The following is a 137,801-nucleotide window of genomic DNA, read 5'->3' on the forward strand; positions in this document are numbered from 1 at the left end:
TGTGGCAGAACTTGAGTGTCTGCTGCAGTTTACCCGTCACCCATGCTGGCTGGCCTCCACCAGCAGGGGTGGCAGGGAAGGCCAGTCCCTGTGGCCCTTCTGAGAGGTGGGTTTTTGTTTTTGTTTTTCCCAGTCCTGGGCTTGAGCTCAGGGCCTGAGCACTGTCCTTGGGCTTTCTCAAGGCTAGTGCTCTACCCTTGAGCCACAGCACCACTTCTGGCATTCTGTGTATATGGTACCAAGGAATTGAACCTGGGTCTTTCTAGGCAAGCACTCTACCACTAGGCCACACTCCCAGGCCCTTCGGGAGAATTTTTTTTATTTTGCTTTGGTTTTAGAGTATAAATCTTTCTCCCATTAGATAGGATTCAGGTTCTTGGTCTTGCCACGCCACCCATGAAAGGACCCTTGTGTGTCTCCACCACCCTCTTCTCTACAGCCCTGAAAGCCACTGCGTGCTGCCAGCCTGCGGTTTGCAGTAGCTGAATGTGAGGGCTTTGCAGTGTGTGTGTCTCTCTCGCTGCTGGCTGCAGTCTGTTCTTGGTGAAGATGTTTCTGTTCTAAATGTGCAAAAACTGATTAAAAGTAATGTCTTCATATGCTGATTTCATGACAGCCCTGTTTGTTCAAAACAAGGTATGCCGGGCGTGGTGGTTCACACCTGTAATCCTAGCTATTCAGGAGACCAAGATCTGAGGATCAAGGTCCAAAGCCAGCCTGGGCACAAAAGGACCTAAGACTCCAATTAACCTCTAGAAAACAGGAAGTGGGGCTTGGATCAAGGGTAGAGTGGTAGCCTTCAGCTGAAGAGCTCAGGGATAGCGCCTAGGCCGAGTTCACGGCCCGTAACCCCCCCACACACACACACACACAAGGTATTATGAATAACTTTATGAATAACTGAATAACTTTAGAATTTAATTTTTTAACTCACTGAAAGCCATTTCCAGATGTAGGCATGCATACCTGCAATCCCAGTACTCGGGAGACTAAGGAAAGAGGATTCAAAATTCAAGGCCAAAAGTTATTCCTATTTTTGCTTTTATTTTATTTTTTGCCAGTCCTGGGGCTTGAACTCGGGACCTGGGCACTGGCCCTGAGCTTCTTTTGCTCAAGGCTAGCACTGTATCCCTTGAGCCAGTCCCACTTCTGGCTCTTTCTGTGTGGTACTGAGGAGTGAAATCCAGGGTTTCATGCATGCTAGGTAAGCACTCTACCACTAAGCCACATTCCCACCCCTTCCAGTTTGTTTTTAATTTCTGGCAGAATAAGCGTTCAACTATTCTCTACAGTAGAACAGGAGCCTCGGCTCACATCTCTGAGCCCTTGCTTGGGGATTGTCAGGAAGGGGCCCCCAATTTAGAGTCATGAAAAGGAACAGAGCTTCCCAACACCAGCCTCTCCTCCCTACTGCTCACCGCAGGGCACTTATTTTTCTGGACTAGGCCACTCATTTGGGGTAGGAAATACTGTCGGGGCCTGTGTCCTGGCTGGAGGTGCATCGCCACGCTGCAGGCCACTTCTGCAATAGCAGTTGAAGGTAGAAACAGAGGCGTGTGATCTAAGCCCATCTGCCTGCCCAGAGTTAGGCTATCCTGAGCTAGCGGAGATGCCTGAGGGCCCAGGGGTACCTGATGGGTGTCCCAAACTGCGGCAGTTGGGGCAGGAAGATGGGAACAAAGCCTGCCTCCAAGCTCTGGTCAGGGAGATTTCCACTGTCCAGATGACGGAGGGGTGAATGTCGATAATTCTGGCAGCGGGAGTGAACTGTACAGGAATTCCACGCAACACGGGAAGTGGGCAGTGTCACTGTGAATATGCTGAACCTCATAGCTGCTTAACTCCTAATATAGACCTGTAGTTGGAGTTTAGTCCAATTATTGCACAACTAACCCAGTGGGAAGCTGGTCTTGTTGGCCCAGGCCTGGGCAGGTCCTGGTGGGCCCGGGCGGGTCCTGGCAGGACAGGAGCACACCTTGCAGACCCAGGTGGCTTCTGGTGCCGGCGTCTCCCAGCTCTGTGCACTGTCCTGTGTGGTATCCGTACTCGGGCGCTGTGAGCCTGTGTAGATCTGTCTGTTTTGTGATAGTCTTGTTGACTTTCGTGATTATCCACAAATAAATATTTTCATGGCAGTTGTGCTGGCATGGTGGTTTCTTGTTCTCTTAAAACTCCAAGCCAGCCACCATCTCTGTTCCCTGTTCACTGCTGTGGAGTGAAGGCCACTGACGGGTGCCTCCCCAGGAGCGGGGAGCTGTTCTGCAGCCGTAGCACTGGGGCATGCCCGGGGGGCGGGGGGCACACCACAGACCGGGCCCCCTGGTATCCCTGCCAGGCTGATGCATCTTGGTCTGGCCTGGCCAGTGCTTCACCTAGTTACGTGGGCATATCTGCTGCCCACAAGGCGGGAAGTATCTGAGCCGGAGTGACAATAGCATGTCAACATCGGGAGTCAGAGGATTGGGTCCCGGGTGGGGAAGGAAAAAGCTCTGGCTCCAGGGATGGAAGCCCTCTGGACATCTGGCTGGGCACTATGGGAACAGAGGAAGCGAAGAACTGAGGAGTCCGTTGTCCTGAGCACTGCCTTGCCAGGGACAGCAGAGGCTGGCTGGGCTGCGTCCGGCTCCCAGCTGTGCCGGCTGGCAGTGTCTGTACGTCCCCAGGCAAGGCCTTACACTGCTCTGTCTCCAATTGGCCCATCACCCAGCCTGTCCTGCGCAGTCTCCCCCTCCCCCACAATCACCAGCCTCCCATGACAGCAGGTAAACAGTGCAGGAGGGAGGGGTGGGGGTGGCTGATCAGGACACAGCCTTCCTGGCTGCCTAACCAAGGTGGCCCAGCTGTGGCCACCTCGAGTGGCCAGAAGGGGAATGGACCCACCGTGGAAGGAAGCTGTGCCAGGTGGGGAGGAGGATGACAGGCTGGAGGCCAGCGCCTGCCTCTCAGCTGTGCCAGTCAGCGGCACCAGAGTGCAGTCCTGGGGCTTGGAGTGGGCAGGCCTGGCTACCACCTGCCTGGTGAGTGGAGGCAGGCAGCCTCCGGGCAGTCTGGGCTGTGTGAAGGGTTGCATTCGTGTGGACTCACAGGGCTGATGAGATGGGAGGCGCAGACCAGGCCACCCTCCCGCCCTGCCACGCCTACCTTTCCTACTGGGATGTGAACTGGGGAAACGCTTAGTGCCGGCAGAGGGGACCCAAGCACGCCTGGGCAGCAGGAAGGGCGGCCAGCAGGCGTGCGGGGTGCCCTAGGGTGTGGAAGCGGCCACCCTGACTTCAGATGAAGGGAAGAAATGCCAAGATAAGACAGGCCAGGCAGGGTGGCTCACGCCTGTAATCCAAGCTACTTGAGAGGCTGAGAGCTGAAGATGATGGTTCAAAACCAGCCCAGGCAGAAACATGTACAAGACTCTTACCTCCAATAACCACCAAAAATCCAGATATGGAGCTGTGGCTCAAAGTGGTGGAGCACTAGCTTTGAGCAGAAAAGCTCAGGGACAGCACCCAGGCCCTGAGTTCAAGGCCTGAGCAGACCCCCTCCCCCAACACACACATATAAAAGGCGATTCGTATTGACTTACAAAAATTTTATAGATAGCTCATTGAAAATAGCAAAAATCAAGGGTGAGGAAAGGACGTTAACAGGGATGGAAGTCAGAAATCGTGACAGACGACGAGCCAGGGCCCGGCCCGGCCCCTGCACCATGGGAACCCAAGGCGGGCTCTTCCCTCGGGTCTCCAGCCAAGAGCGGTCAGGGCATAGCATGGGGCCCTAGAAGTAGCCCAGCTCGTCCTGCTGGCTCTTGTTGCTCTGGTAGGCAGACAAGGCCGGAGGCTTGTTTTCGTGAGGGAGACTGTGGAACACCTTCAGGTGCAGAAACTCTTCATTCCCCACGTCCACCTGGCAGGAGAGGCGCCGAGTCTCAGTCCCAGCGGGGCTCTGCTCATGTGCAACTGCACCCCAGCCCAGCTCACCCAGGACCCAGCCCCCCAGGTAGGACTGCCTGTGGGCCCCATGCCTGGAGCACCCACCGCGCCGGGGCCCACGGGAGCTCAGAACCCACCTTGATGAAGTAGTTGGTCCCAGCCACCACCTGGCTCTTGAAAGACACAGCTTTGAAAACGGAGAACTTTCGGTTTGCTTGCTCTTCCAGCTGTGATTTCACCTGGGGGTGCCAAGGGACAAGAATGCCAAGGACTCAGCGAGCTCTGCAGCCCTGGAGGGGACAAAACAGGTCCCTCCCTCCCAGGTCTATCCCAGCGGGCACTGGCCCTCAGCTTTTCCTCTGGAGGCTAGCACTGTGCCACTTGAGCCACAGCTCCACTTCTGTGGTGGTTAAGTGGAGAGGGTCTCATGGTCTTTCTTGCCCTGGCTGCTTCCAAAGATAATCCTCAATCTCCATGTCCTGAGTAGCCGGGATTACAGGTGTGAGCCAGGGACACCTGCTCCACCCACCTCAGTGCACTAGCTCGTTGCCCTTTCTCTTCCAACATTAGACACAAGTTTATGACGGTTGTTTTTCACTTACCATGTAGTTTATTTGGAACTGTGCATCTTTTTTTTTTTTTTCCATTCCTGGGGCTTGAACTCAGAGCTTAGACAGTGTCCCTGAGCTTCGTTTTGCTAGGATTCTACCACTTGAGCCACAGCTCCCATCCCAGCCTTTCCTATATTGGTGGTACTGAGGAATTGAACCCAGGGCTTCATGCATGGTAGGCAAGCACTCTGCTACTGAGCCACATTCCCAGCCTCTTGCATTATCTTTTTTTGTTTTTTTTTTTTGGCCAGTCCTGGGGCTTGAACTCGGGGCCTCAGAGTGCTGAGGCTTTTTCCTCAAGGCTAGGGCTGTACCACTTAAGCCAAAGCACCACTTCTGGCTTTTCTATGTATGTGGTACCTGGATCGTCACGCATGCTAGGCAAGCACTCTACCACTAGGCCAAACTCCCAGTCCCCCTTGCGTATCATTTTTAATTCATCTTTTGTGCCAGTCGTGAGGCTTGAATTCAGGGCCTAGGTGCCATCCCTGGGCTTCCTTTTGTTTAAGGACAGTGCCCTACCACTTGAGCCACTGTCTCACCCCCATGTGTTCTGGAAGTCTGGTGGAGAGTCTCACAGGCTTTCCTCCGAGACTGGCCTTGAACCGCCATTCTCAGATCTCAGCCTCCTAGGATGACAGGCGCGAGCCACTGGTGCCCAGCTTAGGTTTTTTGTGTATCTGGGATCGAATTCAAGGCCTTGTGTATTGGAAGCACGTGTTCTACAGGAGGGCTTCCTTTAAAACTACATCTCAATACAGGCACTCATCCCTGTAACCCCAGCTACTCAGGTTGAGATCTAAGGATCTTGGTTCAAAGCCAGCCTGGGCAGGAAAGCCTATGAGACTCATCTCCAATAATGGACCTTTCTGACTCATTCTGAATCAACAGTAAACATGTTTGACCCAGTTCTGTTTTCTAGTCTTTATCTTTTAGGAGAAGATCAACTTCAAACCAAGGTCCTCAGATCTCAGCCTCTGAGTAGCCAGGATTATAAGTGTGAGCCATGGATGGGCGTGGCTTCTAATTTTTTTTTTTTTTGATGTGACCTTAGGGCCTGGGCACTGCCTCTGAGCTTCTTTTGCTTAAGGCTAGCACTTTACCACTTGAGCCACAGCGCCATCCAGCTTTTTCTGTGTATGTGGTACTGAGGAACTGAATCCAGGGATTCATAGCTTGCTGGACAAGGGCTCTACCACTAGGCCACATTCCCAGCCATCATTTTTTTTTCTCTTTTCCCATCCTCCCGTTCCGTCCCTGGGGAATGGGATGGGGGGTGACACACAGCCTTCCCGCTCAATTTTTTTTTCTTTTGAAGACTAACATGCTTTTGTGTTATGAAGCTGAGCCCAAACAAGCTGTAGGAGGCATGCGAGTTAGATAATAAAGACAATCAACTCTTTCACAGGCAGAGCCACCCAGGGAGGGTCCAGCCTGTGAAACACAGGAACTCTGATGGGTGTCTTACCCACTTCTAGCCTTTTACTTTCACAGAAAAAAAAGGTGTTTTCTACTGCCTGTCTTAAGACTACTCCCCACTAAGCCCTCATCTGCTTGCCCATTCCCCCTTGGCCAAATATTCTGCCCTGTCAGGGAAGAACTATGACTAAGCCTGATGCCAGGGTCTCGCTCCTGCCCAGCTACTCAGGTGGCTGAGATCCCAAAGTCTGTGAAATTGCAGCATGAAAACAAGGCAATACACAAAACTATGACCAAAGGCTTAAGTCCCTGAGTTCAACTCCAGGGCCACCTTAGGGACAGGAAGGAGGATAAGGAGGGGGTCCCTGATGCCAGGCAGTGGGGAGCGAGAGGGAGGGGGAGCACAGAGGAATCAGGCCTTCTGAACCAGTTTCTCCTTTGCTCAATCTCATGGAGCTGACTCACCATGTCAGCTGCAGTCAGACACCAACCCGCCTAGGCTGTGGCCTGTCACATGCCCCACAGGGCTTAGAGAAGGGGTGGGGGAGCTTCCAGAGAGAAGCATGTGTGACTCTCTTCATACAAAACCCAGAACCTTTTTCTGCTTGCAATAAATCTCAACCTTGGGGCTGGGAGTTTGGCCTAGTGGTTAAAGTGCTTGCCTAGCATGCATGAAGACCCGGGTTCAATTCCTCGGTACCACATACATAGAAAAAAGCCGGAAGTGGTGCTGAGGCTCAAGTGGTAGAGCTCTAGCCTTGAGAAAGTCCAAGGACAGTGCTCAGGCCCTGAGCTCAAGCCCAGGACTGGCAAAAAAAAAGAAAAATCTCAACGTTACTAACCCACAGTACCAGAGTGTGGGATACTGATTCAGGCAACTCCCCCCAGCCCTTCCACCCGCCCAACCTGGAAGGGCACCAAGCTGCAGACGGGGAAACTGAGGCCCATCTCAGCTCTGCAGTGGGACCTGGGTAACGTTTAATTATTCTTTCCTCTTGTACAGCCGTGTGCCCGGCTCTCAGGGCTGGATGACGGGCGTGTGCCCCGAGGCTGGCTCTCTTGAGGTGGAGCCCAGGCGCCGCGGTAGCCCGGACCCCCGCGCCCCCGGCCGGCAGGCGCCCCGACTCCCGGCGCCGCTCCGCTGCCCCAGGCCCGCCGGGACGGAGGCCGGGGTCGAGTGGGCCCGGAGCCGCGGCGCCCGGCAGCGTCCCGGGGCGGACGCGGAGGCCCCGCTCCGCTCCGGTGCTCCGGCTCCCAGGCAGGACCCCGGGCCTCGCTCACCTGGTCGGCGATCTCCTGGGTCTCGGCTGTGGCCGGCCGGGTGGCGGAGGGTGCTCCGCACATCATGGTGGCGGCGGGCGGCGAAGTGGACTCAGATCCCGACGGAGAAGAACCCGTGACGGCGCGGAAGGGCCGGATCTGAAGAGCCCGCGCTGGCCACGCCCCTGGGCGGGGCGTCCTGGGCTCGGGGCGTGGTCTCTCCCGCCGTCCAGGAAGGGGCGGGGCACGGGGCGGGGCCTCGCTCTAGTCCGGTCTGTGGTGGGGCGTGGCGTCCGTAGGCTCGGGGCGTGGTCTCCCCGCCGCCCGGGAAGGGGCGGGGCCCCGCCCCGCTGTAGTCGGTCGGGTGTGGCTCTGGTGGTAGCCTGGAGCTGAAGAGCTCAGGGACAACGCCCAGGCCCAGAGTTCAAGCCCACACCAAGAAAAGAAACGCGAGACCCTATTTGAAAAACAAGTAAAGGGCGGAGGGAGTGGCTCAAAGGGTTAGGAGTTGTCTAGGAAGCCGTGAGTTCCACACCAGAGGCCCCGCCTCGGGCACTGACGCCCCGGGCGCCAACAGCTTCTGTGACCAGTGAGTGGTGGGCCTCCGCTGAACCGGGGCGCAGCTGGCCCACTGGGCCCTGCTCTGCAAGACAGTGGACGCAGCCTCCCCGCTGTCCCAGGGACCTCCGAACCCCGCTGTCCTCGGGGGTGCACTGTTCACCCCAGCCCAAGGAAGGACACCATTCCCAGCCTGTGCGTGCGCGCTCTGCATTCCACAGACCTGGCACCTCTCCCACACCTCACGGCAATCCCACAGCACAGGCCACAGGTTACCAGAACAATAACTTTCAGTTTAGCAACCTGTCAGGGCAGTGAGCGTCATGGACAGATGAGCTGCTGCAAGTCCCTGTCACCTGACAGCGTGGTGGGGAGTGATCCGCCAGGACAGCTTCCCAAGGCCTCCCTGGATAAGCGCCTGGGCCCAGGCTCTGAAGGACCCACGTGCAGAGGGACAGCCTGCCATCACCATCCTAAGATTCTCTTTCCCCAATGGGGGCCTTTAGGTGCGTGGCAGGCCCTGGCGGGGAGGCCCCTCCTGGACGGGCTGCTTCTGGGCCCCAGCCTCTGACTCCACACTTTTCCCAGCTGCTAAAGGTGGAGGTTGGGAGTTCGAACTTGGACCTCCGCATACCCGTAGCCGGCAACGCTAAGAGGTCCTGAACAAAGGTTTTATACTGCTTTTATACAAACAAGTTTTAGGGGACTTCCATAATTACAATCACCTGATTGGCTAATTGGTAACTTCAAACCACTGGTTGCTTCAGGATTGGTCAGAGCTCAGGTGTCTAACCACTGGGTGTTGGGCTGTTACCACCTGGGGTTCAAGTCCAGGCTAGTTCCCAGAACATGTGTTTTTGATGCCTAGAACATGGGCCCTAGGCAAGGGGGGGTGTCATTCCCAGAGCATGGGACAATCTTGGCACATCACATTGACCATCTGATTTTTTTTTTTTTTGCCAGTTCTAGGGCTTGAACTCAGGGCCTGGGCACTGTCCTTGAGCATTTTTCTTTTTCTTTTCTCCTTAAGGCTAACACTCTACCACGTAAGCCACAACACCACTTCCAGCTTTTTCTGTGTGTGGTACCAAGGACTAGAAACCAGGGCTAGAACTTCATGCATACCAGGCAAGCAGTCTACCACTTGGCCACTCATCTTATTTTTGAGGTCTTGTTTCTGATTTACCAAAATGGGCAAGGAATTGTGCTTTGGACAGCCTCTCTGTACCAGGCATGGGGGAGGAGAGCTGGTGAGCAGCTTCCATGTCCCTCCCTGCCTCGGCTTCTGCCCACACAGCAAACCCACCCTAAACAGCCTTGCCATTCTCACTGGGGTGACCTTTGTCTGCTTTTACAGGTGTTCCCCTCCTACTTGTAACATGTGGATACCTGCCACTCAGCTCCAATGAAGAGCAATCTGTCTTCCAGGGCGTTAGAAGACATTGCCACACAACCTGAGTCAGGATTTCATGTAGCAGGTGTGCCCAGAACACTCCACACACTGTCCTAGTGTGTCTTCCAGTTCTTATGCTTCTAAGCTTAAAAAACAAACAACAGGGGCCAGGAGTTTGGCCTAGTGGTAGAGTGCTTGCCTGGCATGCACGAAGACCTGGGTTCCATTCCTCAGTACCACATACAGAGAAAACGCCGGAAGTGGTGCTGAGGCTCAAGTGGCAGAGCTCTAGCCTTGAGAAAGTCCAAGGACAGTGCTCAGGCCCTGAGCTCAAGCCCAGGACTGGCAAAAAAGAAAAAGAACAGAAAAGATCTCAGTGCAATTCCTCTTATAAGTAATGTATGCTAATTAAGAACTGCCCAGTACTCACTGGACACTATGTGGAGAACACATGTATGCAACTTGTACGTGGGGATGGGGAGAAAGACTGGGAGAAAGCGAGGGCAGGGATGACACTGTCCAAACAGGAGCTGCACGTCACCTTCATTCATTTATCCATGTTCTTGGCCCGTCCTGGGGTTTGAGCTCAGGGCCTTGGGCTCTCCTCCGAGCTGGCGCTTTACGGCTGGAGCCGCAGCACCACTTCCAGCAGGGGTCGGGAGCGGCGCGGTCCCCGTCCACAGGGCCGGGCCGGGCGCGCTTCCAGCGAGTCAGGAGGCCTGGGGGGGGCGCGGCCTGCGGCGGAGGGCGGTGTCCCCTCCCCGGCCCCGCCCCGGCCCCGCCCAGGCCCCGCCCCCGGACGCGCCCCGCCCGCGCGCCGCCCGCGCAGGCTGCAGTGGCCCGGCCCGGCCGCGGGGCGGCAGTGGCGCGCACAGCGGCTCGTCGCGGGCCGCTGACGTCACGCGCGCGTGACGCCACGCGCGCGCCGCCGGCGGAGCGTGGACGCCGAGCCTCGGGTCCTGGGAGCTCCGCGGGGACGCCATGGTGTCGCGAGTGCAGCTCCCGCCCGAGATCCAGTTTGCGCAGCGCCTGGCGGGGAACGAGCAGGTGACCCGGGACCGGGCGGTGCGCAAGCTTCGGAAGTACATCGTCGCCCGGACCCAGCGGGCCGCGGGTAGGTCGGGGCGGCGCGGGGCGGGGAGGACCGGGGCCGGAGCGGGGCCGCGAGCGCCGGGGCGGGGCGGGGAGGAGCGGGGCCGGAGCGGGGCCGCGAGCGCCGGGGCGGGGCGGGGAGGAGCGGGGCCGGAGCGGGGCCGCGAGCGCCGGGGCGGGGCGGGGAGGAGCGGGGCCGGGGCGGCGCGGGCCGGGGCGGGCTGGGGCCTCCGCCGGCCTCCGCGGCGCCTGCAGACCGGTCCCGCCGCGCGCATCTGGGCCCCGCTCCGCTTGGACTCGGGTGACACGTGCTCCCCGCGCGCCCGGCGCCCGCTCCCGCCCCTGCTGTGCCTCGGCGGCCCCGCCGTGGGTAGATTGGTGCTCGTGAGGTTCCCAGATGACCCTCGAATTCACCCACGGGAGCGGGATCGCCTTTGCTTTCCAGAAAGACCTTCGCTCTTCCGCGTAGCATTTGGTATCCCGGAAGTCACCATCCCGCCGGGGGTCTTTCTTACTCTGTGAAGTCCCGGGGAAGAACCTCAGGCCCGGGGAGAAGGGGGGAGGCTCTGAGCCGGGGACCCCCTAGCTCCGCCTAGCAGTGTCCCCAGCCGCCTGTGAGGCCCCTGGTTCCCTTGGGCACGCTGTGGATTTCTCTAACGCTGGTGTTGCATGCAGGTGGCTTCACACATGAGGAGTTGCTGAAGATATGGAAAGGGCTGTTCTACTGCATGTGGATGCAGGACAAGCCGCTCTTGCAGGTAAGCCTCGGGGAAGAGCGGAGGGAGCACACAGTTAACCCCACTATACCAGGCCCAGAGGCTCAGAAGGGGCTGGGCAGCTGCCAGGGTCCTGGTCTTTGGTCACAGTGATGTTGGAGCTGAGGAGCAGCATGTCTCCTTGCCATGGTGACACTGGCAGTAGACAGTGCCCGTCAGGGCATGGGGGAGCAGGGGTCACCTGTGTCCTGACTTGGTTGAGAACCAGTCTGCTATGTGTGCACTTACACTGGGACTTGAACTCAGGAGTCCTCTCTTATTGGCATTTTCCACATAACGCTTTCACTGTACTTCATAAGCCATACCTTTTCTTCTGGCTGTTAACTAGAGATAGAGTTTCATGAATTTGACTGTGTGGGCAAGCTTCAAACTGTGGTCTTCAGATCTCAGCTCCCCGACTGAGTAGCTGGGATTACAGGCATGGAAATAACAATCTTGAAATAATGGAGTTCAAGGGACAGAATAAAGGGCTCCTAGGGGAACTTGTATGCAGAGGGAGGCCCCTGTTCTCTGTGCCTGCTAACGAGTGTCTCAAGAGGAGGCTCTAGGGGCCGGGAGTTTGGCCTAGTGGTAGAGTGCTTGCCTAGCATGCACGCAGACCCAGGTTCAATTCCTCGGTACCACATACATGGAAAAAAGCCGGAAGTGGTGCTGAGGCTCAAGTGGTAGAGCTCTAGCCTTGAGGAAGTCCAAGGACAGGGTTCATGCCCTGAGCTCAAGCCCAGGACAGGCAAAAAAAAAAAAAAAAAAGAGGAGGCTCTGGAACCTTCTAGCTTAGCAAGTATTTCCAGTGGTGCTTAGCACCATCACACAGGCAGGTAGAAGTCGACCCCTGGATCTGGCTGGCCTGTGTCCTGCTGGCAGGGTGGCTGTGCACCATGGCACATCTGTCATACCCGTACTGTCCTGCTGTTCCTGTGACATGACACAACCTAGGTGTCACAGGATGGTGGGACTGCCATTTTTTCTGGGGTGGTCCATGGCCCTGGCTTCAGAGGAGAACCAGAAAACTCTCCCCCCTCCCCATGGGGCCGGGGAGTGTGGCCTAGTGGTAGAGTGTTTGCCTAGCATGCACAAAGACCCAGGTTTGATTCCTCCATACCACATACATCGAAAAGCCAGAAGTGATGCTGTGGCTCAAGTGGTAGAACTCTAGCCTTGAAGAAAGTCGAAGGACAGTCTTCAGGCCCTGAGTTCAGTCCCCAGGACTAGCATTAAAAAGAATAAGAAAAGAAAGGTGCCCCCTTGGCTGAACTCCCAGAGACCAGTTCTCTTTGCTGAGTGGGTGTGGACCCACTGTGTGCACTGTGCTTCAGGACCTGAGAGGATTTTTGTTCTTTCTCGCACAGGAAGAACTGGGGAGGATCATTGCCCAGCTCATTCATGCGTTTCAGACCACCGAGGCCCGTGAGTACATGCAGCTGGAGTTGAGAAAGCTCAGACTGAGGTTCTAAGAACTGGAGTTGCACGTCCCGGGTGACATGTACTCCCGGTGCTCTGTCTGAGCCAGCTTACACATAGACTCAGCTTCCGAGTGATAGGGCGGGGCCTACGATCTGCAGTGGAAATGAAAAGCTATGTGGTAACATGGAATCAGACGGCATTCTAGACCTGGTAGCCGGGAAATTCCTATCGAGTATTTGTCTAACTCCTTAGTTTTTTACTGACCAAGATGAGCAGTTCTCACCCATTCTGTTCATTGAGTCCTCCAGGCAGCCTTAAAATTAAAGCCCTGACGTCCTGGCCCAGAGAAGCCCAGTTCTAGGGGTGCGGCCTGGGTGGCGGCATCTTAGGCCGACATGAGACCCAGGGCCTGTCGTTGGTGGCTTCCAGATGCATTATGGTCAGCCACACAACAGTTTGTTTGTGTCTCTTTGTGGGGATGTTGAGATGTGCGGATAAAACCTCGGGCCTTGCACATGTTGAACAGCACCTACCTCTAAGTGACACTGTCCAGCCTGCATGCCTACATGCACGCATGCCAGCATTGTGGGTCGAACTCCCAGGCTTGAACCCTGATTGAGTAATTGACAGGCCTGCCTGTGACAGCCTCTGACTAGCCTTGGGTAGGACTTGGGTAGAAGTTGCCTTCTTCGTGGCCTATTGCTTCCTTATATCTCATCTTGGCTTCGGTGGCATCAGCGCCCATGTCCTCAAGTGGTTGTCCTCTTGTGTGCTCTCAGCTTTTTATCTGTGTCAATTCCTCCTTCCCTCCCTCCCTCTCTCTCTTCTTCCTTCCCTTCCTCTCTCCTTCCTTCGTTCTCTCTCCCTTTCTCTCTGAGGTACTGGTACTAGGGTTTGAACTCAGTCTGCTCAAAACTAGTGCTCTTCCATTTAAGTCATATGTCTGGGTTTTTTTGTTGTTCTTGGTTAGTTGGAGATAAAGTCTCTTGGGTTTGTTTGTCTGGGTTGTCTTTGAACCAAGATTCCTTCTTCTCAGCCTCCTGAATAGCAGGGATTACAAGTGTGAGCCACCCGTACCTGGCCAACTTCTTGAAGAACAAAGCCAGGCACAGTAGCCCAGGCCTGTAATCCTAGCTATTCAGGAGGCTGAGATCTGAGGGTTGAGGTTCAAAGCCAGCTCTTGAACTAAAGAACTTAACCACTAGAAAATGGTAAATGGGGCTGTGGCTCAAGAGTAGGGCAGTAGCCTTGAGTTGAAGAGCTCAGGGACAGCACCCATGCCCAGAGTTCAAGCCCCATAATCATCAAAAGAAAAAAGAATACCAGACAGACTGGATTGGGGCCCGCCCTAATGACCCTGTTTTACTTTTATATATATATATATATATTTTTTTTTTTTTAATTTTTTTGGTTTGTTTTTGCCAGTCCTGGCCTTGAACTCAGGGCCTGCGCACTGTCCTTGTGCTTTCTCAAGTCTAGAGCTCTACTCTTTGAGCCTGAGCACTGTCCTTGTGCTTTCTCAAGTCTAGAGCTCTGCTCTTTGAGCCTGAGCACTGTCCTTGTGCTTTCTCAAGTCTAGAGCTCTGCTCTTTGAGCCTGAGCACTGTCCTTGTGCTTTCTCAAGTCTAGAGCTCTGCTCTTTGAGCCACAGTACCACTTCCGCCTTTGATGTCCTGTTGCAGCCCCACATTCTTAGTGTCATGGCTTAGCTCACTGCACGGGCTGGGAAAGCCAGGCTGCCGCGTGGGCTTTCTGACGACCTGGACTACCTGGAAGGTTGCTCTCTGTGCCCCTCATGTCACTTCCCCTCCCTGCCCTCCCTCCCCCTGCTCTGTGTTAACCAGGCTCTCTCCCTCTAGGGCACCTGTTCCTACAGGCCTTTTGGCAGACCATGAACCGCGAGTGGGCTGGCCTTGACCGACTGCGGCTGGACAAGTTCTACCTGGTGAGGTGCATGGCCAGCCCTTGAGCCCAGGGTCTGGGCTTGAGTGGAGGCTGCTGTGGCCTGCCTCTGCCCCCGCCCCGGTCCAGCAGGCTTTGAGGAGGCGTGTCAGCGCCCTCACGCCCCCTCAGCGCCTTCCAGTGGAGTTGGTGGTGACCCTTGGGGTGTCCCCGGGCTGAGGCAGCGCAGGGAGGTGCTGCAGCTCTGTGACCCTCCCTCCTGGGTCAGCCTCGGAGAGACGGGCGTTGTCGGGTCCGGTTTCTCCATGCTGGGAACTTCACTTGGCTTGTGCGTGTTCTGCAGAACTCCTGCTGCTTGAGCCCCAGTCCCCCCACCCTGGCGGCGGGGGTGTTGCTCTGCAGCCCTCATCCCCTCATTCATTCCTCTGTAGAGGGCTGGCGCAGGGCCAGGCCTTCCCTGGACCAGGCCTGGGTGGCCAGGGCCTCCCTGGACCAGGCCTGGGTGGCCAGGGCTGGTGTAGTGGGTGAAGGATGTGGATCTTCAAAGCTGTACTGACCCTCTGAGGGAGGGGTGGGCCCCCTACAGGTCACAGCGTGCCCAGGCGCAGTGCTCCGGCTGCGGGCGAGGTCTTGACGCACAGGCTGTGAAGGTCCACGGCCCTGTGGTCCCTTCTTCCTGTGACCTGGCCCCGGTGGGCGTGTGGTGTTGGTATCTGGAGGAAGGAAGGCAGGTGGAGCACTGAGCACTGCAGGCGGGTGCTGGCAACACCGTGTCTGTGTCGCTCTGCTGGGGGGCTTGGGAAGGGCTGCCAGCTCCACGCCTGCCTTCCAGGGAGCTCTAGCACCTGTCCTGTGCCTCCACGTAGGCAGTCTAGGCCCGGGGCCTCTACCCCAACATCATCATGAGCTTTGGGGCAGGAGCTGGCCTCCCCTCCCCTCCCCTCCCCTCCCCTCCCCAGGGGCTGGGCTGAACTCCTCCACTAACTGAGCCTTGCTGTGCCCCAGCTCATGCGGATGGTCCTGAATGAGTCCTTCCAGGCTGTGAAAAGTGGAGGATGGGAATCACGGTGAGTCAGTCCTCCAGCGAGCCTGGGACTTGAGGAGGGGTAGGCGAGGGAGGACGACCTTTCTGTTGGAGAAGTTGGCCATTCCGTTAAGAAGTGTCCCTACAGGTGCTGCAAGTGAAAGCATGTTTTCTTTTTGGGTTGGTCCTGGGGCTTGAACTCGGGGCCTCCTGTTCTCACTTGGTTTTCTACTGGAAACCTCCATTTCCAGATTTTTGCTGGTTAATGGGAAATAAGAGTCTCATGGGCATTTCTATCCCAGGTGGCTTTGAACTGCTATCCTCCGATTTCAGCCTCCTGAGTAGCTACAATTATAGACCCAGACCCAGGCAGTAGTGGCTTTTTTTTTTTTTCCCAGTCATGCTCCCTGCCTAGTGACATTTTTTGTTTGTTTGTTTGGTTTTATTTTTTCCAGTCCTGGGCTTGAGCTCAGGGCCTGAGCACTGTCCTTGGATTTTTCTCAAGGCTAGAGCTCTACCACTTGAGCCTCAGCACCACTTCTGGCTTTTTCTAAGTATGTGGTACCAAGGAATCGAACCCACGTCTTCATGCATGCTAGGCAAGCACTCTACCACCAGGCCAAACTCCCGCCCCCTAGTGACAATTTTTAACAGCCTGATAACTAGTGACTACTGTATTGTCCTGGGGAGACCCGAGTCCCTCCCGCCCCTCCTCCAGCGGATCCATGTGTAGCCCCTGGCTCTGCTTGCTGGTCCCAGTCTGCTGGGCACCAGGGGCTAATGTGTTGTGGTTGTGGTGATGTCTTTACCGGAGCCCGCGCGTTTACTGCCTGCCTTTGGGCCTTTTTCTCTTGGATTTGTACCAGATTTGGCCGGTAGAGTCTTGTTTTGTTTTGTTTGACTGCAGCCAGTGTATTCTTGGTGTTGTTTCTATGTGTTGCTGAGGGGTTTCTGGAGAAGCCTCCTCACAGTCCTGGGTGGGGAGAATCTGCACGGTCAGCATTCCAGGTTGGGTACCGCTGGATTGCTCACTGCCCAGTGCTCACTGGGCTCTGACACAGTCCTGGATCCCAGAGGAGCAGTGGCTTACCTATACCGGCCACATGGAGCAGAGCCCGTCCCTGGCCTCATAAACCTGTGGCTGTGTGCTTGTTGGTGCTGCTGCAACTCACAGGCATTCGCCTGCGGTGTGGAAGGGGTGGGGCGTGGATGGTGGGGAGCAGGGCCCGGCTGGCCTGGGTCCCCGCGCCTGCCGCTGTACTTGGGCTCTCCTTTCCTCAGGCTGGTTACGCAGCTGCTGGATCTGCTGACCACTGAGATCTTGCACCCGGACAGCGAGGCCCCCAACGGGGTGAAGAGCCACTTCCTCGACATCTTCCTGGAGGAGCTGAGCGCAGTGGGCGCTGCAGAGGTGAGGGGCCAGCTCTAGGCGGTGGGCACGGCGCTCGTGACCAGGCCTGACCCCCCCTTGTGTGCCCTTCCCCGCAGCTCACCGCAGACCAGAACCTGCAGCTCATCGACCCCTTCTGCAGGATCGCTGCCTGCACCCACGAGTGAGTGTTGCTCCAGGGCCGCTGACCCCCTGTGGGGTACGGTGGGGTGCTGCGTGTCTGAGAGCCCGCTGCTCTGCCCCTCAGCTCCCTGGTTTTGCATCACATCACCCGGGCCATCTTGGAGGCCATTGTGGAGCAGGCCCCTCTGGCCATCGAGGACCTGATGAGCGAGGTGGACGTGCAGAACGCGGAGGCCAACGACGACGACGACAGTAATGACGACGATGGGAGTGGGAGTGGACAGGACAGGCCATCCGGGAGCCTGGCTGCAGGTAAGGCCCCGCCTGCACGCCCCGCCCTGCCTCCTCAGTGTCTGTCTGTCCTGGGTCTTCCTGGCAGGTCCCTGTCTCTGCTTTCACCCACAGTCCACTGGAGCATCGTTGGAGAGCCTGTGTGTGTCTGTGTGCTAATCTTAATAAAGCTTGAACTCAGGGCCTGGTCCCTAGCTCTGCTCCACCACTTAGCCGCACTTCAGTGTCTCGTTTTGGCTGGTTGATGGGAGAGTTAATCTTGAGCACTGTTCTGCGCAGGCTAGCTTCAGGCAGTGAGCACGTGGCAGCACACGTCTCATCTGCTCCCCTAACTCTGTCTCCGCCCTGGTGCTCCGCATGCTGCGGCCTCACGGTGCCCACTGTGCCTCTGCAGCTCCTGGACAGGCTTGTGGCCCGGCTGCTCTAGTGCCCATGGCTGCCTGGTACCCTGCCCTCCCGGTCTGTGTCCTCGTCCCATTCGCTGAGCACCTCCACAGAGTGTCTGCCCTGGGCCTGGGGCTGGAGCCTGGGGCAGTGCGCCTGCGAGCTCTGCTCTGCACAGCCTGCCTTCCACCACGCGGTCCTCTATAAATCACTGCTGGGCTTTGTTCCTGGCCCCTGCCTCCAGGATGGACGCTCTGTGTTGATGGCAGCTATGCTTTGGGCCGAGGGCAGTGCCCGACTCAGCTAACGGGGAGGGGTGAAGGGACAAATGGGGCGTGCTGCTTCTAGATGGTTCTCAGAGGCCTGCAGCGGTGGCCCCTGGCCCGACTCGGGTCTTCTGTGAACTGCTGGGTCTGGGCCTTCTAAGACCACCTCTGCTGCTTTCCTGAAGGCCCCTGGACGGCGTAGTGCCCTCTCTGAGGCGTCCTGGCTCGGTCCCGCCACGCTCCCAGGCCTGCCTGGAGCCTAGACACTCGAAGCCCGGGGTTGGCTGTGGCGTGCACACAGTGGACACGGGGCTCTGAGGCCAGTTTTCTGTTCTAGGCTCCTGTAGGGTTGACCCTGGAGAGGATGAGGAGAAGGCTGGTCCCGTACTCCAGGTAGGCCACGGCACAGCAGGCCATGGGGTGTGGACGCTGGCCAGGGAGGGGTGGTCCCTGGGCTTGTTGGCTGCGCAAGACAGGTGTCAAGGCTGCATGAAGGCCGGGTCTGACTTCACGTGGTGGCAGCCTTAGTGTTTCTTCCCCCAGCACTGGGCTCCCGTGTTGGCAGGAGTGGCCAGCTGGCATGTGATCAGTGTCACGTGGCCGATTGGAAGTGTCACGTTCGGCCTTGGAGTCCGGGAAGGTTGCAGTACCTTGGATTAGATTACCTTCACCCTCATCCTGCCAGTTGTGGTCACTGGGGATGGAAGGTCCAGCGACTGCCCTGGTGCTGCCATTTCTGAGAAGTCCTGTGTGTGGAGCGGCCATGGGCATTGCTGGCTGCCAGCAGTGGGGTACCTCCAGGCCACCAGCTGCCGCTTATCCAGAAGGACTGGGGCAGCATGCAGTGTGACAGTTGAGTGGGGGGCCAATGCTGGACCCAGCGCCTTCCCACTGGCAGGCCTGGCCAGTATGGGGAGGGGACGGGCCTCATCCCCGCCCCCGCCAATGTCTCTGTTGGACCTAGTTCGACTATGAGGCGGTTGCTAACAGACTGTTCGAGCTGGCCAGTCAGGAGAACATCCCTTCCCAGAACAGGAAGCGGCTCTACAGAGTGATCCGGAAGTGAGTGAGGCTGGCTGGCTTGGCACTCTTCCCTGGGCCCTGTGCTGGAGCGGCACAGCGGGTGGCCTCTGCGGGGCGGGCCTGCCCGGGCCCGCGGTGTGTCGCTGCGGCTCGCGCCTTCCAGCAGAGCCAGCCTAGCAGTGACATTGTCTGTCTTCTCTTGCAGGTTTCAGGAGCTGGCTGGAGGTGAGGGTCGGGCTGAATGCTGAGTGGCCACCCACTTGAGGAGGGGGGAGGCATGCCGCAGTCCTTCCCCGTTTGCACAGAGGTCTCACACATGCATCTGTCCCATCCCCAGGGTGAGGTGTCTGGGCTATGGTAGGACGTGGACTTGTCCTCACAAACTCTCTGGAGGCTCGAGCAGGTCTGGGGATGTACAGCCCAGCTGAAGGGCTTTTACCTGGCAGTTAGCTGCACATGCCATTTCAGACGCTTTGTTTGACACGTGCTAGCCTAGGGAACTGTCCCGTCCCCACAGCACACCGATTCTGATGCTTCAGGTACATGCATGAAGCCACCTCTCAGCTACTCAGGAGGCTGAGATCTGAGGATCCCAGTTTAGATGGGCACACACAGCCATAGCTCAAGTGGTAGAGAAGCTCAGGGGCAAAGGCCAGGCTCTTGAGTTCAGTTGAGCCCCAGGACCAGCACACACAAAAACACCAACATCCTTGTCCACAGGGACAGGTGACGGGCACATATGCATGCTGGCCTGGCTTCTTAGTGTGAGTGTGCAGACCCGTCAGCGTGCAGGCCGCCACCACTGTCCTGCTTGTGCCCTGGCCCTGCCCAGCACAGGCCTATGGTAGACCTTGACTTGTACAGCTCCAAGCACTGGCTTTTGTGCTCGCTTCGGCAGCTCATATGTTAAAGCAGCAACGATGCAGAGATTAGCATGGTCCTGTGCAAACCTGTGAAGCGCTCCCTGGTTTTAGACCAGTGGAAACTCCACCACCTGAGGAATCCTGGCCTACAGCAAATGGGTTGAGTTATATAACAAAAGAATTGGCGTTGGAGGTGGCACGGGTGTGAGGCTTGTCACTGAAGACGTGGGCTCTGGCCTGAGCGTCGCCCTTGAGTAGGGCTGGGGCGCCATACACATGCACCCAGCCCACCCTCGGCTTCCCAGGCAGCTTCCCCGAGGATGACATCCCGGAAAGAGCCTACACGAAGCTGCTAGAAGGAAGGCGCCAGCGGAAGCAGAAGAAGAAAAAGAGGAAGAGTTTGCCCACCCCACCGCTGCAGCAGGAAAGAGGTAGGGCTGCAGGCTGAGGGGTGTGGCACCTGCTCTTCTGGCGTGAGTGGTGGGTGGCCTCCCTGCGGGCACCAGCACCTGGTGACATGGTTTGAAGAGCTGCCATCTGCTGGAACTGCCCAGGAGACTGGCCTGTGCGCTCTCACCTGTCTGCATCCTCACTCTCCTCTGTCCCCTCCTGCACGGAGGCCTCAAGAATGTGACTGCTGTGTGGCACCACTGGGCTTGCCAGTGGGTGGTGGGCTGGGTGGGGTGCTGGCCCCAGCTGTGGTTGAATGCCGTCCCTGCAACTCGTGTGTGCAAATTCCCCCTCCCCCCCCCGCCACAAGAGAGAGCCTGGGAGCTGCGAGCCTGGGCTCTGGCCAGAGTTACCTCTGCAGTTCTCTGGGCCGCACCGCTTTCGTTTGGCCTGCTGCCATTCCTGAGCCTCAGCCCTCCCTGGGTCCTGGGCCCCGGGCATGGCTGTGCACACTGATGTAGGCACCGCCTTACCCGGCTGCTGGGGCTGTCTCTGTGGGCTGGCATGTGGTCACATTTGGGCCGTCCCAGCAGGAGGAGAGGAGGAGGTCTTGAGTCCAGACACAGGCGTGGAGATGAAGAGGAAGAGGAGCAGGAAGAGGGCCAGGCCTGAAGAACAGGCAGCGCCTGGTAGCCGGAGAGGGGCTCACCAGAAAAGGAGGAAGAAGCTTAGGCAGCTGCCTGGTGCCAGAGCCAAGAAGGCTGGTGTCCAACAGCCAGACAGGAAGAGGAAGCGGGCGAGTGACCAGGCCAGTCCCAGAGAGGCTGGGGCCGAGCTGGACTGCTCATCTGCCTTGGGTTGAGTGAACACAGGCACAGAACACCCCACGTGCTCCTGCGCTTCTGAGCACCGCGGCTCCTAAGCGCTCTGCACGGGAGAGGCGGACACAGGGCCGAGCAGGGCCTCACTGAGTGGTTCGAGAAAGTTGGCCTTCCCTGAGCACGGCTGTGTATAATGACTGTTGAACCAGAGATGGAAACTCCTGAGATTCCAGTTCTACCCACATTGGGTGTGGTGTTGCATGCCTGTGATCTAGCCACGTGGGAAGCTGAGGCAGACGGGATCAGGAGTTCCAAGGTCAGCCTCGACTGCAGTGAGACCTGTCTCAGAGAAAACTACCCTTTGTGGTCACCTATCATGAGCTACCTGTGAAATAAACGTCTTAGGAGAGTGGCATTGCTTCAGCTGTGGGTGGCGTGCATGACGGCAGGCGCTCCGGAGCGGACCTGCATTTGATGTCTGGTTCTGTGCACGCCCGGCATGCTGCAGGGTGAACGGGGCTGGGGTGATGTCTGCAGGACAGCCTGGCAGCTGCTGATCTGTTCCTTGGCCGTGGTCCCTGCAGGGCCGTGGGTGAGGTTGAGGAGCCCGGTGGGCCCCTGTGCTTGGGCTCTGCTGTCACTCTGCAGAGGCGGCTGTGAGGCCGGGCCCTGCCGCTGTCCACTCTCCTGAGGCTGTGGACCAGAGGCTGCGGGAAGGAAGGGCAGTGTGGTGTCCCAAGTCATAGAGGAGCAGCTTTAGATGAGCACTTTAGAACTTGTTCCATCCTGACTGCTGGAGGGAGCACAGGTGATAGTGGCCGGGCTGTGCCGCCCTGCCCTGAGAGCCCTGGAGGGAGGGCACTCACATGGCACGTGGGAGTGGTCTGTGCCTCTGGTTCCTCCAGTGAGAAGGTGAGAAGGGATGGGGCTGGGAAGGTAGCTTGGTATAGTGCTACATACACAGAATAGCCAGAAGTGGTGCTGTGGCTCAAGTGGCAGAGTGCTAGCCTTGAGCAAAAAGGGTCCAAGGACAGTGCCTAGGCCCTGAGTTCAAGCCCAAGGACTGGCAAAAAAAAGGAGGTGGCAGTGTATGTGTGCCAGTGAGCCTGCCACTAGATGGAGACGAAGACGACAAGTTGCCAGGCGATTTGAGCCTCGCCTGTCATCCCAGCTTCTCAGGAGGCTGAGATCTGAGGACCTATAGTCACAGCCTGTGAGACAAATCTCTAGTTAGCCACCTGAAAACCAGAAGTGGCACTGTGGCTCAAAGTGGTTCAGTACTAGCTTGGAGCACAAAAGGTGAGGGACGGGGCTGGGAGTTTGGCGTGGTGTTAAGAGTGCTCGCCTCATGCACAAAGTCCTGGGTTCAATTCCTCGGTACCACATACATAGAAAAATCTGGAAGTGGTGCAGTGGCTCAAGTGGTAGAGCGCTAGCCTTGAGCAAAAAGTGTCTGAGGACAGTGCCTAGGCTCAGAGTTCAAGTCCCACGGCTGGCCAAAAAAAAGCTGAGGGATGGCTTCCCAGCCCTGAGTTTAAGCCTTGTGATCTAGCCAAAAAGAAAAAATCAAAGGAACGATGCCTGATTCTAGGCCAGCCTGGGGCAGCTCCAAAGCAAAATGCAAAGAAAGGGTTGGGACCCTGCTTGAGTGGCAGGGCACCTGCGTTCTGTCTCAGGAACCCAAAGAATGAAGTACATGCAGTACATGTGAAGTAAGAGGAGTAAAATACACTAGCAACATGTGAAAGTAGGGTGCCAGCCATGCCTGGCTGCAGTTCTCTGCTCAGGCACCTGATTAACCGCGGAGTTGTGTCTGTGCCAGGCACTCGGTGCCCTCTGCTGACTCCTGCCTGAGCCATGACAAGTGCTTCCTGTCTGCAGAGCCCCCTTGAGCAACTGCTGTGCTCAGGAGACAAGTCACTGGTCCCCTTGCTGGACTGCAGCCTGGTGACGAGTCCACCGAGAGGAGCAGCTGCCCCCAGGTGCGCGGGGGCCAGAGGCTGGGTCACCAGCCACATCCAGTGAGTGGCAGTGCAACCCCTGCCACAGTCAATTCTGGGACATTTCACCCCGGAAGAAGCCTTGCCAGCTCCCCTGCCATACCTCCTGCCCACAGCCCGCAGCTCTCCACTGCGCGTGACAGAGGCGGGGCCATCAGGACACGGTTCCGCCTGAACTTCCCGGCTTGGTAGCTCGTCCCTGGGCCACGTGTCCAGCTTCCCGCCTGGCGTGAGTGGCGTTTCTCTACTCTGCCCGTCCATGCACAGGTAAGGTGTGTCCACGTCTGTCTCGGGAGTCTGAGTGCCATGTTGGTTTCTGAGGAGTGGACCTGCTGGCTCTCGGGAGCTGTTTCATGGAGATGCCTGATGGTGGCTGCACTGTGACAGGTTCCCACATTCCAGCGGTGTGCAGCTGTGACCAGGCACAGACACAGCTGAAAGCTCAGCGGTTCCTTGGTCAGCTGGTGATTCCGCCACCTCCCACAGCCCTGAGGTGGCAGGAATAAACAAACCACAGTGCGGGGGGGGGGGGGGGACAGGGGGAGGGGAACCTCGCCAGCCTCCAGAATAGGAACGGCCCCCTCCGCCCCCATTCACTCCTCCAGCCAGGCTGCTTGGGGCAGGGAGGCCCCGTCTAAGACCTCAGGCAGGAGGCTACAATACCGGATTCCCGCGTGCTCAAGTCTCTTCTGTGAAGTGGCAGAACCCCCATCCTTCTACTGTTTCTAGGGGTTACCAGACCCTGCTGACATGGCTGGCCTAAGGCCAAGGTGTCATTCACGATGATGTCCTCACATCTTGGCTTCAGGTGGCATCAGCTCCCATGTCCTCAAGTGGTTGTCCTTGTGTGTGATCTCGTGCTGTCTGCTCCCCTCCCTCTCCCGGCTTCCTTCCTCCCCTCTGCTGACGGAGGGCCTGCCTCTCCCAGCACAGGCCCCCTGGCTCCTGGCTCTACCGCCTGCAGGGACCACCCTCTTGGAAGGCCCTCCTCACCAGCTGTTGCCCTCCCCCCCCCATGAACACCGCTGGCCCTGTCTGAGCTTCCCATGTCTCCAGGGCGCCCAGTCTCTCTCACACCTCTTGTGTGCAAGGAGCCCTGGCCTGCACTCCTGGGGCTGGGCAGACGTGGAGGAAGCTGGCGGGCACTGGTGTGGGTGGTGAGGTAGGGGCAGCTGAGCCCTCTCCGGCCTGTTCTGCCACCCTTCCCCGGGTGTCACCTCCCACCTGGAGTGAGCTCCCAGCAGGACTCTGCGCAGGTGCAGTACCAGCGGCGGCCTCTGGGGGCACCCTCAGCCGCAGAAAGGACCTCAGTCCCCGCTGCAGGGGCATCTGCTGTCCTCTGCACTGCAGCCTGTTTCCAGGGCATGGGAGCTCCCCCGTGCCCCGCTTGGCACCAGTCATGCTGCCTGGCTCAGCGCTCTGCTGGCTCTGCTAGCAGCGCTGATCTCTTTTCAGGCCTCCTTTCCCAGCAAGAAGATGGGGTGGGGACTCATGCCTGGTGCCTTGCCACTTTGCTCCCCACTGTTTCCGGGAGTCAGGCTGGCGGCCCCACACCTCTTCCAGACGACTGGCAGGACGTGGTCATCTGCCTGGATGAGAATAGATGTGCCAAGATTTGGACGGCAGGGTCACTGTGGTTTGGAAAACAGAGCCCGGGGAGGGGAGAGGGAGTTTGCAGCTCTGATGGGGACAGGTGAGCTCCCAGAACTGCTCATGGCATCTCTCTCCCGAGCCGCAGCTCTGGGCTCCCCACCGAGGCACCCCTGACGAAAGTCAAGGCCTCTGGCTGGTGCCCCTGGCCTGGCCTGGCTAACCCAAGCAGTCGCAGGTGGAGGTCAGCCCGGAGACGCAGTGGGGAGGTGGCTGTGGCCTGTCTCCTCAGTGCCACCAGGTGGGGTGTGGGCAGGAAGGCTGCAGGGTGAAAGTATGGCAGGACGGTGAGATGCTGGCAGTCGGCCCCTACCCAACCTGGAATGCTTTCTCTCTGTCCCACAGTTGTTAGATTCAGTGGCCCTCGAGTCCAGCAGCCTCTCCTGCAGACCCGCGTCTTTTTCTGCCTCCATGTGAGGACAGAGGCGGAGTTGAGGTCAGTGAGCCTTGGTGGGTGCACAGCCGCTGGGACCTGCTGGGGTTCTGCCATTGTTGTCGTCCCTGTTGAAGTAAGTCCTCTGGGAAGGTTCTGAGAGCTCACACTTGTGTAACACCTCACACCCTCAGGTCTCAGCCTCCGGTGTAGCTAGAATGACAGCTGTGAACCACCCGCACAGGCAACAGTGATGTCTCTCTGGGGGCAGGGGAGGTACTGTCCTGGGCCTTGAACTCGGGCCTGGATGCTGTCCTGAGCTTTTTTTTGCCCAAGGTTGGTGTTATACCATTTGAGCCATAGCTCCACTTTTGGCTTGTTGGTAGTTAATTGGAGAGAAGCATCTCAGGAAGCCAGGCACTGGTGACTGACTCCTGGAAGCCTAGCTACGCAGCGGGCTGAGACCTGAGGATCACAGTTTGAAGCCAAGCCCGTGAGATCTTTATCTTCAGTAACCTACAGAAAAAGCTGAGAAGTTACGGCTTAAGTGGTAGAGAGCTAAACATGGGGGGAGGGGGAGAGCCAGGCGCACAGTGGCTGTAATCCTAGCTACTCCAGAGGCTGAGATCTGAGGATCAAGGTTCAAGCCAGCCCGGGCACAAAAGGACCTGAGACTCTTATCTCCAGTTAATCTCTAGAAAATGGGAAGTGGGGCTTGGCTGAAGGATAGGGCGGTAGCCTTGAGCTGAAGAGCTCGGGCCCAGGGGTAGAGTTCAAGCCCCATGGGCCACACACACAAAAAATCTGAGGGATTTTTCTGTCTGGGCTGGCTCTGAAACTCAATCCCCAGATCTCACCCTCCTTAGTAAGTAGGACTGCAGCATTGATACCTTGTAGAAAACAAACAAAAAACAACTTTTTTTTTTTTTTTTTTAAACTCTGGCTCCAAGCTAAGGGCTGTCAGGAGGTCAACAGGAAAGAGGACGTAGAGCCTTGAGGAAGTCCTGGACCAGTGTGGAGAGACAGCCTTTCTTCCCCTGTTGACAGGTGGATTAGAGGAGAAGAAAAATGTGCCTCTTGTTGGGGAAGCACAGTTGAGTTTATGTGAAGGGGTTGTATTGTGCAGCTGCCCTGCAGTGTGACAGGACCCTCGGCGCCTCAGAGCAGGAGCAGTGATTGCTCCTCCGGAAGTGCTCAGCCAACTGTCTTCTTCAGTGTTCTCTTGAAATCTAAAAGCTGCATTACAATAGTAATTTGTGTCTCTTAAATAGCTATAAATAGTGGGGCAAACCAGGCTTCCAGTGCAGAGGCAGGAGCCTCTCAGAATAGCCGTCACCCCGCAGTCACCCTGAAGGCCGGGTGAGCTGGCCTCCAGTGCTGGCTGCTCGGACGAGAGGCTTCCCAGGCCCAGCCTGGGGTCCCAGCAGCCAAACCAGCCCGGCCACTGCAGAGCACCTTGGCGGGAAGCCTCTGCCCTGCCCTGGAGCCCACAGCTCTCCCAGGCCCTGGTCACCATGTGGCCTTCTGGAGTCTGCCAGAGACGGTGGTGGACGCTGACACAGTGGGGGCCAAGGTCGTGCAGCTCTTTCCGCCCCACAGCAGCAGAGGTGGCTGGAGGGGCACCGTGGGGTCTACACGCTTGCTGTGCGCAGGTGTTGGTGCTAAACAGGCTCTAGACAGACCCCCTATAACCCTTGGCAGTGCCCTCCCTCTCCCTGCCACGATGAACGGGCTGGGATCTCAGTATGTCATGGAGGGGGGTGGCGAGGCTGGTACTGGGAGGTCGTGGGCCCAGCTGGCACCTATGCAGGACACTCGGCCACCTTGATCCCACTGTTGGCAGAGAGAAGGTGCTGGGTTAAGCACCGTGGTCAGGCTGCCCCCGTGTGTGCCCAGTAACATGGCTTCTGTAAGCGGGTCAGTCTGGGGCCTTGTCCTGGGGAGGGCCTGGCGTCAGGCTCGCTTAGCCCGGGAAATTGGATCCGCTGGGCATTTGCTGCTGGGGCAATTGCAGGTCCAGGAGTGGCGCCTGGCACCTTCCTCCATGCCCAGGCACCAGAGTGACTGGCCCAGGCCGCAGGACTTGGGCAGGCTCCAGGGCCCCAGGGCAGGGTCAGTTGTCACAGCAGTGACCAGGGAACAGCCTGGCGCTGGTCCACACAGGTCCACGTGCTGGCTTGCACACCTCCAGCTGGGCTCGCTCCTCTACCCCAGGTTGCAGTGACAGGGTGACGTGGCTTCTTGCACACCTCCAGCTGGGCTCCCTCCTCTACCCCAGGTTGTGGTGACAGGGTGACGTGGCTTCTTGTGGCTGCCCCCTGTGCCCAGGTGGAGCCGCTTTGGCTCAGGGACGGCATCTGCTGGCTTCAGTTCCGCAGGTCCAGGAAAGCCATCTATCTGGTAAGCTTTGTGCTCCGAGATGCCCGCCTATGTGCTGCCCCTGCAGTGGAGGCGCTGGGACCCTCGACCCCGCAGAAGGCGGGCTCCTCCTGGCCCTCCCTCCTGCTCTGTGTGGAACCCCCAAGAGCAGTGGAAGCCGCAGCTTCGGCTCCTGCCAGGGTAGCGAGCACCTGAAGAGGTCAGCGCCGCCAGGCCAGGTCTGCTTTGCTCCCCTTTCTCCTGCCTGAGGCTCAGCATGGCCCACAGCCATGCGCTGGTGTGGCGTCAGAGCGGGAAGGTCGTGGGTGCTGTGTGTGGACCTCTGTCTGGCGGGTGTGTGTCAGTGAGTCTGCCTGTAGGTGTCTGCGTGTGTGCATCTGAGGGAACAGATCCCAGCTGCAGGGAGTCTTTCCAGTGACCTCTGGAGGGAGGCAGGCTGGGCTCGTGGTCTCTGCCATGATAGCAGCTCTGGAGGTGGTCAGCGGGCCTTCTGAGGCCACACCCTCCTGGTGCCCACCTGAGCAAGGTGTCACAGGAAGGACACTGCATACCCGCCCAGCTCTGCTACCAGAAAAATACCAAAAGCCAGGCGTAGTGGCTCAGGCCTGGAATCTTGGCTACTCAGGAGGCTGAGATCTGAGGATCGAGGTTCAAAGCCAGCCCAGACACTAACGTCCTGAGACTCTTATCTCCAACGAACCCCAAGAAAATAGGACGTGGAACTTGGCTCAAGGGTAGGATGGTAGCCTTGAGCTGAAGAGCTTAGGGACAGCGCCCAGGCCAAGTTCAAGACCCATGACCCCACGATAGGAAAAATTAAAAAAAAAAAAGAAAGGAAAATACCAAACAAAATGCCAAGCACTGGTGGTTCACACCCATAATCTCAGCTACTCAGGAGGCTGAGATCTGAGGATCACAGTTGGAAGCCAGCCTAGGTAGAAAGTCCATGAGACTCATCTCTAATTTACCTCCAAAAGCCAGACATGAGTTATGGCTTAAGTGGTAGAGTATTAGCAGAGTATTAGCCTTGAGCAAGAAGCTAAGGAATAGCACCCAGGCTGTGAGATCAAGCCTCAAAACCAGTACAAAAAAGAAAAAGCAAAGCAAAGCAAAATAACAAGAATAAGGGAGTGTTTGGCCTGCTGGTAGAGTGCTCACCTAGCATGCTGAAGGCCCAGGTACACAGAAAAAGCCAGAAGTGGTGCTGTGGCTCAAGTGGTAGAGCTCTAGCCTTAAGGAAGCCCAAGGACAGTGCTCAGGCCCTGAGTTCAAGGCCAGGACTGGCAAACAACAACAACAACAAAGAAAGCATCAGTACACCGTGGAGCACCTGGTGGCAGGACAGGGCTGTGGCCTGGAGTTTCCTGTGTCCAGCCCTTCCTCCTCACCCCCCCCCGCCCCGCCCCTCGCTCCTGCTCTTCTGTTCCAGAGATGTCTCTGCTGGCTCACATCTGGCTCACAACTTTACCATGACTACACTCCTTGGTGAACCACGAGCTAGACTTGTGCTGGGAAGTGAGGGCCACCTGTCCTACAGTGGGGAGGAGGGGAAGAGGTGGGGGGCTTGGGCGTCTGCCCAGCTGCCTGTCCAGCTCTGTGGGTCCGGGATTCCTGGTCATGCTTGTCCTTGTCCCCAGCCTGGGTCCCCAGACCTGACTGGTCTTGTGGCAAGGGCAGCAGTGGGTGGGTGTTGGGAGCCAGAATGTAGAGCCAGGCTGTCCCTTGAATCTACACATCAGAGAAAGATAACCACAGGAAGAAGCAAGCTGGTGCCCTGCCTAGGAACTTCTGAAGCTACATTGTCTGTATTGAGAACTCTCTGATCTCTTTGCTTTATTGATTTATTGCTTTATTGTTTTATGGCCTTGTCCTGCTTAACTGATCTGAGATTTACCATCTGAATGTAACACCTGGCAGTTCCTGGTTTCAAGGCAGGTACATAAGCCTTGATTTGGAAATAAACGGGGCTGCAGTCTTGAGCTCACAGCCTTCTTGTGCTGCTGTCTTGGGCTGTAGTCCTCCCGAACCCCATCTGTTTGTCTCTCTTCTATTTTTTCCTAGTCCCTGCCCCCTATTTCAGGAATCCAGGTTCGCTGCCCGCTGGCCCCCTGTGTGTGGGTTCCCGCCTGTGGGTCCCCGCCGGCTGACACGTCAAGCTGCGGGACCGTGGCCAGGCCTGGCATCCCAGCTACTCCAGAGGCTGAGATGTGAGGATGGCAACTCGAAGGCAGACCGGGCAGGAAAGCCTGTGAGACTTTACCTCCAATTCACCACCAAAATGCCACAAGTGGAGCTGTGGTTCAGGTGGTGAAGTGCTAGGCTTGAGTGGAAAGGCTCAGGCACGGAGATCAAGCCTCAGTGTTGGCACAAAACTAACAACAAAACCCCCAGATGCACTGGCTGGAAAGGGGCTGGGGGGTTGACGGGTCTGTGCTTGTTGAGAGTCACCCCAGAAGAGCTCCCTGCTGTGGCCGGGCTCCTCAAGGCCCCCTTGCGCCCTGACAAGGCCACCTGACCTGACCTGAACCCCCAGTGCAAGCCCGTGTGTCACCACCCCTCACAGCCCTCCTGCCAAGATGCCACCCCAGTGTACCTCCCTGCCGACACAGCCAGAGGTTCCTCAGACAGCCAGCGACACCGCAGGCCCAGTTGTGCATACTGCACCTGGGAGAATCTCCAGAACCGTCTGTGGAGTGGGAAAGACCTGTGCCTGCAAGGCCTGTGGTCCCTTTCCTGTCACTCACAAACTGTGCCGGCAGAGGGCGGGCGGCTGCCGCTGGGGGAAGAGGCCCTGCTGCCGCCTCTCCTCGCCATCTGGCTATGCACAGCACACTGTGGGCAAGAAGTGGCGCGTCTTCCACGCCTCTGTGCTCCACCACAGCGAAGCCCGGAGCTCAGGACAAGCAGAACATAGAGGGTGCCTGCAGGAGTCCTCTGCTTCCTCCCGTGGCTTCTGTCTGGATCTGTTCCGGTTTATTCTCCCAGTCTCCCTGTGCTGGTGTTGGGCCATGAATTAGCGAGTTGATGAATTTTCTCCAAGGATGGAACCCAGGCCTTCTGAGGCCAGGCAAGCGCTGTGCACAGGAGGACAGGAGTCTCTCCAGCCTCCTGCAGTCCAAGACACTCACGTCACTCTAGATTTGTCCCCAAGAGACACATGTGCCCTGCGCCGGGTGTGGCCTTGCAGACCCCACTGCAATGCAGGTAGCACTGGGTCCATGGAGGTGGAGACAGCAGGCACGTCCCCGTCTGGCGGCCTCAGCCTCCTACTCCAAGGCCACTCCCTCCTGGGTGCCAGGATAAGGAGAAACGATGAGGAGAAAGCCCAGGGGTGCCGCTTTTGCATTTCTAAGAAGTGACAGCTCCAGAGGAGGCGCCTGGGCCTTTGGTCTCCAGCCCTCCCCTCCCTTCTCTTTCCCTCCCTTCCCCTCCCTTCCTCTTCTGTCCTTCCTCTCCCCCCTGCAGGTAGCCTTGACAAGTGTCATCGAGGACCAACACCACAGATGCCCTGGCATCTCCTGCGGGAGTGTGGTGGCCCCCAGTGTCACGGGGCTCCACTCAGGTTTCCCTCACGGACACTACAGTGCTGGGTGCTGCCACAAGACACGGGAGGTGGAGGGCGGGTAGGCGGAGGGGAGGGGAGAGGAGCCCTGGGCCTCCTGTAGCCCGGCCAGGCCCTGGGAGTTGCAATCAGACTTGGCACAGTGGGAGAGAAACCAGCAAAGCCAGTTCCTCCCCTGCTCTCCCGGCTCCTGGCTGGAGCCGCAGCTTTCCCTGCTTGATTTTTTCTGTGCTGAAGTTGCTGGGGTTGTGTAATTTTACCTGGTTGCAGGCCCCAAGAAGAATCAAGACTGAGGAGTGGCGTGGCTGGTCAGCAGAACGGACCTGCGGTGGCCTCAGCTCCCTGGGCTCCATTCCAGACTCCCGAGGGTGCTTTCTTGAAGGAAAGCTATCTCTAATCTCCATGACAAGAAAAGTCTCCCTCACTCTCTCACTCTCTCTTTTGGCCAGGAGAAGGGTATGGACAGGGTGAATTTTGCAGTTTTAGAATTAAAGTCCGATGTCTGGCTAGAGAACTTACATGCTTCTTAAACATGGGTTCCCTAAACTCCAGTTCAGCCCACATGACAACATGACTGCCGGAGCACCAGCTCTCACGGCCGTATTTCAGGCAGGGAGGAGGAGGCATTCCTTAGCGCAGCCCTCCCGGAGCTCTCGGCCCACCCCTCGTTACCCAGCCTCCCTCTACCCCGAAGCTCAGACCTGCCAAAGCTGCTCATCCTGAGTTGTGCAAGAGAATGGGGTGCGTGGGTGCTGTGTGGGACTGCAGCCTCCCTGGGGGCTCCACTGACCTGTGTGCTCCACCCACACGCCCAGCAGACGCTGCCCAGGGGCCCAGCGCCCGCCCCTTCCCCTCCCCGGCGCTCATGCGCAGAGCTCGGGTTGGGACTCCTGCAGACAGGGATGGGGACGGGGCTGGAAGGGTCTCTGGTGGATTCGGGGTGGCGCAGGTTCAAGAACAGCAGGGCTCTGTCCCCAGCGCCAGGCACTGGTGTGTGACACCAGGCCCATGGCAGCCACTCAGGTTGCTGAGCCCCGGGACAGCGCTCTCATCCTCCGTGGGTTTTCTGGTGCCGGGTTTGAATTCAGGGCTCTGCTCTGCTTGGCAGGAGCTGGAGCGCTGGGGCCCCGCGTCCCGCCCGGATGCTCCTGTCATTCTCCTAGCAGGGCCTCGGAGGACACGACCTCCCACCCGCAGCCAGGCGCCCTCACGCCCGGCCTGCCGCGGTGGCCGTCCAGCTCTGCTGTTGTGGAAGGGCTGCCCAGAGGGGTCGCCATGTCACAGTCTAGGTAATGTGGACATGTATCTCATGGACAGTGTCACCCCTTCCTTTGTTTCCCCTGGTTTCGTCCTACCGTCCCTACCCACGAGCTGCATGGTTCATCTTCTACATAGTGTACACACACACACACACACACACACACACACACACACCGCACACACCACCACATACCACCACATACACACCACATATGCACCCCACACGCCACACCCCACACACTGCACACACCGCACACACACCACACACCACATATACACCACACACACACACACACCACACACCACACACACCCCACCACAAGTTGTTCTGGACACATGAAATCTTTTGTACATTATAGGAATGTTTGAAAAGACGTATTTTAAACCATGAAAGAAGGAAGGGAGGAGGAGGAAGAGAGGGAAGAAGAAGAAGGAAGGGGCTGCAGCCTTCCGGCTTGCCTCCTTCTCCACCCTCCTCTTCCACGCACTCAGGCCTCGGAGCCCCGGCACAGAGGGCAGATCCCTCCAGGAGTCACACCTGCTCTCAGGGCCTGGCTGGAGCCGAGCCAGCCCCGCCTGCCCGCAGGAACCGGGCAGCCCTGGGGCCACTGCAGGGCGGAGGGCAGGCTACTGCTCAGGGGGCCACCAGGCTGAGAGGAAGCACTTCTAAAACTGCCCAGGGCCCCTCAGAGAGTCCTCCTCCTGCATCCCAGCCCCAGCCGGCCTCCTCTCTCTGCAGTCACAGCCTCTGGAGCAGCCGGAGAGGCCTTAGATGAGAATAGCGCCCTCACCTCCCTTTGGCAGGGGGAGAGGGGGTGTCACGAGGAGCCTGCTGAATTACTGATGCTTTCCCCAGTCATTTGGGGAGCAGCTCTCAGGCACCCCATGTCCCTGACACCTGATTTTCCAAGCCCACTGTACCAAAAGAGACAGGAGGAAGTGCGAGGCTCCGCTGAAGCCTCCCCAGCACTCTGGCCATTTCAATGTGACGCCCGTCAGGGAAGGGCCTCAGACGCGTCCTCTCCCTGGCGGGTGTCCTGGGTGTCCTGGGCTCTCAAGGGTGGAGAGTGGTGCAGCAATGTCCTGCGTCACTCCTGGGAAAAGACCGCACTGAGAGTGGCCCCAGGCCAGGCCCTGGGGCCAGGGAGACGGGGATGGCGGGTAGGTCAGGGCCTGGACTTCAGCCAGCCTGCTTCATTCACCCAGCCACCAGCCACTGGCTGCCCTCAGTGACCCATGAAGGTGTGTGCCAGGCCCTTGGCCAGTTCCAGGATGTCCTCACACTGCAGACAGAGCCGCCTGCTGACCACCACCGCACACCTCAGGGCACGTCTGGCTGGAGGAGGTGCCCTCAGGTGGGCAGGGTCTTTAGGGTCAGGACCTCCGGCCAGCATCATGGGAGGATGCCGTGGACTTCCGTGCCCTGGAGGAGGCCTGAGGGACGTGGGAGAGCAGGACTGAGTCAGCCGTGTCACCTCTGGACCCGGAAGCACAGGAACAGCAGCCCACAGCCTCGGACGTCCGCAGCAGGACTGGGCACACGGCCTGGCACACGCTTCAAGCCCAGCGATTGCTTCCCTGCTGTCTGTTTTGCTTTTTTCTTCATAAAGGATCTCTTGCAAAATGCTAGCTCTGTGGAACAGAGCATGGCAGTTCTTTCAAAAGTTAATTGGAATTACTACGTGGCCCTACAAAGCTGAAGCAGGCCAGGTCCCGGCACGCGCCCCGTACAGGAGACAGACAAGAGTGGGAAAGGACAGGATGAGGTTTACTGCTCAGGTTCAATTCCTCGGTACCACGTAAGAGCAAAAAAGCCGGAAGTGGTAGAGCTCTAGCCCTGAGAAAGTCCAAGGACAGTGCTCAGGCCCTGGACTGGCAAAAAAAAAAAAAAAAAGAATGTCACTGTCAGGGCTGGTGGCTCCTGCCCACAATCCCAGCTACTCAGGAGGCTGAGATCTAAGGATCCAGATTCAAAGCCAGCCGGGGCACTACCGTCTAATTATCTCCATCTCTAATTAACCACTAGAAAACCAGAAGTGGTGCTGTGGCTCAAGTGGTAGAGTGCCAGCCTTGAGCTGAAGAGCTCAGGGACGAAGCCCAGGCCCAGAGTTCAAGTCCCACAACCAAAGAACAAAACACAAACAAAAGAACCAAAACCAAAACAAAACAAAAGCAAAAACCAACTCAGGAACTTTCCTGTCTGGGCTAGATGGGAGCCCTCTTGCCTCAGATCTCAGTCTGAACAGTTAAGATAGAATTCTAGGTGTGAGCCCCCAGTGTCCAGCTAGCTAACATTTGGCTCTCTTCTTGCATCATGATGGAAGCGTCAACCTCGAAGCCTGTGTGAGTGAACGCAGACTCCGTGACCAGGTTCTTTGTTGACAGGAATGGAGGGGTCCCAGGAGAGCTGTCCCTTCATGGCAGGTTCCTGTTTGCCGGCTGCCCTGGCTGTGCTGTGAAATCACATCCTCAGACGACCCTGGCAGAGCTGCTCCAGAACAACAGCCTCAACAACGCCTACTGCCAGGCAGGTGCAGCCCAGGGGGGCGGCTGGCCCCAGCCACACGCCCGTCCGTGCCCGGCCCAGGAGATGTGTGTCACAGCTGCAAGGGCTGTCTGTGTCTGCTGGCATCAGGTGTCACCCAAACACAAATCCAAGCACCCAAACACAGCTCCAAACTCAAAGCACAGCGCAGAGCACCCAAACACGGACACAGAGCAAGTAGGGGGGCCCAGATGCCGTATCTGTTGCGCAGGGCTTTGAACTACCTGCAGAGGCCAAGGCTGCAGAAGGCTCCAGAGGAGCAGAGGCAAGATGGCAAAACGTCCTGGCAGGTGAGGGCAACCCCTGTGAAGAGGCTGGACCTGTGTGGACCCTGGGCTGCTCGGGAATACAATTAAACCCGTAACATCCAGACTGTCACATCCATGATGAGTCTTTCTTTTCCTTTTCCTTTTCTTTTTGCCAGTCCTGTAGCTTGAACTCTAAGCCGAGGCATTGTCCTCACACTTCTTTTCCTCAAGGCTAGCACTCCACCGCTTGAGCCACAGCTCCACTTCTGGCTTTTGCTGTAATTGACGGGCAATAAGACTTTCCTGCGCTGGCTGGCTCTGCCCCTCGGTCCTCTGACCTCTGCCTCCTGGGTCTCTAGGGTGACGAGCCTGAGCCATCAGCACCGGGCCTGCTTGAATTTTCAGCATTTAAATCATCTTTGAGTAGCTGCAGAAGGAGGTGCCAAATAACAAAGCCCTCGTCCACCCCTTCCCTTCCTCTTCTTAACTTTGTGGTCTAGACAAGGAATTCTTGACGGTCTTCCGGCCCCTTCACCTGTCCACCTCCCGCTTAGCTCCCCTCTCCCTCTCGGATGTACCCATTTCCTGGGGTTGGTTTTGTTGGGCCTTGACTTAGTCTTTCTAAAACATCGTGATCCTTGAGCTCCCCACAGAGTCTGTGATACTCCAGCCAATTCATTTACCACTCACAAGTGACAAACAGTCCTAGGTCCCTGGTGAGGCCCAGCTTTGTCCCTGGAGGAATTCTGGGATGTTATCCCTTTATTCCCAGGCCAGAACAGGAGCAAGGCGATCTGCAGAGTTTAAGCTATTTCCTTTAAGACGAGAAGCAGAGGCAGTGCCTGTCTGAGGGGCAGTGTGTGTCTCACACCACAAGTCTTCTGTTTCCCAGACAGATCCCACCGGGACTGTGAAGGGACTGCAGCGGAGACCAGCTCACACCAAAAGGCGGAGCTGGGGGACTGTAAGTGAACCCAGCTTCTTCTTTTTGTCCATCATGAAGCTTGGACTCCGGTGACTCGGCCTGGGCGCTGTCCCCAAGCTCTTTTGCTCAAGGCCTGCACTTTGAGTCACAGCTCTACTTCCGGGTTTTGTGGGGTTGACTGGGAGACAGAGTCTCCTGGGGTCTTTCCTGCCCTGCCTGGCTGGCTTCCAACCACGACCCTCAGATCTCAGCCTTCTGAACAACTAGGATTACAGGTGTGAGCCACTGGTGTCTGGCATAAATAATAATAAGTTTATCATTATTTATTACTGACTTTTTTGTTGTTACTTTTTTTTTTTTTCCAGTCCTGAGGCTTGAGCTCAGGGCCTGAGCACTGTCCTTGGACTTTCTCAAGGCTAGAGCTCTACCACTTGAGCCTCAGCACCACTTTCAGCTTTTTTTTTTTCCCTCTAGATATGTGGTACTGAGGAATTGAACCCAGGTCTTCATGCATGCTAGGCAAGCTCTCTACGACTAGGCCAAACTCCCAGCCAGTACTGGGGTTTTTTTTAACGTAAGGCCTTATGCTTGCTAGGCCGCTTGGGCCAAACCCTTGCCCCAGCCTAAGTTGCCTCTTACACAACCACACTCTGTGGATCTCTGCCTCCCAGCAACTGGGACTGAGCACTGCTCCCAGCAGTTTTCACCACTTTTAACAACGCCTTTGCCACAGTCCCATGGGCCAAAATTAATCCGATCGTAAGAGCAGTGGGTGTAGTGGTGGAGAGAGATCCCGTTTCAGCAGGTAATGAAACTTCTGGGGGTGTTGGTGGCGCTGGCTGCAGCCTGGCTGTGCCAGGATGGGTTGGGGTACTTGTGCTTGAGGGGTGCTAGAGCTACATACTTGTAGGGTTCACCGAAAGGAAATTGCCACATGGTTCAGGCAGAAAAAAGTTTATTAGCGGGGAGAGCACAAGATGGAGAAGGCCAGGGGCCGGGAGTTTGGCCTAGTGGTTAAAGTGCTTGCCTAGCATGCATGAAGACCCAGGTTCGATTCCTCGGTACCACATACATAGAAAAAAGCCAGAAGTGGTGCTGAGGCTCAAGTGGTAGAGCTCTAGCCTTGAGAAAGTCCAAGGACAGTGCTCAGGCCCTGAGCTCAAGCCCAGGACTGGCAAAAAAAAAAAAAAAGATGGAGAGGGCAGAGAGTAGGAGGAGAAGGGGACCTGTGGGTGGGTGGGTTACACAGGGAAAGGCAGGGAGGATGCGTGACCACAGTGGATGTGAGGGTGATCTCTCAGAGGCCAGGGCGCCTCTCGTTGCCCAAAGGGGACATGACTGGGACAGTTCAGGAAGTGACCTCAGAGTCTAGGGTTCTTTGCAAACTCAAAGTCAGGGGATTACCGGTGTAGACAGGTGATTTCTGGTAAGGGAAGGGGCTGTTCTCCTGGGCAGACTTAACAGTACTGACAAGGTCACTTCCGAGCAAGTTACACTGGTGCCTTTCACACATGCAGTGGCTGGGGACAGAGGGGCCCCTGCCACAGCGCCCCTGGTGTGGCAGACACACTGGTGGGCCTTGGCTGGAGAGGTCTCGGGGCCTAGGCAGGGTCCTAGGGAGGAGGTGTGGCTGTGGCTGCAGCCTGGGAAGGCAGGGTGTCTGAATGGGACGCCCCTGACAGAGTGGGCGTTTCCGAGACACACAGGAAACAGCACCTCGAGCCCAACCTTGAATGGTGTCCGTGGAAGGCCAGCAAGTATTCAGGTGCCCATGCTGAGGAGAAGGGGCTGGCTGGACAGGGCCAGTGGGACCCCTGACAGGAGCTGGTGTCACCAGAGGGTGGGCAAGGGCTTGTCTCAATATCCTAGTTTCAACATGGCAGCTCCTCTTTGTAACTTCAATTCGGTGTTGTTATTATTATTGTCGTTGTTGTTGTTGTAGGTACCAGAGTTTGAACTCAGGGCTAGGGCTCTCCCTAGCTGCTTTTGCTCAAGGCTATTATGGAGCCTCGGTTCCACCCCCCAGCTCTTTGCTAGTTCACCGTCTTTGCTGGTAACAGCCTGTGAAGATGTTTCTGTCGGCTCAGGCTTTGAACCTCACTCCTCAGAGCGCGGCCTCCTGAGTGAGCCACAGGGGAGCCCAGGGACTCATCTCCTTTTTGAGCTGGGGGGGGGTAGGCACTGTCAAGGTACTCTTGCGACATTAGCTCTTTGACAGTGGCTGGGGTGGCTACGCTGGGGGAGGCTTGTCTAACACCCAGCTTTGTTCTGGACATGCCGTTTATTCTGTCTCTACAAATTCCGAGTTTCCAAATTTTTACCATTTCAAAGGAGAAGGCAGATTTAGACCAACTCTTCTGCATCTCCCAATCTTGAACTGGAACAGTAGGGAGGAGACGTGGTGTGTGGGGAGCTGAGCTGCTCCGTCAGTTTCCTGCCTAGGTTTGCCCCTTTGGTTGGCTGCTGCAGAGCAGATTCCTCTCCCTGTCTGCCATCTGCCTCCTGCCTCAGCGGGAGGGAGCTGTGGTCGTCCTCTGCCCCCGGGGAATCTGGAACTTCAAACTCACTTTCCTTGGAGCCACGACCTCTCTAATCTGAGATGAAGGACGGTGGGCGTGGCTGGGAAGTGACAGGCTCTCGGTGGGCCACCTGTGAAGCCACTAAGAGCTCAATTGAAGATCCACTGGAAGCTGTGGGCTCCCGCTGGCTTGGTGCTCCGACGTGCTTGCCTCCAGTCCTTCTGGACACTAGAGTGGGGCTTCCTGTGCCACCATGAGGCCACAGCCCCACGAGACCCCCGGCTCTGGCAGTGGGGAGATAGTGTCTGATCTGGCCCTTTGGCGGGGACAAAGGTCTACTCTCCTTTGCTCTCAACTCTTCAAGGCTGGATTTCGGACCCTGTTTCTTCCTTCAAGGTCCAACAACAAGCTAGAGTCTCAAGTCTGGGCATCTGCCCCCAAGAGAAGAGGCCGCACACAGAGCGGCAGTGCGTGGTCCCTGAGGGAGAAGTAAGGGAGAGGGAAGGAAAACCAGGCGCCGGGGCTCACGCCTGTCGTCCTAGCTATTCAGAAGACTGATCTGAGAATCACAGTTCAAAGCCAGCCAGGGTAGCAAAAGCTGTGAGAGAGTCTTATCTCCAATTAGCCAGCAAAAAGCTGAAGTAGAGGCATAGCTCAAGGGTTTGAGTGTTAGCTTTGAGTGAAAAAGCTATGAGACAGGGTGTGGGATGTGGCACAGTGGTAGAGTGCTTGCCTAGTATACACAAAGACCCGGGTTCGATTCCTCGGTACCACAGATGTGGAAAAAGCTGGAAACGGGGCTGTTGCTCAAGTGGTAGAGCTCTGGCCGTGAGAAAACCTGAGGACAGTGCTCAAGCCCTGAGTTCAGACCCCAGGACTGGCAAAAAAAAAAGAGATCCAGACCTAGGCACATAGGAGGACAGCTGGGATGACTGAGAGAAGCCATGTCTGCAACCTCGGGCTGTCCTGAGGCTCTGTGGCCTCTCCTAGCCTCTAAGACTGTGTGGGAGTCTGTCTTGTTGAAGTCCTGCCTCTGCACTTTGTTTTGGCCACAAACTGCACAACACATAAACAAGGTAAAGCCAGGCAGTGTTAGGAAAGTGCAGGAGAAAGGAAAAGCCAGGCTCCATCTTCCATAGGCCCGGGACTGAGCACTGAGGCACAGCCAGGGGCACAAGGCACAGCCAGGGGCACAAGTCTCCCCCTTGTGACGCTTGTGGGTTCAGGCCCGGCTGGTGAGGGTCTTCACGAGGAAACAAAGGAGGGAAAATCAGGCTACAGTTACCCAGGGCTGGGCATGAATCTGGGCTTAGTCCAGAATGGAAGGTCCCGCCAGGGTGATGGGAACTTGGGTCAGGCCAAGGTTGCAGTGACCCGCCTGGGTCAGGCCTGTGCTTTGCTTGACCTGGGGAAATAAGGTGAGGGTCTGCCTTTCAGGCAGGACAGGCGTCGTGGTGTATGGCGGCCCGCAGAGCCTGGCAGCAGCAGGCGGGCAGCGAGAGTGCTTGGAGGACTGGGAGGACTGGCCAAGAGGGCGGAGTGACGCCCCCTGGGGAGAAGGGGTGGGCAGGGCCCCTAGCTGAGAAGGTCTTTCCAGAGGCCTGCGACACATGGGCAGTAGCCACTGCCCTAGTTTTGACCAAACAAGAGACAGAGCCCAGGCTGGCGGTGGGAGCTGTGGAAGCAGGCAGCTTCCCTGGGCACCCCCTGCCCCCCAGCAACTTGGCAGAGGCAGAGAGGCTTTGTGTGACAAAGGCACAGAGGCAGTGCCAGCCTTCCACTCCCTGGGCAGTGCTGGCGTGGGGGTGGGGCTCTGCCCTGGGGGGGTGTGGGGGGGAGAAGGGGGGGACAGGAGCATGAAGAGATTAATTTTACAATCAGCCAAGGTGGAGGACAGCGGAGGAGGGGTTTGTGGAACTGTCACGGCCGTGTGAGGAAGCCATGGAGGTGTTGCTGAAGTGGGAAGGCTCCCAGGGCCTCTCCAGCCGTGGGACTTGGCCCCCAGGGTCTGTTCTGTGCCCTGGCTCCCCTGCGGTGTGTGCTCAGCGAGAGAGGCTGCCAGCCCCATCTGTACACACAGCCGCCAGGCCGAGCAGGGCCCCCCCCCGTCCACACTGTCCACACGGGCTGGAGCCTGGACCAGACCCAGCACTCCGACAGCTGCAGCGTGGTTCCCTTCCGGCTGGGCGTTTGCCTGGGTCTACTCAAGGCTGGCGTCTGGCTTCCCATGCTCTTGGGTGAGTGTGACCTCTGTGCACACACTGAGACTTCCTCGGTCCCCACAAAGTCATCTTTGTGGGCCTAGCGGACAGTCCCGTCCTGCTAACAATCCCGTCTTAGGCAAGGCTGGGTTTTCACACTGCACCTGTCATTCTCGAGCATATGTGTACGGTGCTTCAGGGCTCACACCTAGAATCCTAACCACTCGGGAGGCTGAGATCTAGGGTTGAGGAGGAAGGCCAGCCAGGACAGGAAAATCTGGAGAATTATCTCCAACTCCCTACCTGAGAAAATGTCACTGGTTATTACCGTTTTAACTGAAAACCTCCAACACCTTTCCACTGGCAGTTTGTGTATTTCCAGAACAGTTGTCTTTAGTTTTGTACATTTTTACATCTGACAAGAGCTTGCTTAAGGCCTTCAGGAATGTCTGGGTTTCCCACAGGGCCCAGGACTCTGGTTTCTTTCAGGAGTGGGAATGCCCTCAGCTTTTCAGACAAAGGAACTAGCAAACACCCGCACAAGTCATGCTCTTGTCCAGGGCTGTGCCTGGGCCATCTGTGCCCCTGTGTGTGGGGGAGCAGGGTCTGCAGTGGATTCGGGGTTACTTCTCAGGCTGTTGACTTACATGGGGACAGGATATGAGAATCCGGGCACGAGCAGGGCCTTTCCGGGCCTCACTTCTGCAGACGCCCTTGCCGTGTCCGTGCCTTTCATACTTTACGCCCTATTTTTTTTAACCTAGGAGCCTGGGACTCCAAGCTTCTCTCCTAACAAGAAAACAGGAGCATTACTGGGCCATGGGCAGGAACAGCCTGTCGGCCAAGTGGATTCAGGCCAGGCCAGCTGGCCTTGCTGCCAGCCTCAGTACAGGGCTGGGTGCCTCAGTTTCCTCTACTGTGTGTCACTGGTTTCCATTTCACTGGCCTGCTTTGCTGCATGGAGGAAGGGAGGCCCACAGCGAGAGCTGGGTGAAGGCCAATGGCGCCGCTTCCTGTGGGGAGCCCGGCACCCAGCCAGCTCTTTCCTTCCAGTGTGAACTCAGACGCTGGTGTGGTCAGTGCAGCTCTCTGGACGTGAATGAGCACAGGTTCTAAACAGATGGAAATGAGATCGACCTGTATTGATAAAGTTACCAGTATCGATGATAGGGCCTGCAAATGTGAAAATAACAGAGCCATTATAAAAAATGTGCATTTATGATAAATCTAAGCATCGCTCTTCTGCGTATGCTGCCTACAGTTTTGGTTATTCTGCCTAGGCACAGTTGCATAGGTACATATTTTTTCACACAGGAAGTAGATCATTCTATGCCAATTGGCCTGTCTTTATTTTTAATTTAGCAGATCTCAGAGCTATGTTGTACCAATGTGCATAGAATCATCACATTAAAAGGTTTTTCATATTAGAAATATCATTAAGGCTGGGTGCTGATGGCTCACACCTAGTAACTCAGGAGGCAGAGACCTGAGACTCATAGTTCAAAGCCAGCCTAGGCAGATAAATTTGCACGACTGGAAGTGGAGGTATGGTTCAAGTGATAGAGCCAGCCTTGAGAGAAAAAGCTGAGAGACAATGTTCAGGCCTGGAGTTCAAGCCTCAACATAACATATACACATACACATAGAAATACTAAACATGGGCCTGGGAGTGTGGCCTAGTGGTAGAGTGCTTGCCTAGCATGCATGAAGACTCAGGTTCCATTCCTCCGTACCACATACACAGAAAAAAGCCAGCAGTGGTGCTGTGGCTCAAGTGGTAGAGCTCTAGTCTTGAGAAAACCCAAGGACAGTGTGCAGGCCCTGGCCAAAAGACTCCCCCTCCCCCCCAAAAAAACAAAAAAAATGAACATTCTAGAATGTAACCAGTTATCTTTGGGCATGTTCAGGGTGTGTAACTGTGGATAACAGTCAATCCAGTCTTAAGTGCCCATCTGCAGGTCCCAGTGGGAATTTACCTTTGAGCTGGATTTTTGTTTCTTTTCTTCTTCTTTTTTTTTTTTGGCCAGACCTGGGGCTTGAACTCAGGGCCTGAGCACTGTCCTTGACTTTCTCCAGGCTAGAGCTCTACCACTTGAGCCACAGCACCACTTCTGCCTTTTTCTGTATATGTGGCACCAAGGAATGGAACCCAGGTCTTCGTGCATGCTAGGCAAGCACTCTACCATGAGGCCCTGCTCCTGACCCCTTTGAGCTGGATTTCTAAAAGTGCCAATGCAGGGCTGAAGGTTTTAGCAGACCTGCAGACCACTTCTTCTTCCAGAGCTGGGCAGTTCTGAGCAGGACAGCTGTGTGGACTTCCATGTTCTTTTACTCTATGTATTTTTTTCCCCTGTGAAGTAAGTTGAGGAGGCGGAAGGGAGCAGGCCAGGCTGCTCTGAGCTCTTCCCTCCAGGCTGTGCCTTGCCTAGACTGACTGCATTTTTTTATAAAGAAGCACTATGATCTGAGTTACTCCAGTTTGAGTATAAATGCCAAGCCAGAATGACTCTACATCTTCTTTGTACAAATAAACAACCAGTCCACCAGCACACCGGAGGCACGTACTGGTAATTTATACCAAGAAGCAATTACACCAGTGAGTATATCAAATAATATCTGAAACATGAGACACTCGGGCTCTTATCAGCTGCACCAGACACAATGACCTTATCACCTGGTCTACAGAGGGACGCTCCAACGCTGAGCTGAAGCCGGCACTACCGGCTCATGCTAGGCCCATGCCTGGATACCCAGAGGGCTGAGATCTGGGGGTTCTGGTTAGAGGTTAGTCCATGAGACTCTAATCTCCCAAACCACCAAAACCACTGGAAGAGGAGCTGTGGCTCCAGTGGTAGAGTACAAATGCTCGGGGACAAGGCCCAGGCCCCGAGTTCAAGCCCTAGGACTCTGTCTGTCTGTCTGTCTCACTCACACACTCACACAGGCTGGCACGTCTGTTCGCTGGGACGCGGCGGGTGCGCTGACCCCGGTCACCTCTCAGGGCCATCTTCTAGGAAAAGTGCCGTAGCCAAGAGCTCTGCCTCCCGCGCTCGGGCTCCACTTTACAGCGCCTGCCGCTGGAGCGCGGAGTGACGGTTCTGTTCTCCAGGCCTCCCAGCACCTGTCCCGGTCCCCCGGCGCGGCCCCAGGGTGCGTTTCCACGCCCAGTGCGCCATGTGCGCTTCTCAGCCTGGGAGCCTGGCGCGGAGCGGGTCGGGCGGCCGGGGACCCGACGGGCTTCACTCAGCCAGCCCGAGCCTGGAGAGGAGCGCGGAGGGGGGCCGGGCGAGCCGGGCGCCCGTCAGGTGGGAGCCCGGGAAGCGGCTCGGAAAGCCGGGGCCGGGCCGGGGGTCGGCGGGGCCGCGCGCGGTGGGGAGGGGGCACCGGGCCCGGCTCCGTCCCGGGCGGCGGCGGCGGGGCGGACGGGGGGCGCGGGGCGCCGGGGCGGCTCGGTTCCCCCCCCCCCCGCCCGCCCCGCCGCCGCCCCGGCGCCCCGCTCGCCCGGCCCCGCGCGGCCCGTCCGCCCCGCCGGCCCCGTCCCGGCCCCGACCGTTGGCGCGGCCCGCGGCCCCGCCGCCCCGCCCGCGGCCCCGGCCCGGCCCCCCCGCGTGTCCCCGCGTCCCCGCCGCCCCGCGCGCCGGCGGAACTGTGGGATCGCCGCGCACAGGAAGTAGCGGCGGCGGCGCGGCCGAGGGCGGCGGGCGGCGGGCGGCGGGCGGGGCCGGGATGGGGGCCGCGGGCGGCGGGCGCCGCTGTCGCTGAGCCCCGACGCAGGGCCGGGCCGGGCCCAGGCCGGCGGCGCGGCGGCCGGGCGGGGCCGCGGACGAGCAGGTGGCGGCGGCGGCTGCAGGTGAGCGGGGAGCCGGGCGCCCTCCCTCCGGGCCCGCGGCGCCGGGTCCTCCCGCCGGGGCCCGCGCCCGCCGCCCGGCCTGCGCCGCGGCCGGCCCTGCGCCCTGCGGACCGGGGCCCGGCGTCCGGGCGGTGCGCGGCCCGGGCCCTCCCCGGGGTCCCCCGGCCCTCCCCGGCCCTCCCCGGGTTTACCCCGCCGCCCCATCCCCGGGGTCCCCCATCGCTCCCCGGTTTTCCCCCCATCGCTCCCCGGTTTTCCCCCCATCGCTCCCCGGTTTTCCCCCCATCCCTCCTCGGTTCCCCCCCCCGGCCCTCCCCGGGGTCCCCCCGCCCCCTCCCCGGCCCCCCCACCCCGGCCCCTCCCCGGGGTCCCCCGCTCCGCTCCGCTCGCCCAGCCCGGGGAGGGAGGCGGCAGGTGCGGCGCCGCCGCGGGGACGCGCGCCCGGCTCGGCTGTGACTTTGAGACCAAAGGCCGCGGCGAATGTCCACGTTTCAGTCAGGTGACGGGGTCAGCGGGTGAGCGGGGCCCGGGCGGAAACCACCTCCGCCCGCCCGCCCGCCGGGGTCGCCGCAGCCGAGGTAGGGGACGCGGGGCGGCTCCCGGAACTCCCCAAGACCCCCTGCCTCCCTCCCCCTGCCCCTGCCTCCCTCCCTCCCCCTGCCCTCCCCCTCCCTCCCCCTCCTCCCTCCCTTCTTTGTAGACTATCAGGACTTGTCTAAGAGAGTTCCTGGGCAATGGGCTCCCTAGGGAGCACCGTGGTCCTGGGCGCCGGCCGTGGGACCGGCGGGAGCGGGGAGTGGAGCCGGTGCAGACTGTGGTGCCAGGCGCCTGAGCCCGCGGGCGGCCTGGGGAGGGGCGGGGGCCTGGCGCTCCTGGTCCCATCTGCCCTGTAACTGGCCCCTGCCCTCCAGGGGGTCTTTCTGATTACATTGTTTCAGAAAGCAGCTACATGTGATGACCTCCAGGCCTTGTACATCCCGTCCTCAGCTGTGGGGCCTGAACTCAAGGCCTGGCGGATGACTCTACCCGTCTTTGTGCTCAAGGCGAGCGCTTTATGACTTGAGCCACAGGGCCATTTCCAAGTGTGTGTGTGCGTGTGCTTGTGTGTGTGTGTGTGTGAGAGAGAGAGAGAGAGGGGACTTGAACTCTGGGCCTGGGCACTGTCTCTGAGTGCTTCAGCTCAAGGCTATGAGCCACAGCACCACTTCTGGTTTTCTTTCTTTCTTCCTTGTTCTTTTCTTTTCTTGGACTTTCTCAAGGCTAGAGCTCTACCACTGGAGCCACAGCTCCATTTCCAGCTTTTTCTATGTACGTGGTACCAAAGAATTGAACCTATGTCTTTGTGCATGCTAGGCAAGCTCTCTACCACGAGGCCAAACTCCTAACCCCACTGCCAGTTTTCTGGTGGTTAATTGGAGCTAAGAGTCTCCGGTCCTTTTGTGCCCAGGCTGGCTTTTAACGTTGATCCTCAGATCTCAGCCTCCTGAGTAGTTAGGCTGACACCAGGAGTGAGCCACCAGCGCCCAGCTGTCCTGGCATGTTTTCAAGCAAGCTTCATAGGCCTGTGGTCCGCCTACTGTGGGAAGCCCCGCTGGGTTTCTCGGCACCCTGTACATGTGTGTCTCCTGGTAATAGCCAAGATAACCTGTGGGAATGGGCCGAAGGCAAACTTAGTCTGGGGAAGAAAGCTGAAGAGGGTTGGAGCTGCCAGATGCTCTCCAAGTCCCAGCGTCAACAAAGGACGTGGCCTGTGCCACACACATAGCTGTGTGCCAAGGTTGGGAAACAACCAGATCGTAACGGATTGATTTTGGAAGTTAGAAATGAGGAGCCACCAGACACGAGCCTCTCGCTTCCGCGTCTGGGCTCAGTAGTCAGTAGTGATCCCGGGCCGGACTGCTCGCCCTGGCGGTCTCCGTGTGTTGTCTCTGATGGCTTCAGCGTGGGTCCTGGGAAAATGGAGTCTGAGGAAACAGGATTAGTTACTCGCCCAAGATTAGGTTGCAAATTGGCCAAAATGTAAACTCAGAGGCTGGCCGCTGCGATTGTGCTGCTGAGAAGGAGGGTGGCGCAGGCATGAAGGCCCCACTGGCCCCTGGAAGGCCACTGTGTGGCTTCCCCAGTGCCAGGTGCGTGGGCAGACCAGTGCTCTGCTGCCACTCCAGGCCCGTCTCCCCCTTCTTCTCACCCATGGTCCTGCTGACCCAGGGCCTCGGCGGGGTCCCTGGCCCCCTCTCCTCCTCTCCGACAAGTGGCTGGGATCGAGAGCATGCTCTGGGCCTGACTGGCTAAACCTGGGCATTTCCCTCTTGCTGATGTGTGCCGGGGAGAATGTCAGGGCCTTCTCACAGAATTTCTCATTACTTCAAGGTTGTGCAGAATTGTTATGGGGTTTTACTTTTGAGGAGTTCCCAGATGTAAAACAAAGCGACTGTGGCAGTCATTCCAAAAGTTTTGTCATGTGAACTCCGAGGTGAATTGTAACGTAGTCATTTCAGATGCTGCCTTTTAACCAGAGGCATCCGTGGTGCTGTAGGACAGCGCTTGGTTGTTGAGAGGTTGCTAGGTCACTATTACCTCTGCCAGGTGTGGGACACATATTCCTGAGCTGGCTGCTCTGAGCTTAGTTTGGGCAAGCGAATCCATGGTGAGGAAGGGGGTGGTCTCTGCAGACTGGCCAGGAGCGCCCAGGTCTCCAGCCTGTGGATGGGAGCGCTGTGGACAGTGGAGGGCGTCGGAGCCACACGTGTCCTTCTGGCTGTGACAGGCAGAGGTCGCCCCCCAGCTGGAGCTTGGTGTCATTAGGACTGAATGCTGAAGCCAGCCTGGCACCTTGGGCTGGTGCCAGCAGTGCAGAGGCCTGGCCCCAGTGCCCTGGAGCCATGAATCATTAGTGGAGATGTCTCTAATCCCTTTCAAAAGTGTGTGGAGTGAGAGTCATAATAAACGCAATAGTGGGAGCTACAAACCCAGCAGTAGTGGAAAGTTCCCAGGATGCCACCTGCACGGACCCTGTGGCTCATGGCTGCCCACTCCCCTGCGCGCCTAGCCTGGCGGGCGCTGTGTGGCTGCCTTCCACTCAGCCAGGGTAGCTCTGCACTCTCCTTGTTTGCTGACTTTAAGGGTTTGTGCGTTTATGCTGCGATGGCCTCTGCACTTGCCTTAGAGCTTATACTGATTGCACTTCATTTTTGCTATGGGCACTGGGACTAAAGCTCAGGCCCCCGCGAGCTCTCTTGGTATCATAAGGCTGGTGCTTTACCATTTGAGCCACATCTTGGCTTCAGGCCAGGATTATAGGTGTGAGCCACTGGCGCCTGGCTCAGTGATTGCCTTTCTGTGCTGGGTCTGTGCTCACTGACCAGCAGAACCCTCCCGACCCCCTCCTGAGCGTGGGCTCCACACCTCGATGACGAGGAGACCCCACGTGAGCCGTGGGCTGGGTTGCTGTGCTCCAGAATCTAGCTTTACATCGGTCTGGACCCAAAGCTATTGACGAGTCTTTCTACACAACCAGCTGATGCTCATAAAACAAATATGCTCATTTCGCGTGTGGAGAGCCACTCCAGCCAGGACGAGGGCTCGGAGGCCCCTGCTGAGGGAGAGGAGCCGGATGGCCTGGACATGGGGGGAGAGAGCGCTTCCTCAGGCCTGGGGTGGAGGCTGGGTTAGCTCAGCCCAGAGCTCCAGGTAGATTCTGGTTCCCGCTGTCGTCCTGTTTAATTGCTATGATTAGGGAGGGAGATGCGCCCACGTGGCTCACACAGAGAAGAGCCGTCGGCCTGTACTGCGCATGCACCGTGACTCTTGCCGGGTTGAAGATTGTGTGGGCTGGGGTTGTGCAGGAAGCAGGTGCCAGCACAAGAGTTCAAAGCGCAGGAGAGGCAGGAAGGAGGCATCCTGGGGAGGCAAAGTCTGAAACCTGGCTTAGAAGAGAGCTCAGTCAGGCCCTGACAGAGCCCCCTCAGAGCTTGGTCAGGATCACAGGGGGAGCCCCGGTGCCCAGCTGGCAGCGGCATTTTTAACATTTGCAACGTGGTGAGAGCAAATGAACTGTCAGGTGCCAGTGGCTCACGCCTGTCATCCTGGCTATGCAGGAGGCTGAGATCTGAGGATTATGGTTCAAAGCCAGCCCAGGCATTCAAGTCCAGGAGACTCTTATCTCCAGGTAACTGCCAGAAAGCCGGAAGTAGGGCTTTGGCTCAAGGGACAGAGTGGTAGTCTTGAGCTGAAGATCTCAGGGACAATGCCCAGGCCCAGAGTTCAAGCCCCATGACCCACAGGGAAAAAAAAGTTACTAGCTGGGCACAGGTGGCTCAAGCCTGTAATCCTAGCCACTCTCAGCATTCAAGTTTGTACGTCAAGCTTCACTGGATGTTGGGCTTTCATAGAGAAGTGGACTGTCTTAACTTCAAGTTGGGACACTTGCACGGTTTGGCAGTAGCGGACTCATTTCTTCTCCCCAAACTCTGGTGTGTGAGTGTGTGTGTATGTGTGTAATAATACTTGAACTGAGGGCCTCAAACTCTTGCTTGGCCTTTTCTGCTCAAAGCTTGTACTCTACTGCCTGAGCTATACCTCCTCCACTTCTGGCTTTTTTTTTTTTTTTTTTTTTTAAGTTAACTGGAGATAAAGAGTTTCCCAGACTTTCCTACCCAGGCTGGCTTTGAACTGTGATCTTCAGATGTTAGTTTTCTGAGTAGCTGAGACTACAAGCATGGCATGAGTCATCAGGCTCTGACTTTTTGTAGGATTTTTATTTACCTTTTTATTTATTTATTTATTTTTGCCAGTCCTGGGCTTGAGCTCAGGGCCTGAGCACTGTCCTTGGACTTTCTCAAGGCTAGAGCTCTACCACTTGAGCCTCAGCACCACTTCCGGCTTTTTTCTATGTATGTGGTACTGAGCAATTGAACCCAGGTCTTCGTGCATGCTAGGCAAGCACTCCACCACTAGGCCATACTCCCATCCCATTTGTAGGAGTTTTAAAGTCCACTCTGCAGCACCTCGATCTGTGCTGTTTTCCACTGAGTGCTCTGGTATCCACAGCTATCTGACTCTGTGCACCGTCTTCTTAGGTCTCCTTACTATTTTTGTTGCTTTCGTCATTGTTTTTCTAAGTTTACTTGAAACAAATCACTCGTGGGTCTTAAACTCAGGACCTGTGGGCACTGCTCCTGAGCTCTGTTGTTCAGGGCTAGCACTTTGCCACTTTGAGCCACAGCTCTGCTTCTGGTTTTCTGGTGGTTGATTAGAGATGAGTCTTCCGGACCTTCCTGTCCACGCTGGCTCTAAACTTCGATCCTCAGATCTCAGCCTCCTGAGTAGCTAGGACTGCAGGTGTGAGCCACCGGTGCGTGACTTCAGTTAAAGTGTTAGGAGTACAGTTGACCTGAGAATTGATGAGGCAGGCAAGCATCTTCTCTCTCCTTGTCATCGGTAGGTTTGGGATTGTCTGTGCTGTCGTCTGTTCATCGTGCACAGTGAGGGCTTTCTTTTGCCTGCTGAGGTTAGTTTCCCTCCTGCTGCGCTGGCCAGGGCCAGGGGCCAGGTGGATGGACACTTGGTGGTAAGGATGCCCTTGCCCAGTTCCTGTTTTGAGCAAATGTCTTTCCACCTTTCTTCTGGTGTGGCACAATGACTGTGAAGATTAGTTCTCAGTCTTCCATTGTTCCTTTCCAGAGAACAAAGGTGGTTTTAGTGGAAATGGTAGTATACAAGATTAAGGAGATAAGAGAGGCAAATAAAACCTGAGCTGCAAAGTAAGCCCTGGAGATGCTGACCTCTCCCACTGGACAGCGGAGCTGCAGAAAGACAGCCGCCCTGTGCTGTGTTCCACAAGGCCGCTGGAGGCCGGCAGGCCAGGGCCAGGGGCTGCCCTGCCTCGGCTGCCCGCTCAGGAGCCCCGGGGGGGCCTGATGCCAGCCCAGACCCCACATCCTCACAGTCCTCACTCACTCCACACGTGAGGGCTTCAGTTACCTACAGGCATCTTAAGGTCTTAGATGTTAGGTGGAAAAGTCTGGAAGTATACGAATCGTAAGTTGGAAATTGCGTGCCATTCTGAGTAGCATGATGGAATCTTATGCGGTCCTCCCTGACCCACCCGGGACGGGGCCTTTGCCGTCCACGCTCTACGCACTGCTCCACGGCCGACAAGTGACACACACAGCTTGCCTGCCTCGCCTGTGCTGTGCTCTGCCTGTCGGCTGCTGGCTGACTGTGGTTGTCTGTGTGGCGCCCTGTTGTCCCATGAGGTGATGGGGAGTGAGGTTTGCCGAGGATAGCTCCCCAAGGGACTTGGATGGCATTTGGGGGAGATTTCTGGAAGGGTCCCCAGGAGGGGTCAGTGCGCCATGGAGCAACATGAAGTTACAAGCACAAGGCAGATGCCACCGCCCTGTCCCCTGCCCCAATTCCCTGCAGCTCTCTCCTGCATCCTGGGAGAACCGCATGAGTCTTGGTTGCCTGGCTGGGTTGGGTGGAGGGCGTGGGCAGGGCTGTCCGGCTCCCCCCCTTCTCATTTTTGCCTCCAGCATCGTCTGGGGTGATTGGGTTGCCTTTTTTTTTTTTTTTTTTTGATAAGTTTGACATCAACTCAGTGACAGTGGAGAGGGCAGTGTTGTTCTCTGCCCAGTGGAGCATGTCACTTGTTGTCAGTTTGTAGTTGTGGGCGGCTGGCACACTGCGCCTTCCCCAGGGCCTGCTTCACTTGGCGAACAGCTTGGGAGCCTTTGGTGACACCTCTGCCCTCTCAGCAGGCAGGAGCTGGGTCCTGAGGCCCAGGAGCAGCCATGCCACTGTCCTGGGGCGCCTGGGTTCTGTCGGCTTTCCCCAGCACGTGCTCTTCTGGGCTGGGTCTGGGCTCCCTGCATGTCTTGAGTCATGAGCAGTCAGGCCTTGTTGGCCCAGGCCAAGGATTTTGCTGCCTTCCTTCTCACCCCAGCTCCGGTCCGGGTCAGAGGACCTGGGGCCAGGTGCCAGCCTCCCTTGGCAGTCTAGTTTGAAACCAGCCCTATAGCATTTCAGTATCCCTCGGGGAAATGTGCGCGGAGGCTGGCGGATCAGTGGGCCGGAATTCCCTCCAGGACACACTCTGCGTGTCGTGGGTAAAGTGCCGAGGTCTGGGGAGCCCTCGGGCTGTAGGAAGGAGGCGGTGGGGTGCAGAGGGACCTGACACGCTCCCTACGTCTCCATGTGCTGTTTTGTGAGGTTCTCGTACTTATATTTATTAGATATGGGCCTGAACTCAGAACTCCACACCTCCACTGGCTTCTTTTCCTCTTGAGTGTGGTGCTGTGTCACTTGAGCCATACCTACCTCCAACTTCTTCCTGTCCAGATTTCGTTGAACAATTTTATTCCCAGCACAAAATGTCTGCGGAGAAAAGTTCAGAGAAAAATGTCAGTGACTGTTATGTAGGTCTTATTTTGTTAAGTGAATCTCTGAATTTTGTATTTTTGCTGCTGCTATGGCATGTGTTCAAATAATTCATTTTCTACCTGTGTGCTGTAAGATAGAACAGTACTAGGTGGCGTTGCTAACTTACTTTGTTTATTATAATTTTTTTTTTTTTACTAGTCCTGGGCTTGAACTCGGGGCCTGAGCACTGTCCTTGGACTTTCTCAAGGCTAGAGCTCTACCACTTGAGCCTCAGCACCACTTCTGGCTTTTTTCTATGTATGTGGTACCGAGGAATTGAACCCAGTTCTTGGTGCACGCTAGGCAAACACTCTACTACTAGGCCAAACTCCTGGTCCTTGTTTATTATTTTAACATTTAGGTTTTTTTCTTTTCTTTTTTTGTTGGTCGTGGGACTTGAACTCTGGGCATGGATGTTGTCCCTGAGCTCTTCAGCTCAAGACTACAGTCCTCCTTCCTGTTTTCTGGTGATTAATTGGAGATAGAGTCTCACGGGGGTCGGGAGTTTGGCCTAGTGGTAGAGTGCTTGCCTAGCATACACGAAGACCTGGGTTTGATTCCTCGGTACCACATACATAGAAAAAAGCCGGAAGTGGTGCTGAGGCTCAAGTGGTAGATTTCTAGCCTTGAGAAAGTCCAAGGACAGTGCTCAGGCTCTGAGCCAAAGCCCAGGACTGGCAAAATCTATATGTATACGCGTACCTATATTTGCATACATGTCTACGTATACTTGTGCACATACATGCTGTGGTTAGGGCCTCGCTCCTGGGTGTAAGGCTGGGGACTCGGGGAGGCCAGGCCTTGCGGGAGGCAGGGAGGCCGGGAGGCTGCTGGGGCCGCCCCTGCCTGTAAAGAAGATGGTCCAGTCTGGCTGTCCTCTGAGTTTTTGTTTTTGTTTTTTCTGACAGTACTCATGTGCCCCGGGACACTTTTTGCTGAAGGCCTGAGCTCTGCCGCTTGAGCCACAGCACCGATGCTAGCTTTTTCTGTGTATATGGTACCAGGGATTGAAGCCAGTCTTCGTGCATATAGGCAAGCACTACTACGACTAGGTCACGCTCCCGCCCAGGTTTCTATTTCTTCCTAGATAGATCTTCATCCATTTTTCCTAGAAATGTTCCTCTTAATCTACAGTTTTCAAGTCTGTTGCTATTACAAAGTTTATAATCTCCTCCACTGTTGGAGCACCGGTCCCTTCCGGTAATGTCATCAGTGGCCCCCTCTCTCCCTGCTGATGTCATCTGTAGGCCTGTCCCTTCCTGATGATGTCATCGGTGGCTCTTCTCCTTTAACCTTGGTTGATTGCCCTTGATTTTTATCGATACAAAAAAAAAAAAAAAGCACTGGACACCAGTGGCTCACACCTATAATCCTAATTATTCTGGAAGCTGAACCATGATCTGAGGATCGCAGTTCAAAGCCAGCCCAGGCACAAAAGTCTGACACTCTTTTTTTTTTTTTTGCCAGTCCTGGGCTTGAGCTCAGGGCCTGAGCACTGTCCTTGGACTTTCTCAAGGCTAGAGCTCTGCCACTTGAGCCTCAGCACCACTTCTGGCTTTTTGCTATGTATGTGGTACCGAGGAATCGAACCCGGGTCTTCCTGCATGCTTGGCAAGCACTGTACCACTAGGCCACACTCCCAGCCCAGGTCTGACACCCTTATCTCTGATGAACCACTTGAAAACCTGAAGTGGTGCTGTGGCTCAAGTGGTGGAGCGGAGTGTTGAGCTGAAGCTCTCAGGGACAGTGTCCAGGCCCAGAGTTCAAGCCCCACGACCGACAACAACAAAAAAGCTGTTTGCTGGCACTCGTGGCTCATGTCTGTAATGGTAGCTGTTCAGGAGGCTGAGATCTGAGGATCGCAGTTCAACGCCAGCCTGGAAGAAGTCCCCATGAGCCTTTTTTTTTTTTTTCGGGTTGTGTGGGCCTGGGCATTGTCCCTGAGCTTATTCACTCAAGGCCACTGCTCCACCACTTTGAGCTATAGTGCCACTTCCCGCCATGAGACTCTTACCTCTAATAAATTAGTCAGAAAAGCCAGAAGGGAGCCAAAGAAGCTCAGGGACAATCTGAGGCCCTGAGTTCCAGCCCAGGACCACAAACCCCCTCTGACCCCGTTCCCCCAAAAAAACAGCTCTATATGTTTTTGGTTTTTTTCCCCCTGCCTTTTTTTTTCTTTGTCAGTCATGGGACTTGAACTTGGCCTGGGCACTGTCCCTGAGCTCTTCTGCTCAAGGTCACCACTCTACCCTTGAGCCAAGCCCCACTTTCTGTTTTCCTTTCTTTTTTTTTTTTTTTCCACCCATAGCACTGTGCAGTTTATTAACCATTCAAGTACAGTAGCATCTGGTAAAATTGGGACTGAATTGGGATTGAAAAGTGAATAGTCAGTCAGCATCTAACACTTTAAAAGAAGCCACTACGTATTCTTTTCACAAATGTTTTCACAGAGCCAGTACAGTACTTAGCCATTAACCTAGTACACCAAGGGTACTGAAGTAGAAAAGATGCAACAAGAAAAACAGCTACATTAGAAAGACCAACGCTGTAGAAAAAGAGTGAAACACTTGTAGTTTCTCCCCTTCGCCCCTAGAACAGCATCTTGCAGTCTGATCTCTCTATACAGTCCTACAGCAGCTTCTAGAATATTTGTCAGGAGGGAAAAAAATAAAACGACACTGGCCAGTACAGCCTTTGGATATTTAGGAAGGGGAAGGGGAGAAAGTCAGTTCTCAGAAGAAACTTAGTCAGCGTCAGTCTCAGGATCTTTGGGCTCTGTTCTTCCCCAGCTCTGCCACGTGCTTGTCCTTTTCTCCCAGATGCTCCAATTTGGCAGCCATTTGTGCCTCTCGGCGCTCTTTGTGAGCTTCCGTCTTGTGGGTCAGTTTCTCCTCCACCATTTGCTGAAGTTGTTGTTGGCTTCTGTTGCTTTTTGAAGCACTTCTTTCTCAGGCTCTCGTTTCTCAGCAAGCTGTTTTAAGACCTCAGCTTCATGGAACTTGCGTCTTTCTTGTGCAGCTTTCAATTTCTTCTGAATTTCCTCCAGGAAAGATCCTTCTTCTTTGGAGGGGAAGGGGATGTCAGGGGCAGATTCCTTTGACCCAGGGCTGAGAATCAGCTCAAAAGCCTGGCCTGAGGCTCGCCTCTCCATTTCCTTCACCTGAATGTCGGAGAAGCCACGGTGAATGGAAGACTTAAGGCTGGCAGTGTATTCTACACAATCCATTTGTGCCGCCTCCACTTGCCATTTTCTAGTCATTAGTTGGAGGTAAGAATCTTAGGTTCTTTAGTGCCTGGGCTGGCTTTGAACTGCAATCCTCAAGTCTCTGCCTCCTGAGTAGCTAGGATTACAGATGTGAGCCACTGCACCCGGCTTTAATTTCTGCTTTAAAAATTTATTTTGGGGGCCAGGAGCGTAGCCTGGTGGTAGAGTGCTCGCCTCATATGCACAAAGCCCTGGGTTCAATGCCTTGGTACCACATACATAGAAAAAGCTGGAAGTGGCACTGTGGCTCAAGTGGCAGAGTGCTAGCCTTGAGCATAAAGTGTTGAAGGACAGTGCCCAGGCCTTGAGTTCAATTCCAGGACTGGCAAAAAAGAAAAAAAAAAGAACCATTTTGCCTGTAAGCAGTGATATCTTCCATTGAGAATATTTTTATTTCATTTTTGATGGTTGCTAACATGTTTTTGTTGTTGTTGTTGTTGTTGTTGTTGTTGTTTTTGCCAGTCCTGGGCTTGAGCTCAGGGCCTGAGCACTGTTCTTGGGCTTTCTCAAGGCTAGAGCTCTACCACTTGAGTCATAGCACCACTTCTGACTTTTTTTTTTTTTGCCAGTCTTGAGATCATGGTGCTTGAACTCGGCCTGGGCTCTGTCTTTGAGCTTTTTCAACGTTAGCGCTCTATCACTTGAGCTACAGCATAGCACCGCTTCTGGCCTTTTCTGTGCATATGGTACTGAGGAATTGAACCCAGGGCTTCATGCATGCTAGGCCAGCCCTCTACCACTAGGCCACACTACTGGCCCTTACCTTTTTTTTTTGTTTGTTTGTTTTTTCATATATTTTTATTGTGATTAATAGAAGGGTTACCTTTATATTCACCAGATAGAAGGTGCATTACTTCACAAACATTGATACCCTTTTTCATGTCTTGGTCCCCATTTCCCTCCCCCCCACTTTTTTTTTCTTTTTAAAAAAGTTTATTTATTGTGAAAGGTAATGTACAGAAGGGTTACAGTTGCACAAGTCAGATAATACTGCGTTTCCTTTTTTTTTTTTTTTTTTGGGTTGGTCGTGGGCTTGAACACCTGGCCTGGGCACTGTCTCTGAGCTCTTCAGCTCAAGGCTAGTGCTCTACCACTTGAGCCACGGTGCCACTTGTGATTTCTCAGTGGTTAATTGGAGATGAGAACCTTAAGGACTTTAGTGCCCGAGCTGGCTTGGAACCATGATCTAAGGATCTCAGCCTCCTGAGTAGCTAGGGTTACAGGCCTCAGCCACCAGTGCCACCCCTCCCTCATTCTCCCCCAGGTTCTCCCCTCTACCTTCCCTCTCCCTAAACTTGCATAGTTCATTTCCAACATGGGTCTTTCTTTGTCCTCCCTCCTTCTCTTCTCCTGAATGCTCCTGGAGCGCCCAGGTCCTGTGTTTAGCCATGTGTGTAATTACGTGTATACTTTTTTTGTCTTTCAGTGATTCATTTATTGTCTTACAAACGACATGATTTGGTTTTCCTTTATGGTGGGGTACTATTTGTTTCCACTCCTCTTTACCCACTCTCTGTTGCTGGCCCATCTCTGATGGAGTGATGTCGGAGTGGCTGTGCCTAGCTTGGCATCGGTGAGGAAGTGGTGGATTTTTGTTCTTAAGTCAGGGTGGGGGACTCTTCTCCACTCAAGGCGGGAGGCTGATTTCAAAGACTGCTGAAGAAGGCAGCCATTGGTCTCAGGATTTTAGTGAAAACCAAGCACTGCTACTGCTTCACCCTTTTTAGATAAATAGGGGATGCAAGGTGGGTCTGCACGTCCTGGGAAGGTCTTCTGCTACCCAAGGGCCATAGCAGACAGGGGAGCAAGGAAAGCTTGCTGAATTACATGTGGTTGGCTGTATCTGGTGGAGGGCGAGGCGAGGCTCTTGGGGAGGAGTTAATAGGAAGGTGAATTGAGCTCAGTAGAGAAAAAAAATCTTTTTGTAGTGTCAGGAAACTGGGAAAATGAAGTGAATAGGTGTGGGTTTGTGTGTAGGTTTACACAAAACATGTAGAAAACCAGACGAAAGCTGTGTGGGGTGGCTCACGCCTGTCATCCTAGCTACTCAGGAGGCCGAGACCTAAGGATTGTGGCTCAAAGCCAGCCGGGACACTAAAAAAGTCCTTGAGACTCATCTCCAAGTAACTACTAGAAAACAGAAGTGGAGCTGTGGTCAAGGTAGTCTTGAGCTGAAGAGCTCAGGGACAGAGCCCAGGCCCAGAGTTCAAGCCCCATGATCGACCAAAAACCAAATAAACAAACAAAAAAAACCCTGCAAAATATTGGTCAAAATTGAGATACAAGAGGAGACAAGCACAGACAAACCCAGATAACTAAAACAAAGGGATGTTCCAGCAATCTAGTGGCCAGATGTGTGTGTGTGCATGCACGCCAGTCCTGGAGGTGAAGTCGGGACCTGAGTGTTGTCTCGGGGCTTCCTCACTCAGGGCCCCTCCACTTGGTCCCCAGTTCCACTTCCAGCGTTTTAGTGGTCAGTTGGCAATGAAGAGTGCCATGGACTTTCCTGGGATGGCTTTGAACTGAGATGATTGGATCTCAGCCTCATGTAGAGCTAGGGTGACAGGGATGCGTCCACAGCACCCACCAAGTCTCCAGTTCTGAATTTCGATCATGAGGAAGAACTAGGGATGGGAATTATGAGCAAGAGAAGAGTTCCATCTGTAGCTAGAAAGAGAGGCTAGGTAGGGAGGGGCTGTGGCTCAGAACACGAAGAGAGAATTGAGTTCAGACGTGCTGCTTTCAGTAGAAGGAACATACAGTTAAATGTGACAGTCAACTGAATCCAGATAAAACAACCTGGAGCTTCTGTTTGTTCAGGACTTCTTACTTGGGGTGGGGGTGGGCTCTGTTGATTGGCATGGACAGAGGTGGAGTCCGAGTCTGCTTAGCTGCCAGGTCTGGTGGCTGCCTTTCTGCAGTGGTGGGCTGTGCCAGGCTTTCCTTTTTAACTAACTGGGCTTCCCTCATGTGTGCTGGCTTTCTGGAAAACCTCAGCGCGTTCTGCAGCCTGACCTATACCACAGCCCCACCTCCCCACCTCCCACCTCTCCACCTCCCCATCTCCCATCTCCCCATCTGTCCACCTCCCCACCTCCCACCCCTCCACCTCCCCCACCCCTCCCCTCCTCCCCTACTCACCTCCCACCTCCTCACCTCCCACCTCCCCACCTCCCCACCTCCCCATGGCCCCACCCCTGGGACTCTGCTCACTGGCTTTGCAAGGATTCCTGGTCCCCTGTCGGCTTGGTCTTGGGTTGGGTGGGTCGTCCCATGCCTGCAGGGCTGCCCGCCCCCTGCTTCGTGGCTGCAGCGGCAGCCAGCCCCCTGAAGGCTGCTCTGTGGCTGGCTCCCAGGCTGCCTGCCCTTGCCCATCTTCTGGTTTTGTGGCAAGGCCTCCATTAGGCTCATCAGGCTGTGATTGGCCCTTGGCCTGGACTCTCAGGGAAAGGCTCGCAGGTCAACTCAACTCCGGTCTGTGGGCTCCTAGCACGCTCTAGTTCCCACGCTCAGCCTCGTCCTGCCTCCCACACCCTGAGTCTGCCGTGCTTTCCCGAAGGCGAGGTTGGTGACAGTCCTGGGCTCTCTGGTTTGTCTGGTTTTTATCAAGTGTTGACATCTGTGGACTCCTCTCCTACGCCAGGCCTCTGGCGCCTGACTCCTTGCCGCCTTTTGCTATGGTCACTTTTCTAATTTCTGGTTCCCCACAGACTGTGTGGCTTCTGCTTCCTGCCTGGTTTCCCTCCTCAGATTCTGATCACTTTTTTTTTTTTTTGGTGGGTGATGGGGTTTGAACTTGGCCTGGGCGCTGTCCCTGAGCTCTTGAGCTCCAGGCTACCCCCTCCCCTTGAGCCACAGCACCACTTCCTGTTTTCTAGTGGTTAATTAGAGATGAGAGTCTCACTTTCTTTAGTGTCCAGGCTGGCTTTGAACCGAGGTCCTCAGATCTCAGCCTCCTGAATAGGTAGGATTATAGGTGTGGCGCCCAGCTGTTAGTGGTGTTTTCTGAATTTCCTAATTACTAAATAGTACACCCAGTCATCTTACTGACTTTGCAAAGCAACTTTCTTCCCCAAGGAGCCTGTAGCGCTCCCAGCACCCTGGGCTTGGGTTCTGTGTGTGAGTCTGGGCAGTGGACTACTATTCGGACTTAAAATGGAAGGAAATTTTGCTATACCCTAGACCATGGTGAGACCTGACCCTGTGCTCAGTGAGGGAACAAGTGACAGCCAGCAGGCCCGCTGATTTCTAGTTCTTCTGAAGCCTGGGTTCAGAGGTACACTGAGTGAGTGGGGGGGTGCCAGAGCCAGTGGGGGGACGGCTACTAGTGTAGCGCTCCAGGTGGGGAGGCACGGAAGTTCTGGAGCTCAGGGGCAGAGGTGGGAAGACGGACGTGGATTTGACCGTAGTTCAGGGTCTTTTTGGTGGTGCTGGGGGCTGAAGGTTCCCCCATGATTTGCTACAGGTAAGCCAAGGGGCTGGTGGAGTGACTGCAGCAGGCTCCTGGCGGTAGACCAGGGAGCCAGCCTGGACGTGGCCAGGAGGGCAGTGGACGGGGCTTCAGGGCCCTGGATGTGGCCTCGGCTGTGGACGCGCCGCCAGGCTCTGGGGCCCCGCGGTGTGTGTGTTGGTGGGGTGCCCCAGTGGGGAGAGGGCTGGGCCCCTGAGCCCTGTGGGTCCTTCCAGGCCCTGGCCACCATCACCACCCGTGCCTCCCTTGCAGGCCCCTGACGTGACGCCGCTGCTGACACTCGTGGGGACGGAAGGTCTCTGCCCGGCCCTGCTGAGCTGATCCTTGGTGAGTGGGGAGCACCAGTCCTTGTCCGTGTTTGCTGGTGGGAGAGGGAGTCCTGGGACGCCATGGCTGCTGTCGGTCTGCCATTGTAGGAGTGGCTCAAGCTTCTGGCACCATGAGAGCTATGCAAGGCAGTGGGGAGAGCCGGTGGGAACTGGCAGAGCTAGGCTCATGGCCGGGCACCTTGCAGTGGTGGGTTCAGTGAGTCAGAACCAGGACGTCAGGACAGGTGACGGGACCCTGGGTGCTGAGTGACCCAATGTCCCGGAGCCCGAGTTCTCAAAGAGGTGCTGCATAGGCCAGAGCTCGGTGCGGGCTCCAGGGGGTACAAGGCCTCACTCAGGCACAGCAGTGAGGTCAGAGGTCAGAGGCCCTGGCCTGACAGCTGTGGGGTGCAGTCACTCCTCTGACCTTTTGCGGGCAGTGGGGCAGGGCCACCTCCTGTGCGCGGCTCAGCCTTTCTGCTGGTTTTCCTACATGATCTGCCTTTCGAGCCGCAGGTGGGAGTCAGAGTGACGCCTTTCAGCCTGTCCAGGGCAGGGCTGTCCCCATCCTGGGTCTTCTCCAGAGCCGGGCTCTCTGTGACCTGAAAGTGCCTGCCCTTCTCTGTGTCAGGGGCAGAGGCGACAGGAGCCTCTTCTCCCTGCAGGGTCAGGCACGAGTCTCCAGCCCCCTGGAGACCAGGCCTCCTCACAGCTGGTTGGGTGGCACAGGAGCCCTGGTGCTGGCGCTTCTCTGCTTCCAAGGCCCCGTGGCTCCATGGAGGCGATGCCGCTTGGGACCTCTCGGTCTGCCACGGCCAGCACGGCCAGCACCCCCCACTGCAGCTGTCCTGCAGGTCCCTGAGCTCCAGTGAGAGCTCCGCAAGGCTCTCGACCCCTCGTGGGGATGCAGGGACAGAGTAGCTGCAGTCAGCTCTGTGCAGCCAGCCCATCGTGGAGCAGCCAAGGTCTGCACCGGGCTGGCTATGCACCTCTGAGAGGAGCTGGGCAGCAGATGGTCACAGATGCCCAATGGCCAGGGGACGAGCTTCCAGTGTGCTGCTGGGACACGCCTGTGCACGGCTGCCCGGGGTCTATGCCCTGACATTGCGACCATGTTGTGGGTGAAGCCAGGAGGCCGGCAGAGCTGCAGCTTCCTTTCCTCTAGGAGGGAGAGAGTGCGGGGGTGATTGCCAGAGAGGCTGAGATGGGGCTTCAGCCGGTGCCCAGGCTGCACTTGGCCAGGCCGGGAGGGCTACCTTTGCCCTTGAGAGGGGCCACAGCGGGAGAGCAAAGGGCTCAGACTGTGCCCACCAGGCTGTGTCTTAAGAAAGGCAGCCGGGAGCGTGGCCTAGAGGTAGAGTGCTTACGTGGCATGCACGATGCACTCGGTTCGGTTCCTCAGTACCACATACACAGAAAAAGCCCGGAGTGGCACTATGGCTCAAGTGGTAGAGCTCTAGCCTTGAGAAAGCCCAAGGACAGTGCCCAGGGCCTGAGTTCAAGCCCTAGGACTGGCAAAAAGAAAAAAAAAAAAAAAAGAAGGGCAGACACCCTGTCTGAGATGAAACAAGTCTTACCAGTATTCAGGATAGCCAGTTAGAGTCACTTTTTGTAAGCAAATTAATTTTTGTTGTTGTTATTGTTGGTCATGAGCTTGAACTCTGGACTTGGGAGCTGTCCCTGAGCTCTTCAGCTCAAGGCTACTGCCCTGCCCCTTGAGCCATAGAGCCACTTCCAGTTTTCTGGTGGTTAATTGGAGATAAGAATCTCATGTTCTTTAGTATCCTGGCTGGCTTTGAACCACAATCCTCAGATCTCAGCCTCCTGAGTAGCTAGGGTTAATTTTTTGCTGATGTTGTTGATTGAACTCTGGGCCTGGATGTTGTCCTTGAGCTCTTCAGCTGAAGGTTACCACCCTTCCCTTGAGCCACAGCCCCACTTTTTAAATTAATTTTTTATTAATATTTACATGTAAATATAGAAGTAACCTATACTTATAAAAATTAATCACAGAACCAAACCTAATACTTAAAATTGCTTTTTTCCCCACAAACTTTTTTCTACTCGTTCTGTGATATAAGCTTTTATGTTTTGAATTCTTTATTGTTATTGTAAAGGTGATGTACAAAGGGGTTATATTACATAAGTCAAGAAGAGTTCATTTCTTTAAAACTGCACTCTTTCCCCGTACCAGGGCTCACATCTATCATCTTAGCTATTCAAGAGATAGAGCTCAGGGCCGGGCCGTGACCTAGTGGTAGAGAGCTTAGTTGACTATAAGTGTTAATATAATTATAGATAAGATAAATGATAAGAAGTTGATTTTTGACTAGTTCTTTGGGTAGATAGTGTGCCTAGCATGTACAAAGATCTGGGTTCGATTCCTCGGTACCACATACATAGAAAAAGCTTGAAATGGTGCTGTGGCTCAACTGGTAGAGCTCTAGCCTTGAGAAAGCCCCAGGGCTCAGGCCTTGAGTTCAAAGCCCAGGACTAGGGAAGAAAAAAAAAAAAAGAGAGAGAGAGTTGCAAAATCTGCCGGCACGGTGGCTCAAGCCTGTAATCCTAGCTACTCGGGAGGCTGAGATCTGAGGATTGTGGCTCAAAACTAGCCTGGGCTCTAAAGAACATGAGACTCTTATCTTTAATTAACCACTAGAAAATAGCGCTGTGGCTTCAGGGATAAGGTGGTAGCCTTGAGCTGAAGAGCTCAGGGACGGCACCCAGGCCCAGAGTTCAAGCCCCATGACCCACCAAAAAAAAAAAAAAAGAGGTCGAACTCTGAGGATCCAAGTTTGAAGCAAGCCCAGGTAGAAAAATCTAGGAGACTCATCTCTCATTATCTGCTGAGAACCAGAACTAGAGGCATGTCTCAAGTGGTAAAACACTAGCCATGAATAAAAAACTGAGTGAGCGTGTGAGTCTTAGTCCCAGTACCAGCACACATATGTACATGCACGCTTGCGAACGCACACACGCACGCACACACTACTCTTCTCCAGGAAGTGGGGCAAACCCGTGAGTACAAGCTCCCAGTCAGTGAATGACTGTGGGGGTCGTCACCACACAGACCCACGTGGCCGGACTTTAACCAGTCCAGCCTTGTGGAGAGTCTGCCCAGCCTCACCCCTGGTATGGCCCCGCACACTGTGTGGAATGGACTCGGCTTCTAGATGATGTGGGGGCTGTGAGTTAATGAGTAAACAGCTCTGGTCTTGTCTTTGCTGGGACAAAGCCCTCTGTTTTCTGAGCGGATGCCAAACTCCTGGTGCTGCTGTGCAGAGCCAGTGTAGGGCTTCCTCTGCCCCATGGGAGTGTGGCGGAGCAGTCCCCGAGTCTCCTGGCCGTGGCTCTGGTGGCTCTGGTTCCTGCAATGGCCTTTCCTGTGCTTCTCATCCCAGTGCTGGCTTTGGTGATTTGGCGAATGTGGATACACGTTGTGCTTTGTGGGAGTGGATCATTTACAATTGACATTCCCTCCCTCAAAATCAAACCTGGGTTCCCAGATCAAAGTTCAAGAGCTGTGGCTCGCAGTGGCAGGGGTGTGTCCCGGCTAGTGTGCCCACGTGCCAGGCTGTCATGCCTTGTCTGTCCTCAGGGGCAGGGAGCCAGCCAGGCCCGTGCTGTGCTCGCTGTGCAGTTCCAGTAGCTTCGAGCTGGCAGAGGTTGCACCAGGATGTGGGGGCAGGGGTGGTACAGCTCGGCTGTGCCTGGAGCCTCCGCACTCAGTCCTGGGCACCCAAACTATGGTACAGAGCTGCAAATGGGTGGATTTTGGAGCCAGTGCTGGTGGGGAGGGAGCCAGATCCTAGCTCAAAAGAACGAGTGCAAAATGGAGCTGGGGCATGGTTCAGCAGTAGAGCACCTGCTCCTGAGGGGGCCTGAGTCCAGCCCAGCAGCGGTGGCCTGGGGGGGGGGGAGCGGGTAGCGCTGTCCACAGACTTGCCTTGCACAGTGATGACTTGCCAAGAGGCCTCCCGGAATCCTGAGAGGGCAGGAGGGCTTGGCAGCCCTGCAGGCCTTCTCCTTGGCATAGAAGGCCACAGAATGTTCCATGCTGGCCGCTGGCGGGGTGGCTTGCAGGGACGATGCCCTGTGGTGGCTCTGGGCCAGGCCCAGGACGTGACCCAGGGCCTGTGATTTGGGTTTTGGCTCCCCACGGGAATGGGTGAAGGGACAGCCCATGCTTGGGATCCCACGCGTGTCTGAGGCCAGCAGACCCCAGGCAGGGCTGGCCGAGGCAGCGCTGCTCACAGCCTGCAGGTCACAGGCCGCAAGGCCCTTCTGGACACCCTGTGGTTGGCAGGCGGGTCTCGCCCAGGCTGTAGCCTTGTCTTCCTAGGATGGTCACGCGGGGTCCTTTCTCCAGCCTGGACGGCAGGGATCAGAACCCTGGTGGCCTGAGCCTAGAGTCCTGGGCGCGCCACACTGCAGACAGGAGCTTCTCACAGGAGGGGGTCTGGACGGTGCGCCAGCCCCGCAGTGTCTGCTCCAGGCTGACCTTTGTCCTCCTTGCAGCAAGAGGAGGAGGCACCATAGTCACTGAACTGTGCCGGGGGTCTGTGGGGCCAGCGGCAGGCTCTTAGAGCAGGCCACTCCTTTCCTCCGAAGGCTGCAGGGCTCAGCCATGGAGAGAGGGCAGGCGCAGCCCGCTTGCTAGAGGAGGCGCCAGCCTTGTCAACGCGGCTCTTCTTCCAGAGCAGCTGGCCTGCAAACTCGGGAAGTTACCGAAGCCTGGGAGGAGAGCCGCCTTGCCATCCCTCTGGGCGGGCCTGTGCACCCCGGGCCCTCGGCAGCTCCTCGGCCGCCAGCCGGGCCTGCATCCCTCTTCAGCCTTCATTTTTAGCAGATGGCTTTGTGGAAGTAGGTGACCTGGTGCCTGCAGGGTGGCCGCCATGCCCCAGCAGGACTGCCCGGAGAGCAAGGCCAGAGGGCAGATGGTGAACTCGCCAAGCTCCAAACCTTTTCCCGTCACAGCGGTGTTTGTTGGAGGGGAGGTTCTCTGCTTAGTCTCAAGACACTTGGTCTACTCTACCTTTCCGGATTCTTTCTGACTGACCTTGAGGTCCACTTTGAGGCCCTCTTCCCGTAGCAGCCAGTCCTGAGAACGGCCCTCGGCTCCTGGCGAGGCTCCAGCCCCAAGCCCTGGTCCTGCAAATGGCCTTTCTGACCAGGCCACCTCCCCAGCCCTGGGCGCTTTCAGTGGGGTCATTCTATGTCTTGCTGATTCCCGTGCTCTTTAAAGATTCTAGCAATAATGGACACACATCTTCCAAAATAGAGGATACTGGCTCCTCTGCCCGGCCAGCAGGTTTCCTGAGGTGGTGGCCAGGGTCAGGCCTTGAGGAGGGCTGCGCCCCCTTCCAGCCAGTTGTCACTGCAGTGACAACCACAATGACAACCGTGCTGGCCTTGGGCAGGGGAAGGGCCAGAGAGTTACCATTGCAGGCCTGGCCTTGCTCTTCCCCTCTCAGAAGACTACACAGCATTGTGTTCTACTCAGACATAGAGTGTGCTCGACTCAGCTGACCTTGAGAGCACGGAGCCTTGAGTGCTCTGAGCGTGTGTGAGTCGTGGGGTGTCCCCCTCTGCTCTGAGCTGTCTTCAGGGACGCTCTCCATCCTCTGCCACTGCAGAGGGCCAAGCCTCCCAGGAGAGCCACAGCTTGGGCCTGGACCAGGTTTCCCCGGGGGCTGTGAGAGTGGCCTTGCTCGCGGTGACGCGGTGACTCATGGAATGTCAGCCTGTATCCGGTGGCTCCATGTCAGCTGCAATCATCTCTTGTAGTGTAGAAGGAAATTTGTCTAAATAAAAATGCTTCAGTTATATTGCCTGTAGGATTTTTAAAAGTTTGAATTCGGGCTGAGAGTTTGGCCTAGTGGTAGAGTGCTTACCTAGCATGCACGAAGACCCGGGTTCAATTCCTCAGCTGAAAGTGGTGCTGTGGCTCAAGTGGTAGAGCTCTAGCCCTGAGAAAGTCCAAGGACAGTGCTCAGGCCTGGAGCTCAGGTCCCAGGGCTGCCAAAAAGAAATTATCCCTGTTTTGACATACTCGCCATAATAAGCTAGAACTGTTCTCAGTGGTGAAAGCCTGTCTTGACTTCCTGGAAGCTAGGATCAGTGGTAAATGTGTGTGGGCCTCATTGGGTCGTTGTAGGCATTGGAATAGACCTGGAGCCAGAGCCATCATGTGGGCCAGGGACAGGTCAGCAGGTGAGGTCCAGGCCGTCAGCAGGTGAGGCCCAGGGACTGGTCAGCTGATAGGGCCCAGGGACAGGTCAGCAGGTGAGGCCCAGGGACAGGTCAGCAGGTGAGGCTCAGGGACTGGTCAGCAGGTGAGGCCCAGGGACTGGACAGCAGGTGGGGGCCAGAGACTGGTCAGCAGGTGAGGCCCAGGGACAGGTCAGCAGGTGGGGGCCAGAGACTGGTCAGCAGGTGAGGCCCAGGGACTGGTCAGCTGGTAGGGCCCAGGGACAGGTCAGCAGGTGAGGCCCAGGGACTGGTCAGCTGGTAGGGCCCAGGGACAGGTCAGCAGGTGAGGCCCAGGGACTGGACAGCAGGTGAGGCCCAGGGACAGGTCAGCAGGTGAGGCCCAGGGACTGGACAGCAGGTGAGGCCCAGAGACTGGTCAGCAGGTGAGGCCCAGGGACTGGACAGCAGGTGAGGCCCAGGGACAGGTCAGCAGGTGAGGCCCAGGGACTGGTCAGCAGGTGAGGCCCAGGGACAGGTCAGCAGGTGAGGCCCAGGGACTGGACAGCAGGTGAGGCTCACGGATTGGTCAGCACATGGGGCCCAGGGACTGGTCAGCAGGTGAGAGTGACTGCCCACACCTGTCCTTGTGCTTGGCATGTCTCAGCGCTGAGGTGAGGGAGTGGTGACGTGGAGACTCCGGCGCCTCTGGCCTGTGAGATGAGGATGCCTTGCTGTGTCGGCCTCTGCTCCTGCCTGGCCACTGCCCTCACCACCTTGAGGACAAGCTAGCCATTCCATGGTGTCCCACAGAGCCAGCCAGGAGCTGAGGGCCTGTCACCTGCAGGCTGCGGACTGTGTGGGGACAGCCCTGCGTTTCAGTGGCTGCAGTGGCTGTGCCCTGTTCAGCAGAGCCACCCTCGGGGTCAGACCCGAGCTTTCACGTCCGCCTGGCCACATGGGCAGGTGAGCCCTGATCTCAGGCTCCTGACATAGGCTTACCGAGCACTGTACTGCTGTGTCCCAGCCTGGAGCCTGCACTGCGTGCACTGCATCCAGCAGGGGCAGCCAGGGCCACACGTTCCCAGCAGCCTCCAGGCTCCCTAGCGGCCTCTCTCCTCCCCCCGCCGCCGCCCGGCTTGGCTGGCTGGAGCCTCCCACACCCCTCCCACAGGCAGGCGCGGGGCCTGCGTGGAAGGACACGAACGGCAGCACTGGCCTCTCGATTGTCCCAACCTCAGCAGAAGTCAGCAGTCCAGCCACGAGCGCTCTGCTCCACCGCCCCGCCCGCCCAGCCTGCCACCCTGAGCACCCAGTACTGCTGCCCAGCGCCGGGTTGGTCCATCAGTGCTCCTTTTATGACTGTTGCTGTTATTATGTTGATGTCAGTCCTGGAGCTTGAACTTGGCCGGGATGCTGTCCCTTTGCTCTCTTATCAAGGCTGGTACTCTACCACTTGAACCACAGCCTTACTCTGGTTCTTTGGTAGTTTATTAGAATGAGAGACTCGCAGCCTTTCCAACCTAGCCTGGCTTTGAGCCTTGATGCTCAGATCTCAGCCTCCTGGCAGTTAGGATGGCAGGCCAGAGTCATCCTCTGCGCTCCTTGTCCCTCCTGGTCCTTCTACTCGCCGTGTCTATGCCTCCCCATGCCCACCAGGGGCTCCAGAAGGCTCTCTTGGGCTAGGTGCAGCCTTGCCCACGGCCCCCGCTGGCCTAGCCGACCCACCTAGACGCGAGGCTTTTAGGAGTGAGTGTACATTTTCCCAACACCCAGGTGTGGGCACTGAGGTCACGGGCTGTGGACACCCACTTTGGTGTCCCGTGTGCGTGTGTGTCACACCCGCGCAGCGAGGGGTGCACGACACGGCTCCGAGGTGTAGTCCGGCTCCTCCACCCCTGCCTTGTTTACCCGTTGTTTGGTTAACATGGTAACCCTGCTCCTCCTGTCCCCGTGTGGTGTGTCCCAAGTCCTGCCAGCCAGCCTCCCCCTGGACCTCAGCGCCCCCTGGGGACCTGCCTGCCCCCAGTGAGCAGGGGAGAAGGTTCTGTTTACTGTGCTTGTGCCCACTTATCTCAAGGCGAGGAAGGGGTGTGGGGTGAGAAACAGTTTCTCCTTCCCTAGAGGACAGAGCTGCTCTGCCAGGTGTCCTTGTGACAGTGCTGGTCCCCACAGAGAGGCATTGTGGGAGGTGTAGCCTGGGGAGTGGTGAGTGCGGGCTGCTTTCTCCTCGTCCCCCTCCTACTCCTCCTCTCTTCCTCCCCCTCCTCCCCCTGTTTTTCCCATCCTCCTCTCCTCCTTCCTCTCCTCCTCCCCATCCTACTCTCCTTCTTCCTCCCTTTGCTCATCCTCCCCCTCCTCCTTCCTCTGTCCCTCCCCTTCCTCTCTCCCTCTCCCCTCCATCCTTCATCCCCCTCCCCCAGCCTCCCTGCCCTTGTCACTGGCCGCCTGACAGCTGGGCTTTACGGCTGGGCTAAATGCAGTGCAATGTCTGGTAGTTGGCCCCCCTCCCCTGGCTCAGTATCCTAACAACCACAGGACAGCAGAGGTGACCTTCTTGGGCTCTTGGGGCACCTGTTGTGGCCATTCTGTGGCTTGGTTAGGCCCTTTGTTTGGAGACTGAGGGCTTGGGAGGTCATTTCTTCACCAGACTCTGAGCCAGGGCTTCCTTTGCTTCTGGCAGTGCTGCAGTTGCACTTGAGGCCTCATGCTTACCCAGTAGGTGCTACACTACTTAAGCCACGCCTCCAGCCTTCACGCTGTAGCTCCTTTCCAGGGAGGCTTCACAGTCCGCCCAGAACTCCCTCAGACTGTGACCTCCCTGCTGCGGCCCACTGTGTCAGGATGGCAAACACCTCCCCTGGGCCTGGCTGTTTGTGGAGAGGGGGTCTGCTAACTTCGTGCATGGACTGGCCTCAGTCTGTACTCCACAGGGTCTCAGGTGGGGGGTGACGGGCACCGGCGACCATGCCTCCGAGTGGGTGGAGGAGATTTTCCCATCACAGATCGGGAAGTGCTGCGGAGGCCCTGGGCCAGGGCCTGGCTGGTTTTGGAGAAGGAGCCACAGTTCTGCACTGGCCAGTGTCGTTGGCTACGAGGGTCCTGCTTGATGCCCCAGGGGCCTGGAGCCAACGGGCTGAAGCCCTTCCGAAGCCCCTCCGTGGGGTGTGGCCACAGAGCTGTGTCACATGGCTGTGGCCGTCCAGTCTAGCGTACTTGTGCCCTTCACGACCTGAGAGGCAGGTGTGGGAAGGGACTCATCTTGGGCTTCTCAAGGTCAGGATGCCCAAAGGGGCTCCAGGCAGCGGGCTGTGTCCACTCTGCGGCAGGGCTTTATTTTTTAGACAGAAGCAGTTGTTCTCAGAAAACAGAGGCCCTGGGGCCGGGAGTTTGGCCTAGTGGTAGAGTGCCTGCCTAGCATGCATGAAGACCTGGGTTCGATTCCTTGGTACCACACACACACAGAAAAAGCTGGAAGTGGTGCTGTGGCTCAAATGGTAGAGCTCTAGCCTTGAGAAAGCCCAAGGATAATGCTTGGGCCCTGAGTTCAAGCCCCAGGACTGACAAAATAAATAAATAAATAAAGTAGAGGCCCTTTCCCGCAAGACCATGAGACGGGTGGCAGGTAGTGGCAGTAGACAGCATTGTTTCCTCTCCAGGGAACTGAAGTGACCAGATAACAATTGGTCCTCCTTCTTGCTGGCATTTAGGGCCAGTGGTCAGTGCACAGGGGCAGGGGTGTCGGAAGGGCCAAACCTAGTCCAGCCACCTGAGCCACGCCAGGCCTGGGTTCAGCTGAGGCCCAGGGACCTCTGCAGTCCCACGAGGAGTGGACAGGCAAGGCGAGCGGGCTCACCCTGGCCCTGACCCTCGCTGGCCGCTGCGGGGGCTGTGTCTCCAGAGTGTTTCCGTGAGGTACGTCTCAGCCTGTGTCTGGTTGCTGGGTGGGGAAGGGCTCCCCCCACGATGCCCCTCATTCCTTTGTCTGCTTTGCCTGGTGCCAGGGCAGGGGCAGGGCGTTCCGGAGCTGGGCGAGGCTGTCTCTGGCCCCGGGGTCCAGGGAGCATGAAGTGAGTGGGTGCGGTCATGCCAGAGGTGGTGGCCAGGCAGAGGGCAGCTGGGTAGAGGGGACTGGGCAGTCTGTGGAGAGCAGTGTCTTCTCCAGCTCCTCCCCACAAAGAAGAGGCATGGTGGGGCCCCGATTTGATGGGGTCACGGCCATCTCGACTGTGGGGACCTCCGGTCGGCTTCTAGCTCCTTCCCTCCAGGTCTGTGAGCTTTGGGCTGGGAACCACGGGGACAGGCCACCAGCCCTGACAGGAGCTGGCCCTGAGCAGGCCAGTGACCGCATGTGGCTGTCACGTGACTCCTGTTGATGGTGGTTCCTGGTGAAAGCCGCTTATTGGATTAGCGTGCGCTGCAAGGTAGACCCGGGCGGGGCGGCTGCCCCGTGCTCTGCAGGACACAGCCCCGAGTCACTCGGGTGGCCGCTGTGAGGCCGAGCCGCTCTTCACAGCCAGACTCGGGCTGTGCAGGGCCTGGTCACCACCTGCAGCTTGAACTGGCATCCTTCATCTGTGGCCGAGGTGGACACGCGCTCACTGCCAGGCACCGTGTCCGCAGCTCTCAGAAGCCACACGCAGAGTGGACATGCTGGCCAGCCCCTCAGCCTGCCTCTTCACGGGCGTCTGTGCCGCCCTGGTGGCGGTGGCCCTGGCGTACTACTTCTACTGGTGAGCATTTCCACTCAGTCCAACCCACCACCGCCTGCCTCCGAGCCTCAGGAGCTGGGGAAGAGGGCAGGGTCCGTGGAAGGTTCTGGGGTGCGTCCTAGGGGATGAGGGCGGTGTGTGGCTGCCTGGCTTGGACAGACCCCGTGCCTTGCCTGTCCTGGTCTGTGAGGGGCGTCCCTTGCTGAGGAGCTGCCAGGGCCTGGCATTCTCTGCGCTGTAGCTCGGGCAGGCGAGGTGTTTGCCTGGGCCTAAGTCTCTAGTGCCCACCCGGTCTGTAAAGGTCAAAGGGCACACTGTGACCTTGTGTGGGTGGGCGATGGTGGCCGAGGCAGACAAGACTCATGTCCCTGGTGTGTCACCACAAAGCCAGGGTGAGGCCGAGCGTGAGTAGTGTCCCCAGGTGTCCTTGGCCTCTGGACGCCCCGTGGGGAGGTCGTCTGCCTCGCCCGCTCTGCGGCAGATCCGATTACATCCTCGTTCTAAGGACCTAAGGACCGCAGCCTGTGGGGTGCGCGGGCTTGTCCGTCTGTGGGTGCTGTGCACACGACGGGGTAGGGGCAGGGAGGATTAGTCTAGGCAGTGAGCCGCGGATTCCTGCCTTGAATGGAGGACGAGACCGCACACTTCTTCGTAACTTCTGGACCCCACGCTGACCTCACGTGGGAGGACAGCAGGTGTGGTGGTGGAGAGACTCACCCCGTCATCAGGCCCACCAGGATCCAGGCCGAGCCCTCGCCTGGCCGTGGTTTCCATTCCTGCTGGTGTTTCCTCTGACCTAGGGAACCCAGCTCAAGAGTGTTCTTTTTGTCGTGGGTACCGGGGATTGAATCCAGGGCCAAGGCCTCTACCCCGTGAGCCACGCCTCCAGCCCCTTCCCTCTAGGTTATTGCATGGCTCACACTTTTGCCCGGGCCAATCCCAGACCACCATGGTCCTCCCCTGCCTCCGCGCAGCTGGGGTGACAGGCGTGCCTCCCTCACCTGGCTCCCCGTGCCCGCCCGGGCAGCTCTGCCAGGCTCGTCCTACCCCTGCAGGAGTGGACGAGCACGCTTCTCCCGGTGAGGGGAGTGCCCTGGCACGCCGCAGCCAGGACAGGACAGGCCTGTGCAGCCCTGGTCAGCACCCCAGCAGAAGATGTGGAGTTCCTGAGCCCGTAGATCTGAGGGCTCTTGGGAAGTTGTGTGTGTGTTGTGTGGCAGAGGGCATGTGTCGCAGTCCTCAGCTTTCTGTGCTGTTGCTATGGCAGATTCCCAGGTTCTTTCCAGGGGGGACTGGCACCATCCTGCCTGCCTAGCCTCTGCTCTCAGGTGCCAGGTTGGCTGCAGCAGCTGGAAGGGTGACATCTTCATGCCAGCTTGGGGGTCTGCTTCTGCTGCTGCTGCTACCTCTTCCTCTTCCTCCTTGTGGTCATCATGGGGCTTGAACTCTGGGCCTGGGCGCTGTCCCTGAGCTCTTCAGCTCAAGGCTACCACCCTACCCTTGAGCCACAGCCCCACTTCCGATTTTCTGGTAGTTAACTGGAGATAAGAGTCTCATGGACTTTAGTGCCTGGGCTGGCTTTGAACCTTGATCCTCAGATCTCAGCCTCCTGTGTGGCTAGGATTGCAGGCGTGCGTGAGCCACCACACCCGGCACACATGCTTTTTGTCTTCATAGTCTTAGTGCTTAATGTCTTAGAGGGAGACAAATGGTATTCTAAGTGTTCATAGTATAGAAATCTGAAGAGGAGTCTATTTTTCAAAGTAGGCAGAAACTAAGGAAAACAAAGAGAGGGTTTTTATTTTTATTCTTTTATTGTATTTTATTGTTGGGATAATGTATAGAGGGGTTACATTTGTCAGGTGGTGGATACGTTATTTCTCAAACCTTAATACCACTTCTCATGTTTTTGTCCCCTTTTCCCTTCCTATTCCCCTCCCAGTCATTTTATTTTCCACCTTCCCTTCCCTATTTCAAAGAAACCAATACAGTGTGCTGTGTGCTTACAGTATATCAGTATACAGAATCAGATAGAGTATAACCTCATGAGATTAACCATAAGTGGGAAAAAAAGAGAGAAAAGAAATAACTTTACATAGTTAGCCTGGAGTTCATTTCTTTAGTCTCATCCTGTATGTACACAGCTTAAGATCTTTAGAGGTTGGCCGGGGAGGGTGGTGCACGCCGGTAACCCCAGCTGTGCCGGAGGTGGGTGAGTTGCTGCTCAAGGCCAGTCCAGGCAGAAAAGCCCAAGCCCTCATCTCTGAATCAGAGCACCTTGGAAGGATTGTTTGGGTGCTAAACTACCAAGGTCTCCTAGTCACGGAACCAAGTAGTGAGTTCGCCACGTGTCAAAGCGTTGGTGAGCCAGCAGGTCCTAGCCTAATCCCGTCTCCCGCCACAGGGCTCCTAAAATCAGTGCATCAGACACCACAGCTCTGGACTGGGGACTCCCGGAACGTGCACGTCACTGGTGGGTGCTCCGAACACCCCGCGGGCTCCTCCCACACCACTGCAGTCCCGCCCAGAGAGCCCAGATGTGCGCTTGCCTCTGTGCATGGGTCTGGGTCCAGCGGGCGGCGCTGCTGGTCTGCGTCCTGAGCGGAGAGGGGACACAGCTCCTGTGTTTTGGGGGGAGTCTGTAGATTTTCTTCCCCTCGCCATGCAGCACGTACTGGTTGTACCTTGGTGCTCATGTGCCCTGGGCGGTGGGCGCCTCCAGGGTCCATAAGGCCCCAGATCTGTCCCGATGGAGCCTGGGACAATGCCGCCACGCATGTGCACACCCATGTGGGGCCATGCGGGCTTTGGGGAGCCCAGCCCAGGTGCTGAGCGTCTCTGCGTTTCTTCCTTTTCCTTGTGTGCTGGTGCTGGTCTTAAACTCGGGCCCCGGTGCTCTCACGTGGCCTTTCCACCCAAGGCATACACTCTGTCACTTGAGCCGCCCTGTACTTCTAGCTTTGTGCTGGTTGTTGGAGATAAAAGTCGCAGAGGCTTTTCTGTCCGAGGTGGCGTCCCCTGTGATGCTCAGATCTGAGCCTCCAGAAGAGCTAGGATGGCACAGCCTCCGGCCTCCGGCCAGGAGCCAGCTTCAAAAGTAAATGGCTTACAAAATCCCAGAGCACCTGAAGCTACGGGGCTGTCCCCAGTGCCACTCAGGTGACCTTGTCACAGAGCCAGGAAACTTGCAGAAGACGTGGGCCTGGGGGTTGCTCTCAGTCCAGGTTGACCTAGACTTTGTGGATCTGGGGGAGGCAGGGGCACTGCACCTGAGCTGGTTGCTGGACTTGGTCAGGAAGACCCTGGTGGCCTTGGCTGTTCCCTCCCAGAGTGGAGAGTGGGGGTCCATCCCTCTGTGTCCCTCTTTACTGAGGGCTGGGGTTGATGCTGCAGGACATGGGTAGCAGGGCTGCACCTGGGGTGCTCAGTTCCCTAGTTCTCCCTGACAGCCCCGCGTGCCAGGCCAGGCTGCCCACAGCAGGGCCGCTCCCACCGCAGCCCTGGTCCTCAGGTTCATCTTACTTCCTCTCCTGCCTTTCCCCAAACCCAGTACCTGGGCCGGAGCTGAGCCTCTGTAAGCCCCATGCCCAGGCGGTCCACTGGGGCAGCTTGCCCCGCCCCGCCTGCTCCCCACCGCCCCCCCACCCTGCCTCTGCAGCTTTGCCTCCGCACCGGGTCAGAAGGCCGAGCTGCTGTGGGGAGCAGCACGGGCGTGTGTGCCGCGGGCACACTGCCATGCCAGGGGCCCGGGGAGCCTGGGCCGTCACCCGGTGAGTTTGGACCCACGGCCTCCTGGGGCCTCTCTTGCCTGCAGGCTCCAAACCAAACCCTCCCCAAGCCTCGCCTCCCTCCTGGGCCAAGTGTGGCCATGGGCTGGCGGTGCAGCCACACTGACATTTCACCCACTTGGCAAGGTGGCATTTTGTGCTCCTAGACGTGGCTGAGTGGTCACTGCCTTGTCCTCGTCTGCCGCCGGGAGCTGGGCTGAGCAGGGCACCGCAGGCTCCTCCAGCTCTGGGTCCAGTTACCCAACGCCACAGCTAAGGCAGAGGACAGAGGAGAGGAGAGGCAGGTGAGGGGCTTGGGGAGACTTCAGGGTCCCTGCCGGGGGACCCTGTGGGGGCCCTGCTTCCTGCAGCACAGGCTCTGAACTGCACTGTGGACCCAGCTTCCGGGAGAGGGGCTGACTGGGCCGGAGCACAAAGGCAGGGTTGTTCCCCAAAGGGCAGAAGCAGGGTTACTCCTCGGTGAACTGACATGCCCGCGGTATCCAGGCAGACAACCTAGATGGGCACGTATGTGTGCTCAGAGCCCTTCCCACTGGGGTGGCATTGCTAGGGCAAATTGCAGAACACAACTTCAGTTTCATTTAACCTTTTTGGAACTGAGGGAAAGCAAGCGAAGTAAACACATCGACAGGAGGATAAATTCACGGTTCAAGGAAAGGGAGAGCTAGGATTGAGCTAATACCTTTTCATAAATAGGTTCTTCATTCCAGGACGGGAGCGAGAGAGGCCGGGCGGCAGAGGGAGACACCCTTGCAGCTGCGCACGTCCTGTGCACCGGCTCGCTTTTCCTGGGGAAATGACACTTGGGCAGGCAGGCAGCGGCCATCCTGTGGGGTGCAGCCGGAGGGAGACGTCCTTTTCCAAAGGGACTGCTCTGATGAGATCAGAGCTCCCTCCCCAGGGCCCCCTTCCCCGGGCCCCTGCAGGACAGGAGAACTGGCTCTTGTTCCCGTTCCTCCTTTGGCTTGGCAGTCTCTTCTGGTTGCATGTGGCGGGGTTGAGGGCACAGAGAGGACAGGGTGAGGACAGTGGCAGCTGAGCTGTGGGGGGCCCACTGTGCACTGCCCAATGCAGGGAGATGACAGGAAGTAAAAAGTAGCCCCAGGATTGTCCTGTGGTATCATGTGAGTCCTGGGGAGACAGACGCCCAGGAAGCCATCTCCTCAAGGAAGATGCCATTCTGCTGTGATGCTGCTGATTGCACTGTGACTGTGCTGATTGCACTGTGAGTGTGATTTCTCTGCAAGTGTGATTTCTCTGCAAGTGTGCTGTGATTGCACTGTGAGTGTGATTTCTCTGCGAGTGTGCTGTGATTGCACTGTGACTGTGGCAAGTGTGTTATACTCTCCTCTGTACTGTTATTATGCTGATTATACTTTTTTTTGTTTTGTTTTGTTTTTTGCCAGTTCTGGGCTTTAGCTCAGGGCCTGAGCACTGTCCTTGGACTTTCTCAAGGCTAGAGCTCTACCACTTGAGCCTCAGCACCACTTCTGGCTTTTTTCTATGTATGTGGTATCGAGGAATCGAACCCCGGTCTTGGTGCATGCTAGGCAAGCACTCTACCACTAGGCCAAACCTCCGGCTTGTTTTTTTTTTTTCTTCTTGTTTGTTTTTCCAGTCCTGGGGCTTGAACTCAGGGCCTGAGCACTCTCCTAGAGCTTCTTTTCCTCAAGGCTAGAGCTGTAACACTTGAGCCACAGCACCACTTCCGGCTTCTTCTGTGTATGTGGTACTGAGGAATCAAACCCAGGGCTTCACGTGTGCTCGATGAGCACTCACCACGAGGCCACGCTTCCAGCCCTTTGTTGTTATGATTGCACCACGCTTTTGGACAAGTCTCCTCTGTTTAACACCAAATCCTACTGAGCTGATTGGTGTTTTAGAAAGGGTCTATCTTACTTCAAGACATTTAAATAGTGAGATGGCCCAAGTTGCCGCCCAGGCTGGAAGCTCAAGCAGTAAGCAGACTGCCGCGTGCCAGGCCTGCGCTGGGCTGCGGGCAGAGCCACGATGCTTCGTCAGAAGTCGTTTTGTTTTGTGTATTTGGAATCTCTGTCTTTTTGAAACCTGTTTTAATGGTGTGGACCATGATGCCGTGTAATGCAGGGGTGATGACATCGTCATCTTCGTCAGGGCTGCCCGTGTTTGACAACCTGTGACGTGCCTGTGCCCCTGTGGGCACCTGTGCAGTGGGGGTGGGGCAGGCCTCCAGGAGGACAGAGCCCTGGTGCCCTCAGAGTCCTGGCCCTTCCCCTCAACCCCTGTCTGACCTGATTAGCCGTCTTAGCTAGTGGCTCTTCCCTGTGCCTGCAGCCACCGTGGGAAGGAGTGCCATCCCTCCTCCCTGTCTTCCAGACTCCAGGGCCGGGTCATCCTGCCACCTTCATCCTTCCCACCTCTTGGACTGGAAGAGGGAAGGTTGTGGACTTGTGGTTGGTTGAACTTTATTCTTGTCCATGAGCCAGGAGTGACAAGCCAGCGCTTGGCTGGGTTAGTGGTTAGATCCAGAGACTTTGACCTTGAAGCTGGACCCAGCCTTGGAGTGTGAGGGCACCAGGTGGTGAGTGGCTCCAGAGCCCTGGGGGATGCCTGCTGCCATGCCAGGAATCACGAGGATTCTGCGCGCGCTTTCTCATACCCGGCCAGGAGTGGCTGTTTTGGCAACAGCAGGGCTGCAATGAAGTAGATTTCTCAAGGTGAACTAGGTGCACAGAGACTAGAACATGTGGCTTGACCCACACCCGGAGCCCTGGGCAGGTAGCAGGGTCACAGGTCACATTCAGACTGGGGAGTGACCTCAGTGAGGTGTGTGCCACCATGCACATGATGGGGCGGGGAACCCCAGATCATGGCCCTCCTGTTGCAAGGCCAGACAGCTGTGGACCCACGCCTGAGGCCGTGGGAAAGGAAGAGCCTTGCGCAGGCAGCCCAGGCAGGCAGGGGTGGCCTGGCACCAGTGCAGTTCCTACCAGAATCATTGTCGTTGTGACGACGGCAGACACGACTTGTCTAACAGGCTACACCGTGCTCACAACCTGCACAGCGACCTTGCCTCACACCCTGGTTGCATTCTCGTGGGCCCTGTGCCTTAGCAGTGAGTCTGGAGGCTTGGTGAGCACTGGCAGGCCAGGCTGGGGACTGCTGGGGACCGTGAGTGTTCTGGTGTGGAGCGGACAGGGTGTGCCCTGAGCCTTGTGTGGGGCTGGAGGTATCTGGTCTCCTGGTGCTGTCAGCCCTGAGCCAGCTGCTGCTGGGGGCAGTGGTGACTGCCAGCCACGCATGCCATGATCATCTTGTGCCCAGGGGCTTAGGGCAGGAGCTGAGGCTCCTGGGCACAACGTGGGGCCTGCGGAGGAAGCTGGGCTGTGGGGAGGCCCTTGGAGCCTTCCAGCCCTGTGGGAGCTTCAGTGCCACCCCCAAGCCCAGCACCAGAGCGGAGGCAGGCCCGTGGTGCGCAGGCAGGAGGCACCATGGCCTCCAGTGGGCAGCCAGGGGCAGGGCTGTGGCCTCCTGTGAGTACTGCGGGGAGGGAGGGAGGACGCAGCTCCTGACAGCGTGTGCGTGTGCGGGGCGGGCGCTGGCCAGGCCCGACCCTCCCCGTGTCCATCCGCAGGACGGCTGTTCTCAGTGAAGGACCCTGTGCCCGCCCCTGAGCAGCGACCATGGGCCTGCTGGCCTACCTGAAGACCCAGTTTGTGGTGCACCTGCTGGTGGGCTTCGTGTTCGTGGTGAGCGGCCTGATCATCAACTTCACCCAGCTGTGCACGCTGCTGCTCTGGCCCGTCAGCAAGCAGCTGTACCGCCGCGTCAACTGCCGCCTGGCCTACTCGCTCTGGAGCCGTGAGTGTCGCCCGCCCGGGGTCGCTGCACAGGGCTTCCAGGGAAGGGGGACTCCAACGCCGCCGCCCCAACCTTCCTGAGGTCCCGCCCACTGCTCCTGAAGCGCAGGGTGGATTGGGGGTGCCCTCCCGCACTGTGGGTGGCCTCAGTCAGCCCTGGGAGGAGAGTAGATGTCTGCACTCCTGCTGGGGGGGGGGCAGACCCCCTCTACATGACAGGCCTGCCCATGTGTCTCCTGCCTGGACCTGCACGCCAGCAGGGCGGGTGCACGGCCCACACACAGTGGGACTGTGACAGGCGCCTGTTCTGGGCTGACGGGGATCTGGGAGGACGGGGATCTGGGAGGACGGGGATCTGGGTTGGATGGGGATCTGGGAGGACAGAGATCTGGGTGGGATGAGGATCTGGGAGGACGGGGATCTGGGTTGGATGGGGATCTGGGAGGACGGGGATCTGGGAGGACGGAGATCTGGGTGGGATGAGGATCTGGGAGGACGGGGATCTGGGTTGGATGGGGATCTGGGAGGACGGGGATCTGGGAGGACGGAGATCTGGGTGGGATGAGGATCTGGGAGGACGGGGATCTGGGTTGGATGGGGATCTGGGTGGACGGGGATCTGGGTGGACGGGGATCTGGGAGGACGGGGATCTGGGAGGACGGGGATCTGGGTGGTAGACTACCTGCTTAGCAAGTGTGAGACCCTGAATTCAAACCCCTGTGCTGCCGAAAGAAAGGGAAGAAGGGAGGGAGGGAGAAAGAAAGCAAAGAACAAAGCACAATTTTCCCAATTCCTTTTCATTGCTAGTATTTTTTTTTTTTTCCAGTCCTGGGCTTGAGCTCAGGGCCTGAGCACTGTCCTTGGACTTCCTCAAGGCTAGAGCTCTACCACTTGAGCCTCAGCACCACTTCCGGCTTTTTTCTATGCATGTGGTACTGAGGAGTGGAACCTCATGCTAGGCAAGCACTCCACCACTAGGCCACACTCCCCGCCCTCCTTGCTAGTATTTTTAAAGTTAGGGTCTGGGTCTGGCTCTGTATCCCAGAATGGCTTAGCTGAACTTGGGATCTTCCTGCCTCTTCCTCCCATGTGCTGGGATTACAGGTGTGTTCTACCACACCTGGCTTCCCAGCGCGTGAAGTAGGAGTAGAGTGCACAGTGGGCTACATGTCCTGTTAGTTGTGAGGCGTGAGCTGTGTGAATGGCAGGAGTGCAGAGAGAGGCCACGGCTTCGGGAGCAGGAGCCGGCATTTCACAGCGCTGCCACGCAGTCCACGACCTGTGTCCCAGCAGGATGGCCCGTGTGTCTGTCTCCTGTGGGAAGGGGCATCTGCAGCCTCTGCTCCCCCACCTGGGGTGGAGCGGCAGCTTGAGAACGGGCTGGCTGGGGGATCTGGGGGCCCATGTAGGGGGCCAAGGCGCGGTCAGCAGACTTTGTGCTCGGCTCAGTGCTGCCTTAGCTCAGCACTTCCACCCGAGGTGGAACCTCTCCCCTTTAGCGCCCCCTTTCCACCCCGCCCTGTCTGTGCACCCATCCTGGGCCTGGCACTGGCTGATGTGGGGGTCTTGGGGAGCAGCACACGGCCCCCGAGCCTGTCAGCCTTCCCTGGCCTGGGCTCCACTCCCGTCATCGCCACACACAGCCTCTCGCCAGACCCACGCGTAGTTGTTGCTGTGGGCCTTTCCACATCTGCTGGTGGCACGAGGTGACGGTGTGGGGCAGGAGCCCCCAGGGACCCTGCTTTTTCCCCAAGCAGCGAAGGCCTGGGGCTGCCGGGTCCACGCACAGGGGCCCAGCCACGGCGGGGCTGCGGCCGTTGTCAGCTAGCGTGGTGAGCCAGAACTCGAGGCCTCTGGCCCATGCGGTTGCAGTGCCAGCCGTGGCTGGCGAGGGAGCCCCACAGCTGAGTTGGGCAAGGGTGAATGTGCTGAGGATTTAACATGGAGAAGCAAAGCCATACCAGAGAATCTCCAGCCTGGCTGCATCACAAGGCGGCTTCCACGCCCAGTCCTGGGCCCCGCGGCCATCGGCCATCGGGGCTCTGCCTCCAGCCACACGGGACCCCTCCCACCCTCCCACACTGGCTCACCGTCCTGGGGGGCTGTGTGACGCCATTGACCCCAGCCAGTGTGTGACGCAGCGGGGTGCTCATCTGCCCCCTGGGAATCTGGATTAAACGTGAGTCCTTGCAGCTCACGTGCACCAGAAGACACTGCTGTGTCCCCGCGGGGTGCCCCGTGAGCTGCGGGGAGGCACGGCGGCCACAGCTCTCCCCCCGTCCGCGCAGAGCTGGTCATGCTGCTGGAGTGGTGGTCCTGCACCGAGTGCACCCTCTTCACCGACCAGGACACCGTGAGCCACTTCGGGAAGGAGCACGTGGTCATCATCCTCAACCACAACTTCGAGATCGACTTCCTGTGTGGATGGACCATGTGTGAGCGGTTTGGAGTGCTGGGGGTGAGCACGGGGGCCGGGGGAGGGGCCGGGGGGCCGAGGGTGAGCGCGGGTCCCGGGGGCCGGGGAGGGACTGGAAGAGTGAGCAGTGCCCAGGGCCCTCTCTGGAGTCTGCAGACCCTGCCCCGCTGGGCACCCCTTCTGCGTCGATTCCCGGTCTTGACTGCGTGGCGCTGGGCGGGGAGTGACTTCCCGCAGCCTGCGGTCCTGAGCTTGCTCCTGGAGCGGTGAACCCCAGCCTTCCGGCCGGGCCCCGCAGAAGTACTTGGTTTAGCTGCGTGGCCTCGCGGGTGATTTAAAGCGCAGGCCGGGCCGCGTGGCTCATGAAGCCCCTGGAGGGCCTGTCGGCTCTGCTCCCCGTCCCGGTCCCCTGGTGGAGGGCCATCCTATCGCGGCAGCGTGCCGGCGGCCGCCCTGACGCCCTCGCCCGCCCCGCAGAGCTCCAAAGTGCTGGCCAAGAAGGAGCTGCTGCGCGTGCCGCTCATCGGCTGGACGTGGTACTTCCTGGAGATCGTGTTCTGCAAGCGGAAGTGGGAGGAAGACCGCGACACGGTCATGGAGGGGCTGAAACGCCTGGCCGACTACCCAGAGTACATGTGGGTGAGTCCTCGCGGCTCAGAAGCCTCGTGCTGAGGATCGAGGTTCAAAGCCAGCCCCAGCAAACAAATCCAAGTCTCCAAGTAATTAATCAGCCAAAAGCCAAAGCGGAGCCGGGGTTCAAGTGAGGAGGGTGCTAGCCTTGAGCACAAAAGGTCAGGCATCTGCTCATGGCCTGCGTGCAAGCCTCAGAACCAGCATGCGTGTGCGCGTGTGCACACACGCGCACACGCACACAGGCGCACACACACACGCACGCATGCACACACATGCACGCACACAGGCGCACACACACGCACGCATGCACACACATGCACGCACACAGGCGCACACACACACGCACGCATGCACACACATGCACGCACACAGGCGCACACACATGCACATGCGCACATGCACACGCACGCACACAGGTGCACATGCACACACGCACACATGCGCACACGCACATGCACACACGTGCACACGCACACACACGCTGCCCCTCCTGCTTTGTCCCCCTCCTTGGGCACAGCTTCCAGGGAGAGCAGGAGCCTTACACAAACCCCCTGAATGGGTGACCCTGGTCCTTTCACCTTTTTCTAGTCTGTGCGTGGAAACTGTTAGTCACCGTTCTGGGGCTGGAGGTGTGGGGACCAGAGACCCGTTTTCCACTTTGTGCCTCCCAGAGTCACCTTCTGGTTTCGCTTCCTTCTAGAAGGTTCTTTGAGGAGAGCTATACTGTGTGTACGCATTTCTGTGACTGCATTGCAGATTGCAGCCCTAAAATAAAATGACATTTCCCGCTCCCCGGGCCTGTCACTGGAGAGGCACTGCCAGTCAGCGGATGCCAGACTCTGCACGCGAGCTTCGCAGCCGTGGGAGGCGGGGGCGGGAGGGGCCAGGACTCGGGGACCCTGAGGTGAGGCCTGGGAAGCTGGGGGTCCCCCCGCCTCCGCCCCGTGACCCTGTGGTGTGCACGTTCCTCCCGCACCCCAGTTCCTCCTGTACTGCGAAGGCACGCGCTTCACGGAGACCAAGCACCGGGTCAGCATGGAGGTGGCGGCCTCCAAGGGGCTGCCCCCGCTCAAGCACCACCTGCTGCCCCGGACCAAGGGCTTCACCACCGCCGTCCAGTGCCTGCGGGGCACAGGTAGGGCCAGACAGCACAGGGCCTCCACCCCTGCCCCGGGCCCCGCAAGGAGAGACCACAGCCACCCCCGGACCCTAGCTGCCACTGGCAGGAGTGCCCTGGTGCCCAGGGAGGCGGAGGGCCGGGGCCCCTGCGGCGATTCTCGCGTGGCCAGAGCTGGTCAGTGGGGAGCGATGAGAGCAGCAGAATGTACCTGATGCGCCACAGTGTGGGATGAGTCCCAGGGACAGCCACACAGAAGGCACAGCAGACGAGGGAAGAGGGAGAGGAGCCCATGGGTCCCGAGGTGGCGGCGGGGCCGGGGGTAGCGGCTGCCGGCGGAAGCCCTTGCGGCGTGAGGGCAGCGCTTGTCCGTCCCCTGCAGTTGCGGCCATCTATGACGTGACCCTGAACTTCCGAGGGAACCAGACCCCGTCTCTGCTGGGCATCCTCTATGGGCAGAAGTACATGGCGGACATGTGCGTGAGGTGAGTGCAGGACCCCGGGGACCCCTCCTCAGAGCCTCGGGACCCCTTCACCTGCAGTTTCCACCGTGATCGGAAAGCACCAGCTAGAAATGTTTACTAGCAATCTGGTCGTGAGTCCAGGCGAGCAGTGCAGGGCCTGTGGTCAGCGGCCCCAGCGCAGGATAGGGAGGAGGTGTGGACTCGGGCACTTGGCCACAGGGCCGGACGTGTGGAGGGACAGTGCGTAGAGGGTTTAGTGCTGTCTGTCCCTCAGCTTTCTCCTAGAGGTTCTGGAATGTGTCGTGTGTGTGTGTGTGTGTGTGTGTGTGTGTGTGTGTGTGTGTGTTGTGTGTGCACTCTGCGCCCCCTCCTGGACATTATGGAACACTACAGTTACCACGGAAGATGAAGTGTGTGTGTGTGTGTATGTGTGTGTGTGTGTGTGTGTGGTGTGCGCGCCCTGCGCCCCCTCCTGGACATTATGGAACACTACAGTTACCACGGAAGATGAAGTGTGTGTGTGTGTGTATGTGTGTGTGTGTGTGTGTGTGGTGTGCGCGCCCTGCGCCCCCTCCTGGCCATTATGGAACACTACAGTTACCACGGAAGATGAAGTGTGTGTGTGTGTGTGTGTGTGTGTGTGTGTGTGGTGTGTGTGTGTGTGTGTGGTGTGTGTGTGTGTGGTGTGTGTGGTGTGTGGTGTGTGTGTGTGTGTGTGGTGTGTGTGGTGTGTGTGTGTGTGGTGTGTGTATGTGTGTGTGTGTGTGTATGTGTGTGTGTGTGTTGTGTGCGCGCCCTGCGCCCCCTCCTGGCCATTATGGAACACTACAGTTACCACGGAAGATGAAGTTTCCACCTGCTTCTGGGGTTGTACTTTGAGCTTTCCACAAACTTACAACCCCTAGCCAGGCACGACACAGTGGCTGACATCTGTAATCCCAGCTACTCAGGAGGCTGAGATCTGAGGATCAAGGTTCAAAGCCAGCCCTGGCACAAGAGGACTTGAAATTCTTATCTCCAATTAATACCTAGAAAACAAGTAGGGCCTGACTCAAGTGTAGGGCGGTAGGCGTGAGCTGAAGAGCTCAGGGACAGGGCCCCAGTGGAGTTTAAGCCCCAGGACCCCCCAAAATACCTTACAAGTCGTGTAAAGACACAAGATGAGGGTTCAGGCTATAGCTGGGGAGTAGAGCAATGCCCTAGGTTAAATCCTTAGCACATAAAAAACAAGTCCAGACGAGGCTGCATGGCTCTGTACTCTGCACCTCTCCCGCTCCTCGTGGCCTCGGCGTGGGGACTGTGAAGCCATGGCGGAGCTGAGCCAGTGCCCCATGCGCTGGGGCAGGAGGAAGGAACTGTGCCACCTCACCAGCTCCAGCGTCTCCCACGGCTCCAGCGCTACCGTCAACTGTCTTAAAGTCACCACAGTAGTTCTAGCTAACAAATGGCATCTTGTTAACTTTTAGAAGCATTGGAAAAGCCTTAATAGAATATATTTTTCTTTTTTGTAGTACTGGGGATTTGAATTCACTCAGGGCCTCATACTTGATAGGCAGGCATTTTGACAGGGAGCCTGAGAGCACAGGTCTTCTAATCTCAGGCTTTTGTGTAGCTCGAGATGCCAGGCCTGCAGCACCGGGCCCAGCTAGGGGCGGAGAAGTTGACTCATGAACGTTTTTGCCCGGGTTGGCTTTGAACTTTGATCTGGGCCCCTAAGTATTGAGAATGACCTAGCTGGTGTGGACACCTGTGCCCAGCCTTAATGCCATTCAATGCAATGGCGAAAGCCTTTGTTGTGGCTTACTCAAGCACAGTTCGCTGGCAGATGGGAGAAGCTGCGTGAACGATGGTGGTTGCCAGCCCTCACTCACTGCCCGCCTGCAGGGCAGACGCCAGGCTTGGAGGCACACACACGTAGCTCGGGCACACACAACCCGCCCAAGCGCAGGCTGAGGCCAGGGTGGTGCCGTTTCTCTTTATTTGAACACGTTTCGTGTTGCAATCGGTCGCTCTCCCTGCTTAGAGAACGATGGTGCTGGCTACTTCCGCGTCACAGGACGAGATCCAGGCCTCATGGCTCAGAGGCGTCTGCCCCTGGCTGGTAGAAAGAGCTGCTCACATACAGAAGTAGCAGGAAGGACCCGGCCAAGAGGTCCCCTCAAAGGCCCCGCAGCCCGGCCCCCGCCCCCGCCAGGCCGAGGGTCTGCCTCCCGGCAGTCTGCTGCACCTTAGATCCATCAGTGGACTGAACCACTGTGTAGGTCAGAGACCTCTTTATGGAACCCCCTCCCCCCCAAAAAACCCACCCAGAGGTGAGCTTACTAATCCCCAGATGTCTCAGCCTGATCAAGGCGACAGGGTCGAACATCACAAAGACACTTTCCGCCATGATTATTTCCCCAAAACTGTCCATTCTTGTTGGGGAGACCAGAGCGAGCCCCGCTGGCCCCTCCCCGCCTTGTCCTGATGCCGATGCACTGCGCGGCCTCCAGGGGGCGCGGGTGGTGCGTGCGCCCTGGAAGCCCCCTCGGGAATCTCTGGGCATTGGGGTTTGGGGTGGAGCAAGCCGGCCTTCCTGGAGGGCCCTGGCGTCCCGTGGCGTCCCGTGGCTCACCGGATCTCTTCTCCGTGGGACAGGAGGTTCCCTCTGGAGGACATCCCCTTGGATGAGAAGGGTGCTGCACAGTGGCTCCACAAGCTGTACCAGGAGAAGGTAAGCGGGCAGACGGGCCGTGGGGGGGGCTGGTGGGCAGCATGTGGGGTGGGCCTGGCCTGCCTCTAAACTCTCCACCCAATCAATCCAGAAGGAAGTATGGAAGATGACACTGTGGCCAACAACTCTGCTCTGGTGGTTTTTTTTTTTTTTTTTTGCCAGTCCTGGGCTTGAGCTCAGGGCCTGAGCACTGTCCTTGGACTTTCTCAAGGCCAGAGATCTACCACTTGAGCCTCAGCACCACTTCCGGCTTTTTTCTATGTATGTAGTGCAGAGGAATCAAACCCGGGTCTTCGTGCATGCCAGGCAAGCACTTTAACCACTAGGCCAGACTCCCGGCCCCGATCTGGTGGTTTTGATTCTAGTAGCTTGGCTGGCCCTGAACTCTCTGCCCTCCTGCCTCAGTCTCCCACGAGCTGAACTGCTGGCATGCATCCACCATACTCAGTCTTGTTTCTTCTTTATGTAAAAGAAATTATTGTAGGGGCTGAGAGGGGATAACCTAGAGGTAGAGTGCTTGCCTAGCATGCACGAAGCCCTGGGTTCAATTCCTGGGTATCACATACACAGAAAAAAGCCGGAAGTGGTGCTGTGACCCAAATGGTAGAGCTCTAGCCTTGAGAAACTCAAGGACAGTGCCCAGGCCCTGAATGCAAGCCCCAGGAGTGGACTTGCTCAGCCCCGCTGCTCACATACCCTCTGCTCCCACCTGTGTGACAGGCCTGTGCCACCACACCTAGATGCTACTCAAAATGGAGTCTCTTGCACTTTTCTGCCTGCACTGGCCTCAAAACATCATCTTCCTATTTCAACCTCCCAAGCAGCTGAATCACTGGAGTGAGCCCTGGCACTCAGCCTTTATTTTTGAGATTGTCCTGTGATTTTGAGGCTACAGGAATCTACTTGGGTTTGCTGCCCCTTTTTCATCTGAATTGCCGGGTTGTCTCTCGTGCTGGCTGAGGACAGCCTGGGCAGATTCCTGGGGTTCATGAGACGCAGTGGACTGGGCCTGTAAAGAGGCACGACCCCTGCCTCCTCTGTGCCCCCCACCCTTTTAGGCCCATTTCCCCTGGCATTGAAGCATGCACGGGGAGACACTGCCTCTCTGGTTTCCCCCTGGACCCTGCAGGATGCGCTGCAGGAGATGTACAAGGAGAAGGGCGTGTTCCCGGGGGAGCAGATCCAGCCCGCGCGCAGGCCGTGGACCCTCCTCAACTTCCTGTGCTGGGCCACCGTCCTTCTCTCCCTCCTCTTCAGCTCCATCTTGGGCGTCTTTGCCAGTGGATCCCCACTGCTGATCCTGACGCTCCTCGGGTTTGTGGGTGCAGGTAATCTCACACCCCGAGGGTCTCACCGACAGCCAGGGTGCTGAGCTAGCCAGGCTCTCAGAGACAGGTCATGTCCCCTGCCCACCGGTGCAGTGCCCTGCTCAGGCCCTAACCCCAGCGAGGATAGGTGGTCAGTCGTCACCTGCATATCCAGGACCTTTGTGGGTGAGGCCAGGATGGCAGTGCTGAAGGCTCAGTCAGGATCTACTTATCCAGCTCCTTTCTCTCCCTCTGTGCCCAGCCCTGGGCACAGTGCCTCGTGCCTGCCAGGACTCACTCAATGGCCCCGGCTAGTGAGGGGTGCCCACCCCTGTGTTCCGCAGACAAAAACTGGTGGGGTCTCTGTGTGCCGCATATCATATTGCATCCCTGGCCGGCCCCTGGGCCAGCCTCTCCCGCCCTGCTGAGCCCTCTTCCACGGGACACAATGGGGTGCCCTGCCACGGGGTGGGGCGCCCACAATGGTATGGCCAGCTACCAGTGAGGTTTCCTTTGTTTCTTTTCTTTTCTTTTCTGTAGGTCATGGGGCTTGAACTCTGGGCCTGGGCACTGTCCCTGAGCCCCTCAGCTCAAGGTTACCACCCTACCCCCTGAGCCACAGCCCCACTTCCCATTTTCTAGTGGTTAATTGGAGATAAGAGTCCCTCATTCTTTAGTTCCTGGGCTGGCAGTCTCCTGAGTAGCTAGGATGACAGACATGGGCCTGGCACCAGCGAGTTTTCTGAGGCCCATACGTTCCTGTTCTCAGATATCATTTGCTCACAGCCCTCATGGCACAGGAGAGCAGGCACCTGCTTCTGGGCTGCCCCCTCCTGAGACGCTTGGCAGCAGAGGGACGGGGGGGGGGGGGGGGCGGGGACCTCTCACAGCTCCCTGGCAAAGCTACCCTAAGCCCTTAACCGCTTCTTTCTCTCCTGTCTTTGAAGCTTCGTTTGGACTCCGAAGGCTGATAGGAGTGACTGAAATAGAGAAAGGCTCCAGCTATGGAAACCAAGAATTTAAGAAAAAGGAATAATTAATGGCTGTGATTGAACACACATAACCTGACATGGTATCCGATTAACTCAATTAAAACAACACACAGAGCGAGGGGAAAGAGACACTTAGAAACTATTTTTCTTATTAACTGGTGACTAATATTAACAAATAAAACTTGAGCCAAGAGCAAAGATCTCAGAAGGCCTGCCGGTGAAGACAAGTCGGCTTGCACACGCGGCCGCCCCTCGTCCCAGCACCAAGAAGAGACGGGCTCTGAGGGGCATCCGGCTCTCCAAAGCGCTGCTTCCAAGATGGAGCCTTAGGCTGCTTCCTCTTCTTCAGCTTACATTGGGTTTCTTTGGTTTCAATCAGTTCACTTCAGGACTTGAACCTGGCCTCTTACCTCTTGCCCCATGCCCCGTGACTGCCAGCTCCTCAAGAGTCTCCACTGTCTGTGGAGTGGGTGGGCTGGGTCCTTGAGAGCTTGGGTGGCACTCTGCTTCTAGCCTGGGGGTGGGGAGTCTCCGGGTAATAAGCACAGACGAATGTCAATCCATCACCCACCCGGCAGCCCGGCCCTGCTCCCTTTAGCCCTTGTGTGAAGACCTGGAATTTATTTTTAAAGCCAATGGCCCCACGAGCTCAGTGCAATGTGGCGTTCTTCCATCCCCACAGCGCTTCCGTCCCTCTCGTCCCCTCTGGTGAGCGGAGGGCCACCCCAGGCCTGGCCCGATAGGGGCGCCCGGAGCCCTGGAGCCCTGCAGTGCTGCTTCAGAAGCAGGTCACCCCTAAGCCTCCGTGCTCGAAGGCTGGCTCAGACTGTTCGCGGACAGCGGCTTTCCTGGAAGCTTCCCCTCAGGAAGGGGGTGGCACCGCCCCTCCGCCTGGCCGCTGCCCCTGGGAGGCCTGCCTCCGGCCTGGCACGTGTTCCTCCAGGCCTGCCCACCTCGGTGGCCTCTGCGGCCCCAGGGCAGCTGTTGGCCTCTCCAGGTGAGCCCGGCCGCACCCCGGCACTGCGGCTCTGCTGCGTCCGGCTCTTCTCTCAACGGACTCCTCTAGAGTCACACCAGCTGTCTCCACGTGTTTAGTGAGGGAAGACACGGGCGTGGCCAACGGGCACTGGGCAGCGTCCTGAGCACAGGTGCTGAGGTAGGGAGGAGCAGCGGGAAGATGGCCGGCTAAGCCGGGGAGCTGGCCCAGTGCTCTGTGCGGCTGCAGGCCTGCGCCTGGGCAGATCTGGGGAGACCCGGGGGGGGGGGCGCTGTGGTGAGTGTGGCTGGGGAAGCTCCCGAGGTCCTGTGCTTGCCCACTCAGGACGGATGTGAACCCTGTGGGGTGAGGGCAAGGAAACACTTCAAGTCTCCTCCCTCTGTCTGGAAGCTTGTCTCCCTCCTGGCCTCCCCCGGGTGTCGGGGCCGAGTCACTGCTGGCATTTCTCCTCCCTTCACAATCCCCTAACCCTCCCCCGTGTAAAAACCTTAAAGGAAAAAGCAGAAGGGCACTACCGTGCAAGCACAGACTGGAGAACTGTCAGCCTCCGTCCTCTGCCAGGTGGCTAAGAGCTCTGGTTCCCTAGAGAATTCCCTCTCTGAAATTACTCTGTGCTGCGCTGGGTATGCTTTGAACCCATGACTGACTGAAGAGCCAGAGCCCGGGCTGTGCCTTCCGCCGACCCGGCTAGTGCAACTGACACGCGAGTCTGAGCACTCAGCCTCCTGAGAGCAATTTTCAAAAACAAAACACCACCACCATGAATGTTGGGGTTGGGGGAGGGATGGGTTTTGCTTTTCCTCTGATCCAGGAGGAGGCAGGGAGGAGAGCACTCCTCTATTTCTAAAAAAAACAAAGTAATAAATTTCAGAATAGTGCTTTTCTCTTTTTCCTTTATATCTTACAACCGAGCCACATCCACTGCTGAGGTTAACCCTGGGAGCGGGCTGGGCATTTGAGTTGGGATTTGAGGCCTACACAGAGGGCCTGACCCCAGTGGGGGCTCCCGGGAGAGGGTGCAGCCCCCCCCCAGGCCCAACGCTGCCTGCTGCTGTGGGGTCTCCTAGGCCATGGCTCCCCACCAGTTCCTGAGGCCTCGGTCCAGGGTGGTGATCTCCACAGCCTCTGCCAGGCCTGTGTCGGCCTGTGCCCTGTGGGCGGTGGCATCGGGTTGTCCCCGCATTGCCTGCCCTGAGGCTGGGGAGGGGCTGACATTCTTTTGGCTCCTCTGGGAGTTCCTGGGGTGCCTGGACACCACGGGCTTGGCTCTCTGGCAAGGGGCAGACGTGAAGGGAAGGCATTGACAGCCAGAGACCTGAGGGGTCTGAAATGGCTGCTGGTAGATGAGACCTAAAGAGAGATGATGGCCCAAGGCGCTCGGAGTGCGGGCAGACCCACTCTTTGAGGTGCTTTAAAGCCTTATCCCTGAGGAGCTGAGATCTGAATCTATAAACAGGAAGTAACACGTAGCACCGCCTTTGAAAAACTACTCCAGGCTTATGTGGAGCCACGTGGACTGTCCCGATCCCTCGATCCCGCGTGTCCCTCGATCCCTCCTGTGGACCCCCTGGCACGAGAACCCTCCCACGCTCATCCAGCCGAGGTGCTGCAGGGCCCTGGCTGAAAGGGCAGCAGTGATGAGACTGCTGTGCCGTGGTGTGAGATCTGGGGTGAGGAACACGTTCTCTCTGCATGTCACTTTGTCTCTGTGGAGGCACTTCTAGGACAACCAAATATAATCTCAGCCTTGCTGACTTTCCCCTGGATTTTTTCATCCCCATGCATCAACTCGGGCTGCCACCTGCCACCAGCCAGCTGCATGCAGTCCTGGCATGCACTCCTTAGCACTCAGCAGGCTTCTAACCCTCCCACATGGTAACAGGGCTCAGGGTTAAGAGGATGAGCTTACAGAGCCTGTCTGTCTGCTTTCTGGAAACAGCCTGTCCCTGGCCTGTGGGCCCCCAAGCCCCAGGTAAGCACACCAGAGCCCTTCTGTGCGGCTGGCAGAGCGGGATGCTGACGTTCAGGTCCAGACTCTTGTATATCCGTGCCAGGATGTAAAACCACATGCTGTGAGTGGGGCAAATGTCACACTGTGATCTGCTTTCTTGAGTGGACATGTGTGAGTTAGGCTTTATTGTGAGCATTGTGGCTGCTGGTTCTGGGGAAATGGTGCCCAGAAGCAGCTCTGGAAAAGCACATGAGCAGGTTGAGCAGCCAAGGAGTCAGGGGAGGAGCCTGCCAGGCATGGCCTTGGCCACGCCCGGGGGCTGGGCTGCGGGAAGGCTGTGAGTTCCACGCTGCCAGGTTGCCCGGAGGCTTCTCATCTTAGCTTTTCAGTTTAGTTTTTCATGTTGCAGAGGTGACTGGACAGAAGTCCAGTTGTGAACGGGCTACTGAAATGCACTCAGTTGTGTTCAGTTAAACTGGACTTCCTTGGTAAGGGCAGGGATGCTGTCTCCAGTGGCACAGGGCCTGGTAGGCAGTCCGGAGCTGCCCCTCCCCCGGGTTCACACAGATGACCCAGGGTCCAGAGCAGAACCGTCCAGGGTGCCCCTCTCTCTGGAGACCCCATGCGTGGCAGACATTTATAGTTCTTTTTCTGTTACTGGAAAAAGTATTGCCACGGCTGGCTGCTGGTCCTTTTCAAAGGCTGACATTGTATACAGGGTACAAATGTATAGCAGGTACGCTTCCTTTTGTATACTGCCTTTTTACAAGTTTTGCTACTCCCAGCTTTATGTAGTTAGAATGGAGATATTTCCTCCAGTTCCTGCAGAACTTTGTCTGGATCGTGGGGTGTTCTCTGAGACCATATAGGCACTGTCTCCAAGACCTTGTGGCATGTTACAGGGGATGTCCCCAAGGCCTGGGCGCCTTTGGGAAGCTCTGTGTGCAGGGAACGGGAGAGGAGCGGTGCCAGATCTTGTCTGAGGAACTTTCTAGGAAAAACGCTCAGGCCTGGCACTTGTTTACTAGACGTGCTGCTACAGGTGCCGAGTGCATGCCCACAGCCCACGAGGATGTAACGGCCTCTGTGGCGTGGATTCTTGTGGGGGAGGACAGGGCCATGGTACTTCCTCTCCCTTGGGGCCCTGTGCCCTTGTCCTTTACTGCTCTGTGGTGCCAGGTGCTTTCTGGAAGGGAGCTAGGCCGGGGGGGGGGGGGAAGGGGGGTAGATGATCCAGCAGAAGGCATGGAGGGTAGGAACCCTGAGAGACCACGGCCTTGATTTTCAGGTTTTACAAAAGCCATTAAGGACAAACGCTTTTTCCAAAGTAGGTATGTGTATGTCCCAAACTATTTTTGTAAAAACAAATTCATTCTGTGGAGGGAAACCAAGGAGCCTCTTTCTCTCTTTCCCTTCTGTATCAAATGACAAAACAAAAGATGTCCAGGCTCTCATGTGTCTGTCTTCCAAAAATAAATTGCACTGAAAGAATCATTGTGTCCTTCTGCTCTGGGGTTGGCTCCTGCCAGGGTGGCATCTGTGACAGGGCCCTGCCCAGCTCAGGCTTCTGGGTTCCCTGGAGAACTCTGGACCGCCCTCCCCACCCCAGGCATGCCCAGAGCATGCACATTCTCCTCTGGACAAGTTCCTGGCCTAAGAGACTCAGTAAAGCCCCTGTTGGTCCTGGGTTCTTAAAGGCAGCCTGACCTCTGCTCTGCCCTGTAAGTTCTGGAAAGGTCTCCTTTCATTCACACCCATGCAATACATGCATGCCACACAGCAGCCCAAGGAAGGGCCAGGCATCCACCACGGCAGGGGCTGCAGGACAAGCTCACAGGGAGGGCTGGCGTTTCTGCTGCCTTCCGTGTGCTCTGAGGCTCAGGTGCGGAAAGTACCATAAAGCTGTGCAGATGTTGCCATAGGCTCAAATCCCCATGGGAGGCGGCCTGTTCGGGTCCTGAGGTGAGGGGTAAGGCACCAGCGCCTCCTTCCACAGGCTGCCATCCATGGGGCATGGTTTAAAGGGAAGGATTTGGTCTCCAGTGAAAATCCAAAATGGGTTCCTCAGCCCTACTACAGCCCAGGTGGAGAAAGGCGCCCGCTGCGCCCCTCAGGTTTCCGTCTGTGAAACAGGATGGCTATGAGAACGACTAACCTGAGTTTTGAGTTTCAGATACCACAGCCTTCCCACAGTGTCCCTGCACAGCCTGGGAGGCCCTGGGAGGCCCTGGGCACCTTGCCCATGTCCTCCATTTGATGGATTGAGCGACCTGGCTGGAGTGACCTCTTCCCATCCACCTGCAGGCAGACAGCTCTGCCCCCCTGGAAATATGCTTCTCACTCTGTCATTTCCGAGCCCCTCTTGTACTGGGTTAGTTTTCTAAGCTGCAGGGACATTTGGGACTGGGTGCTTTTGTTTTTGGTGCTTATCCTGGGGCTTGAGAGTCCGTGTCTGAGGGCACTCTACTTCTCCAAGAGTTGCCATCGTCAGCCCTTCACAGCAGGTCCCTGCCTGCGCTACCTCACCAGCACAGCGCACCCTCCGTGGCAGAGTCGGGTTCCAGGCTGGGGTGCCCAGCTGCTGCCTGCTCTACTGGGCCGGGCCCACTCGCCTCATCTGTGCCTCTCCTGTACGAAGGGGATGATGTCCCAGACATGTCACCAAAGGCCCAGCCCGCACAATCTAGACAGAGTGGCCCCTGCAATGAGGACCCAAGCCAAGTCCAGGCACTCACTGATGCCAGGGCCAGTGTCCAGCCCTGAGATGACTCGTGGACCTCAAGGCTAGGGCAGTGTTTTCAGTGGTCCAGGTTGCAGGGAAGAAGTATTTGGGACCAGTAAGTCTCAAAGGAGATGGTGTCCCTCACCAGGACAGCAGTGCCCTGTTCTCCTCCATCCTGCCCTGCCCCACCCTTCACCATTTACCGAGTGGCCTGGCCTCCCTCCCTCCCTCCCTTCCTTTCTTCCTTCTTTCCTTCCTTCCTTTGTACTAGTCCTGGGGCTTGAACTCAGGGCCTGGGCACTGTCCCTGGGCCAACTGAACAAAAGCAGATCCCTGGGCCTTTAGAACTGCCAATAAGAGGTGAAGCCCAGATGAGGATGTGGGCCGGACAGTGCTCTCCAGGCCCGCAGGGACAGCAGGGACCGGAGGCTCATGCAGGAATAACCTCAGCCTAGAAAGCGCGTGAGGACTCAGCCTGCGGGAAGCCAAGAGAAAAGCATGAGATAAAAATAGGTAATCGTTGGGGCCGGGAGTTTGGCCAAGTGGTAGAGTGTTTGCCTAGCATGCACGAAGACCCAGGTTCGATTCCTCGGTACCACATATATAGAAAAAAGCCGGAAGTGGTGCTGAGGCTCAAGTGGTAGAGCTCTAGCCTTGAGAAAGTCCAAGGACAGTGCTCAGACCCTGAGCCCAAGCCCAAGACTGGCCAAAAAGAAAAAGGTAATCATGGCTACTCAGGAGGCTGAGATCTGAGGATCAAGGTTCAAAGCCACCCTAGGCAGAAAAGACCCCAGACTCTTATCTCCAATTAACCTCTAGAAAACAGAATGTGGGGTGGTAGCCTTGAGCTGAAGAGCTCAGGGACAGTGCTCAGGCAGAGACCAAGCCCCATGACCCACAAAAAAAAAAAAAAAAAAGAAAAGAAAAGAAAGAAAGAGAGAAGAAAAGCATGGAATGGTGTCAGGAGCCAGCACGCACGGGCAGGTTTGACTTCATTCCTGTTGCCTATTCAATGGCATTCCACAGAAGGAAAGCTCGGGAGGGGCGCGTTCTTTCTGTCCAGCACAGAGTTCACTCCCTGAAGTCACACAGGACAGCAGGAGCTGGCAGTGTGCCCAGGGCACTGCTGTGGGAGAGGGGGCGCTGACACCTCTGTGGCCAGACTCTGCCCCACTTCCCAGCTTTTGTGGAATGTAGTAGGGAGAAAATGTTGAGTTGGCATTTCATTGATTACTCAAGAGGCAGGTTATTTCTCCATATAATTACCACTGATTTTATTTTTCTCCCGGAAGACAGTTTGTTGCCCCGAGTGTGTGTGGCCTCGAGAGGCAGGGCAGAGTGGCTGACATGCTGGGCAGCTCAGCATTGTCTGTGAGCACTGGTGCAGTGTAGCAGGAAACTGCACGCAGGAAGCTTCTGATCGGAGAGCCAGGCCCCGCCGTCTTTGCCCGAGTCCGGGTAGAGTGTCGCCTCTGAGGACACTTGGTGACAGGGAACGATTAGGGAGCGGGATGTGGGGAACAGTGTGACACAGTGAGAGCCACACCTGTGGCTCATCACATGAGCCAGCGAAGAGTCACATGTGTACACTTTCAAGTTGGTCTGGACCAGAGTGTGGCTTCACGGGAGCCTCCCTGCTCGCAAGCACACGGCCCTGAGTTCAAGACCCCGTGTGCCACTCCCAAGTGTCAGCGGCTGTCTTTCATCATGGAATTTAACGGAGTGGATATGCATGCAGTCGAAGGAGAATGACGAACCATTCTCCCCAGTGCCAGCATCTTGCCAAACCGTGCTGTGCTGTCACAACCAGGACTGCCAATCATCTTTCTACTGCCGTGACAAACACCTGACCCAAACGACAAAGGCAAAATGTCTCACGGGTCACAGGCTTCGGGTCCTGGTCGGCTGCAGGGACTGCTGTGGGCCAGAGGGAGGGCAAAATGTCCTGTGAGACGGGAGGGGGCGGAGATTGCTCCCCTCCCAGTGGTCCATTTGATTGTGAATTTGTCAGTGAATCAGTACACTGATAGGAACAGAGTCCCTGGGATCCAAGCACCATGCCTCCTCAGTCATACCACCAGCTGGGGACAGGTCTCAACCAGACCAGACCGGGCGTGGATGCAGCGGAGAGAAAGACATGTGGGTCACACGCTGCCCTTCAGGCCCTACACCTCCCTTTAGCCCCTGCCAACCTCCCACCCGTTCCCCAGCATTTTTTGTTGTCTCAAGAGTGCTCTGGGAGTGGAGCAGAATAACGGCCTATGTGTTTGGGCTGGATTTGGTTCATTGAGCATTCTCTCCAGAGATGCACCGGGTTAGTGAATCCGCCACTCGTTCATGTCTTCTCTGTGTTGAGTAGTATTTCAAGACGCGCTCGACTCGGTTCACTGTAGGACCCCTGTGTCGGTGAAGCCACTTGACAGCTGCTATGACTGAACCTGCTCTGATTCTTAGTACCATTTCCTCTTCTTTCTACCCCAGTCCTCTGTGCACACCAGCAATCCTCCCTTTCAACAAAGCACACACAATGCATGCCACCTAGCAACTCTGCAGCTGGAAGGCTGTGCCATGGGCTACTTATCAGGTATCATATCAGGGAGACCACAGGAGCTGAAGGCGCAGTAACTTCACAAACACGAGAGAAAGGGGTTTGAAAAAAAATTGCACACCAGTAAATAGGAATAGAATCAGCTTTTCCCCTTATTAAAGGGAGTTGCTAATCTAGTCTTTGTACTGAGGCCAAGTGTTTTTTAAATTCCCATGTGGCCAAAGTAAATAAATAAAATGCGCCAATATGTCTACCTAGAAGAAAATAGTCCAGCAGTGCACTTCCTGCACTGAGGCAGAGCCAGAGCCCTGCCCAGGACAGAGCTTGCTCGCCACTGCCTCCCCCAGTCCCAGCAGCCGTCACAGTGCCTATCTTTGCCCAGGGTGGGTCTCAGAACCTCTCTCAGCTACGTGTGGGTTCAAGCCAGAGTGGAAAGAGTCTGGGCTTTGGAGCTGTCATTTGGCTGGTGTTCTCAGGCCGATACAGTGTTATGGGCTGATTTAAATTGAGCATCAACTAAGGATGAAAGGTTTCTACACTGTTGTATTCTGGCTTGCACTGCATCTGATGAGAGCCAGGACTATTCTCACGAGATATGGTAGAGGTGGCGTCTCTGATGGCTGATTTAAGATTCTCTCTTCATCTCTGCTCTCAGCACTTTGTCTGCATGTGATTCTCTTTCATCTTACTCAGAATCTTTTCCAAGTATTAAGTTTTTTTCCTGACCATTATTAAAGTTTTTGCCCTGGTCTTCAGAACTGCTGCTGCATGAGTTTTGCCATTTTACATTGCTCCCCGAGTCTCTGTTCACTTTTCTGCCATCATTCTTCTTTTTCAGACCCAATGATCTCTGCGTATCTGTCATTAGCATCTGACTCTTTTTCTGTGGTCTCTAGATGACACGCTTCTCACCTAGGGATGTTTTCACTTTAGTTACTATACTTTGAAGCTCTAGAATTTCCATGTGGGTTTTGTTTTTTGTTTTTTGTTTTTTTTTTTTCCCAGTCCTGGGCTTGGGCCCAGGGCCTGGGCACTTCTGGCTTTTTTTTTTTCTTTCCTATGTATGTGGTACTGAGGAATCAAACCTGGGTTTCCATGCATGCTAGGCAAGTACTGTACCACTAGGCCAAACTCCATGTGATCTTTTAAACTACTTCCTACTGTAAGTTCCAATTTTTTCACTAAGACCATCCGTTCACTTAATCCTTTGAGCATATTTATTACATTTCCTTTAGGGTCTCTGTAAATGGATTGTCCATAGGCTTTTATTGATCCTTTTTTTCTGGCAATGGCTCACTGTGGTTTTTTTTTTTTTTTTTTTTTTTTTTCTGGTCCTGAGGCTTAAACTCCAATAAATTACTTAAAAAACAACAACCCAGGGCTGGGAGTTTGGCCTAGTGGTAGAGTGCTTGCCTAGCATGCATGAAGACCCGGGTTCGATTCCTTGGTACCACATACATAGAAAAAAGCTGGAAGTGGCGCTGAGGCTCAAGTGGTGGAGCTCTAGCCTTGAGAAAGTCCAAGGACAGTGCTCAGACCCTGAGCTCAAGCCCAGGACTGGTAAGACAAAGACAAAAACAAAAACAAAAAACGACCCAGAAGTGGCATTGTGGCTCAAGTGGCAGAGTACTAGCCTGAGCAAAGAAGATCAGGGGTGGTGCTCAGGCCCTGCATACCAGCACCAGGACTGGCATAAAAAAAGAGGAGAGAGAAAAGCCAGTCACCAGTGGCCACGCCTGTCATCCCCGCCACGCGGGAGGCTGAGACCCGAGGATCGCAGCCCGAGGCAGAGCTCGTCATCCCGGCCACGCGGGAGGCTGAGACCGGAGGATCGCAACTCGCGGCCGAGCTCGTCATCCCGACCATGCGGGAGGCTGAGACCCGAGGATCGCAGCCCGAGGCCGCGCCCGTCATCCCGGCCACGCGGGAGGCTGAGACCCGAGGATCGCAGCCCGAGGCCGAGCTCGTCATCCCGGCCACGCGGGAGGCTGAGACCCGAGGATCGCAACTCGCGGCCGAGCTCGTCATCCCGACCACGCGGGAGGCTGAGACCCGAGGATCGCAACTCGCAGCCGAGCTCGTCATCCCGACCATGCGGGAGGCTGAGACCCGAGGATCGCAGCCCGAGGCCGAGCTCGTCATCCCGGCCACGCGGGAGGCTGAGACCCGAGGATCGCAGCCCGAGGCCGAGCTCGTCATCCCGGCCACGCGGGAGGCTGAGACCCGAGGATCGCAACTCGCAGCCGAGCTCGTCATCCCGACCATGCGGGAGGCTGAGACCCGAGGATCGCAGCCCGAGGCCGAGCTCGTCATCCCGGCCACGCGGGAGGCTGAGACCCGAGGATCGCAACTCGCGGCCGAGCTCGTCATCCCGACCACGCGGGAGGCTGAGACCCGAGGATCGCAGCCCGAGGCCGCGCCCGTCATCCCGACCACGCGGGAGGCTGAGACCCGAGGTTCGCAGCTCGCTGCCGGCCAGGCAGGCGGGGCTGTCGGCGAGGCTCAGGCGGTGAGCGGCGGCCCGGGGGGAGCTCAGGCCATGGCCCCCGTCCACGGCGCCGCAGCGGCGGAGGGGTGGGTGGACCGGAGCCTGCCTGCGGGGGGCCCGAGCCCGCTCTGACCCGGCCCGCTCGCCCGCGGACGCGGCCCACCCGGCTCTCCCAGCTCGGGGACCCCGGGCCCGGGGACCCCGCCGTCCGCGGCTCCGGGGTGGCGGCTGCGCCGGGAGGGGGGCGCGGCGGGAACCCGGCCGGAGCGGGAGGGCCGAGGCGCGGGGGGACGGGGCGGCGCCGTCGGTGCCCGCGGTGCCAGCCGGAGCGGCGCGCGGCGAGGCCGGGACGCGCCCCGCCCCATCGCCCCATCGCCCCGCCCCGCCGCCCTCCGCCCCGCCGCGCCCCTTTTCCGTCGGAGGGCAGGCGGTGAGAGGCACCACCCCTTTAAGCCGCGCGCCCCGGAAGTGGTCATGTGGCGGCGCCCAGGCCGGAAGTGGACGCGGCCGGCAGCGGCGGGCGGCGCGGCGGGAGGCGGCTCGGGAGCCGTCTGGGGGCCTCCGGCGCGGCTGCGGCGCGGGCTCGGCGGGCCCGGCGCGGCCTCGGCTGCCCATGGGGCGCGGGGGGCCGGGCCGGTGACGCCGGGTGCCCATGGACGCCCCTGAGGAGTCGCCGCCGCCGCCGCCGGTGATCTACACCATGGAGAACAAGCCCATCGTCACCTGTGAGTGCCGGCGCCGCGGCGGGAGGGGGCGCGTCCGGGCTCCTCCGCGGGCCCCGGGCCCCGGACCCCGGGCCCGGCCCCGCGCCCGCCTCGCCGCGCGCCTCCGCGGAGGGGAGGCCGACGGGCGGCTGCGCCGGGGCCTCCGCCCTCCACCCCCCCGCGACCTCTGACCTTGCCGGGACGACCTCCGACCCCGAGCCGCCCCCTCCGCCCGGCGCGGCGCGGCCTCGCCGGCCCCGCCCCGCGCCGCCCCGCGCCGCGGAGCTGCTGCCCGGGCCCGGCTCCCAGGGGCGCTCGGCCGGGCCGGCGACCGCGCCGCGTTTCCCCGCGTTTAACGCACACACAGAAGGATCCCTCCTGCGCTCTCCCAAGGGCAGTCACGTTGGAATTCTTTACAAGTGCGGAGCGCGGAGGGGCAGGAAGCCCCTTCTCCTGCGGGCGCCCCGACGGCGGCGGGGACCCCAGCCAGGTCCCCAGGGCTGCTGCTCTTCCTCCCAGCCGCCCTCGTCCCTCATCAGCTCCCTCTTGTCGTTCTCTGGGTTGGGCTGTCACAGAGAAGCGGACCCAGATTGTGTGTGCATGTGTGTGTGTAATGTGATTTGAACCCAGGGCCTCAAACTCTTCTTGGTTTTTTTTTTTTTTTTGCTAGTACTCATCACTTGAACCGCACCGCCTGCCTGGGCTGGCTCTGAGCCATGATTCTCAGATCTCAGCCTACTGAGTAGCTGGAATTATACGTGTGAGCTGCTGATGCCAGGCTCCACCATCACATTAGTCAGTGAAAGTCGGGCCAGTCTGTACCTGCTGTTGGTGGAGTGGACGGGTATGGCAGAAGCTCAGTTCATGCTTGGATGCGATGCCTTCTACATTCTGTGGAATTTTCTCCAGAAGTGCTGTGCATAGAATTTTAATGCTGGGTGAATGTCCACTACTTGCAGAGTACCCACGTAGCTGGTTGTATTTTCCCCTTAGCTTAGGAATAGTGTGCACAGGCATTTACCCTTTCTGAGGGTGAATCTCCCAAGCTGTTTTGGATTCTGCTGGTACTCTGGTGTGAGAGACATTGAATGTTTATTTCGTTGGTGTGTACATGACAGCTGCAGAATGCCATGTCCCTTCCTGGGACCTGTTAGAGACAGTGGTACTGGTGGGAGGTTTGCTCTTGCTTTGTACCCGAGGTGGCCGAATGAGAAATTGTACAAATAGTGTCACCATCTTGAAAGATTCAACCTTGCATTCCATGGAGTCTGAGAAAAGAAAGTACCTGCAGTTGCAAGTGCAAAAGGGACCTATTTAAAAGGAAAGTTTGTGTATATATATGTGTGTTTAATGTTTGGAATTCCTGACTTCATAGTTCATGCCTGAGATTACATTTTTTTGTGACTCTGAGGCTAGAGCTCTGGTAAACACCTGTCCTGGTTTTGCTTCATTCTGTTTTTCTTTTTCTTTTTTGGGGGGGTGGGGGGGTGGGTCATGGGGCTTGAACTTGGCCTGGGTGCTGTCCCTGAGCTCTTCAACTCAAGGCTACCGCCCTACCCTTGAGCCAAGCCCCACTTCTCGTTTTTTTTTCTAGAGGTTAATTGGAGATAAGAATCTCAGATCCTTTTGTGCCCTGGCTGGCTTTGAATCTTGATCCTCGATCTGAGCCTCCTGAGTATCGAGGCTTACAGGCGTGAGCCACCATGTCTGGCTTCGTGTCCTTTCAACTGCATCTGCTTTGAAGGAGAAGACAGTGTGAGCAGTGCAAATAGTAGGAAAACGGTTGGGAAAGTTCCCAGGGCTCCCCTGGCCCATCTTCCACATGATGCAGCACTTTCTTGTTGTTGTTGTTGTTGTTTGTTACTTCTAGCGCTTGAATCCTGAGCTTATTTATTTGCTCACCACTAGCGTTCTGCCACTTTGAGCCACAGCCCCACTTCCAGTTTTTTGACCGTTCATTGGAGATAAGAGTCTCTTGTTCCTGCCTTGGCTGGCTTCAAAATTTGATTCTCAGATCTCTACCTCCTCAGTAGCTAGGATTGCAGAAGTGAGCCACCAGTGCTTGGCTGTATAGCATTTCATTAAAAAAACATGTTTTCTAGCCGATGCGGTGGCTCATGTCTGTAATCCCAGCTCCTCAGAAGGGTGAGATCTGAGGATCTCGGTTCAAAGCCAGCCCGGGCACTAAAGACTGAGACTCTTACCTTCAGTTATCCATCAGAGAACAGGAAGTGGTGCTGTGGCTCCAGGGGTAGGGTGCTAGCCTTGAGCTGAAGAGCTCAGGGACAGTGCTCAGGCCCAGGAGTCCAAGCCCCACCAGGACCAAAAAAAAAGTTTTCCATTCTATTTGTAACATTGTTTCTTTGACCCCCTTGCGAACTATCCAGTTGCTAAACTCCTACTAAGGGCTATGTTCCTTTAAAATGGAAACAGTTTGTCACTGGTTTCAATGGAAAGTGGTTGTCACCAGTTCTTCCCATAGAATCAGAACATTGGCTTTCTTGGAATGGAATTGTGTTTCAGCCTTTTTAAAGAAATACATGGATGGAAACTGGTTTCCATAAATTTAGGAACATGATACCAACAGGTACATGTATATAACAACATGTACTGCTACGTGACATGAATGAAGTTCCCAGAATCAAAGCAAATATAATAGATTGCTACTGGAAAGTCTTGCTAAATTATTTTATTTATTTATTTATTGCCAGTCCTGGGCTTGGGCTCAGACTGAGCACTGTCCTTGGGTTTTCTCAAGGCTAGGGCACTTCCACTTGAGTCACAGCACCATTTCTGGCTTTTTTTTTCTATGTATGTAGTACCAAGGAATGGAATCCTGGTCTTCAGGCATGCTAGGCAAGCACTCAACCACTAGGCCAAACTCCTGGCCCATTGCTAAATTATTTTAATGTGTCTACATTATTTAGAAGTTTTAACAGTTTAGGTCAGAATGGGAAGACCTAGCGGGCTTCCTGAATTCCTGGTGGGCTCTGGTGAAATGAAACGACCTCAGCAGGCTCTGCTTAAGCCAAAATGGTCAGAGCTGTGAGCCTGGAGACTCAGTGCCCAGGCCTCTGCTGAGCAGTTGGTGAAATTGTTCTGGGGGAGATGGGGAAGGGTCACCTAATCAGAGCAATTTAGATGCCTTTACCTATCATTTAATCATGAAACTGAAAACAATTCTGGCATACCTGTTCATTCTGCAGGTATACTTTAGCTTAGAACCTCCCCATCTTCAACCACAGAGTCATTTCTTGGTCACAGAGTTAGGTTTGTATTAGGACAGGCATGTTCCTTCTCCTAGGGCCAGTTCAGCAGAGAAAGTCATTGTCATTCCACCCCGTGTGTACTGTGCAGATAGCAATTGTCAGTGTGAGTTCTGTCTGATCCGATGATGGCTTCACTAGTGACTTTTTATTTGCTTGTTTTGGGGTCTAGGCTTTGAATGGGTGAACAGGAGGTAGAAAAGAGCAGATCTGTAAAGCTTTGTACTGGGCTGGAGTTGGGGGTTTTCCCCTGAAGGTAAAAGCTTTTAAAACTTGCGTGCTTTCAGGCTGGGAGTTTGGCCTAGTGGTAGAGTGCTTTCCTAGCATGCATGAAGACTTGGGTTCGATTCCTTGGTACCCCACATACGTAGCAAAAAGCCGGAAGTGGTGCTGAGGCTCAAGTGGTAGAGTGCTAGCCTTGAGAAAGTCCAAGCTCAAGCCCAGGACTGGCAGAAAAACAAAACAACAACAAAAAACTTGCGTGCTTTGATTATCTACCAAATCTGAAAATAGGATACTTGGGATTTAGGTAGATAGTTTGCTTTTATTACCAGCAACGTAGCTTTAAGTGTGACTGTGTGTGTAAAAGTAGTAAACCGAAGTGCACAGTCTGGTTCCTCTTGAATTCTCAAGCCGCCTCCTGCAGAGCCCGGCTTGCTGCAGAGCAGGAAGTAAGGGAGGCATCATGGTTTGTGTTCTTGTAGCTCTACAGGTCTGTCATGTCTGCCTGAGCTGGTCATCCATAGTCTGTGTCAGCTCACAGGTCCTCAGCTGTGACACAGGTTGGTGTGGAGTTAAAAGAGTGTGTCCAAAAGAAATTGGCTTCTAAGGAGAGATCCTTCACTTTTCCTTGTTCATGGTGCCTCTAATCTCAGTGAATTTTCAGAGTACCACTAGGCTAAAAGGAATACCTAATAATTCCTTTTACTACGTAGTTTAAGTCCCATTGACTTATCAAGTCTTTTGGCTTGATATTTGGGAGCTTCTTTGCCTGCAGACAGTATCTTCACATGAGTAGCAGGATTTCATCTTCATATAGGGCCTTAGAAGGAGCTCTGTCCTAATCTCCCAGGGTCACCCAGCTCCGTGCCCCCCATACATGTGGGAGAGTGGGAAGCCCACTAGTTCTTTTTCTCCTCTGTCCCTCTGCTTGCTAATCTGGTTACATTGTGCCTGTATCTGCTCACAGTGTGTCCTCTGTTCACAGTGTGTCTTTTTTTTTCTTTCCTTTTTTCTTTTTCTTTTCTTCTTTTTTGTGGGTCATGGAGCTTGAACTTGACCTGGGCGCCGTCTCTGAGCTCTTCAGCTCAAGCCTACCCTTGAGCCAAGCCCCACGCCCCGTTTTCTAGAGATTAATTGGAGATAAGAGTCTCAGGTCTTTTTGTGCCTGGGCTGGCTTTGCACCTTGATCCTCAGATCTTTTCTTGAGTAGCTAGGAGCCACCACACCAGGCTCTCACTGTGTCTTTTTTTTTTTTTTTTTTTTTTTTTTTTTGCCATTCCATAGGCTTGAATTCAGGGCCGAGGCATTGTCCTTGGGCTTTCTCAAGGTTAGTATTCTACCACTTGAGCCACAGTACCAGTTCCAGCTTTTCTGTGTATGTGGTACCAAGGCGTCAAATCCAGGGCTTCATGCACGCTAGGTGAGCACTCTACCACTAGGCCCCACTCCAGGCCCCACAGGGTGTCTTACCAATCTACTCATAGTACTTTGGCTTTGGAGAAGCTTTGTTGGTAAATGACAGGTGGATGACCTTGTAATGAATTGCTCGTGATAGTTTTTTCCCCCTCTCTGGCCTGACCTTCATGTTTTCAGTAAGTATTCCATTGCTCATCTTTGAAGCTTATTATCCAGCCACCTTTCCCTCCTACATTTCCACCCCGCAACCCCTTTGTCCTTGGCACTATGTTGTGGTAGCCTTTCAGCAGGTTGTGACCAAAGGAGTCACAGCATGCCAGTCCTCAGTTTGGGCCTTCCAGTGGCCACCTCCTTCTCAGAATGACCATCAAGGCTGGGTATCCATCCTCAGCATCACACAAAACCAGAATAAAACCAAAACAAAAAAGAACTTCAGAGACCTTCCATGATATCCATCCCCCGTCCCAGCACTGGACTCCTCTGCCTGGAGTCTGCATCACCTTTGGCCTCTGTCCCTAGGCTTCCCTGCCCTGGTTTTCTCCTGACGTTCCCTGCCTGCTTTCTGGTACCTGATCCAGACCCCACAGCAGCTCTATCTGGGATGCTCAGGCTTCCTTCCTACACTCACTCTTGGCTCAGTCCCCTTGACATGAATTTTTGTTTCGTTTTTTGTTCAGTGTCTTCACACTTAATTTGGGTTAGGATAGAAGGTCATAATTGCAGGATGTTATTCTGTGTCCACTGCAGTGTTTCGGGCACCCAGAACAGTGCTTGGCGCCTAGTGGGTGCTGAGTGTTGGTGGAGTAAGCATTTCTCCTAAGAGGAGCTGTGTGTGTTGCACAGGGCTTCTTCTCACAGTGCCTTCTCCACAAGGTGGAGAACGGCTTGGATAGTTCGAATCTGAAACTCCAACTTGTTTTCAGGTAATTTGAACGTCAGCTCCCCCCTCCTGCCACTCCCACTTGGTTGTGGGGCTTGAACTCTGGGCCTGGGCTCTGCCCTGAGCTCTTCAGCACATAGTTAGTGCTCTACCACTTTGAGCCACAGCACCACTTCCAACACTCAGCTTTTTGGCACATTTGTGTACTTTCCATTTGTACTTTTTGAACCGAGGAACACATGCCAGTCCAGTGAAGAAACAAGCGGCTGCTGTGCTGGAGACTGTCTGAAAGGTCTGCAGTTTTTCTTTTCTTTTCTGTTGGTCATGGGGCTTGAACTCAGGACCTGGGCACTGTCCCTGAGCCTTTTTGCTCAAGGCTAGCACTCTCTTGTTAGGTCCACCTGGCAGAAATGACTTCTTCCCTTGGCTTTCTCCCCCTGCACCCTGGATCACATCCACTTCCGCTGTGATATCCCTCTATATAATCTGTCACTTCCTGCCATGAGCTCTTTTGCTATCCTAACTCCATCTTGGGTGGCAGGAGTCTGCTCTTTCCTCACACAATAAATCCTCTTCTGAACTGAGTGGCGTTTCCTTTCAGCAGACCTTACATTTGGTGCCTGACTCAGATGGGGGTGAGGGTCAGGAGTCGCTGGATCCCCTCTGTTTCTGAGGGTCAATCTGCCTTCTGCCCCCCTCCTTTGAACCAGACCTCTGCCTTTCCCATTGCTTGCCGGTGCATTCGCTACAATGTTGCCTGTGCAGGCCTCTTTTCTGTCTCTTTAACCCACCCCCGCCTGGACTCTCTCCCTGTGTCTAGTTTAAGACCTGGTACCCCCCAATCTGTTCTGGTGAGATGGGATTCCACTCAACATCCTTATTGACTCTGTCCAACAGATCTCCTCACTAACTCCACCCCCTGTCTTTCTCACTCACTCTGCCCCATGTTCAGTGACTCTACCCCTGATGTCCTCATTGAATCCACCCCCAGTTACCACTGACTCCACCCCCTTCCTGATGTCCTCATCTACTGGGCCCCCCCCCATGTCCTCACTAGCTTTTCCCCTACCTCCTCACTGACCATCCCCCCATCCTCACAGACTTCACTTCCTCTTAGTGTTTCTTATTACAATGGGGTCTCATCAGTCTCACCCAAGCCGGGACACCCCCTTGGGATAGCTTTTACGCTCTTTAGCTGTTCTACTACTCAGAGACTCCATAAAGCCACAACGGCTCATCTTTTATTGTAATCGTGGCTGGCTAAAGTACAGGCTAGACAATGGGTCTCCATGGCCCCCAAACGGGACTTTGGATTATAATGTTCTGAGGAATTTAGACAGTTTCTGCCGACGCAATGGTCAATGGCAAGAGGTTCTATATGTTCAGGCATTCTTTGCTCTCCACGCTTGCCCTTCTCTCTACCAATCTTACTCACCTTTCTCCAGCCTCTTGGCACAGGGGCAGCCTGTCCCTGCCAAATCACCTAAGAGCCTGGACCCTCTTCCTAAGCCTAAAGTGCCTGATCCCCTGCTCAGCACTGAAGACTGCTTCTCCTCCCCAAGCTGAACCTTTCCTTCCTTCTCCTCCCCCTTCATCTCCTTTTTCCTCATCTCCCAAAGCTCACATCCAATCCTGCACTGGTGCCTCACAGCCTCCTGTAGCCCCCTTATTGCCTCTGCAAGAGTTGGCAGGGGCGGATGGAGTTTTTTGTGCACAGGCCCCCTTTTCAATGAGCCATTTTTCCCAGACTGAGAAGCAACTGGGATCTTATTCCCAAGACCCTAATAATAATACCAAAGAGTTTAAATACCTTGTTCAGACTTATGACCTCACCTGGCATGACTTATATACAGCCCTGCCCTCCACGCTTACCTCTGAAGAAAAGGAAAGGGTTTGGGTTGCAGCCCAGGCACATGCTGATGAAACCCACCGCCTAGACAATACTTTCCCAGGAGGGGCAACAGCTGTGCCCAGGGAAGAGCCCAAATGGGATTATGAAAATAATGCTCCTGGAAGGGTTAGCAGAAATGGGATGGTAACCTGCCTGGTAGCTGGCCTCCAGAAGGCAGCCCACCATGCAGTCAGCTATGAAAAACTAAAGGAGGTTACCCAGAGACCCACTGAAAACCCGGCCGAATTTCTTGATAGCCTTACAGTGATACTCCAGCGTTATACTAAGCTGGACCTGGAGTCAAAAGAAGGTATAGTGGTCCTTAGTACCCATTTCATTTCCCAATCAGCTCCTGATATTAAAAAAACAAAAAGAAAGGTTGAAAAGGCTGAGGAAGGCCTTCAAATCCCCCAAGGAGATCTGGTGAGCACGGCCTTTAAGGTTTTTAACAACCGGGAGGAGCAGAAAAAGGCTGATAAGGCTGCCCGTAACAGGAAAAATTGCCAGCTCCTGGCTGCTGCTCTTTGGGCTTCTCAAAGAAGAAGCACCCAACACACACCACCCAGACCATGCTTTAAGTGTGGCAAGGAAGGCCACTGGGCAAGAGCTTGCCCTCCTCTACAACCACCATCTGGACCCTGCCAAGGTGTGGACAGCCGGGACACTGGGGAGTCGACTGTCCCTCCTCGTCTCTACAAGGTGGGCCAGTCCCCCCCACCCCCCACACATGGTGAGGAGCCCAACTTATCCAGGATAACTCAGCTTGGCAATGGAAGTCTGAAGCTGCCCAGGGCCGCTGGATCCCACAAGCCTCACCATGGAGGAGCCCAGGGTTTGTCTCCAGGTTGCAGGCAAGCTACTTGTATCCTTTCTTTTGGATATGGGAGCCAGTTATGCGTTGTTACCTGAGTGTTCCAGCCTGTCTTTTCCCTCCCAGAGCTCAGTGGTGGGTGTAGATGGCCTTCTTACTAGCTCTTTAGAATAGATAACTTTCCTTTTCTACATTCCTTTCTAATCTGACCCCGTTGTCCCATATCTAAGGCTCCCTCAACTCCTTAAAGCCCTTTTCCTTCTCCCCCAGTTTTGCCTGAGGATCAAGTCTTTTTCAAGACCCTTCATCAGTCTGGTTTATATCCTCCACAGTGGTTTATTCTGTCCCTGGTCTTGCCCCTTCTATGATGGCACCTGCCTCTTAAGATCCTGGAACTGTTACTACTCCTTCTGGACGGACAGCATCCCCACCTTCTACCCTCAATGTCGGTGCCCCTTTACAACTATCAGAAGGCAGGAATGTTAGGTCTGCCTGGAAGGAATGGCTTCTTCCCTTGGCTCTCTCCCCCTGCACCCTGGCTCATCACATCCACTTCCGCTGTGGCTATACCCCTCCTCCTATATCATCTCTCACTTCCCGCCATGAGCTCTCTTGCTCGCCGACTCCATCTTGGGTGGCAGGAGTCTACTCTTTCCTCATACAATAAGCCCTCTTCTCCTGAACTGCGTGGCGTTTCCCTTTGGCAGACCTTACATCTACTACTCAAGCCACAGTTCCACTTCTGGGTAGAGCTTTTTTGGTACTTAATTGGAGGTAAAAGTCTCACGGACTTTCCTGCTCTGGCTGGATCTCACTTGACCAAGTATTTAGGATTACAGGCATGAGTATCTGATTGGGCTTATTTTAAAATATAGGGTCTAAAAAAAATAATAAAATATAGGGTCTCAGTAATGTTTTTACCTGTGCTGGCCTCAAACTGCAGGTCTCCTTTTTTTTTTTTTGCCAGTCCTGGGCTTGAGCTCAGGGCCTGAGCACTGTCCTTGGACTTTCTCAAGGCTAGAGCTCTACCACTTGAGCCTCAGCACCACTTCCGGCTTTTTTCTATGTATGTGGTACCGAGGAATCGAACCCCGGTCTTCATGCATGCTTGGCAAGCACTCTACCACTAAGCCAAACTCCCGACCTCATTCATTAACTTTTTTTTTTTTTGCATTTTTTTAAATTGTAATTAGTAAAAGGGTTACATGATATTTGCCAGATAGAAGGTGCATTAATTCACATATATTGATACCCTTTCACATGTCTTCCCTTCCCCCCCACACCCCCACCCGTCTTGGTTTTCCCCCCTTCCCTATCAAATTTCAAATAACCAAATACAAATAAACTCAATATATCATAACAAAGTGAGATACTATAACAATATGAGATAACCAAGGGATAGCAAAGGAGATGAGAGACAACATAGTACATTAAGGACAACATCATTCATTGACTTTTAAACTTACTTTTACTGTTCTTAGGATGGAACCTAGGACCTCGCCTTGGTTGATGTACAAGAGCTCTGCCACTTGCCTCTGCCTGTTATCTGACAAAGCCCAAAATATGTCTAAAAGATCAATGAAATAAATAGCACTAGTGGAAAAAAGCACATTGTCATTTTCTATTTTAAACCATTTGCATTGGTTTTCTAGGGCTTCCCTGACAAAACCACAAGTTCAACGGCTGCAAACAACAGAAAATGGGGCTGTGTGTGGTGTCATATATTTGTAATTCCAGCCACTCAGGAGCTGGAGATAGAAGGACTGAGGATCAAGGGCAGCTTGGGAGTTACTGAGATAAAATCTCAAGTTAGGGGGCTGGGAGTGTGGCCTAGTGGTAGCCTAGTGGTAGAGTGCTTACCTAGCATGCATGAAGACCAGGGTTCAATTCCTCGGTACCACATACATAGAAAAAAGCTGAAAGTGGTGCTGTGGCTCAAGTGGTAGAGCTCTAGCCTCAAGAAAGCCCAAGGACAGTGCTAGATCTAGATCAGAAGGTGGAAGTGTAGAGGGTTGGAGGCCAAGGCTGGCTGTAGCCAGAATGTCTGTGTTCTGAAAACAGACTCAATAGAAAAGGGCTGGAGTATGACCTGAGCCGTGGAGGGCTTGCCTGCCCAGGGCCTGAGTTTAAGCACATGTGCCACCAAGAAAGCAGACAAGGAAAGATTGTTTTCTCTTGGGTCTAAAGGCGGAAGTCTGAAGTCATGCTGCCAGCAGAGCCATGCCCTTTCCCTCCCTCCTTTCCTCTGGTGGCCCCGCACTCCTGTCTCCATCTCACTTCTCATGTCTATCTTCTTGCACTGTCTTCTTGCACTTCTGAAGACACTTGTCATTGGATTTAGGGTACCTGAACAAGCTCGGTGAGATCCTGAGCTTATTTTATGAAGACCCTTCTGTGAATGAGGTCTCATTCATCCTTCCTAGTTCTGTGTTCTCCCCATTTAGAGGCTCGCCTTGCTGCTTGCTGGGATTCTGGGCCCACTGGGCTTCTGGGGCGACTGCCTTCAGCTTGGAAGTAGTCCTCTTCTCTCTGTCTTCTTCGCAGCCCTGATGGCTCCCGTGCTTATGCTTTCACTCATTAGGGATGCGGCAGTCTGGATTATTATGCTCAGCCTCATTTTAACTTCATCTCATCAACTTCAGACTCTCTTCAAATACAGTTAGGTTAGGTTCTAAGGTCTGTGAAGATTTGTTGGGGGACTCTACTGGGTCTATACTGGGAACTGAGGCAGGTGGCTCCCTCAGTATATCAGATGAGCCCATTGGCAGATTTATTGTTTGACCTATAAACTATTAGATTAGGTCACAGGTGAAAGGTTAGTCATGACAGAATATAAGAATTGCTCCTAGGGGCCGGGAGTTTGGCCTAGTGGTTAAAGTGCTTGCCTAGCATGCATGAAGACCCAGGTTCGATTCCTTGGTACCACATACATAGAAAAAAGCCGGAAGTGGTGCTGAGGCTCAAGTGGTAGAGCTCTAGCCTTGAGAAAGTCCAAGGACAGTGCTCAGGCCCTGAGCTCAAGCCCAGGACTGGCAAAAAAAAAAAAAAAAATTGCTCCTAGAAGTGGAGCGGTGGCTCAAGGAGTTGATGGTAGCCTCAGCTGAAGAGCTTGGGGACAGTGCCCAGGCCCAGAGTTTAAGCCCTACAACTGACCCTCCCTCTCCCCCCCAAAAAAAGAATTGCCCCTTTGTGTGTGCGTGCATGTGTGTCAGCCCGGGGCGTGAACTCGGGACCGGTGCATGCTCTGCCTTCGCTTTCTCTCGAGGATGGCTCTACCACTCGAGCTGCACCCGCATTTCCAACTTTTTGTTGGTTAATTGGAGATAAGAGTTTCACAGACTTTCCTACCTGGACTGGCTTTGAACTGTGATCCTCCTATCTCAGCCCCCGTACCCACCAGCATCCAGCTAAGGTTACTACTTTTATTCTGTCTAGGCAGGCTACATCACCAGCCCTGAAGATTTTCTTTATTGATTCTAAGCTGACTACCAAGTAAATGAACATAAGACATTTTTATCTTAACTGTTTTTTTTTTCTTTCTGCTAGTCCTGGGGCTGGAATTCAGTGCCTGGGCACTGTCTTTGGACACTTCCAGCCTTTTCTGAGTATGTGGTACTGATGCATCGAACCCAGGGCTTCATGTATGCTAGATGGGGACTCTGTCAATAGGCTATGTTCCTAGCCCCTTAACAAAAATGTCGTAACAGTGCCAGTGGCTCAGCATGTAAGGATTGCAGTTCAAAGCCAGCCTTGGCATGAAAGTCTGTGAGACTCTTATCTCCAATTAACCACTAGAATACTGGAAGTGGTGCTGTGGCTCAAGTGGTAGAGCACTAGCCTTGAGCTGAAGAGCTCAGGGACAGTGCCCAGGCCTAGAGTTCAAGTCCCAGGGCCCCCTCCCCCCCAAAAATGTAGTAATAGCAGTTTAAACTGCTGTCAGGCCTTGTTTAGGGTTGCCTGTGGGCCCTGGCCCTGTTGGTTTGCTGCTCTTAGACACCCCCCCCCCAACCTTCTTCCTGCACCACAAGAAGATCAGGGATTTCTGAACTTGGGCAACTGCTTAGAGGTGGGGCTAGGCTGGGCAGGCAGTCAAGATCCCAGAGCCATCCTAACCACCACTTCCCAAATGCCTAGAGAGATCATTTCTCTTCCTGGTGGTTCAATATTGCTGCAAAATTTTGGGAGTGTTTTGGATTTTTTTCCCTGTTCAAAATAGCAAAATAAGCAATGGTTTACATCAATTCCCAGTGACTCCTTGAAGATCAATATAAGGGCAATTAGGAAAATGGTTTTCCTAAAGAGAACCTCTGAGTATAACAATTTTAGTCATCTGTATTAAAAGGCTCTTTTTTTAGTTTAAGTATAATATGGTTATGTCATTTCAAGAGAGCTGGATGTACTTTTCGGTTAAAGTTATGTCAGTGAGAAGTGTGGCATGCGGTTTGATAGGCAGAGCGCCAGGTCTACCCGCGCTCTCACCTTGTTAAACTCGCCTGCTTACTCTGCAGAGGTTTCCTCTCTGGTGTGAGTTGGGGGTATCCTGTTTTACTTGTTGAGGGTCTGGGGAGGACCAGATAAGGGGGTCTGTGTCATTATCCCTAGGGTGCATACCAGCTTGGCTGGCACTGGTGAACTTTATGTTGGGGAGAATTGTGTTCATGGCTCTGCATTTCATTTCTGTTGTAGGAAGACAGGCCAGAGCATAGGAGGCCAGGACCTAGATGGCCTCTTCCCAGTGGAAAGCTGTTGCCACCTTGTGGAGAGGTTGTGCCTTCAGTCACACACTAGGGGCTAGGTTTTCTTGCACTATCCTTTCTTTTCCCCCTCTAGATTGAGGCTGGTTCTGGGGCTTGAACTCAGGGTCTGGACTAATAATGCACTACCACTCTGCAGCCACAGCTCCAGTTCTAGCTTTTTGATAGTTAATTGGAGATAAGAGTTTCACGGACTGTCCTGCCTTGGCTGGCTTTGAACTGTGATCCTCAAGTCCTAATCTCCTTAGTAGCTAGGATTATAGGCATGAGCTACTTGCACCTGGCTGGAACTGTCATTTAAAGGCACAGCGGAGGCTTGCTTTGTGATGCCATTTTGATGAATAGTAAATTCCCTAAGACTGTTGATTAACTTTGTACATCGTGGAGCCAGTTGTACCTTTATTCCTTGCATAATGCTGGATTTCTCCTCACTCCTCTTGTAGGTGCTGGAGATCACAACTTATTTACCTCTATTTATCCGCCGCTTTCCCAGCAGCTTCCAAGGGAGCCGATGGAGTGGAGAAGGTAGGACGCCATGCTTATAGCTCCCTATCATTCCAGAGGTCTGCATAAGCAAGAGAGGTAGTGCAGATCAAATGACCTGGGCTTAGGCTGTACAGAACAGAGCAGTACAGACATCAGAAGCAGTGGCAAAGGAAAAAAAATAAACCCACAAAACCAAAAAACTAAGTAACAGGGTAAGGGGGGAACACTGAAATAGCGAGACAAGGGGCCAGGAGCGTAGCCTAGTGGTAGAGTGCTTGCCTAGCATGCATGAAGCCCTGAGTTCTATTCCTTGGTACCACATACACAGAAAAAGTCAGAAGTGGTGCTGTGGCTCAAGTGCAGAGTGCTAGCCTTGAGCAAGATGTGTCCAAGGACAGTGCCCAGGCCCTGAGTTCAGGTGTCAGGACTAGCAAAAAAAAAAAAAGAAAGAGCAAGACAAAGGGTGAAAGATGTGGTAGTGACACTCTCACTAGAAAATGAACTGAACAACTTGTGTGTGGTAGGTATCATGAGGGGAAAACCTGGGAGAAAACAGTGGAAGAGGTCACATTGCTCAAAAAGAAATGTGTGGAAGCCGGGCACTGGTGGCTCACACCTGCAATCCTTGCTACTCAGAAGGTCCAAAGCCAACAGGCAGGAAAGTCTGTGAGACTCTTATCTCCAGTTAACCACCAGAAAACCGGAAGTGGTGCTGTGGCCCAAGGGGTAGGGGGGTAATCTTGAGCTGAAGAGCTCAGGGACAGCGCCCAGGCCCAGAGTTCAAGCCCCATGACTGACAAAAAAGAAAAAAGAAATGCATTCATTACTGTAACCCTTCTGACATCACCTTTACAATAACAAATTAAAAAAAGAGGAGTGGCTCCTCATAATCCAAAAGCCTTGTTCTTTAAGGTGACTTTTTTTTTTTTAAACTTATTTTTTGTGGTGTTGGTGGTAGATGGAAGGCCTCAATGCACATTAGGCAAGTATTCTTCCTCCAAGCCTAGCTCCAGCCCTGGAAAGAGCCCCTCCCCTCCCCTCCCCTAAGATGTGATGCTGTTTATGGAGACCGTTTGGGTTTTGCCTTGTCAGTACATGTGGAAGGCTTTGTAGAGAGTGTGTCCAGCTCTTGTTGTCAGGCATGTCTACCCCCTAGTCTGGTTTCTGTGGTGTCTGGGGACGCCTTATCCGGGCTCCTCTAGTGAGTATCGTCTCCTACGGTTCGTGGTTACAGTGTTGTACACGGTCATCACTTGATGGTTGATAGTTGACTTGAGGAACATGGAACGTGTGAAAGATGCTCTTTGAGGAAAGTGCCTAATACCCAAAGAGGCCCCTAGCTATTCACTAATACCTGAAGAAGTGGACTAATCGGGAAAGGGTTTCAGATACGTGCGCATTAGCCAAGCGTTTGGAAAGAGAATAAATAAATTAAAAAACAGGAATGAAAGCTATGAGGAAGAAAAGAAAAATAAAGGAATTATTTTGACTTAATACGTGTATTCATGCTTCTGCCTTCCTAAAATTTTATCATGTGGGACCAGAGACCTAGCTGACATAATACATGAGGACAGGACTCTGGCCCATTTTTCTTTTTTCTTGTCTGTTATAGGGCTTGAACTCAGGTTTTGAGCTTTTTTGACCACTTTAAGCCATAGCGCCATTTCTGGTTTTCTGGTGGTTAATTGGAGATAAGAGTCTCATGGACTTTCCTGCCTGGACTGGCTTTGAACTTCAATCCTCAGTAGCCTCTTGAGTAGGTAGGATGGCAGGTGTGAGCCACCGATGCGTGGCTTGTGGCCCATTCTAAATGTTGTAATGAGAATACTCCTGGCTGGGTCTCAGACTCAGCTGGCTTCAGACCACAATCCTCTTACCTCTGCCACCTGAATAGCTGGTTTACAGTCATACAACCCCCTCACAGCTACCGTTTGTGTTTTAGCAGTGTGTCAGATAGCAACAGTGCAGTCTAGTCTCCTCTCCACTTTAGAGGAGCTGGGTCATGTGGTGTATAAGTCACTTATTTCTTAGCTAGAGGAAAAAAGAGAGGCTTGTAATACTATTTTAATAAGAAAAGCGTGTTGTTTTTCACCAAATAATTCTGCTTTCTGGATGGCAGATTATCTTCCGAGCATTAGAGCCCTCACAAGCTTAGATATCTTAAAGCTGCCCTGTTGACTTGTGGGCCCCTTGTTTCCTCTTCTAGAGTAGTGTCTGGGCTGGGTGAGCTTCAAGAACTGCAGTAGAAGTCTATGGCAGTCTTGGGAGGATCTGAACACTGGCACAAGCACATCAGCGTGTACGTGTTCCCGAGTGAAGTGAGAGGTTTTAATGAGAGGAAACCTTGACATCAAAGTGTGAGCTGTGTCCCAGATGATTCAAACAAGTATTTGGACAGTTATAATACATGGTCATTATTCTTTTATATGCTATAATATGCTCCCAGACTCATAGATATGATTAAAGTTTGAATTGTCACATCAACCCCGCCCCCTTTCTACTTTACATTGTTTAGTTGATTCCTCAGTGACTAAAAATCTTGTTTATAGGTCTTATGGCCGGGCTCCAAAGATGATTCATCTAGAATCGAACTTTGTTCAATTCAAGGAGGAGCTGCTGCCGAAAGAGGGAAACAAGGCTCTGCTCACATTCCCCTTCCTGCACATCTACTGGACGGAGTGCTGTGTAAGTATGCATGCGTGTGTGATGCTCACATACTCTGGTAGAAGCCACGTGGCTGGGTTTTCAGGTGACTGGGCCGTGCTCACTCTGCATTCTGTGTCTTCTGCCTCTGCCCTGTGAGTGTCCGCCATGCTCAGTGCACGATGCTCTTGGAGATTTCTGATCACCTCTTAGACTTGTGAGCCATCTCCCTGGGCCCTGGCGTCCAGGTTGATCAGGGTGAACTTGGTCCTCTTGTTGTCCTGACTCCTTTCTTATCCCAGCCCCTGCTAGCTGGGTCCTCGGCCCCTCTCCTGCTGAGCTATGTGCTTTGTCCCCTGTGCCTAGGCAAGAAGCACCAGGCCCGAGGATGGGCCTTGGAGCCTGATCTTGTGTTTTGTGTTGTGCATTCATGAACCTAGACACTTCATCTCTTGACTAATAAAAGATATTCAGCAATACACATGGCACACAAACCGCCCCCCGTGGGACATTTCAGCCGTCTGGAAGCCGCAGAGGTAGCTTTTGGGCTTTTAATGAGATAGGACGCTGGAGGCCGGCAGCTGGCTTCCTTTGCACTTCCTCGTGTACTGTTTTCTAGGTACAGGAGGGTAAAGACTGGCGTAGCGTACATAGAGATACCCAGGGAGCTTACTGAGGATGGCTGCCCAGTGGAGCCCCCACCAGAGCCACAGAGAAGACCAGGGTTTAGTATAAGCCATGGGAAAGGTCAGGGAAGGTCGTTCCCAGTGCAGGTCTGTGTCACGGCAGGATGGCCAGCCAGGCCTGCTGGGTAGGCACTTTTTGACTACCCTAATCTTTGAGTGAAATGTATAATTTACAGAAATGATTTTTAGATGGTGTTCCTTATTTAAGAAGGTCTTAGCTAACTAAAGACAATGGCTGTTTTTCACCTATGATTTTTTCCTCCCTTCTTCCCTCCCTCCCGTCTTTCCTTCCTTTCTTTTTTCTGCCAGTCCTGGGCTTGGGCTCATGGCCCGATACTGTCCTTGGGCTTTCTCAAGGCTAGAGCTCTACCACGTAAGCCACAGTACCACTTCAGTTTTTTTCCTGTAAGTAGGAACTGTGGTGTGGAGGGCTTAGAGGGCCCACTTTTCCTGTCTAAATGAAGAGAAATTGGCTCTTTTATTCAAGTGTGTCTTGGTTTTTCTTTTCTTTTCTTTTTTTGCCACTCCTGGGGCTTAAACTCAGGACCTGAGCACTGTCCTTGGGCTTTCTCAAGGCTAGCGCTCTACCCTTGAGCTATAGCACCACTTCCAGCTTTTTCTGTGTATGTGGTACCAGGGAATTGAACCCAGGGCTTTGTGCATGGTAGGCGAGTACTCTACCACTAGACCATGCTCCTGGCCCCTGTCTTAGTTCTTGATAGTATGTCTTTTTTTCCCCCCACTCAACCAGAAATGTCAACTCTAGTCCTGGACGCTGTGCTAAGCTCCATTTACTTATTTGTTTATTTAGTTTTGCTGGTCCTGGGGCTTGAATTTTGGGCCTGGGAGCTGTCCCTCAGCCTCTTTGTACTCAAAGCTAGTGCTCCACCACTTGAGCCACAGTGACACTTCAGCCCTTTCTCAGTGTATGTATGTTCTGCCAGGGGCAGGAAAGGAAGGAGGAACTGAGGCACTGAGGGAAACCATATATTGAACCCATTAGCTATTGTTTTGAAGCTAATTCTACATGTTTTTTGTTTTGTTTTTATCTTGTGCGACTTGAACTCTGAGCCAGGGCATTGTCCTTGAGCTCTTTAGCTCAAGACTACCACCCTACCCTTGAGCTCTAGGCCCACTTCCGGTTTTCTGGTGGTTAATTGGAGATAACAGGCTCACGGACTTTAGTGACCGGGCTGGCTTTGAACTGGGCTGGCTTTGAACTGTGATCCTCCTTCCTCCTGAGTAGCATAAAGGTCCCAGGTACTTAAAGGTTGAGATTGGAGGATTACTGTCTGGAAACAGCCCAAACAGACAAGATTGATAGACTTTTCAAATAACCAGCAGAGAATAGGGTTGGAGGAATACCATCTGAGTCTGAGCCTGTAGAAGGTCCTGAGTCTCAGAGCCAGTACTGGGGGAAGAATCTACAGCTAAGTGAGTACCTACTACTCACAGAGAGCTCAGGCTACAGGAGGTGGCCTGGGGTTCCTGTGGATATCTGAAACTTGAGGCTGGCAAGGGCCAGTGTGCCGATCCTGTGGTACTCAGGCACAGAGCCCTGACCAAGGCCCACCTTGCTTCACAGACATGTCACCTGGGTGACTTCTGCAGCTTCTTCCTCCTGGCTGCTCTGCCTTGACAGCCCTGAGTGCTGGTGTGGGTAGGGGGTGTTGCAATTGGCACTTACTGCTTTTACTTGTCTCCGAGAGACATCCAGCAAGACGGTGCCTGTGCCCTGAAGGGCATCCAGTCCCTTGTCTTCACAGTGACTTTTTTATTTTTAGGATACTGAAGTGTACAAAGCCACAGTAAAAGATGACCTCACCAAATGGCAGAATGTTCTGAAAGCCCATAGCTCCGTGGACTGGCTCATTGTGGTAGTTGAAAATGATGCCAAGAAGAAAAACAAAACCAACATCCTTCCTCGCACATCTATTGTGGACAAAATAAGAAATGACTTTTGTAATAAACAGAGTGACAGGTAAGTGTGTGTTACACCTTGCCCTCCTTTGGTGATGCCAGCCTCAGCATCCGGCAGTAGTTACCATGGCCTTAGAAGGCCTTGAATCTCCTGGTGTGCAGGCTGGGGACCTTAGCCACTGTCCCTCAGTGTGCAGCTGGAGGGGGAAGGCCACATGGGCTCTCCTGGAGCCTGGCAGAGAAGAGGTCTTGAAATCCTTGTGTAGAAATACTTTGCCTTTTCAACTCAAGGACGATGCATTTTCCCGTTTACCATGACACCGGTTAGAGTTCTTAAGATGCTGTGAAAGTGTTAGTTTCATCTCAGCCTCATGGGGCACCTTCTCTCTTCTTCTGCACCTTAGCTCCTCTCCTCTCCCGCACTGCTGGCCCTTGTTAGACTGCCAGGTTCTGACTCCCACATCACTGGTGGCTGGGCTGGCGGTGGATTTCCCTGGGCTCATGCTCAGCCTGGACCCTGGCAGGTGTAGCAGGGTCAGTGTGTGGCAGGACACTGGGTGGAGGACCGCAGTGCTGCAAAAGGGAGTCTACTGGGGCTCTGCAGTGCTCGGGCAGCTCCTCGGGTGGGAGTGGACTAGAGCATGCCCAGGTGCACGTGGAAGGAAGGAACAGCCAGCCAGCCAGCGCCCCGCTACTCCTTTATGACGTGTCCCTTTCAGGGGGCAGAGTCACCTGAGAAAAGCAGCAGATGTGTAGAGGGGCCCTGCCTAGGGGGGTGGGCATCTTTTTCACGTTTCACACCATACTGGACACATTGTGGTGCTCAAACTTGGTTTATACTGTACGGTTTGGATCAGATACCAGATGGAGGCAATGGTTTTTCCCCCAGAGGTTCTATGCTGGGGGGAGTTGTAGAATTTTACTCATAGAGAAGCAGAGGGAGGAGGTGACTAGTTACAGGTAGTAGATAGTGAGCAGCCGCCCCGCTTGGGGCTCAGGCCTGCTGCTGAGCCAGGAGTTGGGCCAAAGCTCAGACGAAGTGACTGTGGAGGCTTGCTTTAACTCAGCAAAAGAAATAACCTGTTTAGGATCGTATTAATGGAATGGTCGTGTGAGTTTGTCAAAAGGCCTAGTAATCAACAGATTAAACTTACATTTTGAGTTTTATTAATTTACAGAGCCATCTTTTGACAAACGATTTTATTGTTAACCTAAAAAGCAGTTTAGAGCTGCGCACTGGTGGCTCACGCCTAGGATCCTAGCTGCTCAGGAACTGAGATCTGAAGATTGCTGTTTGAAGCCAGCCTGAGCACGAAAGTCTGTGTGAGACTCTTATCTCCAGTTAATCACCAGAAAACCAGAAATGGTGCTGCAGCTTAAGGGATAGAGCTGTAGCCTTGATCTGAAGAGCTCAGGGACAGCATCCACTGAACACTGTCCTTGGACTTTCTCAAGGCTAGAGCTCTACCACTTGAGCCTGAGCACCACTTCCGGCTTTTTTCTATGTATGTGGCACCAAGGAATTGAACTTGAGTCATTGTGCATGCTAGGCAAGCACTCTACCACTAGGCCAAACTCTCGGCCTATATTGCCACTTTTTAAAACATACTTTCATTTTAAAAGGTTTTATTAACACTGATTTTTTTTTTTTGCTAGTTATGGGGCTTGAACTCATGGCCTGAGCACTGTCCTTGGACTTTTCTCTAGGCTAGAGCTCTACCACTAGAACTAGAGCATCACTTCCAGCTTTTTTCTATGTATGTGGTACCAAGGAATGGAACCCGGGTCTTCTTTTTTTTTTTTTTTTTTTGCCAGTCCTGGGCTTGAGCTCAGGGCCTGAGCACTGTCCTTGGACTTTCTCAAGGCTAGAGCTCTACCACTTGAGCCTCAGCACCACTTCTGGCTTTTTTCTATGTATGTGGTACTGAGGAATCGAACCCGGGTCTTCATGCATGCTAGGCAAGCACTTTAACCACTAGGCCAAACTCCCGGCCCCAGGAACCCGGGTCTTCTTGCATGCTAGGCAAGCACTCTACCAGTAGGCCAAACTCCCAGCTTCTTAACCCTGTTTTTTACATCATATTTCAAATGACATGTTTAACAAACAAATATTCAAGAAAGGGATCTCTGTATGCAATCACTGGCACATAGATTTTAGAACGTAATTAAAATCAGGCATAGATGCCTATCAGTCTATATAATGTAACATATCTATAGAGTATATATCCCATCATGGATTTTTTATGTCTATGTAGTTATATTTATATCTCCAAGACCACGTCGATAACCTTGGGTACCCAGATATTGAGTCCTCGCTCTTGTACTGTTTGGATCTAATATCCACATATCAAGGAGACCATGCGCTTTTTGTTCCTTTGGTTTTGACTTTCTCGCTCCATATGATTTGCTCTCGCTGTATCCACTTCCCAGTGAATGCCATTATTTTATCTTGTCTGTTGGCTATGTAGAATTCCATTGTATATATGTACCACATTTTTTGTATTCATCTGTAGTAGGGCATCTGAATTGTTTCCATCACCTGGCTATTGTGAATAGTGCAGAGATGAACATAGCTGAGCAGGTGTCCTTATTAGATCCTAGGTTGTGATGGTCAGGGTAGATGCCCAGGAGTGGTATGGCTGGGACGTAGGGAAGGTCTATATATTGCCACCTGTGTTATACAGTACAATTTTTAGTCTTTGAAAATATTGGAATGCATAGCTATCAAGTGGCTTACTGTATTTTAGAGCTTTGTAGTTATGTTTAATTTTTGATCATGTAACACATGTAGAATTAATTGTTAGTAGATGAGTGAAGAGAATAATTTTAGGCTTTTTTTCCTGTGTGTGTATTAAGGCAATAGCATCTATACTTGTTTTCTCTCAGGACATTGTAAACATTTTCTACAAATTATAAAGAATGTAAGTTTGTGTACTACTACAGTTTAGTATACATGGACAGTACTAATTATGTACCATCTTTGTGGGGTGGTCTGGTGGCTGCTTGCTGACTTTCCTGAGCACCCCTGAATAACCCTCCAGGCTTGCTGGGGTTTGCTGAACTAGTTCTGAACTGGTTCTTTTATTTTTAGAAAAGACGTACCTGCCCTAGAGGAAGTGGACCGGGCTAGTGAGGGAGGTGGGAGCCGCGGTGTCCGCCCCGGGGCTCACTAAGGGAATGCTCTCTGGGTGTTTGTTTTCATCTCCACTTGTGGTTAGTGTGGGGTAGGTGTGTGGACATCGGGACCAGTGCAGCTAGCTGTCACCCCTTAGGCTTGACCTCAGAGTCCCCAGCCCTTAGGCAGCGATTCTCACCGTCCCTGGGCCTCACGGTGGCTGCCCTGGTGTATTGGAGTATCATGTAGGAATAAAGACAAGGCAAAGTTAATTTCTACAAAAGGTGCCCCATCAGCCCAAATCTGACAAGCAAGCACACTGAGCAGGCCCCGCCCCTCTGCACACATTGGCTGGGTTCAGGTTCACAATCTGCAAAAGGTTAATGTCCTGCTTAATTAACAGAATGCAACTGAAATCCAAGGAGTTGCTCAGGAGCAGGATGGAGTGTGTGCCCGGCGCTGTTGCCCCTCTCCTTGTGGTGTGGAATGGCATGGTGGAAGAGCTGTTCTTGGGTGGCTAGATCCTACTGCTCCCCCCCCATGCTTACCATGGCAGCTGATTGAAGTACTTAGCAAGGGGCACTCAGACTCACCAATATTTTCAGATCACTTCCGAGTTCAGTTTTCTTCCTCTTTCTAAACCAGTATTAGCAGGACTGAAGACAGGTTCTGTTTCTGCCTTTTCTAGACCACTGGAACTTTGCTATGATACGTTAACTTTGGTACCTTTGCACAATATGACAGTCTCTTTGGGTCATTAAGTTGTGTCACACCTAGACATCAGTTTTCTTTGCTCTTCTCCTTCAGTTCAGTGATGGCAGAAGCTGGTGTACAGGCAGGGCTTCCTGGGGCCTCCGAGCAGGGAGGCATGTTGGCTCCAGGGTAAGGGGACATGACACTCTGCAGGCACAGGCGGATATAGTCTGCTGCCAGGGCGGGACTGTGGCCCTCCTCTGTCAGGTTGAGATAAGGCTTGAGTCCATCTGTCACTACAGCAACTGGCAGAGAGTGCTGGGTGCCAGGGAGTAATGGCAGGGGACCATGTGTGAGGGGTGGTTACTTCCACAGAGAGCCTGGGGCAGGTCTGAGCCCCTTCCTGGTATGTCCTCAGCCTTCCTGTCCTCTCTGTGCAGGCTCACTTCTCACTTTATACTCTCCACTGGCTGAAGAAGGAGGTGGGAGTTGCAGCCAAGAGCTGAAGGGCAGGGTGGTCTGCTGGGCAGGTGCCGTGCCCGGGTCCTCACAGAGAAGAGCTGAAGGGCAGGGTGGTCTGCTGGGCAGGTGCCGTGCCCGGGTCCTCACAGCCAAGAGCTGAAGGGCAGGGTGGTCTGCTGGGCAGGTGCCGTGCCCGGGTCCTCACAGCCAAGAGCTGAAGGGCAGGGTGGTCTGCTGGGCAGGTGCCGTGCCCGGGTCCTCACAGACAGTTACACATGTCTTTGCAGGTGTGTTGTGCTTTCTGATCCCTTGAAGGACTCTTCTCGAACTCAGGAATCCTGGAATGCCTTCCTGACCAAACTCAGGACATTGCTGCTTATGTCTTTTACCAAAAACCTTGGCAAGTTTGAGGATGACATGAGAACCTTGAGGGAGAAGAGGACAGAGCCAGGATGGAGTTTCTGTGAATACTTCATGGTCCAGGTACCGGACTTGTTAGAGGGACCAGACAGCTTCCCTTGCTCTTACCTTCCTGTCTGTCTGTCTGTCTATCTATCTATCTATCTATCTATGCTAGTCCTGAGACTTGAACTCTGGGCCCTGACCTCTTCAGCTCAAGGCTAGCACATTACCACTTGAGCCACAGTACCACTTCTGGCCTTTTCTGTTTATATAGTATTGAGGGATCAAACCCAGGGCTGCATGCATGCTTGGTGAGCACTCTACCACTAAACCACATTCCCAGCCCCTCCTTTCCCTTTTAATGAAACAGACTTTGGGACAACCATCACTTGTCTAGTTTTAAAAGGCAACAATACAGTAGCAAAGGGAAATTGCTGTTCCTCCCGGATTACAGGTGTTAACCACCGTGTCCAATTTCATAGCTCTGCTCTGTGGCCTGGCTTTCCATAAACAATTGTGTTAAGGTGGTTGGAGCTTTTTTTTTTTTTTTGCCAGTCCTGGGCTTGAGCTCAGGACCTGAGCACTGTCCTTGGACTTTCTCAAGGCTAGAGCTCTACCACTTGAGCCTCAGCACCACTTCCGGCTTTTTTCTATATATGTGGTACCGAGGAATCGAACCCGGGTCTTCATGCATGCTAGGCAAGCACTTTAACCACTAGGCCAAACTCCCGGCCCAGGTTGGAGCTTTTAAAATTATGGTTTACCATCAACTTTTTCTTCTAAGAAGATGATTGATTGATTGATTGATTGGTTGATTGCAAGTCCTGGGGCATGAACTCAGGGCCTTGGCACTATTCTTGAGCTTTCTCAAGGCTAGCGCTCTACTGTTTGAGCCACAGCACCACTTCCTGCTTTCGCTATGTATGTAGTACCAAGGAATTGAATTTGGAGCTTCGTGTGTACTAGGCCGCACTCTACCACTAGGCCCCTAAAAAGATTATTTGCTTATTTGTTTGTTTATTTGGTGGTGATCCTAAGGATTCAATTCAAGTTCTGGGTCCTGATCCTTAGATTTTTCTCTCAAGGTTCATATTCTGCCATTTGAACCATATAGTGCTACTTCTGGCTTTTTGCTGGATAATTGGAGATAGGAATCTCCTTGACTTTCTACCTAGGCTGGCTTTGAACTGTGATCCTTGGATCTCAGCCTGTTGGGTAGCTAGGATTATAGGTGTGAGCCACTAGCACAGGGTGGGGTGGAGTAGGGTGGGACATTATTTCTGTAAGTCATAATTAATGGCAATTCAAAATGAGTAAGGCAGGTGGTTTTGACACATCTGCCACGTGGATATAGCGTCACATTAGCCCAGTGGAAAGCTAGTCAGGGATGGACAGACATTGTGTGAGCTACTTCTTCCCCCCCGCCCCGTCCAGAGTGGTCTCTCAAGGGCCCAGTTCACAGGCTGCAGAATGAAGTTGCCAGGGTGGGAGAGGGGTGTTTCAGTTGAAAGCTGAGAAGGTCCTGGAAGTTGGTTGCCCAGTAGTGTAAATGCACTTGAAACTTCAGAGTTTTACACTTCAGCTGGTAGATCTTGACTGTAATGCTAAGGTGGAAGGATGGGGGTGTGTGAGGCCAACCTGTGCTACGGGGAGACCCTATCTTCCCCCAAAAGTTAGGACAAGATATCTGTTGGACTGCACACTCCCCAAAGTATTTCATACAGAAAAAAAGAGGAAAGAGAAGGAGGTGAAGCTGAGAGATATTTCTCACGTGGAGCGCCGTTCACCAGTGTGCCTCTCCAAGCGGCAGAACACACACAGCTGAGAGTGGAATGTTCCCATGGTGTACAGTCAGTAGAACACAGCCTGCGAGCTGTGCCTGGACTCTGCTCCTTGTCAGATAGGAATTTAAATTCCACCCAGAACCTTCCTGCCAGATAAGGAGCCAGTGTGGGCTGTGAGTGAGTCCAGCTGCAGGCCAGGCATGCTGAGCTCTGGAGTTCAGTCTGGGGTCCTGATCCTTGCCCAGTGAGCACCGCTTGGTCTGTAGATCTCAGGGTAGTAGTCACAAACGGAGGTCGAACGGAGTACCCTACACATGAACGACAGTGTGTCAGCAAATGCTTGTGTGCATGTCATTTTCTTTACTGTGCAGTGGTAGAAATCGGGAGAAAATCACCTGCGGCTATGTGCACATATTTTCCTTCAACAAGCACAGGCCATGCCCATTGCCCAGTGCTGCTGGGATAAGCTTATATAGTACCCTGCTCCAAGCAGAGACAGAAGACGCCAGGAGCCAGTGTGTGGTGTGCAGGGGCGAGGATCAGAGATGTGGAGGGAGGCCTGGATGCCTAGTGGGAAGCCGTAGCCAGAAGGAGGTGGAGGTGAATGGAAGGAAGCACAGAGAAACACTGCAGTCCAGGAAGAGGCTGCCTGGGTTCCGCGTGTGAGGAAGAAGGACCTTAGGTGCGGGGCTGAGGGAGGGTGGGCAGAGGCTAGGCTGACGAGGCAAGCAAGATGGTCATGTGTGGAGCCCTGTGCTGCCGATAGCTCTGACATCATCCTGGCCTTTTCCTACTTTGTGGCCCCCGTCCCTCTGCATGTGTGATGCAGACATGGTGCCATACGCGCTGTTTGCTCCTCTGCGGCCGTGTGTGGCTCTGTGAGCTGACGGGTGTCCTTGGGGTGAACAGGAGGAGCTCGCCTTTGTCTTTGAGATGCTGCAGCAGTTTGAAGATGCCCTGGTGCAGTACGATGAGCTGGATGCCCTGTTCTCCCAGTACGTCGTCAACTTCGGGGCTGGGGGTGAGTAGACGTTTCAGGGCAATGCCTTTTTCTGGTGTTGGGGCAAGGATGTCGTTAAGGATGGATGCACGAGATTCCTACAGGAAAAGAAGTGAGAATTCAGAATTAACCATGGTCAGTGACTACAGTGGCTCAAGCCTGTAATCCTAGCTGCTTGGGAGATAGAGATTGGGGAATTGTGACTCAAGGCCAGCCCAGGTATAAAGTCTGTGAGATTCCATCTCAGTCAATGGCTGGGTGTGGTGTCGGCTACCTGTCAACCTAGCTGTAGGGGAAGTTCAATGGCTAGGCCCAGTGGTACACTGTTGTCATCCCCAGCAACGCGCAGAAAAAACACCAATAGGAGAATTGAAGTCTAGGCTAGCTGAGCATAAAATGAGACCCTGTCTTATAAATAACCAATGTACAAGGGACTTTGGGGCATGGCTCAAGGGGTAGAGCACCTGTCTTGCAAACCATGAGGCCCTGACCCTGAATTCAGTTTCTCTCTCTCTCTCTCTCTCTCTCTCTCTCTCTCTCTCTCTCTCTCTCCCTCTCCCTCTCCCTCTCCCTCTCCCTCTCCCTCTCCCTCTCCCTCTCTCTCTCCCCCCTCTCCCCCTCTCCCTCTCTCCCTCTCTCCCTCTCTCCCTCCTCTCCCCCTCTCCCCCTCTCCCCCTCCCATACTTTCCCCCTCTCTCCCCTCCCCCCTTTCTCTCCCTCTCTCCCTCCCATACCTTACTCCTCTCCCTCCCTCCCTCCCTCCCTCCCTCCCTCCCTCCTTCTCTCCCTCCCTCCCTCCCTCTTCCCCCCTCACTCTCTTTGCCAGTCCTGGGGCTTGAACTCAGTGCCTGTGCACTACCCTTAGACACTTTTTGCTCAAGGCTAATGCTCTGCCACCTGAGCCACAGCACCACTACCAGTGTTTTCTGTGTATGTGGTACTGAGGACTCGAACCCAGGGCTTCATGTATGCCAGGCAAGCACTCTACCACAAGGCTATGTTCCCGGCCGAGTTCAGTTCTTAGTACCACCAAAAGATTTAAAATAAAGAATACGTTACTATCAAATTAAGAATCTCAAACTGGAGACAGAAGCTCAAGTAGTAGAGTGCCAACTGTGAGTGAAAAGCTAAGTTGAGCGCTCAAGCCCTGAGTTCCTGTCTCAGTACACACACACACACACACACACTCTCTCTCTCTCTCTCTCTCTCTCTCTCTCTCTCTCTCTCTCTCTCTCTCTCTCTCTCTCTCAGCGTACAAGAATCTCAGATTGTAGAAGCCCTTACAGATTTGCCTTACGAGCATGCTACTCATGCTTCTGATTTGTGTCTCCTGGCTGTCTCTCACCTCTGTGGCTCTTGAGATCTCATTCCCATGGATTTATCATGCTGTTATAATGGTGCTCATTCATCCCTATGCCTTTTTTTTTTTAAATGCTGGTTCCAGGGCTTGAACTCAGGGCCTGGGTGTTGCCCTGAGATTTTTCACTCTACTCTACCACTCTACCACTTAAGCCACAGCTCCACTTCTGGCTTTTTGATGTTTAATTGAAGGTAAGAGTCTCATGGAGTTTCTTGTCCAGGCTGATTTTCAACCATGATCCTCAGGTCTTGGCCTCCTGAGTAGTTACAATTACAGGTGTGAACCGCCGGCACCCAGCATCTTTTTTAAAAACCTTTAAACAGTTATCTTAATTTCTTCTCCTAAAATTACAGAGCCAGAAAGTGAACCATGTAGAGAGAAAACAGTGAAGAATCATCCTCACTGTTTGCACAGATGTCTGCTTCATCTTACCCAGGCATCGCTGGTCAGCTGCTTTTCTTAGTGTCAGCCCTCTTGGTGAGATGTTTTTGCTATAGCTTCTGAGTTTTTTTCAGCTGTGTACCAGTGTTGGGCGTAGGACTTGTTTTCCACTTCTGGCTTTCACACAGTAAGGAGCTGAGAACCTGCCAGTGGACAGGGTGCTGGAACAGTCCACTCACCTGAGAGGCCACCAAGCATTACTACCCTACATGCCTGACTGCCACGTCCAGTTTTCTGGTGGTTAATTGAGATAAGAGTCTCATGGGGATTTTTCTGCCCCAGCTGGCTTCAAACCACAATCCTCAGATCTCTCTCCTGAGAGAGTTAGGATTTCAGGAGTGAGCCCTTGCGCCTGGGTTTCAGTTACTTGAAGGGCTGGCCTTTACACTCAGGCTGGCCTGAACTGTGATCCTTCCATCTTGCACTTCTTGTGTAGCTGAGATGACAGCTGTGTGCCATCATACCCAGGTGGTACTGGTTGAAATGCTGTCTCATGGATGTTTTGCCTGAGCTAGCCTTAAATTGTGGTCTTTCCAGGCTCCTCTAGAGTAACTGGGGCTCTATTAGCTACCCTTCTGGTGGATCACTCCCTCTTCTGGATATTCAAGTCTGGATATTTTACTCTGCTATGATACAGATATAGATGTATAACTAAAGCAAATTACTAATTAAAAATTAGAAAAGGCAGCAACACTTCTCTATATTTCTTTCTTTTTTTGTGCTGGTTTGGGGGTTTGAACTCAGGACCTGGGCACTGTCCTTGAGCTTTCTCAAAGCTATCATTCTGCCACTTGAGCCACAGCACCACTTCAGGCTTTTTCTGTGTAGGTGGAACCTAGGGCTTCCTGCATGCTAGGCGAGCACTCTCCCTCTAGGCCATGTTCCTGGCATCCCTCTGCGTTTTTGCTCAGGGCTAGTGCTCTACCACTTGGGCCAGAACTCTACTTGGGGGTAGAGATGGTTAATTGGAAATAAGAGTCTCCCAGACTTTCTTTCCAGGGCTGGCTTTGAACCATGGTTTTTAGGTCTCAGCCATTTGAATAGCTAGAATTATAGGCATGGGTCAGCAGTGCCTAGCTTGCATTCATTTCTTTTATGCTATGTATCTTTGTTATACACATATATCTTGTGTTTTATATTATTTGGTTTCTCTCAGCTTAAAAATAAATGTGGGGTGGGCCAGGAGTTTGGCCTAGTAGTAGAGTGCTTGCACAAAGACCCAGGTACGATTCCTCGGTACCACATACATAGAACAAAGCTGGAAATGGTGCTGTGGCTCAAGCGCTAGCCTTGAGAAAGCCCAAGGACAGCACTCGGGCCTTAAATTCAAGCCCTAGGACTAGTATAAACAAACACAAATAAATAAAAATGTGGGGTGCTTTATTTATTTATTTTATTTTATTTTTTTGCCAGTCCTGGGACTTGAATTCAGGACCTGGGCACTGTCCCTGAGCTTCTTTTGCCCAAGACTAGTACTCTACTACTTGAGCTACAGCACCACTTCTGGCTTTTTCTGTGTATATGGTACTGAGGAATAGAACCCAGGGCTTCAGGCATGTGGACAAGCACTCTACCACGAGGCCACGCTCCCGGCCCCAGTGTGGAGACATTTAAAGTCCATAAGATAGGCCAAACAGTTTTGCAGATGAATGCTGTCTTTGCTTTGACTTTGCACCTGTCCAGGGCCTTGCCATGTGCTGTGTCCTTCATGGTACGGGAGCGACAGAGAGCATACAGCTCAGTGTCCAGGAGTACTAGCTGCAGTAGTAGAGGCTGTACCGGGGGACATTTAGGCATGGCTAAGGAGTCCTCAGGTCCACAACCCATTTGTCTTGGGTCTTCTGTCCTGGCTCAGCACCTTCTGGGCCTAGTAAGTAGGTTGAGTTGCTGCCTGGGTCAAGACCCTAGGCCTGCCATCAGTGCCAGGACTCACAGGGAGCACCCATGCTGTCTCACTGGTGGAGGGGGTGGGTAGGAAGGGACAGGGTGCCTGTGAGGTCCTGGTTGTAAAGCTGCCCACTCCTCCCCGGCTTCTCTGTGCCCCGTGAGCCGCCCTCAACCAGCACTTTCACAATCTTGTTTGTCTAGATGGTGCCAACTGGCTGACTTTTTTCTGCCAGCCAGTGAAGAGCTGGAACGGCCTTGTCCTTCGTAAGCCGATTGACATGGAGAAGCGGGAGCTAATCCAGAAGCAGGAGGCCACCCTGCTGGACTTGCGCAGCTACCTGTTCTCGCGCCAGTGCACCCTGCTCCTTTTCCTGCAGCGGCCCTGGGAGGTGGCGCAGCGTGCCCTGGAGCTGCTGCACAGCTGTGTGCAGGAGCTGAGTCTCCTGGAGGTGAGTGCTGCCCCCACCTCCCCAGCCTTGCCACACCAGGCAGGGGAGAGCCTGTCTGCCCAGGTCCTGAGCTTGCATCTGCCCAAAGGTGCGTTCTGATCTGCTTGTGGTGAAGGTCACACTGGCCCCAAGCAAAGCAAGCCCCTTGGTTTCAAGGTCACTGAGAACCACACTGTGGGAGTGGCCTTTGCTGGTTGTGCCATGTACCTAGGCGTCCTGCAGAGATGAAGCTTTGCTTTGTTCTCAGACACCTGCCATACAGGTGGCTGTGTGATAAACGCACGGCAAATTGTGCTCTGTTGCTATGTGGCACGGAGCCTAGTGGAAGATTGGAGGTGGGTTTGTGTAAGAGAAACCAGTGAATGACAGAGGCTTTCACTTGTCTATCAGCAGTGGGGGCAAATCACATTCACTGAGGACCCCGAGCGCCTTTACCCCTGTACTATCACGCACATTTTAATGAGGTGAGGGTTTGGAGACCTGGGGATGTGGTCATGTACAGAACACTGCTCCCGGCTCAGCGTGCTCCTCCTGCCCAGGCTTCCAGCTGGCACCGCCTCAGGTGGATCAGGTGGCACACTTATGGCCTCAGTAGAAGATGCTGGTGACCAGTTTGGGGTAGGTGAGCCTGGTAGAGGCTGCAGACTCTGGTCCAGCTGGGTGCTAGGTCCAGCGCACTCACACGCTCTGGGACCTAAAACTCGGGACATTCGTAGCACTGTGGTGGCTGGGCCACAGAGCAGTGAAGAGCTTCAGACCCAGCAGGGCCCAGGCTGCAGAGCCAGCTGGCTGGGGAGGGCCATGGGTCCCTGGCAGCTCTGCAAGGAAGGGGTCAGGTGCCTGCAGTCCCTTTCGCTTGTCCCTGCGGCCCTCCAGGCTCTCTGGAAACTTGTCATCAGTGAGCCCGTCTAGTTGAGGACGTGTCGCCTTTACAGCCTCCTCATGACCCACTGCCGACTCCCTGTCCTCCAGCACATGTCCCTCATCACCCCACCAGGGCCCCAGGGCCCCTGGCGTACCTGGGATCGGCTCCAGGCCAGGCACATTTCCTCTCTAGCACTGGCCTAGCCTTCAGTAGGTTCTTCTGAGGGAGCTGGGTTTGGTAAGATGAGCACAGGGGCTGGGGGAGGCGGCACCCTCCTGTCAGTTCACTCCCATCTGCTGCGGGTACCCACGGGGGGATCACTCTTCACACATCCTTGGGTTGTCGGGGTGATGAGGACCCCGTATATGGTGACGGCAGTGTATTAGTATGGCACCTAGTGTCTGTCTCTTTGTGATGTTAGGTTTGACATAAGCACCTTTAAGAATGTCTTCCGGGGCATGCAGGTGGCATGCCTGGGAGTCCTGGGGACTTAGGTGACGCTGGGTGAGCTCTTTGTGTTGGTCAGCCAGCGCATGGACTCAGGGCCGGTGATTGTTTGGTAAAATTGTCTGCCACTTGAACCATACACCGAGCCCTGAGGGATTTGTTGTTGTTGTTGGTTGTGGTGCATGGACCCAGGACCTGGGTACTGTCCCCAAGTCTCTGTGCTCAAGGCTAGTGCTCTACCACTTCAGCCACAGCATCACTTCTAGCTTTTTCTGTGATTTATTGGAGATAAAGAGTCTCACAGACTTTTTGTCCAGGCTGGCTTTGAACCGTGATCCTCAGATCTCAGCCTCCTGAGTAGCTAGGATTACAGGCGTGAGCCACCATGCCCAGCAAATTATATCTTAAGTGTATTTTATAGTTGGAATTAACTTGAAATTTCCTTTCTAAAACTTTTCTACATTGCTATGAAAAGATTTAGAATCCAGAAATTCAATTATTTTTCTGTGCATTTCAATTATTTTTCTCTTATTCTCAAAAAACAGATGGTAGTTGGGCATTAGTAATGTTAGCTATTAAGGGGCCTGAAATCTGGAGGATTGTGGTTCTAAGCTAGCCTAGGCAAAAAAAAGTCTGTAAGACTCCATCTCCAAAGTAACCAGCAAAAAGCTAAACTGGAGGAGCTGGGAGTTTGGCCTAGTGGTAGAGTGCTTGCCTAGCATGCTCCGAGACCTGGGTTCTGAAATGCCTTGGTACCACATACATAGAAAAAAATCTACAAGTGGTGCTGTGGCTCAGGTGGTAGAGCACTGGCCTTGAGAAAGCCCAAAGACAGTGCTCAGGCCCTGAGTTCAAGACCTAGGACTGCCCTCCCCCCCAAAAAATGCTAGACTAGCAGTGTGGCTTAAGTGGTAGGGTGCCAGCCAAACAAGACAGACAAGTGTAAGGCCATGAGTTCAAGCTCAGATGCTGGCTAAAATAAAAGAGCAAAAGACTGGCTCGCTGTGTCTGGGTCAGAGAGCAGCAGTGTGTGACTCCCTGATGGGAAGGCTTGCTCAAAACACGTCGTGCAGTCTGTGTGCGTGTGTCCCTGTGTCCCCTGGTGTCAGGAATAGAATCCAGACTCCACATGTGCGCAGTATGTGTGCTGCCACAGTGCCACGGGGCCACATCCCGCCCTGTGGGTTCTTCTTCCTATGAATGCCCTCTCCTGTTGAATCTTGTTTTGAGCACTCGGGTGTTCAGAGGCCCTGAGCAGAGCAGTACGATCCTTGCATGGTGGGTGTCTTTGCATGGAGATTTGTCCAAGCAGAGTTGCCAGGTTCAAGCTCATAGAGCTTTTCAAGAGTTTGGATTAAGGGTCTTCCTCTTGAGTCACTGTAGCAGTCCTGTCTTTCTGGGCCTCTGAAATGTTGCCAGGTGGCATGCATGAAGTCTCTGGGGGCTTTCACGACGCAAGTCATCCTCTCACCTTTCACATCACCTGCCATGCAGGGTCCTCATTGTGTGATTATCTCCTGGGCTGTTTTTTTCAAAGGATTTAGGAAGTTTATTTCATCTTTCAAAAATCAGGTTACAATCAGCTTTATTGGGGGCATTTAACGATACTCTGGCTCTTTCTGGCCGGCTCCAGATCCTTTGCTCTTGTCTTTCGGATGTCTCTGGGGAGACCACCGGAATCAGTTTCCAAACCATGACACAGCTTTCTGTGCATCCACTTAGCATTCCCCAAGGGCCAGCCCTTAGTAATGCTGACCAGAACATTCCCCCAAACCCTCACGCCATGGACTTGGTGCCACCAGAGAAAAGCTGGTGTTGGCAGTTCCTGGAAGCGATATATTTATCTCCAGCTGTAGCAGCTTTCATCCTGTGTCCAGTTTCTGTTTTCTGTGTACTTCCCTCTTCCCCCAACACCCCCGGTGGTGCTGTGAACAAATCCTGAAATCCTATTGACTTAGATAGGATATGTAGTCTATACCTAGGCCACTCTTCTCCCTGCCTTGATGCCTCTGAAGATTCAGTGTTTACTTTGCTGTGCTGCTCATAATCTGTCTTAAAAGTGCAACTACACTGGCTAGGAGTTTGGCCTAGTGGTAGAGTGTTTGCCTATCATGCAGGAAGACCTGGGTTTGATTCCTTGGTACCACATACATAGAAAAGCTGGAAGTGGTACTGAGGCTCATGTGGTAGAGCTCTAACCTTGAGAAAACCCAAGGACAGTGCTCAAGCCCAGGACCAGCAAAAAAAAAAAAAAAAAGTGCAACTACATAGTCATATGAAGTCTCAGTGTCTCCTCCTCCCTCCAAACCCAGAGGCAACCAGTGCTCACACAGCCAAGTGATGATAGTTGGCCCTTTGATGGACCGCTAAGTAGGGTTTTAAAATTAACTGCACGTTGGATTTCTTGTTTTTGAAAATTACTTTATTATTGCTAGGTGTAGTGGCTTGCATCTGTAATCCTAGCTACTCAGGAGAATGAGATCTGAGGATCGAGGTTCAAAGCCAGCCGGGGCACATAAGGACCTGAGATTCTTATCTCCAAATAACCTCTAGAAAACAGGAAGTAGGGCTTGGCTTAAGGGTAGGGCGGTAGCCTTGAGCTGAAGAGCTCAGGGACAGTGCCAGGCCCCACAAAAAAAAAAAAAAAAAAAAAAAAAAAAAAAGTGAGGACAGAATGATCAAAAACTAAAAAAACGAAAAATCTTTTGTTTCCATGTCTTGGGGTTTGTTTGAAAGTTGAGTTTCAGCTGAGTTATTCAGTCATTAGCATCGGGGGACTTGTCGTTGTGTGGACCGGGGGTGGCTGCTCTTCCCTGTAGGGTTTGGGCTGTGGCCCCCCCACTGGCTGTCTGCGGGAGGGCTGGCAGCCACTGGGCACTGTGCTGGGGTGGGGGTGTGCTCCTCTGCCTCTTCATGTGCCCCACTCTGTGCTTCTACAGGTCTCCGTCCCGCCTGGCGCTCTGGACTGCTGGGTCTTCCTGAGCTGTTTGGAGGTGTTGCAGAGGATAGAAGGTTGCTGTGACCGGGCGCAGATAGACTCCAATATTGCTCACATGGTGGGACTGTGGAGCTATGCCACGGAAAAGGTACCCCCTGTGTGGTGTGCAGTGCTTGCTCTGTGCCTGCTGTTGGGAGAAGGCTTGCTCGTTCCCGTGGCAACACGCATGACATGTGTCCATGTGTGTGGATGCAGCCACAGGGCCATGACTCCTTTCCACTTACCAGCAGGCGCTTGCTCTGCTGTGCTGAACACATGGCTGTGTATGGGAGGTTTGGCAGCACGCAGCATGGGGGGCTGGTGTGTCAAGCGGGCTGGGGCTGGGGCTTCTGAGCAGGTGGAACAGTAGCCTGCCTGGGAGCTTGGACTAAAGTTGGTGAATTTTAGAGGCAACATCCGAGCCACCCTGCACAGAGTAGAGCATGTTTGGAATGGTCCCATTAAAATGCTTAAGTAATAAAAGGCCTTTTATTTGTTTTTAAGGAGCTAGTCTTTTTAATTGAAAACGTTATTGTTATTTTGGAGGTTATGTGCAGAGGGATTACAGTTACATAATTCACATAAAGAATATGTTCCCTCCTTTCCTCCCTCCCTCTCTCTTTCTTTTTATTTTTCTTTCTTATATATTTATTTTGGTTGGTGCTGGGGATTGAATTTGGAGTCTGGACACCGTCTTAGCTCAAGGCTAGCATTCTACCACTTTAAGATGTTACTTCTGGTTTTCTGGCCCTTTATTGGAGATTAAAATCTCATGGACTTTTCCTGCCAGGGTTGGCTTTGAACTCTGTGGGTCCCAGATCTCAGCCTCTGTGTGTGTGTGTGTGTGTGTGTGTGTGTGTGCGCGCGTGTGTGTGTGTGTGTGTGCGCGTGTGTGTGTGTGTGCGCGCGCGCGCGCATGCATGTAGTGGGGGGGGGTGTCATGTGACTTGAACTCTGGGCCTGGGTGCTGTCCCTGAGCTCTTTGGCTCAAGGCTACCACCCTACCCCTGGAGCCACAGCCTCACTTCCAGTTTTCTGGCAGTTAACTGGAGATAAGACTCTCACAGACTTTAGTGCCCAGGCTGGCTTTGAACTGCAATCCCCAGATCTCAGCCTCCTCTAGGACTGTAGGCATGAGCCACAGCACCTGGCTAAGATTTGTATAATTTATTATGTCCCTGTTTATTTTATATTTAGCTCCCACATGTGAGAGAAAACCTGTGTCTTTTGTCTCTGAACATGGCTTACCTCACTTAACCTGATTTGTTCTGGGTTGTTCCATTTCTCAGCAAATGACATCATAATCTTTTCTAATGGCTGTGTAAACTTCCATTGTCTATAGGTACCACATTTTTTGGATCCATTCATCTATCGTAGGGCATCTGGGTTGTTTCCACAACTTGGCTATTGTGTAAAATTCATTTTCTTAAAAATTATTGGGATAGGAGCCGAGAGTTTGGCCTAGTGGTAGATTGTTTGCGTAGCATGTACGAAGGCCCAGGTTTGATTCTTCGGTACCAGATACATAGAAAAAAGCTGGAAGTGGTGCTGAGGCTCAAGTGGTAGAGCTCTAGCCTTGAGAAAGTCCAAGGACAGTGCTCAGGCCCTGAGCTCAAGCCCAGGATTGGCACCCCCACCAAAAAAAAATTGTTGGGATAATGTATAGAGGAGTTACAGTGACATTTGTCAGGTAGTAGGTGCATTACTTCTCACACGTTTTTGTCCCTGTTTCCCTCCCCCACCTCCTCCCAAAAAAATTCATTTTTATATCCAGATTTTAATCATTTGGATAGGAAAGCCAAGTTTCTTCTAGAATTTAACTGGGCTTGAAGTTTTTAAATTTGAATTCATGGATTCCGGCTGCTGACTTTTATGGCGAATGAATTGCAATTGTGGATTTATCTCAACAGCTGAAGTCCTTGGGCTACCTTTGTGGACTCGTGTCAGAAAAAGGACCCAACTCAGAGGATCTCAATAGAACAGTTGACCTTTTGGCGGGTTTGGGAGCGGAACGACCTGAAACAGGTACCACTGCTGCTAAGGCGTAATGAGGAGTGCTGCCTGCCCAGAGCCAGCTCAGTGTAGTCAGGGTGGAGAGCACACCCCCAGACTCAGATCCGAGTACTCACAATCCAGGCTCTAACCTCAGAGAGCTGAGAAAAGTGCCACGAGACAGGTTCAGACTCATCAACGGATTGCTTGGAAAGAACGGACATCACAGTGTAGGCTCTACTGGCAGGGCTGAGTTTGCCATTTCTGCAGGAGTCGGATGAGTGCATTGCCTGCAGTTGGAAGGCAGGCGTCGGGTGGCTACAACTACATGCTCTGGTTGAATAAGGACTCTTTGTTTTCTATTTAAGCCAACACAGCTCAAAGTCCTTACAAGAAACTTAAGGAAGCGCTGTCATCAGTGGAAGCGTTTGAAAAGCACTACTTGGTAAGTGCGGAAAGGTTACATCCATCCTCGGAGTGCCTCCGCCTCCACTGGCTTTGCTTTTCCGTGGGGCCTTTGGAGTTGAGATGAGCCTGGTGATTGCTCTGCTACCCTAGGGAGCTGTATTTTTGTTCATGGAGTGTTCAGTTATCCATAGTGCCATTGTGCTTGACTTGAAAAGGATTAAGTTAGTCTTCTGAAAGCAGTGTAGGTGAGGGGTTGAAAGGGTGGCAAAGGACTGTCAGCTCCATTTCTAGTCCTAGAAAGCATTTGAAACTACATTGTGATGTGTGTCTCTGCCATACAAACAGGAAGGGACAGCGCCAGTCAGTCATAGTACCACAGACAGAAGTCTGCACTGAATGAGCCCATGAGTATTTCTTTTATTATTGGGCTTAAAAAAAAAAAGTATACACACATACATAAAAGTTAGCCAACTTTCTATAATAAATATTACCTACTACTTAAAAAATTTAGTGTAAGCCAGCGTGGTGGCTCACACCTGTCATCCTACCTACTCAGGAGGCTGAGATCTGAGGATCAAGGTTCAAAGCCAGCCCGCCCCTGGGCACAAAAGGACCTGAGACACTTTTCTCCAATTAACCTCTAGAAAACGGAAATAGGTGCTTGGCTCAAGGGTAGGGTAGTAGCCTTGAGCTGAAGAGCTCAGGGACAGCACCCAGGCTGAGTTCAAGCCCCATGACCCACCACAAAAACAACAACAAAAAACTTAGTGTAAAAGTAGATACAATGTGAAAAATGTTACACTAGGACTAGGAATGTGGCTTAGTGGTGGAGTGCTTGCCTAGCACGCATGAAGCCCTGGGGTTTAATTCCTCAGTACTACATAAGCAGAAAAGGTTGAAAGTGATGCTGTGGCTCAAACACTAGCGTGGTAGCCTTGAGCCAAAGAAGCTGGGGGTGGGGCAAGCTTAGAGACAGTGCCCAGACCCGTGTTTAAGCCCCAGAATTGCCCCTCCCCCCCAAAGTATTACACGACTAACAATATCTTTTGCTTTTGATAAGCTGATTTAAGATC

General features: G+C 54.8%; 4 protein-coding genes and 1 pseudogene across 5 annotated transcripts in view; 3 read left to right on the top strand and 2 right to left on the bottom strand.

The window, feature by feature from the left end:
* Positions 1-3,568: 3,568 nt before the first annotated feature.
* Cstb (cystatin B) lies at positions 3,569-44,286 on the bottom strand. The gene is made up of 4 exons (XM_090349968.1): positions 44,268-44,286; positions 7,235-7,309; positions 4,061-4,162; positions 3,569-3,897 (listed from the first exon to the last, which is right to left on the bottom strand). Exons 2-4 carry the CDS (start codon positions 7,298-7,300, stop codon positions 3,769-3,771), a joined length of 297 nt encoding a protein of 98 aa, XP_090206094.1. The 5' UTR covers positions 7,301-7,309; positions 44,268-44,286; the 3' UTR covers positions 3,569-3,768.
* Positions 10,099-20,331, top strand: Rrp1 (ribosomal RNA processing 1). The gene is made up of 12 exons (XM_090349955.1): positions 10,099-10,278; positions 10,932-11,014; positions 12,382-12,439; positions 14,296-14,381; positions 15,344-15,405; positions 16,644-16,773; positions 16,851-16,915; positions 17,000-17,187; positions 18,154-18,209; positions 18,781-18,878; positions 19,045-19,064; positions 20,008-20,331. Exons 1-12 carry the CDS (start codon positions 10,146-10,148, stop codon positions 20,148-20,150), a joined length of 1,122 nt encoding a protein of 373 aa, XP_090206081.1. The 5' UTR covers positions 10,099-10,145; the 3' UTR covers positions 20,151-20,331.
* Positions 43,857-88,708, top strand: Agpat3 (1-acylglycerol-3-phosphate O-acyltransferase 3). 2 transcript variants are annotated; one of them, XM_090349942.1, is made up of 10 exons: positions 43,857-43,880; positions 59,836-59,910; positions 78,194-78,420; positions 80,708-80,877; positions 81,313-81,474; positions 82,450-82,603; positions 82,968-83,070; positions 85,687-85,762; positions 86,892-87,090; positions 88,017-88,708. In XM_090349942.1, the coding sequence occupies exons 3-10, from the start codon at positions 78,243-78,245 to the stop codon at positions 88,103-88,105; spliced, it is 1,131 nt and encodes a 376-aa protein (XP_090206068.1). In that variant the 5' UTR covers positions 43,857-43,880; positions 59,836-59,910; positions 78,194-78,242; the 3' UTR covers positions 88,106-88,708. The 2 variants fall into 2 exon arrangements, with proteins under 2 accessions (XP_090206068.1, XP_090206060.1); XM_090349934.1 differs by lacking the exon at positions 43,857-43,880 and adding an exon at positions 44,320-44,425.
* Positions 54,591-55,073, bottom strand: LOC150069755 (stathmin pseudogene; annotated as a pseudogene).
* A 10,579-nt stretch (positions 88,709-99,287) lies between the features above and the next one.
* The window catches only part of Trappc10 (trafficking protein particle complex subunit 10), a 56,101-nt gene continuing 17,587 nt past the window's right edge, over positions 99,288-137,801 (top strand). The window contains exons 1-10 of the mRNA XM_090349981.1: positions 99,288-99,492; positions 113,155-113,236; positions 115,747-115,882; positions 118,311-118,507; positions 123,004-123,199; positions 125,812-125,923; positions 129,792-130,039; positions 134,291-134,437; positions 136,239-136,353; positions 136,689-136,765. Coding sequence (XP_090206107.1) covers positions 99,420-99,492; positions 113,155-113,236; positions 115,747-115,882; positions 118,311-118,507; positions 123,004-123,199; positions 125,812-125,923; positions 129,792-130,039; positions 134,291-134,437; positions 136,239-136,353; positions 136,689-136,765 — 1,383 coding nt within the window. The 5' untranslated portion in view covers positions 99,288-99,419. The remainder of the gene's footprint in view (positions 99,493-113,154; positions 113,237-115,746; positions 115,883-118,310; positions 118,508-123,003; positions 123,200-125,811; positions 125,924-129,791; positions 130,040-134,290; positions 134,438-136,238; positions 136,354-136,688; positions 136,766-137,801) is intronic.

The sequence above is a fragment of the Megascapheus bottae genome, chromosome 1 (assembly GCF_031878675.1).
Source record: "Megascapheus bottae isolate mThoBot1 chromosome 1, mThoBot2.hap1, whole genome shotgun sequence".
In the NCBI taxonomy this organism is placed as follows: Eukaryota; Metazoa; Chordata; class Mammalia; order Rodentia; family Geomyidae; genus Megascapheus; species Megascapheus bottae.

What these genes read in the sequence shown, in the direction of transcription:
- Cstb (XM_090349968.1), bottom strand. Translation starts at nt 7,300, where the DNA reads ATGATGTGCGGAGCACCCTCCGCCACCCGGCCGGCCACAGCCGAGACC. An exon ending in CCCAGGAGATCGCCGACCAG is followed by an intron (nt 4,163 to 7,234) that starts GTGAGCGAGGCC and finishes TGGCACCCCCAG; the next exon opens with GTGAAATCACAGCTGGAAGA. An exon ending in GGACCAACTACTTCATCAAG is followed by an intron (nt 3,898 to 4,060) that starts GTGGGTTCTGAG and finishes CTCTCCTGCCAG; the next exon opens with GTGGACGTGGGGAATGAAGA.
- Rrp1 (XM_090349955.1), top strand. Translation starts at nt 10,146, where the DNA reads ATGGTGTCGCGAGTGCAGCTCCCGCCCGAGATCCAGTTTGCGCAGCGC. An exon ending in ATCGCTGCCTGCACCCACGA is followed by an intron (nt 16,916 to 16,999) that starts GTGAGTGTTGCT and finishes TCTGCCCCTCAG; the next exon opens with CTCCCTGGTTTTGCATCACA. An exon ending in GTTTCAGGAGCTGGCTGGAG is followed by an intron (nt 19,065 to 20,007) that starts GTGAGGGTCGGG and finishes TCGGCTTCCCAG; the next exon opens with GCAGCTTCCCCGAGGATGAC.
- Agpat3 (XM_090349942.1), top strand. Translation starts at nt 78,243, where the DNA reads ATGGGCCTGCTGGCCTACCTGAAGACCCAGTTTGTGGTGCACCTGCTG. An exon ending in ACTACCCAGAGTACATGTGG is followed by an intron (nt 81,475 to 82,449) that starts GTGAGTCCTCGC and finishes CCCGCACCCCAG; the next exon opens with TTCCTCCTGTACTGCGAAGG. An exon ending in CCAGTGCCTGCGGGGCACAG is followed by an intron (nt 82,604 to 82,967) that starts GTAGGGCCAGAC and finishes CGTCCCCTGCAG; the next exon opens with TTGCGGCCATCTATGACGTG.